Raw genomic sequence first — 143,633 nt, 5'->3', positions numbered from 1 at the left:
GAAATAGTGAGCTTGAATATAAAATTCTTGGCTTAAAATGCTTTCAGGTGGGAGCAGAGCAACATATTTATTTATTTATTTTAAAGGTTACTATTTTCATTTTTCTGTCTTAGTGTATTTTCTATATTTTTGTAACTACTAAAAACGAACAAAAACCACCTGCTTTGAATTTTATGATAATTTGTTTTTTAACTGGATTCAGTTATCTGTTGCTACAGTATAGACAAAATTGCTTAATTTCTTCTTTCTCACCTTATGAAATCAAGCAAAAACCATGTTGCATGAGTATACCACTGAGTATCAGAAGTGCTAAAAACAGCATATAAACTATTAGCTTGCTTCTCTTTCCAAGCAACCAATGTGAAGGAATAAGGAGTAATTGAAACTAAAACCTTTACTTGTTTGATCAACCAACTAGAAAAGTATACTAGCAATCAGTGTGAATTTCTTCACAGGCACAATAAGTCAAGGTTATGTTCTTGATGCTTTTATGCTCTTATGTTTTTCCTCTACATAAGATGGAATTTTACACAAAGTAACAATTGCTATTTTTTGTTGAATATAGGGCTCTTTTGGAGGAAACAGCTACCATGGTGGACAGGTAAGCAATTATTCTTTAACACTTGAATGGATTAGCTTCTCGGGAATTAACATGGCTTGGTTGCCATATTCGCCCAGAAGCCATTAAATATTTAAGTTAATCACAGAGATAGGGACAGAGCTTTTAATGGAGTATATCTGGCTTTTATTGAATCAATCTCTTCAGATTTCAATTGTATCTTTTTATAGTGTCTGTTGACTTTATCAGAGCCAAGATTTTAATAGTAGTCAAGATTGTCGTTTTAGAAACCTGTTTACTTTGAAAAAATATTTGAAAATATTTTGCAGGTTTTATCTCATTGAAAAAATACTAACGTAGTGCATAACAGTGCTCTTCCTCTGATGTAGTCATCTGCCACCTGCATTAATACCTATAAGACTCTTTCAGTTACTTGGTGTTAAGAATATTGTTTAGATTCGATCCATTTTTTGGTGCCAGGTAGTAGTGGGGAAAAAAAAAAATAAAAGAAAAAATTTAAAAGAAAAAAAGAAAAAAAAAAAAAAAGAAGAAAAAATAAATACAAAGCTTCAAAATTTCACTTTATTTTATTTTATTATTTTTTTTTTACAGGGTTCATCTTATTCTGGAAGCAATCAGTATGGGGGACAGGCAAGCAACTCTTTGTTTTCAAGACTTTATTCCTACTTGTTATTTATTAAATGAAAAATACGATGCAGGGACTGTTAGTAACTGAAATGAAAAAAACAGCAACAAAATTCAATACAAAGAAAGTGAATAGATCATAATTTCAGTTGTTTTACCTCTGAATGCCTCTTACTTCAAGAGATAATTAAACCATTTTCATGTTTCAGTTGCCCATGGCTACGGTACCAGTTAAAAATCTATTTTCTGTGTTATTTTTCAATCTTATTATTAGTTAGCATATTTTTTTTGCAATTTTTTAGACTAAGTACTTGGAAATATGATGCAAAATATACTACTATATTGCTCTGAAAATACCTATTTGAGTGTGTTGCCCACAATAATACTTCTTTCCTAATCTTCAGCTGCAATTCAAACCTCTCACTGTAAGCAGCTCCTTATGTGCCTTTTGTAGACTTAGTAGTTTGTTACAGATAGAGGAAATATTACTGGCCCAAAAAGTTAACAAATATAATAGATGCCTATCTAATAAGAGCGCAGAACATATTTTTCATTAGTATTACTCTGTTGGGAAAAAAAAAATCTTTTTACTTCACTGGAAAGCATTTGAGTTCACTATCACTGTATTGAGCCAATGATTTCTTGTAGCACAGAGAGAACAGAGGTCTAAATAACTCAGGTTTTATAAGCTTCATAACAAATCACATCTTTCCCAACTTACTTATTAGAAATAATAAGGAAAAAAATACACTCAAAGCTCTCTGTATGCATGCTTCACCTAACAGAAAAATCATAAGCAGAATTTTTCTTCTCTTGAACAGAACCATACATAAAGGCACTTGAAATCCATATATTTGTCAAAGAGTAGTCTTAGCGGCTGTTTTGTGATGGCCAAATTTACTACTTTCATCTGTTAAAGAATTTAGAGGAATTAGTCAGAAGTTTTTCAACTGCATCCTTTCAGATTAATACACTCCCAGATTGCTGCTGCTGTCTCCTGTCACAAGGTCTTTCTATGATATTTCATTCTGCACAGCAAAAAGGAGTAACTGTTGTTATTCTATTATTCTGTGAATACTTAAGTATTTTTTTTCTGTGATTTTATTTTATTTTATTTTATTTTTTTTATTTATTTATTTATTTATAGGGATCTTCTCACTCAGGAAGCAGCCAGTATGGTGGGCAGGTGAGTGTATTCTCTTCCCATCACTGCTAATGCTTTCCCTGTACTCTCCGGGTCAGTTATTTGATGCTGAAAGATGCATTCATTTTTACTGAGCTTAAATATCTGAGGTAGATCAATATGTAAATATCTATTAAAGTAGCTTCAGCAAGTTGAATAAAAGAATTATCTATATTATTATAATTACTGCTCTGTGAAAAACATATCTTTGATCATACACTGCTTTTTTGATTCAGAATAATAAATTGCTGTTGTTTTGAGGTATAGTAGATAGATGAGGTTTTAAGTACCCCAGTTAGTTTTCTTCAAACAACATTCAGGTAAGTTTGTCCTAAGTACTGCACAAATGGTCTTAAGGCAGTGACACAAGATGTTTTTTATTCAACTAAAAGGTGTTTGATTGTCTTCTTACAGGGCTCATCTTCTTCAGGAGGCCGACAATATGGTAAACCAGTAAGTAAAAACTTTTCAAGTTCAACTTTGTTTGTTTATTTGTTTTTTCTGGTAAGCCTGTTTTTTCATTTTACTTTTTTTTTTTTTTTTAAGAAAAAATTGTAGCCAATTAATTACAGACATTTTCTGAGAGTTACTCAAAACAAATATGCAGTGTGTTTGGATAATCTCAACAAATGCAAGCACAAGATTTATTTTCACTCAGTTCCCTAATTTTTTTGCCAGCATTTAACTCAGTAAATGGACTTTGTCATTCTCTAGATTATTTTTAGTAATAACAGAATGAGACTATAGGACTGTTATTTGTAGTAAGGGACTTTCACGAACAGTTACTTCTGTTTAAATTCATTCAGCAATCATACACTGTGTGTTCAGGGATCACTTTTTGAATTACTTTATATCTATATGTCTTTGAAAATATTCCTGGCTTCCTTTGAAGAAAATATTTTCATTTTGAAGGACACAATAGTTGCTACTTCACTATGTTTATTTTTACCTTTTCCCTTTAAGTATTTTCAACCATGTAATTTAGACCTTGCTCTTGTCAATCAATTGCAGGAGATACAAATAAGCACATGCAATGTGCTTATTTCATGTTTCTCTCTTATAGAACATAAAACCTGTTCATATAGAACCTGTTCATTAAAAAGTGGGCACAACTGTTAATTTTCGTCCAGCTAAATCATAAAGGAGAGATGTTTTATGTACCATATTTGAGTACCATTATTGTACCACTTCTTAGAGTCAATGCCTGTGAGATTTCTTGTTGGTGATGACATTCAAATAAGCAGAGCTACTTTGTCGGAGGACCAAATAAGATTTTGTAGAATTACTAGCTTTTCAGTATTCACTTTTATTTTAAATTATGTTCCTTATTAGAGCTTTCTTTGGGGCTGTATAGGGCTATAGCATAAAGACTCTTAATGTTTCCTTTTTTTTTTCCATTCTTCATTTCAATTTTAATTTACCTTTTTTTCCCAACTGTAGACTGATTCCAAATGAATTAATGTATAATTTGACCTTATTTTTTTCCTTTCTATATATTGAATACATTGTAACTACAAACCAACTCCTTCTTAAGAACTTTGAATTAAACTTTCTATGACTAATACATCACACAAACAAATATTTACAACAGGACAATGCTAAGCATTCTTAATTCACATAGGCTACTCTCTAGGATTTTGGGGTGACTGGGCACAAAATACGTTTCATTGTCCTGTGGTCCTTTATTCCAGTTAGCAAGTATATAATGAAGTACAAATAAACTTAGAGTCAAAACGAACTGGCTATTTTTATTTTTATTTTCAGGGTTCATCTTCCTATGGAGGTGGTCATCAAGGAAAGCCAGTAAGGACATTCTTTTTTCAGTATACCACAACTAATTCGGAAATGTTGATTACAGTATTTAAAATAGTTTAATATAATTGAAAATTAAAATTATGTTACAATAGTAAATAAGTCATAAATGCCTGAGAAAACTGGCCACTAAATTAAAGTTGGAATATTTTGTTCAAACTTCAACCTTAGGGTGAGGCTGCATTCATTCCTCCCACCAACAACGTTTTGATGTATCTGTTATTTGTCTAGGGGAATGTGTTTGGATAATTTTGTTAGGAATTATGTATTTAAATACCAGGGTAGCTGTTTCAGTTTCAAATTTTGTTGTTCACTCAGATTGATACATGGCTTTGAAAATCTTCTGAAACTGTTAATGGAATAAAAAAGGTGTAGCTGTGCTTACTTGAGACCGTTCACTTAAAATGGGAGAAAAAATTGCAAGGAAAATGTAAAATGAAAGTCTACTAATATAGGACATTTTCTAGATTCATGTATGTTCTTTAAACAGTTCATGAGTAGTCTACTATAGCAAAAGTAAATGTCTTATTAATATTTTACAGGGGTACTCTAACTCAGGAAGCACTTATTCTGGGAAACCGGTAAGAAAAATGTCATCACAGAATCTTTTAACATCATAGATTTTTTTAGTAAATAAATAAATAAATAAATAAATAAATAAATAAATAAATAAATAAATAAGGATGGTTGGTAGAGCAATTTCTGGGTGATTTGGTTTGAAGATAACACTGTATATTAGTTCCTTTTGTATTAGAGCATATTTAAAGAAACTGCTATTGGAAACATGGGAAATACGGAAAACAGCCTCTGGTTGGGGAAGCTCTTTTGGTTTCAGTTATTTTAAATCTGAATCTGTCTTGCTTTACATTCCAGTTAGTGACCTTGTTACATTTTGCTGTCCTCCAGTTTTGAATTCCTGTTTTATCTGTGTAGGTTTTTGTAGGTCCTGCTTGGTTAATCCTTAAGTTTTGGTGTTGTGTTTTTTTTGTTTGTTTTTGTTTATTGCTTTGATTAACCCAACTCTTGAGTCTTTCAGTTACAGGTTACTTCTTTTCCCCCACCGACCCCTCACACTGTTCCCTCCATTTTTATTTTTTAGCACTTCCTAATTTTTTAAATCCTCTTTCAAATACAGGGATGAGAAACTCTGTATGGAATGTGATAATGGAATGAGAGAAAAATAGGCTTTTGCCCCTTCATCAGCTGTAGATGACATTTTCACATGTAAAATGGGATAAAGAGAATGTGGAACTAAAACTATTTCCTTCACCTGTCTGAATCTAACCCACAGCATATTTTTTATTGTTATTATTATTTAAAAAAAAAAATAGTGGTCTTCAACAAAACTGTCTTCAAAACCATTGAGTTTGAACACTTCTAGATTTCCTTACTTTTTGTTTGTTTGTTTGCAGAATTCGCCTTCCTCAGGGGGCAGTCAAGTGGTAAGCAATTTTCCTCTTTGTGGTTTCTACTGGTTTCTTCCTATTTATATATTGCAGAAAATGGAAAGAATTTATTATACTTGTGAGGCCTAAACAATATATAGATTATCAGATTTCCTGTATGTGAATAAGCATTTGAGACTGCATGTGCAATGTACATATAATAAATGGGAACAGTATCAATAAAAATGTAGAAAAGCAGGACTATGTAGGTGGTCCTGCTTTTGAATGTATACTTTTTATACTCCTGTTTATTACTTGAAAACTGAACACCTGTTGAGTTGCACATACTATAGATGTGGCACATATTTTTTTAATGTCAGAAGTATCTACACAATAGAAGGGGCTAATAGCAAAAGATTGCTCTGAAACTTTCTATGCTTTTAATGAGGGGAATTTATTTTGAATTTAGCTTATCACAATTGTTCTCTGTTTTTATAGAGCTCTGCTGGGAAACACTCCAGTCCCCAACTCCTGCTGTTGTTCAGTGTTTTGAGTGCCTTTGTACTCTCTGCTGTTACATCAAAATGGTCTATATGAACTTCTGAAGATGTGTTTGGCATCCTAGACATGGATTGTACACAGTAATATCAGATTAATTACCCGGTGTCAGAAAAAATACCCTTAAATGAAATTGGCAGATTGTACTTGGTTGTCATGTTCTATGTCTGGTTAATATGTCATGTCTTTCATTAGTTTATCTTCTGGTTTTAGTCATTAGTAGATATCATTAGTTTCATCAGTGTTTTAGGCATCATTTTAGGTATAATTTTAAGAGAGCATATTGTACCTACCTGTATGATTTTTTTTTATTATTTTTATGTCCAGTCAAGAATGTGATGAACACCTATCTGAACTTTGATTGGTGAGAGAATCAAATGCTTAGAAAATTCTTGGTTAGTAACCAAAGCAGAAGGAAGTCGGATTGTTTTATGTGCAAACTGAGCAGTGTCCAGGTCCTCACCACATAAAATAAAGACAGCCTGTAACTTCTGGTAAGCAGATGTCCATAGTATAGCAGAAAAATTGCTAAAATAGTATCAGAGTATTGGCTTTAGTCTATTGTAGTCAAATTCATGTTTAATATGGAGGTTGAAAAGTGAAAGATCTTACAGAGGACTGAAATCTGTTGGGTATTAAAGCATATTTATTAAAGAAGCCAAACAGCTCAAGGCAAAGAAACAAATGGATTGCAAATAAGCTAGGGCAGCACAGGAGGCAGTTAGGTCAGTTGCCTGGAAGCTGCTGAAAACCAATGTATTTTCCCCTGGGAAGGAACAGAAATGTAATTAAGTTCACAAAATTGGTAGTATCTTAGGATTGGCTCCTTTTCTTAAGTGTTTTGTCTAGCTTACGCCACCTGATGTATCTGCAAGTTTAATCTCAAGAATGACGCTGATACCTGCAACCAGGTACAGGACATGTGGGCGCAGAGGACCATGACCCATCCTTGGCTTCAGGAGCTGTTCCACCGCGTGCAGTACCATCTGTCAGAGCCGCCAGCCTTGGTGCAGTGCCCATGGCAGTGGCACCAGCGTGGCGGTGGCGTGTCCATGGCGGTACTGCCGATACCACCTCGGCGCCAGCTTTGCGCTGCGTGATGTTACCAGCACGCCTTCTGCTTACCCATGCTTCTAGTTCATGTCTTGTTGAGCGTATGCCCACCAATAAAATTGTATTTATTGTCTCCTACGGTTTGCAACTGCACCTCGCGAGGTCTATCTCTATCCACCTGCCACGAGCCCCCCGCTGCTGCCCCCCGCTGAGCCCCCGAAGCCGTGATTCAGGCATAAAACACACGAACGCGACCTTGACCCCTGGGCGGACAATTACAATATCGCTGCGTTAATGGGAGAGCGCGCTGCGAGCTGGCGCCGCGCCGCGGCTCCCCGGCCAGGCCGCCCCCGGCGGGGGGAGGCCCCGGGGGCTCGGTGCCCTCACACGGCGGCGGCCCCGGGGGCCGGGCGGGGCGGGAGGCGAGGCCCGGCACGGCTCGGCACGGCCCGGCACGGCTCTGGGAACGGAGCGGGCGGGGCCGCGGCTGCAGCCGGAGCCTTTGCGGGACGGGACCGCGGCGCCCGGAAACAGCGCGGGGCCGGGGCCGGGGCCGGGGCCGGGCCGCGAGGGGCCAGCGGGGCGCCCGCAGGTGGGAGACGGCGCTGGGGGGTGGGGGGGGCGCTGGGGGGGAACCGCGGCGCCCTCAGCCTGGGGGAGCGCTGCGAGAGGGGCGGCCTGGGGAGGGGGAGCCGGGGAGGCCGGGGTGAGGCGGGGGTGCCGAGCAGCCGGGTGGGTGCTGCGAGCAGGTGGGAAGGGGCAGGGCAGCACCAGCGCAGCGCAGGGAGCCCCGTGGAGTCTGTCCCGAGTGAGAACGGGGGGGAGCTGGGCACCAGGGGAAAGGCTGTCAGGGAATTATGTGTTAGAGAAGAGAGAGACCTAAGTAAATGCACCGGGGCTTGTGTTATTTGAGACCTAAACAGGCCTGAGCGATACGCAACAAAATAACCTAAAATTGAGTGGGCACCCGCTGGGAAGCTTGTCTGTCGTGGTGGCCTCTGCGTGGAAGTGTTGGGGTCGCAGGCAAGCCTCGCTTCCCAGAGAACTTGGGAGCAGACTGACAAAATGGGTTTGGGAATGAACATCAGCTGAGGGACTGCGCCTCCCAAAATTGGTGGGGTGCCTTTCTGTGCAGTCAGGCACTGTGCATGACCCCCTCGTACCCACTGCGTGTGGGCCCGGAGGGCCTGACCTGCTCAGTTCTTCTCAGCAAACCCCACAAAAAGCCCGGCTGTGCAGGCAGTCTGCTGGAGTAGACTCCAGCTCTGTGGCTTCAGCTGCAGCAGGCTGTAGCCCTGTAGCTCAGGCTTTTCTTTTACCAAGGAAGAAGTCGCACCAAATTTTAGGGGCTGCAGAATGAGTTTGAAGCCGTAGAGAAACTGATTTACAATAACACTTTCCTTTGGAAAACTGTAACTCATGGTTCCTTTCTCCATTATCTCTCCTTCTGGGAGATAAGGATCCATTGGTTTGGGATGCGTGATGTTCTGGCATGTGGAAGCAGAGTGTGTAGTGAAAATGTAGGTCTGGGGAAAGACTGTGGTAGAAGTAAGTATAAATTTAATGTAATCAATGCAATGTATTTAGAAGTCGCTCTATATCCCTAACAATCCTACATTTCCTTATGCTGGTTATGGTGCTTTTTGTAACAACATAAAAAAGTCAGGGGTCATCTGAACCAGGTACCTAGGGGAATTAAATCACTTGTCTGAAATCACATGCCAAATTTGTCATGGTTAAATCAGGGCAACACATTCTTCATCTCTGGGACAAGCTTGCTACTTGGAGCTAGCTATTCCTCTTCTATTACTCTTGAATGGCTTGCCACCTGGGCATGTTCTTCATCAGTTACTTCAGTCCCTGCCTGAATGCATGCTGCTTCTGCAGGCGTAGTGCCCTCCTTGGAGCTCAGGAGGCTGCACGGCTGGGCTGCAGGGAAGGAGGGGTTCTTAGTGTGTGCCTCCTAGGAGCCAGCCTAAGAACATACCATGGTTAGGAGTTTGGTATTTTCCCATTTGAACCATTCACACTTTTGAATCTTGTTGTCTTATATTCAGACCCCTTCAGTACACTGCTTACCGGTCTGAATGTATTGGTAATGACTAGCTTTCTGCAATAAGTGTCTACAGATTTATTTTCACTGCAGTATCTTGCTTGTGTTACTGCACTCAAACTGTGTGGCCTTGTTGGAGGGTGGCTGCCCTGCCTCGAGTGCACAGACTTGGTTAGTAACTCATGAGTAGCGTAACTGAGCTGCAGCTGAACCCCAGCGGTATTCAGTGTTCGCTCTCAGCACCTTAAATTGAGCCACGTCATTGACTTGACGCATCTGCAGGAGCTGCAGCGGGGCAGCGCCTCAGTTCACCCCCAGCCTGATGTTGCACTCATGTACATGTATGTTTGAGGAGGGATTTGGACTAAAAGTGAGAACTGACTGCCTGCTTGCTCTCAGAGCCTGAGTGTGACGAGTATCTTTCCATACTGTGACCTGTACAATGAATGCAGTGTGTGTACTGTTTGAAGAGAGAGGCAGGTTGTATCAAATTTCCATGCTGGCAGGCAGGCGTTGGCTTAATAACCTGAGTCAATATAAAACTACTGCACTACTGTGCACATATAAAAAGTCTTTCACCTTATAAGCAATGCTGAAGGTAGATTTAGTTCAATGAGGGCCTGCATTTCCTGAGCACTGAATATGCGATTTCTTGAACACTCATCAAACCAAATTAAATTCTCATCAGTCAAAAAAAAAAAAATAATCTTATCTTTGGGTTCTTAGCTTTGCTGTAAAGGATGAAGTTTTGGTTGGGTTTGCATTTGTTGGTTTGCCTGGGGTGGGGTGTTAAAGTGTATTTAGCCACACTGAAAATTTGTCTTACATTTGAGATTCACAACTCTCAACTTTTCTCTCTGATACATAGATTAGGATGGTGACATTTTTGCCAAACAAAAAAGAATAAAAATCCTTTGTGTGGCCATTAAAAAGAAAAAAAAAAAGAAAAAGAAAAACAAACAAACAAACAAACAAACAAAAAACAGTGTTACGTTCTGCATAGTTTTCTGTGAATATGGAAGAAAACCTTACCTAGGTCCCAACCAATCCATAGTATTATCTGAAATGAAACATTAGTTAATATGTAATTGCATCCTCTTTATTAGACTTGGCAATGTCAGACTTTTCTGGTTGAACGATATGCCAGTGAATCACTGATACAGCTTTCCAGTATCCTTGGCAAAAGCCTAGGTTTTTGGACCAAAGTTGAGAAGAAATCATTGGTTGGTCTTTAGCAATTGCATTTTAATGTGTAACTGCTCTGTCTATAATTACCTTTTAGCATCAGCCTGATTTTTATAAGGCCATATTTCAGGAGCTAGGTCCATCAGTGTTCCACTGTGTTGTGCTTGATATCCTTCTCATGAAATACTGTTAGAAAGTAGTGATGCTTTTATTTTTTTACACTAGTTAAGATATTTTTTTTTTAATGTAAAAGGAGAAATTGAAAATACTACTATAAGGAAACATTCATCTGGAGAGAAAAAAAAAATGTTTTTCACTTCTTGCTAGAAGAAAAAGGGAAAAACTCTGCTAGAACATTTGCTCTTATAATACTTATGAGAAGAATACAAGCTTAAAGAAAAACGGTGCACTTAATTCACATTATAAAGTATCCAGCAAGAAGAATGAGTAACAAACAGAAAAACAAACGAAGGAGCAAGGTAAGGTGACAATTATAGGCAGTTTATGTGAGGGAACAGAGGTGAAATCCTAACATCAAAACATTAAACATTAAACATCAGAACATTTAACATTAAACATCAGAAGTACCAGCTTTGGGGTTATTACAAATATTTACAACTTTATTATGATTTTCATAAAATTGACAGGCATGTGAAAGATTTACATATTTGGGGCAGAATGGGGAAGAGATGCATTATTGAATGATAGAAATCCAAATTTGGCAGTTAAATATTTGTATGCGTGTAAAATCCTGTTCAGAAACCAGTTTGGCAGCACTTTCTAGATCCTGAAAGGTCTTCACTTCCTCAGTACCATCTGGGATATTTATTTATGTACATAAACTGTTCATTGTATTAGGTGTTGCTTTCAGCTGTAAAGAAGGCTACACTGAGTCCGATAGCTTCTACACCAATGCTTTATGGAACAGAGTGTCCCTGTGAGGAATGTGGCTGGGGTACAGAAAGTAGCATGTTCTGTGCATGTTATCCGACCCAGGGAAGAGGGCAGTGCCCATGGTAAAACAGAGAAGGAAGAGTTTTAGTGGGGAAAAAGAAAAAGAGGTTCTTCAGGTTCTGTGAGCTAGCTCTCCCTCCGCCTCCCCATTGTGCTTTTCCTCCTTGTTGCCAGCTTATTGTACCTGTGTAGGAACAGCAGCAGCAGTGGGTTCACGTTCCTCCTGAGAAATGCGAGAACACAGCCCTGTTTCTGTGATCTGCTGTCTTGATTTCAAAGATTTTCACCCAGGAAGTGCATCCATACCTGTTCCGCCAGAATTAGTGTTGACTCTACTGTTCGCTTTCCTTTTTTTCCCCCTTCTGTAAGGCAGACTTAATGAGTGCTTATTTTCTGGCAGTTCAGATACGAAACTTGTGTACTGGCACACAAAAATTAATAAACTTTTCCTTTTGCACTTGTTAAGAGTCTGGCAAATTCTGTCAGCTTTGTGTTATAATGGTGTGACTGCCTTTTCTTTGGTTAAGCATTCTGAAACTCGTAACAGGAGGGCACATTATTATTTAACTTGTGAATTTAACCTGTGCTTTTGTTCTGTGACGTGCTGGAATTCATACTTAACTGCTTTCTTGGTGTTTTATCCACTTCTCAGGGTAGTGTTGCATGTTTGGTTTATTTTGGATGCTGAATTCCTTTTTAATTTTTTTTGTATAAACCTCTGAAGTTTCAGAAATGTGAGGAAAGTTAAATTTAATAAATTTAATTACAACTGAGCCTGCTGCAGTGACTAAGAAAAGCTTCCTAGTAATTGAAACAGAATTAGTGAAATATATTGCAGAATACTAGTTAATTTAGGATAGTCTATAGTTGCAAAAGAAATGCATAGTCAAATGAAATGTGGATCATTTGAGCATGAATTGAAATCTTTTTTTTAATTATCAAACAATGAGAAAATGCAAGAGCTTAAAAATTCGATGAGTCTGAAACATGCTGATCAAATAAGATACTTTGTGTTAGACAAAGCTGTCTTAGGGGTTCTGTGCTTACCTTATCTTAATTTCTTTGTAACATCATGGTGAAAAATTTAGGGAGCACCTGGACCCGTGTGATCGCCCTGCGCCCTTTTATTCTTGCCCACAGTGTCAGACCAGGCTTGCAGAAGGGATCTCCTCATACGCAACTCAAACTGCCCTTGGGCAATCATAGAATCATAGAATATCCTGAGTTGGAAGGGACCCTTAAGGATCATCAAGTCCAACTCTTGACACCGCACAGGTCTACCCAAAAGTTCAGACCATGTGCCTAAGTTCACAGTCCAATCTCTTCTTAAATTCAGACAGGCTCGGTGCAGTGACCACTTCCCTGGGGAGCCTGTTCCAGTGTGCGACCACCCTCTCTGTGAAGAACCCCCTCCTGACGTCAAGCCTAAATTTCCCCTGCCTCAGCTTAACCCCGTTCCCACGGGTCCTGTCACTGGTGTTAATGGAGAAAAGGTCTCCTGCCTCTCGACACCCCCTTACGAGGAGGTTGTAGACTGTGATGAGGTCTCCCCTCAGCCTCCTCTTCTCCAGGCTGAACAGGCCCAGTGACCTCAGCCGTTCTTCGTACCTCTTCCCCTCTAGGCCCTTCACCATCTTCGTAGCCCTCCTCTGGACACTCTCCAACAGTTTCATGTCCTTTTTATACTGTGGTGCCCAGAACTGCACACAGTACTCGAGGTGAGGCCGCACCAGCGCAGAGTAGAGCGGGACAATCACCTCCCTTGACCTACTAGCGATGCCGTGCTTGATGCACCCCAGGACACGGTTGGCCCTCCTGGCTGCCAGGGCACACTGCTGGCTCATATTCAACTTGCTGTCTACCATGACCCCCAGATCCCTCTCTTCTAGGCTGCTCTCCAGCGTCTCATCGCCCAGTCTGTACATGCAGCCAGGGTTTCCCCGTCCCAGGTGCAGGACCCGGCACTTGCTCTTATTGAACTTCATGCGGTTGGTGATCGCCCAGCTCTCCAACCTATCCAGATCCCTCTGTAAGGCCTTTCCACCCTCATTCGAGTCCACAACTCCTCCAAGTTTGGTGTCATCAGCAAACTTGCTCAAAATACCCTCTATTCCTACATCCAGTTTGTTTATAAAAATATTGAAAAGTACCGGCCCTAAAATGGAGCCTTGAGGGACCCCACTGGTGACCGCCCGCCAGCCTGACGCAGCCCCATTTACCATAACCCTTTGGGCCCTGCCCGTTAGCCAATTGCTCACCCATCGTATGATGTTTTTATTTAGCTGTATGGTGGACATTTTGTCCAGTAGGATCCTATGGGAAACCGTGTCAAAAGCCTTGCTGAAGTCCAAAAAAATCACATCAGCTGGTCATCTCTGAGTTTAATGAGGCATTTCATTTAAAATAGGTTGGTCATATTTCCTGCTAGAATTCTCTTTTTTAGTGGTTTAGGTATCTGTAACTAAAGAAATTCAGTTAGATTTGGAGACCTCCTACAAACTTGAGAATAAACTCTTAAACAAATCCTTGATTTTGTGCAAGATTCTCTTGCTGTGGATATATAGCGGCTGAGAAGCTCAAAAGTTTATACAGTCAGATCTTTAAGAGACAGAAGTTTTAAGGCTAAGAAAAGTCCTGTCATTTTCTTCTTGTTGCTCATATAGTAAATTCAGATAATATTCGTGGGTTTTGTTCAAGAATGGAGAGAGGAAAATAAATACACCCCCTAGGTTTACTGTCCATTAAGCCAAATTGATTGTGTTCCTTTTGACCTAATATATTACATCTGTAAACAGTGGGGCATACCAGTATTTCAGGAAGGACAGTGTAAGAATGATATTAAAGTAAAATTGAAGATGTAAAATTTTAGCCTGTTGTGGAGAAGTTACTAAAGGAAATGAAAATCTGCAAGTCAGAAATGCGTTCGTTCTGTCTGAAAGAAGATTGTGAAGTGGAAAAAGGTGATTTTACACTTCTAAAAGTCTGCTTCCTTTTAGCGGTTATTTTCCAGACTTCCCACAGTCTGATATTTTATGAGCTGAAGGTCAATGTGTCCTGTATAGTTGTGTTGTGTTTTTTTTTTTTTTTTTTTTTATCATTTTCTCATGCTGCAAAACCTTTTCCATGTCCTCCTCCCTTTTGTTTTTGAGGAGAACAGCTCCTCGTGTAGCATCCCTGTACATTTTCCCCCCCATGTACTGCCATCCCCAGCGGATGAAATGCCGTCCTGGCTCCCTGCAGGCAGGCTCTGGGTCCGGGCCTGCCCCTCACCTCTTCCTCACCTCCTGCTGTTACCGCAGGGTGCGGCCACAAGGTTTGCTGAGTAAACTCTGCAGGCGCGGTTTATTGTACTGTGTTTTTCTCTTTTACCTGGACTAATAAAAGAAAAAGATAATGAGGCTAATAAAGTCGCAGGGTTATTGTGGCCACTGAACACCCAGCCTTTGAATTAGCACGTGTAGATCTGGTTGGTGAACAGATGCGTGCTGCAGTACTGAGCAGCCCGGCCAAAGTCCGGTGAGAAACCAGCCTGGGAGGAACCCTGTACACAAGAAGCGCGTCAGGAACTTCGATTTCAGTATTGATTTAAGACCTCAAGGTGCAGGCTGTTACTGCTGACAGTATTTAATCTTGCTTATGACTGCACAGTCCGTTGCAGCGGGGGTAGCAGGAACTCCTGGCTAGGTGGGTGATTACCCCGCTGGCAGCGATCTGTACCTCTAAACCCCCTGTGAAACTGCAGCTGAAGGCAGTCCGGCTGTTTGAAGTTCAGCACTTGGCTCATCTTCTGGATCCAGTCCCCAGTTTGCACCCAGGATTAAGGACTGATATGCAAATGTTATAAAAGCAGGGAAGAGAGATGAGGATAGTTGATAAGACGTTGTTTGCTCAGCTGAGGGTGCTTAGTTCATTGGTACAGGTAAGGATCTGAACTATGTAGTTCCTGCTCAGTGAACTTTTCATAGTTTTAGTACGGCATGAAACTGGTTCTCTGCAAACCTGTCATGCTGACCACTGACAAGACAGCTTTTAGTCTATTCAGCTATCAAACTGGACTCTTAAAGTCCTTTTTTTAATGAATTTGGTAAAACTCTGAAACTGCTTTGGTGGATTATTGTGAAGAAACACGTTCTGCTGCTGGTGCTTTTTTGGACACGTTGCTTGGCTTCACAAAGCAGCTTGGTAAATGGGACAAGGTAGAGTTGTGACTGTGTTTCTGGAAGCAAGATTACATCAGTACTATTACTGTGGGGAAAGTTCCCTTTTTTTGGATCATGATTACTAATCAGGATAATACTGTAGTTCGAGACGACATGGTATGTGCTCCTTATGGATTCGCTGGTGGGCTTACTAAACTGCCGTGCATGTCGGTAGGCTTTCATATGAATGCTTTGATGCTTGCTCATAAACAAGGTATTGGTGATACATTTTTACACTGCATAGTATACTATAAGCTGCTTAGTAAATAGTTGTATTTCAGCAAGAAATGCATGTGAATGTTATTTTTTGGTATTGTGACCTATTTCATTTGAATTATTGAACTCCGAGAACTGTGAACATCTCTAAAATAATTTGTCACTTTACAGGCTCACAGAACACAGAAATTTTGGTCACAGTTCAGCAGAGATGTGTGTTCCCATTACCTATATTTTGTTCAGAAGCTTTTTGAAAAATGAAAACCAAAAAGTTTAAAAAAAAAAAAAACTTATATGTAAGTGTATTTTTATGAGATGGTGTTGTTCATCATAACCACATATTGCTCTTTGTACATCCAGATTTTCAGGTCTCAATACTAAAAAATTAGGTAGATGGAAAAGGAGCACAGAAATGGTGTGAGTTGGCCTCTAAATGTGCGTTTGCCTACCAGTTTTTTCCTGTAGCATAGCCAGACCTTTTTATAAAGTTCAGTTCTGTCTTCTCTGTCAGTGGAATTATTTTTTCTTTTCCTTTTTTTCCCTCGGTTTTCTCTATTCTGCTGGTATTTCCCCAGAGGGTATGACGTCTGATCTTTCATATCTTCTCTTCATCGCTTCAGAGAAACCGTTCTTTTTCTTCTCTTTCTCCTCCTTGTTCTCAGCTATAGCAAATGTACTCCTGGAGGTGCTTCTCCCTGACTAACTGTTCTCCACTTTGTTCTTGGGATGTGTAGTTACAGTTATCCTTATGTCAGGGGTTATTCCATCAGAACTTGTTCTTTGAAAAAGTTAGCAAAACTGAACTTTTGTCTGCGGTTTTCTTCATGTGTTACATTTCTGTCTGATTTATACTGTTCTCTGCAGCTGCATCTTTAGCATTCATGTCTTCAGTGAAGAAGCTATGAAGCCATAGTTCCTACAAAAGTATCTTTGGTTAAGTTTCCTCAAAGAAATTCTTGTGCATTACTTCTTCAGCTTCTGCCTCCAGGCATCTTTTTATTTCTCCTTTTCTATTAGGCTTTTGCAAATATTTAGGCAGCCAAATGACTCTTGAGGTAAACAACTATATATTGTAGGAGATGTGTCCGTACTTCATACCTCTCTGACTGTCTGCACTTCATAGTTGCTTGCAGGTTACTGCGGTGTCTCTTAAGTACAGATGCCATATAGACACCCAGCTGACTTTCTAGACTTGACTGCAAAAAATCGTCTACAGCTTAGGGACAGGGTAAGGGCAAGTCAGAAATATTTGAATAACACAGGTCTACAGATCTCTGAAAAAATATCAGTAATAATTGTTGTGAAGTGCATCTTTAGTTAGAGAAGTGCAGTCAGAGGGAAACCACTTCAGTTTCAGTCGCAAATATTTAGAGGTACCAGCACGTCATTCTGCAGCATGTACAAAACTAGATGGTTAAGAGTCAAAATTCGTGTTAAAAATGTTGCACTCTGTAAATGTAAAGCGTATATAGGGGCAGCTTTGGCAAATGTATCCAAGAAGTACTACGCATCAGCTTTACACTTCTAAAAATTAGAACTGCATGCAATGTATTGACTTGTTACTATTTTTCTTTTACTTAAAAATGTTTGTTAACTTTTAATTACTGGTTTGCTTTTATTTCAGCATTATAAAACACTGCTCTGTTTTTTGAATAAGTGGGTAGTGAAGACTGTAACATTTAATTTTCTAAAGGGAAACATTTCTGCATAGATGGATCTTCTTCATACTTAACGTGTATAAAGAATATCAGAAAACAGTGTAACATTCTGAGTAACCCTGGTGCATTTTTGAATTTCCTTGCAATATATCGTGCTTCCAAAAGCAGAATTGCTCTCTGATAGTCTCCTGCACTAAGTTAGTGCTCATATTGGTGGGAAAGGGCAAAGAAATGATGTCAGCTTTGTTGAAAGTTGATTCTAGGTATGAAGGGCATACAATTTTACTAGTGTAAGGTTTGTGGTACTAAGTGCAGTATGAGAAAGTAGGTGCAATCACTTTTATGCAGCTCATTTTTTCTGAGCAGGATAATCAGCAGGACAGAATTAGTGTTGTTTCCCCTGCTGCCCCACCATCCTATATATCTTCCTGTCCAGCCCTGCTTCCCCACAACTCTCCTGTTCTTTCGGCTTCAGGCACACCCCTTACTCTCACTTAAAGCAGGCCAGTCCTCACCCAGTCTTACACCATCACGACATCACCTAGCAGGGCAGAAATTGCAGCCTGAAAAACTCTTCAGAGAGAGAGAGAGAGAGAGAATCTCCTTCCTCCACCTCTCCATTGTGGGGATAGCTCATTGCAGCAGGTGTACTGAGCATTCTGCAGTACCACAGTATAGGGCTTTTTATTTGATATTTTGAAGATATCTCTTATATAGGTGAAGGCTCAGAAGGTCTGTGACTGGTTTAACTTCAGAGATTTCTTCTGTGAAACCAGTTATTGGAAAGTTAATTGTAAGTTAGGAGTCCTTATTTGACTTTTTTTAACAGATAAGAAATATTCCACTGAATTCTTCTATTAACTGTTAGGTTTAATATTCTAATATGCTTCCCCATTTCTAATCATGTATTTAAAAATATTTCTAAAGTGTTAATCTCCTTTCTCTTTAAATATCAGATTAGGTTCGTTGTTTTCTTTTGCTGGCTGAGGTCTCTGGCTAACATTTTTAATAGTCTGATTCCTAAGGGAAATGTCTGTTTGTGATGTTACCTTTTAAGCCTGTTTTTATATATGTTTTTTTTTTCTTGTTTGTTTGTTTTGGTTGTGTTTCAGGAAAAAAATAATCAAGAAATGTCTACCAATTTAAAGTACCTTTCCTTGAGCATCCTGGTTTTTCAGACTACAAGTCTAGTGTTGACCATGCGTTACTCTCGGACACTGAAAGAAGAAGGACCTCGTTACTTATCCTCTACTGCAGTAGTTCTTGCTGAACTCCTGAAGATTTTAACCTGTATTCTATTGGTCTACAAAGACAGCAGTATGTGTTAAATTTTGCACCTAGTAATTTTTGTAATCAATATGCTGTATTGTAATAGCAACTGCAAGGCAGCCATGTGAGTATGGGCTCACAATAAAACATTTTCCTTCTCATTTAAGAAATATTCTTGGAAAGACTGTAGTCATACTTCACTTCTCAACGCATAATATATTGTCTATTTGCTGAAGAGCATTCTCTTTGAATATGAATTCTAAGGTATGCAAGAATAAATTTTCTACTAGCAGCTTGAAGTTTGTGTTTTTTTCAGGCATTTTAGGAAATTCATAAATAGAAGTAGGAAAAAACATGAATGGTAATGTAGAAATGTATAGCAAACAAAATGACAGATGCTGGAGGAAGGAAGCAATTTCATTAATACAGAAAGAAGCACAGTCTTAAGCTCAAAAAAAAAAAGTATATTTGCATTTACTCTATCATTCTTATCTTTTATATTTTATACTGCATTTATCCAATTCCTTGACATACATATTTGGTCTTCAGTAATTATAAACATCGTTATGTATGCAAAAATATTGCTGACTCTGTAGGCTCCTAAATGTGTACTGTTTAGCTGATGTTCTTTAATGTATCATCTTGAAATATATATGATTATTAATAAGTTTTACTTTAACATAGTTTGAATAATTGCTGTAGTTCTGATAGTCTAGGCTACAGCAGGACACTTTGCAGGATGTTTTTAAAAAGATGAAGCTTATGAGAACCAAACAAACATTATACAGTATTTTGAGTTCTTGATAGTGGTGACAGCTATAGAAAGGGGGCAATAATGTTGAGAACAGTACATTGCTCTCTCCTTTTTTTTTTTTCCCTTTCCATTTAGTTAATGTCTATTTCTGTGTTTCTTTGGTAGAGTGCAATTTACGGGCTCTGAACAGAGTGTTACATGATGAAATCCTTAATAAGCCCATGGAAACTCTTAAACTTGCAATTCCTTCAGGAATTTATACTCTTCAGAATAACCTGCTGTATGTAGCATTGTCAAACCTAGATGCAGCCACATACCAGGTATTGTACATTTGGATTGCTCCGCAAGTTTAAAAAAAAAAAAAAAAAAAAAAAAAAGGAAGAAAATATGAATTGTGTGGTAATAACTGTTTCTGGGTTCTTTTAGGTTACGTATCAACTGAAAATTCTTACCACGGCACTCTTTTCTGTGTCCATGTTAAGTAAGAAATTGGGCGTATACCAGTGGCTGTCATTAGTGATTTTGATGACAGGAGTGGCATTTGTGCAGGTAAATAGTAGCAGGTGGTTTGTAATGTGCTTGTGTAATGTGTTTAATCAAGGAACATGAGTTTGTATCCTGATTATACAGCTTCCTGACTCTACCACCTCTGTGCCAGTAACAGAGTACAGCCAGGAGCTACATATCACAATTGGCCAGGGCTACAGGACACCAGAAATGGTTCAAAGGCAAAAGATAGCAACCTCTTCATGTGTTCTGCTGTATAATGTGACTGAGCCTCTGGAGCATCCTTCAAATAACAGCATTACAAGTATTTATTTACACATTTTTTCTGACATTAGTGATTTGGATTCACAGGCCTTACATGATAGCACAGTCCTGCTGCTCACCTTATGATACAGTTTCACCATGGCAAATTTACTCAAACCATTTTGGGAGCAAAATTCATTCCAAATGATATAGCTACAGGGGTTTGTAGTTTTCAGAGGGTAGGATCTGGGGATAAGAGGCTATTCTAAGAATTTTTAACAGATTTTAGCATATCATAAAAATCTTTTATCTTAAATCTTAAAGATTTTTTTTTTTTTTAATTCTAAGGATTAAATGTTATGGAACTTTCAAATTTAATAATTAAAAATGAGAACAGAACATTCTGACAGTAATTAATAGTCTCTTCAATACATTGTCCATGGCATCGCCTTTTATTCTGTTAGCTTTAGAGATATTGTGAGGTTTAGTTTCACAAAGTTCAGCATGTTTTAGCTCTCACACTGAAGAGTGATTTTGTATGACACACACAGAAGACAATTCATCACATTTTAAAGACAGCTGCTATAAGTGTATATTCTGATTTATCTGAGTGTATATAGCTGTTATAAGTGGTATTCTGATTTATACTTGTATGGAGAATAGGTAACTAACTGGCATGTGGTAAAAGTTAGTGACTGTGAATAACCAGGACAGATCATGTTGGGATTCAGAAACAGTGCTGACGGTCCAGAAACGTGTCAGATAAAATCCTGGCCTGTTTAAATTGATAGGTATTCACCCAGCTGAGTCACAACTTTACTTGTTATAAATACATAGAAAGAAAAGTTATGATTTTACAGTTCTTTAGAAGTGTTTGTGATACAAAATGCAAAACCTTACAAGCATATGATAGTCTGCATTTAGTAACTAGTATTGCTTAGGGAAAAAAACAAAACTTGCATGTTATAGATGCTTATGACTTTATTGTAATAGTGACATTTGAATAATTGTTTTTTATATCCAGTGGCCTTCAGACTCTCAAGCAACAGCTGCTAAGGAACACTCAGCAGGATCTCAGTTTGTAGGCCTGATGGCAGTTCTTATAGCATGCTTTTCTAGTGGATTCGCTGGAGTTTATTTTGAGAAAATTTTGAAGGAAACTAAGCAGTCTGTGTGGATCAGAAACATTCAGCTTGGTAAGTTTAATTTTAGTCTTCTGTTACAACAGGAATACTGTATTCTAAAGAATTAAGATAAATGTGCAAAAAATAAAAAATACCGAAAACATTTTAGTATTCTGCATAAACGTACTTTATAAATAAGAGTAGTTTAAACTCTGCTAGATAGGGTTCTAGGAATTGCTTTCTGCTGTCAACCTAGTTCTTGATTTAACTTGGTTATAGGGTGTTTGTAAGTTTGTCCAGAATCTGCGAATTGAATTTGTATTTAAAATGTTCTAAGGAATGTTATCTTATGCAGAGTTTTGTATATTCGTTGTGTCTTTTGCACAGATAAATGTACATAGTAGCTTTTTTTTCCATATTTTTTATTTTTCTTAGAGAGCATAGGAACATTAAAAATAAATATATTCCTAAAACAATGCTTTGAGACCTATTTTAAAATTAACATTTTTTCTCTTGTCCGGATAGGAAGTTTTTATAGCTTGGTACTTTTAATACAAAAAGAACTCATACATTCATGAATAAAGTTGAGGTAATTTATTATGATTATTTCAGTACAAAGGTCAATTTGTTTAAGTTGTCTGTGTAATCACCAAAGAAAGGTATGTGCAAATGTTCATCCTAACTATTTGAATGCCGGCACCTATTAGTACGGGAATACTTTCTATTTCCAAAGTAGTTCTACATCTTCTAGACCATAGATATAAATGATGACAGAGTTGATCCATTTTCCTGAATGTGTTTTCCCTCACCTCAGAGCAATCTTGCCCAGTTTGTAAGATGAGAAACACCACAACAGCAATACCTTTTTGTCCCTGTTTTTGCAATAGGAACACAACTGACTGATGGACTTGTCTTCTTCCTCTAATGGGATACCTCTGGTCCTCACCTGTAGGCAATAATTTTTATTGCATATTTAAGTAAATTTTGGGGGCAGAATTTGAACTTAGGAATACACTTAGGATAGACCTTTGACCAAATTCACAGTACTGTAGACTTAAGTCATAAGGATATTTTGTTTCATCAGGGTGTGTACTGGGTCTTGTAAAAGGTAATGAAGTAACATAAAAACAGGAGACGGTGGTGTTTTTAGTTAGTTTGTTTTTTAATTAGCTAATCGCTAATATTTGTTAACATTTATTGAAATTGTATGCATTAACACTAAGGTTCCTTGACCAGGGATATACCAGGAAAGGTTATGTTAGGGAATTTATGGAGTCAGAGAAGGATGAGTGTCTGGGGCTTGGTCCAGGGTCTGAGGCAGGGTTTTGGTGTTCTGGTTGGATGTAATGTAAAATCTGCTGGCACAGACAGCTGAAAGTAGAACCAGAGGATGCAACTTGTGATGCACTGCTTCCCTGTGGCTTCATGCTGTTGTGACCTTTTCCCTTCCCAGTCGTACCCAATAACAATGGTTAACCACATGCAAACAGGGCTTTTTGATCTCCCCTCATGTTACAGTCCTGCATACTTGTTTGCCAGGTAGTTTGAATGGCTTTTTGGAACAGGTAAGAAGCAAAAACATGAGTATTGCTTCTTGTTTCTTTCACAGATTGGCTGAAAACCCAAATAACTGTGTAGACAGGCTGTTGACTATTTGAACTGATTATTACTCTGAATTTCCATAGCACTATGGTATGCCACAGTGCAGGTATCAGATACAAATTCCACTTAAACACTTAGAGTTATTGAAAAAATCAATAATCCTTAAAAAGTACTCTTCAGATTTTTCTACAGTGCACAATTGTATGTATGAAAGCAAATGACTTTACTAGTTTGATAGTAAGCCTGGTCATACATTGAATGTTTCAGTAACTGTTTCATGAAAACAATGAGATCAGAACAGATTGCATATTAACATAAACAGTTTAAGATAACGAATAACTGGGACTATGATGTATGAAGACATAAATGTTTGTAAGAGTAGTGAAAATCAGATCACCTGATTTATTTAATTTGCTTCAATAGAAAATTCAGTAGAATATGTTTCCTGATACATTTGTTTTTCAGTTCAGAAATGAAATTAATTTTGTTGTATTTCATAAAGGATTTCCTGATACAGCTTTTAGAAAATATTTAAAACATTTAACCGTAATTTCAGAAATACTTTAGTGTATCCTTTCTGCAAGTGCAAGATAGTTACCCACTTCAGATGTTACATCATTCATAAGCAAGAGCTTTGAAACAGAGCTTTACTTAAAATACAAAGAACAAAAAACATACATCCAACGTGATGTTCATTTTCATATCCATAGAGACTTATTAGAACTGTAGGAAAAAATGAAAACAATATCTGAATATTTTTTGAAAAATTGTCCTCATTCAGTTTCTAACACATGCTAGTAGCTTATCTGGGATGTATAAGTAGTTGGTTTCTTGTTTCTGTATTTCTGCGGCTCAACAAGAAAAGAGAAATAATTGGTTTCATATGAGTCAAATCTAAATTATTAAGTATGTCTACAAAAAAAAAAAAAGTATTTCATGTCAAATGGAAGGTTTTACTTCACTCAAAACCAGGCCCTTCTTTTCAGATGCAAGAAAAAACAATGAAAATAGCAGTCAGCTATTCACAGAAATGGAGTGGAGTAAGTGCTTCCCCTTTCCTGCTCAGGACTAGAGCCTAGATCAGTCATAGAGGAGATGCTTTCATCACTTATTTCCTGAGGGGATTACAGAAGGCTTCCTGTCTGATAGCAGAACACCAAACAGTCACCAAATTAGAAACTTTAAAATCTCACCTCAGTTTCTTCTTCTGATGTTGTCAGTGCTAGTAGTTCATTGTGTTCGAGGCTGCTAGCTCAGACAAGGGTCTTGGAAGTGGGGTGCTTCCAAAACTGAACTGATCAGTCCCTCTTTTGCCATGCCAGTGGCCATCTCCTCCTCTGAAAGGTTTCCCTGTTTTTCCTTCCTGAAGTGTGACTTCAGCCTTTAGTCATGACAAGTTTCAGAAAAACTGAAATTGTGCTTAAGTGAGGTTTTTTTACATGCCATAAACAAAAATCACCTTATTTCAGTAGAAAGTAATGAAAGATATGTGTATAAGAATGTCACAGTGGACACAAGGAAAAAATGTGGATATAAATGTGGAAAATAGCTTTTTAAAAGGGATGATCCATCTGAACACTGATTGCATTTGAATGTGGTGATGTTGGATGTGCAAGTCCTATTTTCAATTCAGATATATGTGAGAAGACCTTGAACAAGGAACCTGTTTGCGTGCTTTTTTTGCCTGAAGTTTTTAAACCCATCTTGTACTTTCAGGATTTTTTGGTAGCATATTTGGACTGATGGGTGTATACATTTATGATGGAGAACAGCTGTCAAAAAATGGATTTTTTCAAGGATATAATCAACTTACTTGGATAGTTGTTGTTCTACAGGTGAGATATCCTCTATCATGCTTTGTGAGTTGGGGACTTAACTTTTCTGTAAATGACTGGGTAAATGAGTGTAATTGAAGCTAAGTTCTATAGTTAAGTCTGATACAGCACTATTAAAATTAACTTCTAAATAAAAACCTGGAGAATTCAGAGCAAGTATATGATTAACTATTGTGCAACATAAAAGCATGTAAGCATTTTTTCTTTTGCAATGCTTAAAAAAAAAAAGGAAGAAAAAATGTATGCCCTTTCTCCTTTGGCTAAAACTGCAAGTGTAAAGTACGATAATTTTTTCTACTGATTTAATAATGGTAATATGATAAACAACTTATTTATTAGGAATTGAAGAACACCACTACTCATCTTCAACAGTGTATATACATAGCAGAAAATAAATGTTTCTATACATAGACAAAAGCTTTTCCTGAAGTAAGTGTATGTTGTTAAGCATAGATGCTCCCAGTGGAATTATCACATTGCAAATCCAAACTTCATTTTCAAACTTATTTTTCAGGCACTTGGAGGCCTGGTCGTTGCTGCTGTTATAAAATATGCAGACAACATTTTAAAGGGATTTGCAACTTCCCTCTCTATTATACTGTCAACATTGATCTCCTATTTCTGGCTTCAGGATTTTGTTCCTACAAGGTAAGAATTATTTTCCATGTGTACAGAAAAAAAAAAAAAAAAAACAAAAAACAACAGTAGTTGAAAACTTAATGCTTACCAGATATAACTACTAAATAAATGAATAAATAAATAAATAAATAAGCCTTTATAAAATATTTAGATTCAACTCCCACAGAAAAAAATAGTTTCATAACATAACTAACACTTAAATTTTGCAGTATAATTGGCAAAATCAAATTTTCTGTAAGATAGAGCACCCTACAGGTCACAAATAATTGAATCTCAAATTTCATCTTTTGCCAAAACATCCTCTTTATTCCAGGCTCTATGTTTTAGTTCACTGTTCTTTTCTTTCTATCCTCCACCCATTCTCACTGTTCAGCTCATTCCTCATTAGATTTGATGCTTGCCTTGCACTGCGTTTATCTCTGCTCCTTGAACTAATCTCCCCCTTGTGGCTGTTCTGAATAAGGTTGGGACTAAGGGATTACTCTTGTTCACTAGTTAGCTTCTAAAGGCCAGTATCTTAGGCAAGTCACCTCATTGCAAGATGACTTATGGCTGGAACAACGATAATGATAATAATCTTTTTATACTGCTTGTCATCCAATCTCAAAGATTATCTTTAAAAGAAGTCTTTGAAAGTGATTATTGCAGTCATTCACATGTGGAAATTACATTATAGTGATTAGTTGCTCTTGGACTCCTCTGGACTCGCTCTAACAAGTACACCTCTTTCTTGTGCTCAGGGCCCCAAACCTGGATGCAGTAATCCAGGTGGGGCCTCACAAGGGCAGAGCAGGGTAGAGGCACACAATCACCTCCCTCCCCTGCCGGCCACTCCTCTCTTGATGCAGCCCAGGGTCCAGTTGGCTTTCTGGGCTAAAAGTGAGCACTGCTGGCTCATGTCAAGCCTTTTGTCCACCAGAATCCCTGAGTTTCTATCTGGGAGAAGAACACACTGAGAGCAGTCCTGCAGTCTGTGCTCCTGTCTGGGATTGCCCCGACCCAGGTGCCTTGCACCTTGCAATTGGACTTGTTGAACCTCATTCAGTTCACATGGGCCCACTTCTCCAGCCTGTCCAAGTCAATGTAAACAATAGGACCATCGGTCAAAATGGACTTATGTTTTCACATATCATACACATTCCTAGTTTTAAAATATTTCTGATATAAATAAAACTTTATTTTTTAATCTAAAAGTAGCATTTGCAATACTAGCAGGAGGAACTGGCAGGGCTCATTGAGAGGGCTTTAAACTAGGTAGGAAGGGGGATGGGGAGAGAATAAGGCTGGTTAGAGGTGTGCCAGGGAGAAAAATGTCAGGCCCGGGGTTGCAGGCAGTGGCCCAGCTGAAGTGCATCTACACTAATGCACGCAGCATGGGCAACAATCAGGAGGAGCTGGAAGCCATCGTGCAGCAGGCAGGCTATGGCTTGGTTGCCATCACTGGGACTGCTCCCATGACTGGAGTGCTGCAGTGTCTGGCTATAGGCTCTTCAGAAGGGACAGGCAGCACAGAAGGGGTAGTGGTGTGGCTCTCTATATTAGATGTTGTGGATCTTGAGGCTGAGACTGGGAATGATAAGGTTGAATCCCTATGGGTTAGGATTGGTGGGAAGGCCAACAAGGCAGGCATCCTGGTGGGGGTCTGTTACAGACTGCCAAACCAGGATGAGGAGACGGATGAGGAATTCTACAGGCAGCTGGCAAAAGTTGTGAAATCATCAGCTCTTGTCCTCGTGGGGGACTTCAACTTCCCAGATGTATCCTGGACATGCAATACAGCTCAGAGGAAGCAGTCTAGGAGGTTTCTGGAGAGCGCGGAAGATAGCTTCCTGATGCGGCTGGTTAGTGAGTCTACCAGGGGAGGTGCCCCTCTGGACCTTCTGTTCACAAACAGAGAACTGGTGGGAGATGTGGTGGTCAGGAGCTGTCTTGGGCAGAGTGACCAAAATGAAGAGTGACCATTTCACTCCACCATGAAATGGTGGAGTTCTCTATTCTTGGAGAAGCCAGGAAGGGGACCAGTAAAACCGCTGTATTGGACTTCTGGTGGGCTGACTTTGAGCTGCTCAGGACACTGGTTGGTAGAGTCCCTTGGGAGGCGGTTCTGAAGGGCAGAGGAGTCCAGGAAGGCTGGGCGCTCTTCAAGAGGGAAATCTTAATGGCGCAGGAGCGGTCTGTCCCCATGTGCCCAAAGACCAGCTGGTGTGGAAGAAGACCGGCCTGGCTGAACAGAGAGTTGTGGCTAGAGATTAGGAAAAAAAAAAACAGGGTTTATGATCTTTGGAAAAGTGGGCAGGCCACTCAGAAGGGTTGTAAGGATGTTGTGTGTAGGGACAAAATTAGAAAGGCCAAAGCTCATCTGGAGCTTAATCTGGCTACTGCTGTTAAAGATAACAACAAATGTTTTTATAAATATATTAACACGACAAGGACTAAGGAGAATCTCCATCCTTTACTGGATGGGGGGGGAACTTAGTGATGAGAGATGAGGAAAAGGCTGAGGTGCAACAGTCCTGGCTATCGGGGGAGGTCCCAGTTGACTGGTGGCTAGCAAACGTGATGCCCATCTACAAGAAGCGCCAGAGGGTTGACCCGGGAAACTACAGGCCTGTCAGTTTGACCCCAGTGCCAGGGAAGCTCATGGAGCAGATGATCTTGAGTGCCATCATGCGACACTTGCAGGGCAAGCAGGCGATCAGGCCCAGTCAGCATGGGTTTATGAAAGGCAGGTCCTGCTTGACGAACCTGATCTCCTTCTATGACAAAGTGATGCGCTGGGTGGATGAGGGAAAGGCTGTGGATGTGGTCTATCTTGACTTCAGCAAGGCTTTTGACACCGTCTCCCACAGCATTCTCCTCAAGAAACTGGCTGCTCTTGGCTTGGACTGGCGCACGCTTCGTTGGGTTAGAAACTGGCTGGATAGCCGGGCCCAAAGAGTCGTGGTGAATGGAGCCAAGTCCAGTTGGAGGCCAGTCACTAGTGGCGTTCCCCAGGGCTCAGTACTGGGGCCGGTCCTCTTTAATATCTTCATCGATGATCTGGATGAGGGGATCAAGTGCACCCTCACTAAGTTTGCAAATGACACTGAGTTAGGTTCGTATGTTGATCTGCTCAAGGGCAGGAAGGCTCTGCAGGAGGATCTGGATAGGCTGCACCAATGGGCTGAGGCCAACTGCGTGAAGTTCAACAAGGCCAAGTGCCGGGTCCTGCACCTGAAGTGCAACAACCCCAAGCAGAAATACAGACTAGGAGAGGAATGGTTGGAAAGCTGCCTGGTGGAGAAGAACCTGGAAGTATTGGTGGATAGTCAGCTGAATATGAGCCAGCAGTGTGCTCAGGTGGCCAAAAAGGCCAACAGCATCCTGGCTTGCATAAGAAGCAGTGTGGCCGGCAGGGCTAGGGAGGTGATCGTCCCCCTGTACTCGGCTCTGGTGAGGCCGCACCTCGAGTACTGTGTTCAGTTTTGGGCCCCTGGCTACAAGAAGGACATGGAGGTGCTCGAGCGAGTCCAGAGAAGGGCAATGAAGCTGGTGAGGGGCCTGGAGAACAAGTCTTACGAGGAGCAGCTGAGCGACCTTATCGCTCTCTACAGGTACCTCAAAGGAGGCTGTAGCGAGGTTGGGGTTGGTCTGTTCTCATACATGCCTGGTGACAGGACGAGGGGGAACGGGCTAAAGTTGCGCCAGGGGAGTTTTAGGTTGGATGTTAGGAAGAACTTCTTTACCGAACGGGTTGTGAGGCATTGGAACAGGCTGCCCAGGGAAGTGGTGGAGTCACCATCCCTGGAAGTCTTCAAAAGACGTTTAGATGTAGAGCTTAGGGATATGGTTTAGTGGAGGACTGGTTAGTGTTAGGTCAGAGGTTGGACTCAGTGATCTTGGAGGTCTCTTCCAACCTAGATGATTTTGTGATTCTGTGAAAGCAGAACAAATGATTGGGACTTAAAAATGGAACGCATCAGACTTAATTTATAAGTAGCCTACCTTTAAATGTGTAGAGGTTTAAAACATTCTGTGTGTTTAAATAGAAATTAATAAGTAACTTACTAGCCTCTGCAAACATGGTGAAAATGGAAACTGGTAAATAATTAAATGAGGTAGAGCCAACTAGCAGCATGTACAACTTGAATCCATCTAGTTTAATAGAACTTACTCTTCAGTGTGTTTTTATGCCAACAGAATTTATTTGAACTGAAACTCCCTAATTCTTTTTCTCACTTCAGCAAACATTTCTGATTGGGATAGTAGATGTAAAGTGCTTAAGTGCTTAAATCTGCTGCAATGGATCATGTCCTGAAATATGATAATCGTTCAGCGAATACAGTTTGCCTGTCATGTGACTCAATTTTTTTTTAGTGTTCAGCATGGAAAATCAGATCGTCAACATTAGCATGTCATTATTACAAGGTTCTTTTCTAAAATGTGTACTTGTAGCTATCAAAACAACTTGAAAGGCCCATACCTCACAGTACAAAAGATGTCTTTATTATCTTATCTTTACATAAATATTTATGCATCTGCCAAAACTTAGTTTATGCTTATTTGCAACTGGTTCATGGGCAGCAGTAATTAGTTTTGACACAAGCTTTGGACTTCAAAGCTAACATAACTCCAACAGCATGATGTATGTCAGATGCTAAAAATGCCTGGGTAGCTACAGAAGATGCAATTCTTTAGCTTCTTCTTGAATTTTGCATAGAGCCTTAGTCAAAATGAAAAAAAAAAAAAATCAAAGTTCAGTCTGATTACCTTTGACAATTCTTCCATGAAGCTATTTCAAAATATGTCAGTGTTAGTTTTTTTGTAAAAAAACCTAACCATACATTAGGTTTTTTTATTTCAAATTCTTCCTGCATTCGTCTCTAAGAAATATATGGAAATAATGTTGTTCATTATAAATTGAATGAATAAAATTGATGCTTTGCTTGTTCCCAAAGGAAAAAAGTCCCTTGATTGTATTACATAAATAAAATTGTGCTGACTAAAACCAACTAACTTTTTTTTTTTTCTTCTGTTCCTATTCTATTTAGTGTCTTTTTCTTTGGAGCCATCCTTGTAATAGCAGCTACTTTCCTGTATGGTTATGATCCAAAACCTGCAGGAAATCCTATTAAGGCATAGCAGACTTCCTCATCAGCCTGCTTCTCAAGATCATGCACTGGGGGCCTTGCTAGCAATGGCACGTGGAAGGTGTCATTGTGCACTGCAAGGAGAGGATTACTACCCTGAATCTAGTGAAGAAATGCTTATTGAGTAGTTTTGAAGAACCAGAAGGATTGAAGATGGATCATGATACTGTCTGTAACTGGTGAAAAAAATGGCAGGGGCAAGCCCAGTGCAATGTGCTAATAAAAACTTGAAAGGAACAAAAAGTTTCCAAGAAACTGCAATTAGGAATGTTTACAGCTTTGACCTGGGATTGCATCAAAAGAATTTACTGTATTGACTGCTGCAGAAATATGTCCTATGCACTCTTTGAAATAGCACATGACAGCGTTGTCAGATTATTTGTTTTTGCAATTTGACTATATTTAATCTTAGTAAATGTTTTTAACTGTTTGTCTATTTACATGAAATCAACTGAATGCACATCATAGTTCTAAAGCGATGGTTCTAATTAGGTATTCCTTATTAAAACTATGAAAATTGAAGTATGATTGAAAGACATTTTCACAATATCAGATATTTTTATATTTTTAGAAGGCAGATTTAATAACAGAAATATGCGTTCTGTTGCTTCTATAAAGCTGTTGTAAGAATGTTAACAATCTCACCTAAGTACACAAAGGGAGAAATTGAGAAAGAAAACTGAAAGTCTGTGTTGGTACTCCAGCCATTATCAGGATAGCTTGTAGTGTTCCAACAGATGCAATAAGTCTGTGAACACACAGTGCAGTAATCTGGCACTATGAGTTGGCTTACAATGGAGTGCTTGCTCAGATGTAATGTTCATTATTTTTATTGATTATGAATCAGCTTGTGGGTAGAACCTTTAAAGTAGGTGGGTGGGGTGTTTTTTGTTTGTTTTGTTTTTGATTTACATATCCCCTGCAGATTTTTTTTTTACCTGCAATTTTGAAACCCATAATAAACATTTTATATTCATTATTGTAATCTGTAACAGCTCCATCTGGAGCCATTATGGTATATCATCTGTATACTGTACTGTATTTTATTACAGAGGTGTTTTTTGTTTGTTTGTTTTTTAAACAAGTGTTGTTTACTCGTGAACTCTCCAAGGCTGTTTCAGTACATTTGTATGTAATAGTTCAATTAGAGGTTTTTTTATTGTTATTATTTTGTTCTAGAAGTCCTTGGGCTAACAGACCAAACTGGGTTCTGTGGAGCTGTTCAGTCTAGTAGTGGAATTACTTCAATAGGGAACAGAATGAAAAATTTACGAATTGTGCAATAGGCAAATATAAAAGCATGCTGTTCTTTTTTTTTAAAAACCAAAAAAAGACATAAAGAAACATACACAGTTAGACTGTTATGAACACTTTGCTTGTTGAAGTATTTGCATATAGCCAATTGAGACAGAAACACAATGCCAGAATTAGTGGTTTTTGTTTTTGTGTTGTTTTTTTTTTTTTTTTTTTTTTTTTTTAAAAATTAAAAATCACGTCTTCAGGAGACCTGTTCACAGTGGATATTAATGTAGGGTGGCTTCCTGCATGTTACATATGTGAATGGATGCCTTACGCAAAAGCATATCGATAGTCCCTTAGTTGAATGGCAAGTGTTAAAGGTGTTATGGGTTTTTTGTTGTTTTGTTTTTTTTTTTCCTCTCTGCACTTATTCACGTCTTTCATGTGCTAATGATTATGTTGTGAATTGAGAGGTGTTTCAAAATGTTTACCAAAGTACCTCAGCCTCTTTTCCCCAACACTGTAAATGGTGGATTGCCAAGAGAGGATTCTGTAAGAGCACTCTTTGATTTTTAATTAAGTATTGTAAATGGAAAAGGAAGAATTCCACTTGATGTCAGCCAAGTAAAAATACTGCTTTCTCTTGTTGTTAATGGCATGCATTATCAACGTTTTGTCTGTAATGTCAGAGCAGGGAAGTAATGTCGGTGTTATGCCAAGGGCATGCTAAGCTTTCCAAACTGTGCATGCCATAATTGCAGGAGCTATGTTATTTGGTAGTCAAAATTATCTAATATTACCCTAAATTGGCATCCTACTTTTAATATTAAACCTTTCACCTCTAACACTCAATCAGGCAAAATCAAAACTTACATCACTTTACCACTGAAATACAACACGAGGGTAAGATGTGTTGAGTAGTAGCTCACAGCACTACTTAGTGTAGAAAGAGAAGTACACGTGACTGTGAAATGATTTGATGAGTGCTGGTAGTAATATCTGAATTGGAATTTGGCCTACACAACAGTAGTTTTAAATTCATGAAGCATGAATCACAGTAGTGGAAATGTTCGGGTGATGGAATTGGTTACTTTGTTAAGGAATTTCTCCAGAAAATAGGAGCAGATTGAGAACACTTTAAAACCAGTTGCACAGGACGGGACCAAACAGGCCCAGTGATCGCTGCATTGCTGGAGTTCTGTTAAACACAACCCAGTTTTAATATTTTTGTCTTTAGGCTTCAGCTTATAGGAAAGAATGGGAATATGTGCACTTTGCTTTTGAATAGGACCTCATAGCTCTGGAAAACAATATACCTGTTGTGTTCAGGAATGGTAACTCCTGTCTTTGGGTCAGTGACTGTCGTGCTTTCAATTTTCAGTCCCATTAAATTTTCTAGTAGAGGGACAGATCTCTTTATGCACCTGTCGCTGTAAAGGAAATATGAATTTGCATTTTTAGCTGCTTTTCCTTAGCAACTTACAGCTTCTGAGGGACCTCCAGGCTGAAAAGCATTACTGTAGAGGGCAGGAAGGCGGTGTGCCCTTCTTGTGAAGGGAAAGGATTTGAGGAGGATTTACAGATTTCTGTAACTTCTGCAATCTGAAAGCATACGTGCGTTTTCCCATTGGGATACTTCTGGATCTGAGGGGGAAAAAATAAATCTAATTCAATCGCTGATTAACTAACCAAAGAAGCATAGCTAGCGCAGAGCATTGGGACACAGGGAACAGCGTGCTTTGAGTGTGCCCTAAAAGTGGTCTGTAGGAGTCTAACTTTCCAAAAATAAACTTATCTTTCTGAATTACAGTTCTGACTTTAAGACAATGGATTTGTTAGTTTAGTTGTATATTTAGGAGGCTAATCTGTACTCAGCAGAATTTTATTTAAATATTTATGAAGTTACAGCTAGATATTTATTTGCAATAACTTGAATTATATGATTTTTTTGAAGGCTTACATAATGAGAGTACTAGTATTTATTGAATACTTGGATGTTCAGTAGTTTTATTTGAGAATCTCTGGGATACATTATAAATGGTCAAATACCAGTAAGCTATTAGAACTGTCTCCAAAGCAAAATAAATCAGCAATTCAGTGGTGAAAAATCCTAAATCTAATAAAGTAAGGTGAACATTTCTTTGAACGTTGTATTTTCATGTTAACCGCAAGTGCCCAATTATCTTTTTTCTCAAAGAATTCTGATAATTTTATAGTTCTATTAAAGTTCTTTGTTTTAGACAAACTGTAGCAAAACTTCTATTTTTGTTTGCTTTAATAGTAGAGGATAGATTAATGTACTAGTTCCTGCTTGTACGAGATAATACCTGTTTTTACTATAACTTTCTAAGAAAATAGTTTTACTTTTTTTTTTTTTTTTTCCTCAAAGAAATTACTTTATTTTGGGATCATATGCTTACATTTCACTTATTCATAAGGTCCTTTAACAGATTTTTGAGAGTATCTAACCATTTTGTGTTCCTAACTTAATTTTATGGCTGTAATTCAAGAGACTGTAATGGATTTTGTCAAATTGTTTTAAAAGTGATAAATGAACCTTTGCATTTCTTATGTTTTTTGTTGTCTGTAATTTTCATCTGTTTCTATGTTTCCATATCAGCCATGCATGTTCTGTTGTACAAAAGCAATCATTTGCCAAATTTGAAGCTGTTGCTCATTTTCCTCCTGTTGACAGTGTTTCTTGCTGGATATTGTAAGTGAGGAAGATTATTATTTTTCTTCTCTTAAATCCATGTTTTTGTAAGATTTTTTAAAAGTGAATGTTTTGCGTGCGTGTATTAGAAAGGTAATGTTTATCTGTAGTGTGCTGTTATACCATATATGTGGTAGTGTATCATTACCTATGGTATTCTTATAAGAAAGTCCAAGAAATGTGCCCTTCATTTGTTATCATTGTTCTGTTCATTTTTAATGCCAATTTTTTTTTCCCTCCACAGGAAGTTATTTGAGAACTCTTTCTTTCTACTCTTTCCAGGTGAGCTCATTATACACTTCTAGAATGAGGATATTTTTAGTGGGTAAAATGCAGGGGAAAATGCAACAAAATAAGTGGGATTAATTAGATAACAATTTCTGCTCCAGTTACTGCGAATCCAAATTTCCTATTTAGTTGAATTAATGATTTTGTCTAATTATTTCCTGCTAGGTGATTTTATAGGTCTTTGCAGAAGCAAAAAAATCTGTCCTGTGGTGCAGTTCGGTGCTCATTCTTGAATGTCTTCTACACATTTGCATCCAAGAGCAAAATTTTGCCATTACATTTTTAATTCTTGCCTCAAACCTTACATCATTGTTCTGACTAATTAGCCATATTGATTTCATTAGCAATTGATAACCAAGTAAAAATTGCTTATATGTTAAACATGTATTTGCTGTTGAGTAACACTTTTATAGATTTTTTTAACGTTTGTATTTTTTCAGTATATTTTAAATGAAGTTTTAAATATATAAGCACAAATATAAATTGTATATTCAAACATTGTGGCAAAATTTTTAGGGTAGTGTTAGGATTTTTTGTGTGTTGATGTTGATACATGTGTACCTACACTGAATACGATTCTAATATATGGTGTTTCCCAGCAGTTTGGAAACAAGTCATATTATTGCTATTACACTGCTGAACCACAGAATACATGAAGTCTTTTGAAAATCTGTAATGGGATAAAAAACTGATTTTTTTTTCCCTCCTTTTGGCACAATTTTAATTCTTACTGAGACAGACTTTTTTTGGCCAATGTATCCTGATTTGTGAATGCATTGCAGCAGTATTCTAGTGGCTGTCTGTCTCTGCACTCTCATCTAGTCTGAAAATCCTGGTCTCCTTCAGAACTAGAGTTCATGAACAGGAGGTTGTAGGGAACATCTAATACAATTCCTCACAGCGCTGGTGTGAGACTAGGGAGCTGCAAGATTTTCTATTCCTATTCTTGATCTTGCAAGGTTTAGTCTTTACCTGTCTGTAACTGAGAGTGAGTTACTGATAAGTTTAATCAGGCTGCACAGTGTGAGGCGATCTCTGTAAAAGCACTTCTGAATGAAAACTCACTCTGGAACTTTTTGCCTAATGTTATGCTACCAGTAGTGAGCAGATTCTTGGGAGGATGGTGTTTGTGCCATAAACTGGCTTTGTGGGTATAAATGAGAACATTACTTCACTGTTTTTACTCCAAGGGAAATATTCCTGATTTGTATCTGAGAAACACTATTGCACTCTAGGCTTGCATCTTCTTTAGCATCTTATGCGATTTTTACAAGTTGCTTTGCAAAGACTCTAGGCATCTAATTTCATGTAAGGAAAGTAGTGGTCCATCTTTTTAAAGTTCTTCAAGAGCTTTTTGGGAAGTAGGGTATTGTATGATGTGCAGTGTAAAATACTGTAATCCACTGTAAAGGGTTGTGCCACAAGTTAGCAGGAGACAGACCGTGATTCCGTAGCTTGGGTGTTGTTTTGTTGGTGGTTTTTGTTTTGTTTTAAATAGTTTTGATAGCAGTGGAAAGTACTATATGATACACTGTCTAGAATACAGCAAGCACAGTCTATTGATTGCTACAGTTTAGAAGCTGAGGGGTTTTTGTAGGTGTAATTTACAATAGAGCAAAGACCTGAACAGTTCACAAAGGCATTGCTATGGAAGGTAACATATTTCCCTGCGCCTTCCAGACATCTGTATATATTAAAATCAAGTCATTTCACCAGCTATGCACCGATAATTCTCAGGACTCCTATTCTGTCAGTTCTTTTTGTAATTGTAATTTTATCAATTACATTCTGAATTTAGTGGAATCAGTATAATTTATACTGCATTTTTTAGGCCATTAGGTTACAGAAAAGAATGACTCATCAACTGACCAAAAGAGCATAGTTAGAACAGGGCATCGGGGAATGCTGTAATTTGGGTTTTGCCTAAAAGCAAGGAGTCTTTACTGAAACTATTAAAACCATTATTGGTGCTTCAAAATCAAGGTTTTCCCTTGGGAATGTAAGTGCTTTGTCCATTTTCATTCCAATTCAAAAAAGATGTAAAATCTTCAGCTAATGGTTAGCGTTACGCATTAGCTTTGTACTGGAGGTTGAGCAGTACAGGTGTTTGGATGTAAGACAAAACTTTTGTTTCTCTTCTTCAGGAAACTAAATGTTTGTCAGGAATTTGTCTCACTTAAGTAATGGTAGAGCGGATTGTGTCAGGACTTATGTAGGTAAGTGGAGTTTGCAATTTGGACATATGTAGCTGGCTGAAATTAATGACAGCAAAAGCAAGTCATGTTTATCTAGACTTTATTCTAAATTTATGAATTCTTACTTGAGCCACCTGTTCCACCTACATAAGCAAGCTTGTTATTTCTCTTAAGATGCATTTATTTTTGGATAACGCCATTGATAACAAAGGTTGGTTTAATATAAATGCACAGGTGGAAAAACATCTCTTTAACCAGCCTGGTCACAGGATGTCATCGCTAATGTACAGTTGTGGTGCCCTTTTAACCCGAGCTCCTTACATTAACGTACACCTGTGTGACTCCCACCGCAGAGTGACACCACTCTCCACGGGGTGGGCTTGAAACCGTGCCAAACTTTCGGTCCCCCTTTTCAAATAAAGGAGTGAGAAACGACGGAACGTGGGATTTTTTTCCCGTAGGAGCTTGGGTGACAGGGATAGGCAGGAAATGTGAGGGCGCAGGGCTGGGGGCAGCGGTGACGGGGCGCTGAGGCGGGCAGGGGCCGGGGCCGGCGCTGAGGCGGGCGGGCACCGCGGGGCGGGCGGCGCGGCCACGTGACCGGCGGGAGGCCAATGGGGCGATCGCGTGAGGCGCGGCGGCGGCCGGGGCGGCTGGCCAAGATGGCGGCGCGTGCCTGAGCCCGAGCCCGAGCGGCGGCGGCGGGGGGAGGCGCGGGGCGGGGAGGCCAGGCCAGGCCGCGCTGCTCGCTCGGCTGGGCGCCGCGCCGCGCCGGAGGATGGTAAGATGAGCCAGGGCGGCAAGAAGAAGAAACGCGCCGCGAACCGCAGCGTCATGCTGGCCAAGAAGATCATCATTAAGGACGGCGGCACGGTGAGGCCGCGCAACGGCACGGGGGCGGCTGAGGCCGGGCGGGGGGGGCCGCCGGGACAGCGCCGGGGCCCGCTCTGGGGAGCCCGGTGGGGAGGGGAGGGGAGGGGAGGGGCCCGCAGCCGTTGGGGAGAACCGGCACGGGGCTGGGGCGCTGTGCTCGGGGCTGGCCGGTGCTGTGAGGGCAGAACCGCGCGGGAGCCCCTCGCACAGGCGTTAAACGCACATAATTCAGGGTGAGGCGCAGAAGCGGAGCGGCCGCTGTCACGTTAACGCCGTGCTTCAGGATTACTTCTCTCCAGAGTGAGTGCTGGTCACTGGCTAAGACATCACATATTTCCAGGTGTCCTTCGTGTTTCAGCTTCCATCTGCCAAGGGGCCAGGAAGGATTTTATGGCAGCAGCTCTCAGTGGTACTTTTGGTTCAGTGTCTCCCACCATTACAGAGGCAGGGCGCAAGCTCACGGGGGGGAGCTGCGAGCAGTTGTTGGTTGTTTTTAACACAGTGAGACAAAACAGGCTGCAAATGCTACATGGAGGTACAAAGATCTGTCGCTGGATAATGAAGATACAAGATGGTGATGCTTTGTACCTTCAAATAACTGTTCAGAGAACTTTATGAAAAGTCAATTTTTAGAACTACAAAATCTGCTATAGCAGAGTATAATGACAGCAAAAATGTATTTATGCTTGGGTTGTTGTTCTGCTGCAGCGTTGTGTTTAATTAGTCTCCTGTGCTCAGCCTGGCTGGTGTCTTTGCCTGCCCGACGTGCTGTTTGACGTTATGGGAGACAGGTAAATGAAAAGGGCCCATGACTTGAACATCTGCAATTAGCAAACCAGTAATTAATCAAGCATCTAAGTGTACAGTTTCCAGTCTGATTGGCTTATTTTGAAACTATTTCACATCAAAGAAAACTTTGTGACTCTTTCGCCTGCAAGAGTATGCAGCTGCTTAATGAGGCGCTGTCAGAGGCAAAAATATTTACTGATGGGGAACTTCTATCAGGTTAACTTACTGTCCCTCTGTTGATCCTGATGTTGAAGAAAAAGAAGAAGGAAAAAAGAAAGCAAGCAAAAGGGGAAAAAACACCCACAGGCTCTGCAAGGCCTCTCCTTCCGCCGCCGCAGGTTCCGGTGGGTCCCTGCAGCGAGCGGTGCAGGTCGCGCCAGGGCACGGTGCTCCTCCACCCACTGTTCTCCCTTCCTCCCTCCTGCCCCAGCTTTGGCAGTTTTGGGTGTAGGCCAGTTTTAGTGCTTACCACTTCGGTGTTCTGGCACAGGCTTTATGAACTCACCTCATTCAGAGGCACCTCAGACTCCTTGAGTTGGCATGGCCTTGGCACGTGGTGTGTCCGTGTCACCCCGTGCCATATTTTCTTACAAGTACTTCCAGTATTTCACCAGCAGAATTTGAAAAGGGTGACTATGCCAGCGCCATCCCATCGAGCTGTCTCCCAGTTTTGTGTGTTACTCCCCGCAGCTGTGTAGCCGTATGGCAGGAGGCAGTGCCTTGCTGTCCGTGTGCGTGCTGCCAGCTGTGTGCTGAGTGACCCGGAGAGAGGCGCTAACAGCAGTTAGGTGGTATCAGCACTAATTCTGCCTTTCTGAGTGACCTGCTGGAATTCACCTTATGTAAGGCCGCGCGTTTTTGAAGCACTCATCAAATGCATTGAGTTACACACTGATCGAGATGTGACTAAATTACTTCTGCATTAGTAGATGAGAACAAATAACAGTACCTGTGAGAAGCGAGCAATAGAAATGGAAGGAAGTTTAACCCCCGTGGTCTAGATGCCACTGCAGGCTTGTTTCTGCCATAGTAATGGAAACATCGGCTCAGTGCTGCTTGCTGATGACATGGCAGAGGGCAGCAGTCACCTCGTGTATTGTTCTAAAATGGCAAACGCTTCGATTGTGCAGAACAGCTCCTGGTTTCAGTCAGCTGCTTTGGTTTCCGTGTGCGATCCCAGGAACCTGCAGGGTCCTGGCCTAGGGCAGCACCGAGCTGGAGCTGCCGAGCTCAGAGATAGCTCTGAGCCCTGGCACTCGGAGGGAGAGGGTGGTTTGTGATGGCACCGCTGCTGCCCCGCCAGCTGCGACACCCGGGGGGTCACGAGGCAGGGACTGGGAAGGAATTGGGGGAATACGAGAACAAACCTGATGTTCTGTAGCAGACTGAGGCAAACAGCTAAGACTGTTACTTCTGGCTTGCGCAGAGCGACATAAATTTTTAATGCAAACCCAAAATAGGGGTTGTGGGTGGAAAGAGGAAGGAATTGTGGGAAGTGAAGATAATTATAGCCACTTTCTGTACCTGTGAAGGCTGTTAATTTACTTCTTTAAGAGAATAAGGCTTAAAAAAATAGCAGAGATCTAGATGAACAGTTACTGAAGAGAGCTTGGGAAAGAAAAATAGCATAGTATTAAGGTACTTTTGTGGCTTACCTTTCATGTATTGATAAAACTACTTTTGAAAATGGTGATCTTCTAGCTGTAGGGTGAATGGTCCCTGTGGTTTTCTGTATTTATTTCCTACGGTCGTTCAAAAGGCTTTTTTTTTTTTTTTCTCTGTTGGAAGAAATTGGAATCTGGAGAAAAAAAAAAAAAAGCTGGATATGACTTGCATCCATCTTGTAATCAAGGGAAGAGTCTAGTGTCACCTAACTGGAACTTAGCATTGTACAGCATTTGGGGTCAGAAGGCACCTCTGAACATCTCTGGGTTTGCCACCCAGCCCTTCTCCAGACAGCATCGACTAGAGCAGTTTGCTCAGGGCAGCGCCCAGGCGAGTTCAGGGGGCAGGGATCTGCAGCCTTACAGGGCAGCCTGGGCTGTGTTCTGCTGCGCTGAACATTTCAGTAGAACTTACTGTGCCTCCCTTTGTGCCTCTGCTCTTGCCACTGAACGCGCCTGAGAAGAGCTGGGGCTGGGGCTGGGGCTGGGGCTGGGGCTGGGGCTGGGGCTGGGGCTGGGGCTGGGGCTGGGGCTGGGGCTGGGGCTGGGGCTGGGGCTGGGGCTGGGGCTGGGGCTGGGGCTGGGGCTGTGCTCGCTGTAAGCGCCAGGCCTGGCCCAGCCGGTGCCTCTCCATAGCAGCCTTACACCAAGCGGGGACAGGTGCTAAGGCAGCACCTCTGGGCGTACAGCCCGCGTGTGAGAGGTCTGAGGGGTGGTTTGTATTGCATGCATATAAAATACTTCGTGCACTGGTTCTGTAATTTGCACATATGGCATGTTGCTGGGCAGGCGGCGTTTCAGGAGAATATATGAGATGAGGTTATCCCACTCATGCTCTTACGTGCTCAAAAGCTGCTTCTAATTGTACCAAATTACCAAAGAATTTGAAGTCTCTTACTTTGTAACTTTTATTTATATTTATTTTTATAATCTTATATATATATGTAGTATATATATAAGATTATATATATATGTAATATATATATAGTAATATATATATAATGTATATAAAAGAATATACATGTGTATATATAATGCATATATACATATATATGCAATATATATATAATATATAATATATATTATATATTAATATATAATTAATATATATAATTATATAATATATATAATAATATATATATTCTATATATATATTCTATATATATATATTTTTTTTATATGTATTAGGGGAAAAAAAATCTAGTTCTCGGTAGAGTCTGTTTCTGCTTTCAGTAGCATCCTTGTTTCCCAGCCTGGCCGTATGAGCGGTTCATTTCTGAATTTGAGATGAGGGTGTACTTTGCACTCCGCAGGGCATTGTCGCTTCAGCACGTTTGCAGCAAAAGGTTAAGAAGGGAGCTCCACCTGGTAGCAGCCAGCTTGGGCACCTGCGTTCAGATGTTCTGAGTTCCGTCTCATTTCTTAACCCTTCTGTTTATACCGTTCAGATATGTGATTATGACAGCTTGTCGGATGCTTTAATGACCCAGTTTTCCTTTTGTTTTAGCCTCAAGGAATAGGTTCGCCTAGTGTCTACCACGCTGTGATAGTGATATTTTTGGAGTTCTTTGCTTGGGGACTCTTAACAGCACCCACTCTGGTGGTAAGTGATGTGCTTAAACTTCTTGTTGCATGGGAGATGGGGTAATTTCTGCGAAAGCATCAAATACCTGAATTAAATGAAAAGTGGGTACTATTGAGCTGCTCTCTTGTGCAAGTACAAAGTTTTTTTATTTACTTTATTTTTATATGGGGTCAGAAATTCAAAATTAACTAAAACAGTTTAACAGCATGACATATTGATGTGGCAGTCTGCTAACACTGGAGCTTACTTGTCTGTGTGTGTGTGTGTGTGTGTGTGTGTGTGCAAGAAGCTCTTTGCTCACCTCACTGTGCTTTTAGAACCAAGCTTTACGGCAGGCCCAGTTACGGCAGTTAGAGCCTCCCTATGAACAGTGTGACATTCATAGCGATGGGTTTGTACCAAATTCTTATCTAGTCCAGTTGGTTGCTCTCCATTTGGATTTAGTCTCTGAGAGTGACACATGCTTACTAATGAGATAGAACAAAGGCTTAAAGATCTCCAAGCGAACTCCACCTAAAATGCCATCTTGGTGCAGGTCTGTAAGCTGATGCTAGCCACGAGCAGTCTCTGGGTTACCAACTTGAAGCCAGGCACCGAATGGAAACCGTCTCAGGCAACGCTGTCAGACTGGAGAGCGGTGCCTGCTGTAACCCTCACGTCTAGGCTCCAGTCACTGAGCTGGGAGAGGCGCTTCAGAACGACAATGTCGCTCTCCTTCCAGCCTCCTACAGACAACAGTAGTGTGGAGAATCTGGGATGAAATAGCTTTTATAGGTATTTTATAGGTATTTTATAGGTATTTTATAGGTATTTTATAGGTATTTTATAGGTATTTTATAGGTATTTTATAGGTATTTTATAGGTATAAATAGCTTTAATAGGTCTTTGTGTTCTTAGACTTCTGATATTGAAATTGGATGAAACGAATCCTTCACAAAGTACCGAAACAGGCCTCTATCAAGTAAAGCTAAAACCTCAAAGTAACTTCCACATGAATTACATTATAGGTTATTTGTGGTGTGTTTATGGTAATATCCAAAATTGAGGAAGAAAATACTTAGATGGCATAGTTGATAAATAAATGTACTTAGGAATTCTGAAGGTGTCTCTGCCCCTCCCCAGTTAAGATTTGCGCTTCATGCTTGCATCAGGGTTGTCTCCCTACCTACAGTAAAGCATTTTACTGTATTTTTTGAAATGTTGGTACTTACAGCTAGAGCAACAACTTTGTGGCAGGTGCTGTTTGAAAAAAAGTCATTTTGGTATCTTACAACTAAAATAATACAGGTAGACCTTACCCATTGTTGAAGGGGAGACTCAATGTATTATTTAGTATTATATTAGTAAACTACAGCAAATGTCTGTAGAGATTATCCCAAAGAGTGCTTTGGTCATTGACTTTACTCATATTGTTCTTTGCAAAGCAAGAACGGCGAAGGAGACTGCTTAGTTATTTCCCCCCTTTCTATGAATTTTGCTGAGGTGATGGATTTTGTGTATTTGGAGCATTCTTCTTGTGTAATTTCAGGAAGTAACCTTGAAACTAACTTGTTGGATAATGAACCTGAAAATAATGGTTACTAAGTAGAAGTGTAGACTTTGATTTTCTTAGTGTTTTGGGTGTATTAATCTTGCATAACTTTGGATGTCGTAAAGGTTCAAGACCTTTTAAGATCTATCTATAATCAGTGGAAATAAAAGCTGGTGTGGATGTACCACACTGTAGAAGATGGATGCGTTATGAGTACTATCTATGGTCAATATTGGGTGAATAACAGTGTTCTTATCTCCTTTCCAGGTTTTGCATGAAACCTTTCCAAAACATACATTTCTAATGAATGGTTTAATTCAAGGAGTAAAGGTAGGGTAACAAATGTTTGAGTAATTGAAAATACAGTTTTGTGCAAACGGTTGGCGGGATTTAGAAATGACTGCCAGATGAGAGAAACTTTCAGGATAGTTTTCATGGTATAAAAAATACAAGATCAAAGTATTGCCAACAAAGGGAATACCAATCATTTTATTTTCTGTAGGATAGTGTTTGGTCTGTAACTGTTGTTTGAGTTCACAAAATAAAAAGGTAGTTAACTGATCCAAAACAATGTGTGGTGTTAAGATTTGCTGCTCTAGTAGGGTATTGGCAGTTACTTACATTCATGCGAATTCCAAATGTAAAACAAAACACAGTTCATAAAACTGCTGATATCGCTGGATCATCATTCTTGAGCTTTATGTATCTCTGGGATTTTAAAATTTGAATTTTATGTAACTATGGGGTAGAAAATTAGGAATGCTTGACCATATTGCCTTTGATGCATCGCACTGTAGTGATGAAGTTTTGTAAAAGCAGAGCCCAGTCGCTGTCAGCTCGTGGCATGGCTGGCTGTCGCAGTTCTAACCGCGTGGTTCTAACTGAAGCGTTCTCTCTATTTCACCTAGGGCTTGCTATCGTTCCTCAGTGCCCCGCTCATAGGTGCCCTGTCTGACGTGTGGGGACGGAAGTCCTTCCTGCTGCTAACAGTATTTTTCACCTGTGCACCAATACCACTAATGAAGATCAGCCCATGGTTAGTGCAGTCCTTCACACTAGATGCACGCTTCTCCTCTAGGTTGTTGTCTAATCCGTGTGTTTGTGGTATTGCTGATAAAATGTTATTTGCTCCATGCAATATCGAGGCTTTTGTGTTATTTCACTGAAAAGTTGGGGGAACGGAGTCAAAGTGGAGTAGCTGTCCTTTAGCCCCCATTGAGTACTTTCAGCACGTTTGTCAAGTGTTTTAGGATGCCACCCAAGAAATGGTAACAAGGCTTTTTTGTGTCCATGTTACTCTAAAACTAACCAGGTGCAAAGAAATGAAAACTTACCTTATGCATGAAGTAACTATGTGTAACCTAAAATGTTGCTTCAATTTTATACTTCTGTTTCTCAAGCTTTAAAATCCATCAGCTTTCACCGGCTGTGCAAGTCAAGTAAGATCAAACTGGCACGTACGTTACCCTGGTACTGCCCCAGTTGGTACTTGGTGTGGGACCAGCTGTGTGCTGTACCTCAGGGTGCAGCTGAAATAACGCAGACTGCACCGACACAGGAGGAGGCGGCTGTGCAGGCAGCTCCAGATGCCTTTCCAGTTTTCTCTCTGGTCACATGGATTCCTCGTCCCTTTCCTGGAAGCAGCTCATTTCCCAGCGTAGCTGGTTTCCAATGACGTCAGCACTGCCTAGCATCAAGATGAGGCTTATGTTGAGAGCTCTCAGTGAGCAGTTTGAAGTTCCTGACTTGCTTTCAGTCACAGACGCATCAACACATAGCTTCCTAGAAGTGTTAAATCGCAGCAGCTTTTTGTACATTACAAAATTATGCTGTTTAGCTTTGTGGTCAGTGCATAGAAGAAATCATACAACTGTATCCAGGTGCACTCATATTGGCTTTATCTTAATGCTTGTCAGGAAAACTTGGACAAGGCAGTAACTGTTGAACTGTATTTGGATTTTAAGTACAGACTTTTTCTTTCGTTTTGTGTGTTCTAATTTTTGTATATGATTTTTTTTCAGGTGGTACTTTGCTGTTATATCTGTCTCTGGAGTTTTTGCAGTGACATTTTCAGTGGTTTTTGCATATGTAGCAGACATAACACAAGAACATGAAAGAAGTATGGCCTATGGTTTGGTATGTATTTTTTTTTAACTCTCTCTGTCTCTGTGGTATTCAGTGCTTATTACTTCAGTAGGTAAAGGTTTTCAAAATCGCTATTTTTGTTTCTTCCCTGGTAAGTCAGGTTCAGTTTGGAGTAGGGCTTTTCTGATTGCTTGTTCTTGCCACCCAGTCCTGGAGCTCCTCTTGAATATTCTGCTTCTGACTTAAAAGGTTTTACTATGCTTGTATTATATTTCTGTAGTTATTATCATTGTAATAACACTTTTGAATTGTGTCCTTGAAGATCTTACCGGCTGTTATTTGTTTCAGGTTTCAGCAACTTTTGCAGCAAGTTTAGTTACCAGCCCTGCTATTGGTGCTTACCTTGGTCGAGTCTACGGAGACAGCTTGGTTGTGGTCCTAGCCACGGCGATCGCCTTGTTAGACATTTGTTTTATTCTGGTTGCTGTACCAGAATCGCTGCCAGAGAAGATGAGGCCAGCATCGTGGGGAGCACCCATTTCGTGGGAACAGGCTGACCCGTTTGCAGTAAGCTAGCTAAATATGGCGGGATGCTTGTGTTAAGCTTGAGAAAAGTGATTGAATTTACTACATCTCAAGCTTTAAAAAAAAAAAAAAAAAAAAAAGCCATCTTTTATCAAGTTTAATCTTGCATTGCTGCCAATACCTTTGCCAACAATCTTGCTAAACACACAGAAAATGTTTTGGTGGTGTCATGTAATGATTTAATTAATTGATTTGAATAATGATTTCATTAATTGATTCATTTTCTTATTATGTATGCTTTTCTGAATATGACAATTGAATGTTTTCCTTTTTCTTTTTTTTTTCCTGCCATAGTCCCTGAAGAAAGTTGGCCAGGACTCAGTTGTGCTGCTAATCTGCATAACAGTCTTTCTTTCCTACCTCCCAGAGGCAGGCCAATATTCTAGCTTCTTCCTATACCTCAGACAGGTAACGTAACATTTTGATATGGATTTGAAGTAAATTTATAGGAAAGTTTACAATAGTTCTGAATAAAAAACAGAGGTAACTAGTGTAATTTAACAGCTTGCAGCAGTTAAGTACTCTTGCTGTTATTTTTGGTTTTTAGAGACAGAGATGAACACATTAAAGCAACTTCTCCAATTTTGTAACTATTTGCATTATTCTTGGGTTATGAAAATCACTATTTTAAACTGCTTTATTACTTTGAGGGAATCATTTACTTGTTTTCCATTTATGCTATTGCTTTTTGTGTTTTCCACTTTATTTAGTGGAAAATATATATTTAAAAAAAAAAAAAAATTGAATAATTCCAGTTTTCTGCATTGTGTGTTCCCACACTGATACGTGTGATATGATACACGTTTTTTTGGTCAATAATCAAATTACCATTCTTATTTTTTATACAGATAATGGGATTTTCATCTGAAAGTGTAGCAGCATTCATAGCAGTACTTGGGATTCTTTCCATTATTGCACAGGTGAGTTAATTTATGTAATTCACTGAGTAACTCTGGAGAGAGCTAAGCACTGTGGAGAACTTCCATAATATTGTGGTTCCGGAAACATGAGTCACCTTCTTTTAGCTGTTTTTCTAAGCATCTAACAGTTTATTAACACTTCTACTTTAACTAACTTAGATGAATAAAACAGCTTGCCAAACAGGGTTTGGTTCATTAATATCCAAAGTGTTTTGTGTTGGGAAAACTAAATCCTCTTATGTATCAAATAAGCGGTGATAGTTTGTTTATATTACTTGCTAAATTATATATATATATATATATTTTTTTTTGGTAGAGGCAGGACTCCTGACTACAAGGCAAATGCTGCTTTTGAACTTAGCTCTTTTAATGCATTAATGTATTTGCATGTATTTAACATTTAGATTAACTTTTTTTCCCTTGTACCTTGTTCCTTGCTCTATCAGACAATAGTTTTGAGTTTACTTATGCGGTCCATTGGAAATAAAAACACCATCCTACTGGGTCTAGGATTTCAAATACTACAACTTGCGTGGTATGGCTTTGGATCAGAACCATGGTATGTAAATTCCATTTTAATATCTGAATGTGATACTTACAAACATGCACGTGTACATACATATGCTCCGTATGCAGAATGCTGTCCCGGCTGAACAGTTCCTTTGAATCTTTATTTTCTGCAGGATGATGTGGGCAGCTGGAGCTGTCGCAGCCATGTCCAGTATTACTTTCCCAGCTGTAAGTGCACTGGTTTCACGAACTGCTGATGCTGACCAACAAGGTAGGTGTTGTCCTAATCCTTTGAATTCTAGTCAAAGATCACTGTGAAGCTAAACATGTCTAGTGAGTTATCCTTACTCGTGGTAGCCTATATACCTGAGCACAGGTGACAAAACGTTAAAATCACTTTAAAGCTGCCATGTGTGCATGACAAGTCCTTCTGGCCCAGAGGCAAGAACATTCAGACCCCAAACATAGTACAATATTTAAAGCTGTTTGTTTTCTGTACTTTTGATGTAAGTTGGCTTTGTTGTACAGGCTGTATGCAGTGCTGCTGCGTGAGAATAAGGATATTGTATATACTGATCTCTTAATATGCATGGCATAGGAAGCATTACTCTGAGCCTATAGGGAGATAGGAAAAAATATATATACCATAAAGACAAGTTGTCTGCACCCTTTGTTTATTGCTACTCACAGTCCAACAGCAGTGAGAGAAGTTTTCCTTTTTGCATCAGTGTAAAAGTCTTACTGATGTGTTCATAATCTATTAAAATCATTTTTACATATATAAATTTTATATATATATGTAGATACATAACAGAATATCTTGTTTTCTCAGGTGTGGTTCAAGGGATGATAACAGGAATTCGAGGCTTGTGTAATGGTTTGGGACCAGCACTTTATGGTTTTATATTCTATATATTTCACGTTGAACTGAATGAACTCCCCATGCCTGAATCACCACCAGGAAGCAGTGTTGTCACACAATACCATTTACAACAGGTACTCTTCTTTTACTGACTGATTCCCAAAAAAAATGAATTGGGAAGAGACCATGTCTCTGGTGGTTCCTGACTATGATGCTGAATTACATTGTCAGGCTAACTGTAAATTAAGCATGTAAAAATAGGTTCTTAAATCACTCTCACAGGCTTTGGCTTGAGACAAGGTACTATGGTTCAGTTTTTGTTCCTATTAGCTGGATCTCTTAGTAGTTCGGCAACTGCCAGCCTTTCCAAAGACAAAGGAAAGATGAATTAATAACTACATAATCCCACTGTTTTCTTGTCTTACTGAGCAGGTCTCTGACATTGTATTTACCTCTCAGGTATCATGCATTTGGGTCGTGGTGTCTTTTAGCCTTCTAGCCAAGGCCTCTGTATTTTTTTTAGTTCCTAATAGATGATAAATTGTGGAGGAAATTCAGCGGGTGACTATACTGGTTGCAGCAGGATATGGGATACTTCTCTTCAGCTGTTACATTGCAGTGCTGTCTAGCTGTGCCTAACTGATTAAGTTACAAGCAAAAGCTTTTCCCATACCTTGTTTGCAGAATTTTATTCAGTCTTTTTTTCGTTAATGTGTTTTTTGGAAGTCCACTCTACAAACAGCAGTGAAATTGAATGCTAATGGAAATACTCATTGTTCAGACCGCAAACAAAACTTTTCTGCACTGCTTTCATACAGTTGTGCTGTGTGCATGTACCTGTCTGGAACTAAAAAAGCAAATGGTACCTTGAAGGGAAGGAGAGAAAAGAACCAAGTTTAAGGTTAGTAGGGAGAAGACGCTAGATTTGAGTCTCCCCAGGTATCTCACGGGGAGCATGCTATACATAATGAAGTCCAGCCGTCAAGTACATAAAAGCGCGGGAAGTTGTCCTACTGCTGAAGAGCTGTTTGCTTCATAAAAGTTGCCTTAGAAAAGGAAGTTAGCAAACATTAGTAAATAACATGTGCTTCCTCTCCTAAATCAGAAACTTCATCATCACAGATTTCTTAGACTCTGCTTGGAGACAAGTACTGTATTGGCTAGCATAGCAAGAAAAAAAAAAAAAACAACTTTTAAAATTTGTTATAATTAGCCTTTCTTAGTATGTTAACACATGTAAAGGTTTAATTATATTTTGTGATGTTAACTGTCTATTTCTTTCCTCAGAATTCTATAATTCCTGGACCCCCGTTCTTATTTGGAGCGTGCTCTGTGCTGTTGGCACTACTTGTTGCCTTGTTTATTCCTGAACACACCAACTTAAGTGTACGATCCAGCAACTGGAAGAAACACTGCGGCAGCCACAGCCATCCCCACAGCCCACAAGCTCCCGGTGAAGCTAAAGAACCATTATTGCAAGATACAAATGTATGACAAAAAAATCCAGGAAGACTTTTTAGCTTTTTTTTCATCTGCAGTTTGGGATATACATTCCACTTCCATCAAAAACTTCTTAAGGTAATCTTAAGAAATATCTTTTTGCATGACGTTCATAGGAATTTAAAAACAAAAACAACAAAAACTGGAAATTTCTCCAAAGATGTTGCCATTAAATTAATAATATACTTTAAAAAAATATTACGTACTCGTCTCTTGCCATGAAATACTGTTACTATTAAACTTTATGTTCTAGTTTGGAGACAAAAAGGAATATAGTTAAGGTATGAGCATGTGTCTTTCTGTTTCCTTAAGGTGGTGAGCTTTAATTCTATTCATGCTAAGTCTCAATGAGACATACTAGCATCCATGTGGACCCATTCATTTTAATGTTGTAAAATCGTGGGTCAGATGATTCAAAGCCTTAATGTAAATGTACTCGAGTAGGGGAAAGGTGAATTGGTATCATTTATTTTAAAAAGTCATATGGTGGATTTGTTTGTTTGTTTTTTAAGTTTGTACTAATATAAAAATCACATGAGCACGCTTGCTGAACAGTAAAAGTTATTTTTTATGTAAGTGCATTTACTCTTTCTATTTTTGAACAAACAGTAGTATCAAATACTTGTTTAAATATTAAGTGGGTGTTTTGAGCCTGCAAATTTTAATATTGGCTCTAAAACTCTGCTTTCATAAGTACCATTTATTATACCACTATATTTCTGATGTTTGCATAATCATAAAAGGACCTCAAAACTTGAATACACAGACTGAAATATAAGCTGATAGCCTTGAATATGTCAGTGTGCTATATAGTGGCCTTTGAGGACTGTCACAATAACCCTTTTACATTACAGAGCTAATGTTTTAGTCCTAAATTTTCAGGACCCCTTAGTACAGAAGAGAGCTTTATACAATTACTGATGTGAATTTCTCTAAAAGTGTATATTTTTGTGTCCAGTTGTATTATTTAAGTGTTCCTTTGTATAAATTTATGTATAAAGTATTGTATAGGTTTAAAATGTTTTCATCTTGTGGTTATTGCTTAATGCTTTTTTTACCTTTGAACATTCACCATGGTTGACCAAGAGCAGGAAAAAAAATGTAAATATACTGTTAATAAAGTTGAATATTTTAATGAATTTTTAAATAATTGTTAATGTCTCTTCCACCCTTAGTCAAAGTTATGTAGTATGTATGTTACACTTCAGCAGGGTTTTCAAGAAGGCTGGAGTACATGTCCAGCACTATACCTTGTCAGATGAGCCTGCCTTGAGCAGGTAGGTGTTATCCCTTACGTTTAGCAGCACAAGCTGTCTGCCTCTTTCCTTAGGGCTCTGGCAGAACAGTACTATTATAGATATGCTATACATAAACTTGTCAGTAACAAAGACAGTTCAACCTGTAGTGCACTGCAGTTCTGCCTCCTCTTGTGAAATTTCAAATTCTCAAGCCCACTAAAGTTTTATTTTATCTTATATTTGAACAAGACTGGGAGAAGTTAATGTTTTAGTTACCAGTCTGGTGTTGGATAGCAGCTTATACATACTTCCAAGAGAAACAGATCAACTTCACATTCAGTTATACCTACTCACTCAAACTAAACTAGCTTGACCTTGCACAAGCGCAGACCTTAGAATGGGGTGGCTGTCATCTGCAGATGGTATGTGCACCATAGTGCTGGTCCAGCAATGCAGCATTGCATGAGGAAGTGAATAAGCTGGGAAGGAAACTCCAGAGAAAAGTGAATACAGTAGTACAGAACCATTCTGCCATTGTCCTCATCGTGGCATGTCAGTGTACTAGAAATATTAATATAGTAATCTTAAAAACCTCTGAAAATAATGTTTTATAAACGTTTAATATTTCCATTGAACTTACACATATCAAAAGTCAATATACATGATGCTGATTATAAACAAATATACACATTTTGCACTGCAAAACAAACCACTAAAATATACATCCCTCTGGCTGCAGTTAAATATTCAGGTATGAACTATCTTTAAAAACAAGTATGTAAACTGGCTTTGAAAAAAGAAGTGTATTTTAGCTGTTACAAGTACTTGCGTGCCAGTTCTTTATTGGGACACCAAGTGAAAAATTGCACCAAATGAAGTTGTAACATGATTCTAGCATTTGAGCACAGGTAATAAAATATGCTGAATAGACTCAAATTTAGTTTGAGTGTTAGAATATCCTCAGTTTCTGTACGGTGTTATAGTTGTAAAATACAATTAGTAAATACAAAATAGCTTTTAGATGTTGTGCTAATTTCAATAGTTCAGATAAACTGCTTTACAGCATTTTATGTGCAGTGGCCTGGGGGCTATAGTACTGACAGAAAACAGACATTAGGGCAACACCAAATGACATTTTTAACCCATACTTTTATACCTTCAGTGAAATCATTCAGGATCTTAGTATTAGTTACAGTATTTGTAAACCTGTATGCAATTCAAATAAGCTGGTTCCCAAATTGATCAAGTTTTCAAAAATAAACCTGAAAGGGGAAAAAAGTCATGCTAACTTACAAGCTTGACCATTAGTAAAGTTAACAGCACAACCAAGGAAGTGCTGGAAATTATGTGCAACACCCTTTCTCTGAAAGAAGTAAAGAAAAGTAGTCATACGGAAAACCGTTCCATATTGGGGAATACCAGAGAATACACATCATCTGTTACGATGTCAATTCCTATAACAAAGATGTCAGTGCACTTCTGTGCATTTTCAGGAAGACAAAGTTCTCAAATACCAGGAGAAAATTCAGCGCTTAATTCAGTGACTTACCTACAGTGGCATTACCATTAAGGCTGAGGCCCCTTAAAGCTTTATCTTTTCTGAATTGGTTTAACTATCCGAAAAAGTCATCCGTATACGTCAAGATATCTTTCTCAAAAAAAACAGATCCAGACGTCACCTTGTCAGTTCATACTGATACTTTACGAGTATGTTGTTAATACAGGACATCTCCAAATTCCCCAAACAGTTAAGAGAAAGTTCTTAAGCATCCTGTCTGCTATCCAGGAAAATAAGCTGAGGCTGTTGTTACTGCAGCTGTTGGTAATGGTTGGACTTTTGTTGGTAAGTAGGGTTTCAAGTACTCTGTAGAATAGCAGAAACAAGATAGTGTTCATAGAATCATAACTATTGTTACCCTTTAAGTACATTTCAAATAAGGTCTTGTTTAATTCTTTCCATACACACATACCTGAGTTTAGTGTATTTTGACTAAGCCCTCGTAAAGGAATGCTGTCATCTTTTTTCTTGAAATACTTTGATTCCAGCCCCAAATTCTCACCACTAGAAATAAAAAAGCTAATTAAGGATTTTAAACAATTAACATTGACTGTGGACAGAAACACATTCGGGAAAATAAAAAAAGAGAGACTTGAAGTGGAACTACTAAGTTCCTATGAATTTTATCATTCAAATATAAACAATGCCTGATTCAGTCAAATAAGAACAATCTACAACTCATTTTCTGACTGATCTATCCCTGGTAGCCATGGATATGTCAGCAGAAGGGACATACCTGCTTGGTACTTCCTCCTGAAAGCAAAGATCCTCATTTGCTACCTGCAAACCAAGCTTACTGAGCAGCAAGTCTGCCAGAACTTAAAATTCGTTAACATGTCAGTGGAGAAAATCAGATCACAGAACAAGCTTGCTACTGGAAATGTTTTGCTCAGTTGCAGATACTCACAGAAGATAAATGGCTTTATAAAAGGAAAATGCAATAGATAATACTTACTTCTCCTTATTTGCTGGATGACTAGTTGTAGCAGTCACTGTCTGAACATCTGAATGTTGATCCATTTTTGAAAGCTGCGTGTTAAATTGAATCTGCTGAAAAAAAAAAGGAGTTGCAGGTTAAGTAAAGATGCTCCAGATACTCCAGACAGGACGGTCCACCCGCAGGTATTCAGAGTGGGCTTCTCAGGGATTAACACTTCTATGCTTTGAATAGCAGTTAAGTACAGCAAAGCACACTAACCGTGTATTATCTTTGTTAAGCTGTACACTAGTTATACTGCAAATATTTATGCATTTTGAGAAACATTCAAAACAAAGTTTTGATTTTTTATGCTGTTATAGTTTTAGCCAAACAGAAAAGTCAAAATACCTACCTTTGGTACTGGACATTGCGGATTGATATTTTTGTTACGTGCTTGTTCTGGAAACTTCTGGAAGGCATACAGGGGAGAAAAGGGATGATTGATTCCTAGGCTAGGAAAGGATGGTCGGTCAAGCTGTAAGAGAAAGAACACATCTGAAAGAAAGGAAGAATACATTTCTAAAGGAGAAAACAATTCTTCAAATATATGTGCTGTAGAAATTTGAAATTCCAGGCTTAACAAGTAAACACAATTGCAAAGTTAACATTTCAATCATGTAATTCTTTCTAATAGGAAGGAAAAAAAAAAAAACACATTTCCAAGATTCACATTTGTAAGTAAAACCTGTAGCCTTTTAAAATTTGAAGGACATGAGCACTGTTCTAGCTTATACTAAAATAAAATCGTAATAAGCTACATACTGTGTAACCGATTAATATATTACATGCATAAGTCAGGCATCTTCACATGAATATGCCCTTCCACTGAGTAAGAAACTCACTCATCAGCTGCAAGGTACAAATAGAAGCCTGTACACATGGGGGCTAAAAAGGAGCAGGAACCACTAAGCTATGATTCTTAGCGATAGCCTGATAGGGCTTTTTACTGTGTACTTTCACATTTCCAAATCCCACTAGTAAGTGTATCCAAAAAGGAATAAACATTACATTTTGATTCATACAAAGATCCTTAGAACGTTAGTTAACTTCACAGCACAAAAGTGGAGGGTGGGGAGGTGTTTGTTTTCATCCCACACTTAATTTTTTCAAAAACAGTTTTAATATTGTTTCACATATTTTAATTAGTTAGAGCTTAAAAAATACTCCCAAGGCCAGGGCATCAGCTAGCACCAAATTGGGTATTATGTTCTAACAACAACAGTTTATTGCTATTTATATTTGTATCTTACCATGCCATGAGGTGAAATTGCAGTCCTAGCACCACCATGCGTGCTGGTAGGAGTATCCATCTTCTTTGTCATCTGAACTTCATTCAGCTGTTTGTTTAACCATGTGATTACTGAAGAGAAATGAAAAAAAAAAAAAAAAAAAAAAAAGGTCAAGCTCACCTCCTAGCTAAAACAAGCCGTTTAAAACACCAGTTAACTCTTCCTCAAACAAAAGTGACCGTTTGGTGGGCTTTCCCCCAACCCACTTCCTCAAGCTCAAATATCACTGTAAGCCCAGGTCTCACAAAAAGGCTTTTTGCTTAAACTTCCCCCTCCTACAGGCCACTGCTCCTTCCTCTGCACCCTGAGCTAGAGCTAGCCCCATGCACGCAAAGGCAGTCATCTCTACTATACAGCTCTAGGTTACTACGCACCCAGACAGAAGCTTATTTGTGCTATGCTGACAATAACTGCAGCTCTTAAAAAAAAAAAAAAAAAAAAAAAAAAAAAAGCAAACTAGCTAAATCATCGTAAAATTTCAAAGAGAAATTAAATGGTATAAACGTACCATTTTCATTGGTTTTCAGTAACTGCTTACTTTCTTCCAGTTTCTGTATTGTAGCTTCAAGTTGTTCTTGTAACTTGCAAACCTGCAATGTTCCCATACTAATTACAGCTCCATCAGGAACTAGTACTGATTCAAAACTCAAGAAATATGATCATATATATAAGAAGTAACGGATATATACATAAGAGTGAAGGATCGGGACAATTCCAAACTGAGAGAAGTTCAAACTAAATATCATACAAAAGCAGTATGACAATACTTCGAAACTAAGTACCGCTTCTAGCCAGAGTTTGGACCAGACTGCAGCCAGAGACCTTTCTGACCTTAATTCTTCATTATTAAACAACGCAAGGGCCCTAAGCAAGACAAGGGAACAAGTTCACTCTTACTTTTTTGCCTCTACCTCCAGCTTTCACAGGAATATACCCTGTAAAGCACGTCTATTCATTTGTTGCACTGCTTTGTACTTTCAGCAGTATTTTCCTTCATGTGGATGTACGTCTCTTGCAAATCAGTTTAACATGACAATATGAAAACATTCATCACACACACACATGCATTAACTAATTTACAGTAAGTCTATTATGTTGAATAGAATTATTGCTGTAGGTATTTTAAGTTTTAAAAAAAAACACGATACACACAAGAAAACATACATGTACTACATACAATAATGTTTACAGGACAGAGGTTCATCTATCACAATACCTCCTGCTCTTTCATTCGAAGAGATTGTCCAGTCTCCTGCAATTCTCTCTGCTCTTTTTGAAGTCTCTCTTCTTTTTCTGCTAATAGTTTTTCTTGTTGAATCGTTACTGTATTTTTCAGTTTTAATTTACTCATTAAGGTTTTCAAATCTCCTTGTAACTTCTTGATAATTTCATTAGCCTATTTAAAAAAAAAAAAAAAGGTGTATTTTCAAAATAAGAAACACCTAAAGGACAGACAGACATAAAGCTAATGGTATGTTCAAACAAACCTTAAGAAGTTCAGATGACAGTGACCTAATTGTTGTCTCAAGTTTTTCAATATGACTTTGTTTTTTTTCTGTATTCTCTTCCAGTATCACCTTTAAAAGAATTTTGAATATTTTTTAATAATTAAGATATGGAATAGACATCATAATTTTAAATAGAACCTCATTAATTTTTATAACTAGTCCTTAAAAAATAATAAAAAAAATCAGTCCTTGCTTTTCAGTCAAATTGCATAGGGTTCTGTCAATTCATCCACCTTTACAAAAACTACCACTAACTTCACCCAACTGCCACAAAATAGTAAAACAGTGGCTACCTTCATCAAAACGAACCCAGTTTACTTTTGATGCCATAATTCAGGACCTTTATCTAAATTTGAAAGCTTACTTGTTGCACTCATAAAATGTGGTCACCTAGTAACCTAAAGACAGTACAATTAACAAGGTTTACAGAGGTTTAGAGAGAATGAATTTGAAACTTGAAGGAACCTTTTGTTCTTGTGTTGCATCTAATACTTCTTTGGTTCTAACAACCAGTTGATCTTTATCTTTGATCTCTTGTTCCAGGACAGCAACCCGTGTCTGTAACTGATTAATGAGTTTCTCTTTTTCATGACATTCAGCATCCAGAGTAGTGTTCTCCCGCCGCAGTGACAGCACCTCCTGCTTTGCTCTTTGACATTCCTAGAATGTTGGGAAGGAATTTTATTGTTTTAATTAAAAAACAAAAACAACAACAAAACACACTATAATACTAATTTTAAAAGATACATTGAAATTATAGCATGCAAAATGTGGAATGAAGAAGAGTCAAACTTAATATGCTATATTTTCTCTTATCAGCATAGGCAGGCAGCTTTATCACTCTAAAAATTATAAGTTTGGTTATGGGAATTAATTAGCCATACATCATCTACTCCAGATAGCTTTGCTTTCAGTTCTCTGACTGTGGAGTCTCCTTTGTATCTCCTTTCTGTTAGATCTTTATTGATAACCTCAAGTTCTGAGAGTCTGTTCTGCAACTGTTGAATACTTTTCTGATGCAAACTTTCCAATTCCTTTTTCTGTTGTTCATGCTGTTGTTGGTACTGAGCTTGTGCCTACAAAGAGGAAAAAAACAGTTATCCAACAAATCTTAAGCTGAAGCCAAGAATATTGTTAATTCTTTCCTGCTGTCATACCTGGAGAGTTCTTTCCTTCTCATTTGTCAACTCCTGCGTGTGTTTGTTTGTCAGAGCTGCAGTGTACGATGTCCATTCATTTTTCAGTTTGTCTAGTTCCCGGCTCTTCTCTGACAAGCTCTGTTGTAGTTTGACAAACCACACAGCAAGGTTTTAAAAAACGAAGCATTTAATTTGATACTGAATGATTCTTTATTGTTACTTTGTGAAAGTGCATCTCAGTACAAGACACCAAAATATCCGGTCATTCTAAGAACAGGAAAGTTGTTGAGAAGCTCAATAGCAGCTTTCTGACCTTATGTGAATAAAATAATCTTCATTTCAAATTGTATTTTCTTCTAACTTAAGAGTGAAAGAACAGTCTGCTGATGTTCCCTATCATTATCTCTTCTGGATGTTTTAAACACAAAGTGCTCTAGTGGGAGGGGCCAGGGGGAGAGTTCTTAAGCAGCATTTTTTTGTATTTTTGGTTTGTAGTTCTGCATTACAATTTACCAAATATAATCTATTAGACTCCAATTGCATGAAAAATGAAAAGATGAATGTTCTACTCCAAAAAAATGCTCCACAACAGGAGATTTAAGGAAATTTTTCTGTTTCATGATGGTCAAAAAAGCCACCTTGATAGTTCTAGAATTTGACCCATTGCTATCATTCTCCTAAAGCGCAAATGCGAAGTCACTACTGGGCTGACTATAAAAATCCAAAAGTGAACCTCCAATACTTCTGATTTATTTGTCATGGTTTCACAGTTTCTGCAAATATAAAGGTTTCTAACCATATGCAGAATATTTAGAGAATATTTGTCTACTCTTATTGTTTTCTCTCACTTCCACATCAATTATTTTGGCTAGGTAGCAGTTACCAACCAGACCACTATACACACATTCTCCACAGACTGGGGAAAAAAACAAAAAAGTACTAAAACAGAAAAAAAGAGGTAGAACAAGAAAAAATGAATTTGTTAGCATAGCCTTATACTGGAAGTCCACAATTAACAAGTTGTATTCATGTGTAGCATTGGTCACCTAACCTAGGAAGTACAAACAACTTAGAACAGGAGAGTTAAAAACGTGCGTTACCTGTTGAGTATAACTCAGTTGTCTGGTCAGATCCTCTTCGGTTTTTTTAAGTTTTTCTTCCAAAATCATTTTGTCTTCCTGTGTACAAATTGATAGCAAGACAAACCCTTAGCTCCTAAATTGCTAGTATTTAGGTTCCATTTTACCATCATTATATCCTTTCTAAGCAGCCACATTGTAATTGTGGAAACATCACCTTATTAAATAAAATCCATATTGAGTAAGACTATCTATACATTAAAAAAAGAAATAAATGCATTAGCTCACAAGGTAAAAATACTGTATTAAACTTATTAAGTCTCTTTAAGGAAAGAGAGCTATAAAGATTTGAGTACAAAGGAGCTGCATTAGTAACAAATTAACTAAATACTGTAAATTTGTTTCATTAAAATGACTTCATAGGCAGCTCTAAACATGATAGCACAATAGAAGGGAGGCAAATCGCAGGCTACAAAAGAGACAACAGTCAAACTATGAAATCATTAATTTTGCATTAGATTAAAATTTAGCACGCTACCAACTGCACCAACATCACAATTCTCATTTGCTATTTACACCACTAGCCCTCTGAAGCCCCTAGGACCTTAGAATTACACACACACACATGGTTTCCTAAACCCGATTGCAGAAAAAAAGACAGAAAGCTTACAGTATGTTATTTTTGCAGTTGATCTGGCAATCAGAACAAGGCTATGAAGCATGAAACACCGAAGTATTCAACAGCTGCATAGTGCATGCACAGCATATAAACACCCGATTTCCTGTCAGTTTGAATTATAACACTTGGTTTAGTGGGTATGTAAGATTCTCATTGCTAGAGAGAAAGTAACAATTTAGTTCTGTAACATGTGCCAAAATAACTGCATGCAATGACACACATGAATTAAAATAATAATAAAAAAGCCTACACAATTTGGTGCATGCTTTTGAAGTATTAAGACTGAAAAAAAAAAGTTTAAATACACATAGCATCGAGACTCAGTCATCACTTTACCTTAAGGCATTTCAAGCAGTTGGCTAAAAATTTCTTTATTTCTGCATCATTTCCTGGTAGGAATTTTAGAGAGAGATGGGTAAGGTGCTTAAAAGGGTTGGTCTCCACAATATTTAAAGAGACAGGAGTGTGATCTAGATCAGATGTTGAAGAAACTAACTGCAGCAAGAACCTAGGGAAAAACAAAATAAAAACAACATTTACCATACCATTACTGAGACAACCTATAGATCCTACAAGCTATTTTCAAATAAAATATATTTTTATGCATGCAATAAAAGGCTGACCAGCTTTTCATTTGAAAAAATGACTATGCCATTCAATTCCAATGTTGTAGTTGATACTACAAATAAATATAATTTGGAATGCTTACGCTTTATAACAAGGAATGTACAGAACTTATCAGTTCAGTTATCTGTAAAATTTTCAGAAGCCCATCTTAAACTTCGGTGTCCAAAATCAAGTAAGGCCTTGGTAACCTAATTCCAAAAGAAAATAGACTCCTCAATCCTATTGCCTAGTTAAATTCAAAGTCCATAGTACACACTTCAGGAAACGACCCCAACTACTGGGGAGTGAGGTACTGTGAACAGGGCTTTCTCAGTGTGCACACACAAAAGCCACGTATGAAAATGCCACTAAAGGAAAGAGTAAACCTCAGTTCACCCACCTCACATATTAATATCTGAGCACTGAAACAAAAGCAAGAGAAAATCCTTATCGGAATGCCTTATTACTGTGGCTTCTCTTGTGAAAAATAACATTTTATACTTCAGTCCATTAAGCTCGTATTAGCTCTCTAGTATTAAACTGTTCCAACCCCCTGAAAAAAAAAAATATATACAACCACCCAAATCACACAGTGGTACTGCATCCTTGCGCATCTGCTAGCTTCTTGTAACTTGCCAGCCTCAATTCTGATAAGGGAGCCTACACGTATTATTAGGCAGCAATGTCACTGCTGAGACCTCTTAAGATTTAGGCTGTGTCAGCAACATCCACTAACCGATACTGAGACGTCCAAGGAAAGGTTAAACAATCCTTGTTCTACTGACTTAGACTGTTGGACAAATATTTTAAAAACTCAAAACAGATACACAGAGTGATATGGTACTCACTTATCACCTACCTCGGGATATCTTTGTTCTGTTCGTGAATGCATTGTTGAAGCAGATCTATAAATTTTTGTGGGAAAGCAGAGAAGTCTACCAAGAGACCTTGCTGGGATTTCAAGCTACATAAACAGATTGGGAAAAAAAATATTAACATTATATAAAAATGTAATTTATTTTCTAAAGAAGTATTTTGTTTACATGAATAGAAAGAACCAATTCTGATCATATCATTAAGTTTGCTAGTATGTTATTTTCAACCCTGAACACAGAAGAAACGTGATCATGTCTTGGATAATATTCTCTGGTGATTACTTTTAACTTCAAGAATTTTTGCAAGACTGCTGCACTAAGAAAATAAAAAAAAAAAGCTATTGTGGCAGAACAAGCATATTCCTTCAAGCATAAGTCCTTCTTAAGCACAGCACAGTAAGGATAGGGGCACAGGGAAGTATAAAGGGACAATGCTTTGCAGATGAGGGAAGAGTCAAAAATTACAAAGATTTTACCTGCCTACTTGCTCATTTAATTGTGCACCTTCAATACTAATGTGGTAAATTCAAAGAGTTAAACATGTATGCAGAAGCCATACTTTGTATAATGAAAAAATGAAATATTTCTGCACATCTGCTTTAAAAATTCTATTTTACTTTTGAAGCACGTTGATTACACAGGTGTGTATGTATGATATATAATAATACCTTTTTTGAAGAAGAAAAGCATGAACTGTTTGTGCATGGGGCTCAAATTTGATGATCAAATTCTGAACAAGCGAAACAAACTGAGATTCAACAGTGCAATTAGAATGGAAAAAAAAAAAACAACTACAAGACGAAGCCTCAGGTTTGGAAGCTATGTATGCAGACGTACTTTCCTCTTGCACTTAGCTCTTCAAATAGTTCACAAACTTACAATAATCTATAAGAAGCAGTTATGATACAAAAAAAAGACACAGGGAGTACAATAAACTGTGGTACTGTAACTACACAGGGAACTTAATGTCAGGATTCTGTCACTCATCTGCATAACCTCGAGCCAATAACCTTCCTAGACTTGTCAGTTTCACAGATGGGTGGAAGAGAATACTACCGCCAAAAATCTGCAAATGAGATATGCTAGAAACAAAAGTCTAAGATAAACCTTTATAAGCTAAAAAAACATATTTTTTTATTACCATGAGGAATGTTCACAAATATTACCACTTCACTCACCTTTGAAAATCTTCCTCAGATATGACAAGATTATAAAGGAAAAAAGGGTCAGCATCATTAGTCAATCGGACAGCTAAATCCTGAAAAGAAAGGTATTTCAATATGTTTTTAAAATACTGTAAAATACACTGTAGGATTGTTTAAATATTGCAAACAGTTTATTTAATATTTTTACTTTTTAACCAAATTAAAATAAGAATTATGGCAACTAATTTAGAAAGGAGAAAACATTCACATTTAACACAATTTCAATTTTAAATACTACAGTGGGGAAAAAAACAGAAAAACTATTTCTCACAAAAATAAAACAAGTAAAAAACATTCAAATTTCAGCAGCAAGTTTTTCAAAATTCCACATCCCTTCATTGTTCTACCTGAAGAAAATTATTTGCCCGCTGAAGGAAGAATATCCCCCATCATTAAATAGTGTGTAGATTCCACCTATGAGCGAGCAGTCCACTGTAGTGGGTCACAAACACGCCATTTCCACATTTGCAGGTTTTTCAGGTCCTATTGCTCCAAGCAATTTGAGAAAACACCTTCTGAACAGTCTATATATTTGAATACAGAGCTTAGCAAAGGAAACATATAATTGATGCTGCTAAAATCTAGTATACTTGTAAGGAAAATTGTAGTTTTATGCTGCTTTGGTTTTAAAAAATAAACTCATTTGTTCACTGGAAGCCTCCACAGTGTTTTGGAAAAATTGCTTTCTCTAAAAATTGTAGTCTTGTTACAAGGCTGGGACTATTAGAAACACCTGGTACATTAGACCCACACACCTGCTGTCTAATAAAGAGGCTCAAACCTATGTGAAGAGCAGAAGAAAATCAAGTAGAAAACTGACCGGCTCTTCCAGCCTAACTGAAGTGTTACCACAGCACATGTACACCTACAAAACTGAAGTAAGTTGCAGTAATTCAGGTACCACTAAGAATAACAAAACTCTTAGCTAGAGCGGTGTAAACAAACCTTGGGACTTACACATAAAGCTAGCTGTTAGAACTACTGACACTACAATACAACTAGGGTAGGCTGTCGGGTAGGATAAGAACGCCTGCTTGGTTTCATGTCCCACAAACTGATCTGAGTACATGGAGTTATCTTTTTAGAGTCATCACTCACTGATGTACACAACTGGATTTCAACAATCCTGCTTATACAGGATATATATGTATATATATATATATATATATATATATATACATACACACTTGGTACATAGTTCTTAACTGAACACTGCTTGCTCACATAACATCATCACCACAGTTAAGAGAATTAAATATATATATATAATTAGAATTAAATATATCAATATATACATTATATATAACTAATATATAATATGATATATTAAATATAAATATGAGCAGAGTTAAACATATTAATATATACATTATATATAATATATAATATGATATAAATATATTTAATTCTAATTATATATATATTTTTATATATATTTAATTCTCTTAACTGTGGTGATGATAATGTTATGTGAACAAGCAGTGTTCAGTTAAGCGTTCAGTTAATGAAGACAGATACAGATGAGTGTGTAAAGGAGCAAAACATAGATTTATATGTGTACATATACATACATATGCATACATATAAATACATATATGCATGTATATGTTTTGCTCCTTTACACACCCATCTGTCTTCATTAACTCTATCACCAACTGGTGACCAACCGTAACACCATGGTAGGTGGAAATAAAGTTTAAATAACAAATTAGACACACAACAAAACAGATTTTATAATCCCTAATATAAATCTCATTGCTAGTTTCCTAAGGATTTTTTTTTTTTACTGCAATTTAGTACATTACTTCTTTCCTATCCCTACTGGGTGAATTCCAAACATTCAAGGACAACAACACACACACTCATAAAAAAACAAAATGTTGCATCCACACAGAAGTTGTAATTTTCTGTAGTTTAGATGAGGACTTTGCAAGGTCAATAGCATTTTTAAACAAGAACTAACTATACTTAAAACAAGACTGCTCTTAAGCTAACTCAAGATCCTCCAAGGGTCTACAAATTCTTCTCGTTTTTAAGTTTATAAATTTCCACGAACAGCAAAACTAAAAAGGGTGAGCTAAAAAGGCTATGGGGAGAATCATACCAAACCAACTGAGTTACTCAAAAATAAAATAAGATCAAGTGACAAACATACCAAAATCTTATTTTGCTTTTCCTTTGCCTATTTGTCCTGTTATGCAACGAAATACTGATAAAACAATGAACGACACAAATGTAATAAATCTACAAACCTTTCTGTGAACAGGATTAGAAATTGACAGCAGCTCAATATTCACTCGGACATCTAATCTCCTGTGTACAACAAGATGTAACATTAACAAATCAAGAAAATATTCTTCAGATAACATCTGCTCATAGCAACCTTACAGGAATCAGATGACACTTAGCAAACAAAGTTTAAGCAGAAATATCAAGAAAGCTCGCACTACTACTACTAAGATAACTGAAATCATGGGGCTTTCAGGTATCATTACAGCTCCTCAGTCACCTCAGTTGTTTTTTGTTTGTTTTATGCTTACAATCCACCAAACTCTCAATAACAAGGCAGAAGTTTTTAAGCTTTGTCTGAAACCAGAACCTTTGGAAAAGTCTGCTGAGATATATTAATGACTGCTAAAGATTATAACAATCATTTAAGCACCGCTACCTCTTGTCGAGTGACCTGAGAGGTTACGTGCATTAAAACACCCCACAGAAACCAACCGTCCCGTGCCAACTCCGCCGGGCCCTCAGTAACCGCGGCTGCCCGGAGACGCACGCAAACAGCGGCCGGCCTCAGCCCCACAGGGGGAAGCCGCCTTCAGCCACCTTCAGCCGCCTTCCCCCTGTCCCTCCTGTAACCGCGTCCCCACCGCCCCTCTGTGCCTCCTCCCCAGCCGGAGCCGCTCCGGCCCCATAACGCGCGGACCCCCAGCGCAGCCCCACAGCCGCACCGATACAGCGCAGGAAGGAATAAACGCATAAAGGAAAAGGCGTCGTTCGGGAGCCCTTCTCTCGAAAGAGGCAAGAAAGCTTCCCTGCAGCTGGAGACGAGTCCGCGATCCCTCCCTCCCTCCCTCCTCACCTCTCCTGGCAGCCGGGGCCCCGCAGCTGCACGCTGAGCGGCCGGTTGAACAGCCCCTCGGCCGCCATTTTGCGCTTTGACTTTGCCGCTCGGCGCCCGCGGAGGAGGAGCCTCAAGATGGCGCCCGGGAAGCCAGCGCGGGGGGAGCTGGGAGCGAGATGGCGGCGCCGCAGCCGGAGCTGGAGCCGGAGCCGGGCCGGTGCGCCTACTTCGTGGCGAGGAAGAAGCGCTTCTGCAGGATGGTGCCGGCCCTCGGGAGGCGCTTCTGCGGGGAGCACGGGCAGCAGGAGGTACTGGGAGGGTAGAGCCCTGGGGGCTGCGGTGTCCCGGGAGGGGTCGGGGCGCTGAGGCAGCCGCCGCCGCCGCCCCCGGCTGTGGTGGCCCCGCTGCATGGACGGGGCCGTCCTGTGAGCCCTGGAGTCCTACGGGCAGCAGCTCAGCGGTAACGCTGCCATTCAGTTAAAGGTTTAGGAGGTGTTTTATTTTTAGATATTCAATTCTTGACCCGCTTCCTCCACTCTAGTTAACCTGGCTACCTCAGCATAGGTGTTTCAAACACTCAAACGTTGCTCAAAACTTGTAACATTCATAAAACTCAAAACACTCGTAACATTCTCTAAAATGGGAACACTGAATGTGTGCTTTAGTGTTGTTTAAACCTTTTCTTTATAACTAGAAAGAAAATGACAGAAAAAGAATTCCATGTCCTCTTGATCCAAAGCAGTAAGTATATGTAAATACGCGTGTTTTTGTTTTGTTTTGTTTTTAAATCAGAGTTCTCATTATAAATGGTGTTACTTACTTTTCTATTTGGATTTTAGCACTGTATATGAAGACCAGCTACAAAAACATTTGAAAAAATGCAATTCAAGAGAGAAGCCAAAGCCAGTAAGTAGTGTAAAATTCAGCATTACTTCATCTCAGCTTTAAGGCCCCAACCATTACAGCTTTGCACAGAATTTACTGTGGTGAATATAGCTGTGAAGAAGAAAACTGCAGTCTGAGCAAGCACTACCATAAGCACAGTGTGGAAACTTGTTCAGCTGAAATGGAATTCGCATTCCATGCTCCTTGTCTTCTATATCTCACTGTAATTCTGTATAACTTTTCAGTTCTCTTAGTTATGAAGGAAAATGCTAAATGGAATTTTCTCAGATGTTTTCTAAGAACAAGCTCTCACAATGCCACAAAATCATTTATTTTAGAGGCTTAATGAGAGATTGTCCTGGAAAAGCACAGCTGGCAGAGAGCTGTAGATGTTCTCTTACCTCTGGCAGTCTGCTAACTTAAGTATCTGCCAGCTTCACTCCATTTAGCGGTGAATTATGGAAAGCAAGGCTGGCAGTTGCAGTCAGTGCTGAAGGAAGGAGTCAGATACGTCTCAACAGCTGTTCCAAGAAAACAAAGACAGCTTCTTTATCCTCTATGTTTCTGTCTTATCAATGCTGCACATAAGAAATATTAAAGTTGTCACTGTTACCGGTCTAGTAAGCATTAACAGCTTAATTCTTATAAATACATTCATTCTTGTCAAAATATGCCAGAACAGTAACTTCTGCTGGGTATTCAGGATCAGACTTTAGGAAAATAATGGTAATAAAATCAGATTGCTTTTCTCTTGCTTTTTGAAGGTCTACTTTGTTCAAGATATTAACGCAGGTTTAAAAGATGTAGCAGAAATACCAGAAAAACAAGTGAGTACACTTACTCATTCCAAAGCTTGTTCCCTACGTAACATGCTGCAATTTATGATATGACTAAAGAACTAGCAAAAATAAAAAGGTCTTTTTTTTCCCTTAAAAGGTAACACTTTCTTCCCTATCCAAAGAAGAGTTAGAGAATTTAATTATCAAGTTGAAAAAAGCAACTAATGGTGAGCTCACTTAATAGACTAAGGCATTTTGAATTGAATTATTTCCTTGTTATATTTGTCATTAAATATTTATGAAAAGGTGAGATGTATTTGACACTAGAACACATCTGAAGTGATTATCATTAAGGTGTAGACAATCCTCTAATAACTAAATCTTAAGTAGTGAAAATGATTGAGAGAATGATAAAATGAATTTTGGTGGTGTTCATATAGCTAATTTTCCCTCCTTTTGTGCTTTCTTTTGGTTGTTTTTCACTCAAATATCACTACAGATAACTGTTTCTGTTACGAAGCTGTGATGATAGACTTAGGCTCTCAACAGACTGTTTTGTTAATGCCACAAATTGAGCTCATGTTTGAATATCTTAACATGCTACAAAAACAAACTCTTGACACCTATACTGAAAAGTTTTACATTTGTATGCAGGTCTGGAACTTGACCTTAAGGAACAAATACTGTCTCACAAGGCTTTACATGAAGCCTTAAATGACCCAAAGAATGGAGAATCTGCTTTTAAACATTTGAAACAACAGGTATGGTCTCTGCTTTACTAATAGCTGTAGATGTCTTCAAAAATGTGGAATTCTCCAGCCGTAAATTCTGATGACTGCACATGCATAGTGCTAGTCACTTCATATAGAGGAAATCTGATATGCTTTTTATAGTTCTATGCTTTTCAAATACTAGCCTATCTATATTAAACTTAAAAATAGCTGCTTTAAGTGTTAGTAACAAAAGTTTATTAGGATCATAAAATAAAGTACAGTGTGAGGTTCTCGTGAGTTTTCATTTGTGTATTCTTATTTTCTATTGACTTAAAAATAAATTTGAGCTACAAAAGGTAAACTACTGTAGTGCTAAGTGTAAAAGGAATTTCTTACTTTTTCAATAAAGACTTTCCAGTTGTGTAGAAACATAAAAAGAATTAGTCTGAGTTTATTTTCTGCCTTTTTAGTGTATATTGAATATATATAGGAATTTTAAGGAAGATGGATTGCATACTATAGCAAAGTAGGACTTTGAGGAAGGAAAAAAAAAAGTGAGAAACATCTGTTTTCCATACTTTCTTCCTGTGCTCTACTTTTCTTTCCTATACATAACGACACAGATACAGAGAAGGCTCTGTGGGTACTGATGGTTCATAGCTGTCTAGAGTAGCACCCGTATTTTGGGTGGCTACTTTGAGAATCAGCAAAGAACACTAATCTTACTGTGTACCTGATCCCAAAAGTCCATTCCAAAGGCTTCTAGGTGGAGTTCTGTGGGGTTGGGTGATGCTGATTTGCCAGAAGTTTTAACTCTTTTCCTCTGTGCACACAAGATCCCTTCCCTAATATGTCATGGAAGGGAGGCCTTGAAAAAGTTTTCTGCAGTTTGATGAAATAACAATTTTTTGTCAGGCATTGCCATACACATGTATATATTTGCTTGTTTCATAAATAATCTTCTTATGTTTGTAGGCTTCCATTTTAGGTAACATGGAAAAATTACATTTGCTTGGTCCAGGAAGATGTTTTATTGAGTTTGGAGCTGGGCGAGGAAAGCTGTCTCATTGGGTTGATGTTGCCTTACAGGATGTTGAAGATATTCAATTTTTGCTTGTGGAAAGGGCAACTACAAGATTCAAGGTAGAAGAAAATATTGTCACATTAGCGGAGTGTAATTTTTAAGCTGTTGTTACTGAAGTTGTTAGCATTTGCTTTTTACCTTCAAAATAACATGAAACCTAAAGAAGAGAAGGCTCCGGAGGGGGACCTTGTTGCAGCTTTTCAGTTGTTAAAGGGGACATAAAAAAGATGGAGAGTGACTCCTTGTCAATCAGATAATGACAGGACAAGGGGTAATGGTTTTAAACTAAAAGAGAGGCAATATAGTTTAGAAGTTAGGAGGAAATTCTTCACTCAGAGGGTGGTGAGGCACTGGAACAAGTTGCCCAGAGAGGTTGTGGATGCCCCAACCCTGGAGGTGTTCAAGGCAAGGTTAGATGAGGCCCTGAGCAACCTGATCTAGTGGCTGATATCCCTGCCTATGGCAGGGGGTTGGAACTAGATGATCTTTGAGATCCCTTCCAACATGAGCCATTCTATTAAATTCTTAAATGTTAAAAGTTTTGGAAGTGTTCTTGTGTTCCATACTTTGTAATAAATAAAATAAATATTAAAAAAATAAAATAAAAAATAAATAATAAATAGTATATTTATTAGGAAAAAAAATTTTAGTGTTTTATGTTGGAAAGGTGCAGATGTTGACTTAAAAGCAAAAAGTGTGGCACTATTATCTGTAGCAAAACTGTAATTATTAGTGGCTGGCCCTATTTAATGAATCTATTTTATTTACACAGGTGGATGGAAAACATAAAAAGAGAGATTCTGTATTTGAAAGGCTTCAAGTTGATATTCAGCACTTATGCTTAAGTAAGATTTAAAATTAAGCCTTTATTTCAGAATTAAAGGGTTTAATTCTGTATATTGAGTCAATTTGTTTGTAGTACATTTAAATGTATCTTGTTTTGAAGATTCTTTCTTACTGGTTACCTAGTATTGTTAATGGGGTGTGTGTGTATGTATAAAAAATCACTATCTTAAAATTATCAAACAGACTTAAAATTTCTGCTTTTTATACATTTATGGGACAGTGTTGTGGATGAAAAACAACAAAACAAAAAACACTTGAAAGTTTTTTTTTTAGAAGTTGCAAGATTATACATCTTCGGTTGTACAGAATGAAGCAAGTTCTGTATCTCATTTATATGCAAATACATACTGTAGATTAATGCATCTCCTAAAGACAGTTGTTAATGTCGTGCTTACATTTAATAGTACGGAAAGGCTGGAATGGTTAAGTGTAATTATTCTAGTATAAATGCAAAATCCTTTATTTCTAATACTGCATTTTAATAAAAGGCACAGTATTTACATTACTATTTAACTGAAGCTTTTCTCTGGGCCACAGTTAATTCCAGAGTTCTCTGGTAATCATTTTACTGATACATTGTTTTTGTTGCTGCTCAGAAACAAAACTGTGTTCTTTTATAACAGCATTAAAATACATTGTTCGTACAAAGCTGAGTTGTTCAAGAATAGTGCTTCTCAACCACTACATCTGTTTCCCTTCATCTTAAAAAAATCATTTTAGTAACAGTATGTGCAGACCATTGTATTTTTAGTAGCATCAAACATTTATTTGTTCTTAAGTGTGCTGAAGTTGTATTAAAAAAAATTATACTGCCCCCTACAGTAGTGGGGGGGTAGTTTATTTTTTATTTAAAAAGGTTTTGTTTTGTTTTGTTTTTCCAGATAAGGTACCTAGTTTAGAGAAGAAAAGACTACCTGTGGTAGGAATTGGGAAACATTTGTGTGGGGCTGCCACAGGTATGAATTACATGTTTGTTGACTGCAGAAGTTAGGATATTACGTCTTACATTCTGAAGGGAATGATTTTCCAAACCGTTTTTATGCTTTTTCTTTCCATCTAGCTCGCTATTGATGAATTCTGTTCTAAATACCTGTTGCCTGCAGTGGAACTGAAAATAGATAATAGTAGACCCAAACTGTAGTTCAGTTTATGACACAGTAGAACAAATAATGGGGTGGGTGGGGGTTGTCCTTGTCAACTGTTGAAAGTTATCTCTTTACACTGTCATCTCTATCCTAAAATATTTTTCTTTCTAAAATTGTATTGGCTCTAAGTACATATTCCAAACCAATAAGAACTTTTCTGTCCTCATAATTTTGAACTAATACACTTTTCCTAAAATTACATGCCTACTAACTTAAGACATCTCAACTCTAATGCTTGTATATTTACTGTTAAAGATGATACAGGTAAACATTTAAGAAGTATACATATTATTAAAAAGTATACGTAACATAAACATTAAGAAGCATATATATATATTAGTATATCTATCCTAGGTATTAAACTTTTAGAGCAAATAGTGACATGTTTTATAGGGAAGAGATCCTCCTTCAATATACCACTCAATTAACCAAAATATTTCAACTTGATTTGGGTAGAAGAAGAAGAGAACTTAAGAGAATAAGCCCTTAGGAGCTCTAGAGGTCTCATAATATTAATTTAGCACTTCAGGTTTTATGTTTTCAAACTATGCTTCTAATTTTTCAGTATTCTCAAAGTTGTTGTTTGGCTTATGATGCATACTTCTATTCTTTTTGGGACGTATGTTCCCAGCTGCAATACAGTTGATATAAATAAATGCAGGGTGGTCATTGCTAGTAGTTTCAGTATATCTTTTTTTTTTTTTTTTTCCAGATCTCGCTTTAAGATGTTTGATAGAAAGCTATGCAACTTGCTGTGAAGGAGAAAATGAAGAGCCTGCAGCAAAACGTCCTAAGAATGATAAGACAGAAATGGCTGCTAGGAGTTCAGCTGATAGTGAAAGGAACAAAGAAGACTTTAAGCCTGTAGCTGGAATTGTTATTGCACTGTGTTGCCATCACAAATGTGACTGGACACACTACGTAGGAAGAGAGTTCTTCCAATCAGTAGGACTTGGACCAGTAGAATTTCATTATTTTCAGAGAATGAGTAGCTGGGCCACTTGTGGCATGCGAGAAACCGTAACCTCTACTAGTGAAGAAAGTGAAGATCACACTAACAACACAGAAGAACATGACCAACCATACAGCAAAACAGAGAGTGGTTTTGACACTCTGCAAGGGTATGTGATTTTTTTTTTTTTTTTTTTTTTAGAATATAGACTCCCGCAGAAAAACAGAATTACATATGGTAGAACATGAAATTGTTTTGGGTCCTCAACAAGACTTGTTTTTACAGGAATACTTTAATTACTCATAAAAACATTCTACTTCAAAAATTCAGTTTTCACAGACATAAGTTTTAAAATATTTAAATGAGATGCTTGTCTGAGGTGAAGTGAATTTATAGTGACTTCAGTAGTTTTTCTAAGCATAAGTGCTAATATTCATTAAAATTATTCTCCTAATACATGCTGTTTTCTTCTCCTGTTTGTGAAACTAGGCTACCCGTTGAAGAGCGAAAGGAGATTGGTGCCCTCTGTAAACTGCTGATTGATCATGGACGGATCAAATATTTACAACAACGAGGATACAGGGCTACACTACAGTATTACACAGAGTCTGCTGTATCCTTGGAGAATGTCCTGTTGACTGCTGTCCCAGAGCCAACTACATGATAGGATATAGATTTGGAATTGGTAGAAGACAAACTAAAATCTGTCTAGATCACTTGAAAAGCAGATTTAGTGCTTACAAAAAAAAACAGACTGTTTTAGTCTTTCCTCTACTCAGAAAACGGTTTTATGGTTCCCAGTTTCAGTTGGAATTACAACTACACAATCCAGTTCTCATTACTGGAACAAAATCCCTAATAATACTTGAGACTGGTTGTAGGCCTCATTGTTAGGAAGAAGTATATTCAGTATTCTCTTCTACTCAATTACATTCTTTAATCATTAGCAGTTACGATAGAAGAAGGACCAGAAGTGCAACTCTCCAAATTTCCTGGAAGACAATGGGTTAAAATAAGAGAAATTAATATACTTAGTTTGTTTTCAGTTTAAAGTTCAGGATAGTTTTGTATTTTAAGTAGGCCAAAGTACTTGTTTTATCAGTTCATGCTGATAATGGAATTCATTAAGGAATAAAATTCATTTTTAAACTCTCGATGTATTTTTGATAATTTGAATATTCATTTAGGAAATACCACTTTAAAAAGCTGGCTTAGGGTTCTAAAGAGCATGTCAATTTTTTTTAAGCCTTCATGAAGAACACATCTTCAATGAATTAAGTTCCTTGCAAGTAACAGCTGCTACCTGCACATCTGTTCAAAAGTGGTTTTTGGTCTTTTACTGTGACCTTTAAGCACAGAGAAATAGAATATGTTGCTTTAGATATTACTGCCACTGGGTGTCTTTTTTTGTTGGTTTCTTTACATCTCCTAGTTTTCTTTTATCTAGTTTATCCTTCCCACTATTCTTATCCTCACTCTTGAGTTTATCCTCAAATAGAGTTTATTCCTCACTCTATTCCAGAGGGATTGGAATTTGGAAAGAAACCATACCTGTTTTCTTCAGTGACTCCTGAATATACAAGTGCATGAATTCAATGCCGTACATTTCCTGTTGCTCCTCCTCTTCTGTATTCTCACACGGAGGGAGTGTGATCTCTAACTCCAGTGGATTGTCTCTGAAGTTGACAAATCTGACAGTTCATTGCAAAATGTTATGCTTGCACTAGGTTTTGTCCAGAGAAAAAAGCTTTTGAAACTGAATTAAGATTCATCAGACAACATCTTGAACAAATGAGAAGTAATTTTAAGGGTATTTTTTCCAGATGCTATCTTACAAGTTAATAGAAACCACCAATATTAGTAGAATTATGTAAACTAAATGAAGATGACTTCTTACATTAACTGTAGCTGATTGTGGTGGGAGAAAATGTTGCAGTCTTCTGGGCTTCTCCCAGCTGTCAGCCTCATCTACTTTTCATAACCAGATGAGTGGGTGAGAACAAGGGTGCAAGTGCTGGTGTTCTCCTAAGTTTGCGAGGCAAGAGCCAGTCCAATCTTCCTCTGTTCTCAGTTCACCCCTTTCAGCTATTCCACGTGTACCTGTGCCTGACTCTATTTCTGATGGTTACCTTAGGGGTTTTTTGCTACAGCATGCTCAGGATATTTTAGCTGCTGTAGGAAATGGGCCAAATAAGAACTGTAAACTGGGTATTTCTCTACTTGAGGAAAATGACACCTCTGAGCCTGTCCCTCCATGCCCAACCTACTACATTCTACAACAGCTACCATTACACAGGGAACACAGATTGTAGACAGATAAAGCCTACATCTCCCCTTTCACAAACTAAAGATTACATTGGGCAGGTGAGCTTGTATGTGTGTGTTTAAACAGATGCTGCTTCCTCCTAAATGGTCTGAAAACAGAAGAATTGCTTTACTGGATTAGGGATCATTTAGACTAATATTCTTTCTGTAAAATAACTAAATGAAAACACATAACAGGAAAGTTTGTCATAGAATACAAAATCTAGTTGTACCAATTAACAACTTACGTTCTTTCATTTTATTTTTTCTCTAATCTAGTACAGAAGAGTTTTATCCATATCCTTATAGCTGATACTTTTTTCTTCAATTCTGAGTGTTTGGCTTTGCAGTGCCAACATTGTACTTCATCTTTTTCACGTTCAACACCTATCTTTCCTCCTGGCTCTTGGATTTAGGGAGCAATATATAAGGCCAATTAGAAGTAAGCATCTGGGCCTTTCGGAAATGAGAACATGTATTACAGTCTCCATTCACCTTTGGGGCTGTATCTATCATAGCTTATGTTCTTTAAATGATACACAACTTAAGGGAAGCTTTAAAACTTATTTGCTAGCATTTTTATTTATGCAGCTTTTTCTTACCTCAGATTTGTCATCTGCTTCATACAAGCAGGAATATCCTTAAGCTTGTTGTTGCTAAGAACAAGAGTACTAAGATTTTTCATATTACCAATGGTTTCTGGCAAAGAGTTTATTTCGTTCCTCTGGAGCCATAAGGTATGGAGATTTTCCATTCTGTCAAAGTAGGTATTTGCACAATCAGTCAAGAATTAGAGAAATAAATATTAATACAAAGAAATTGATTCATCTTAAGAATCATAAATGAATTCATTCAGTCAGTTACATAAAGGACTCACATAAAGAATACTAAAATATCAAAGAAAAAAATCATTGGTAAAAAACATTTAACTTGATAACTGATAGCAAATTTATTACTTGTTTATTGAATTGATTATTCCAATTTATCAAAAATGTATTAGGGCTGATAAATCCTAAGTTTGCTTTGAGGGTAATATTAAAATAATCTTTTGATGAATTTAACCGTTAGAATTTCAGTGCAGCAGAATTCAGACTAAGATGTGATCTTTGAACTGTACTTACCTGTCAATTGCATCAGGAAGCTCCTGGAGTTTATTTCCCCCCATATCTAACCACTCTAGATTTGGCATGTTGAGAAGAGCTGAAGGGAGGGTAGTAAACTGATTCATGCACAAATCTACATGTGAAAGCTTCTTTAATTCACTTAACTGAAAAGTAAGAGAGATTTAATGCTTGTATACATGTTCCATTACAGCAGTGATGTAATCATGACTAAGAAAAAATTTAAAATACATTAAAATGTATTTCAGAGTTTGTAAACAAAGAATGGTTTTTAAGTTGCATTAGCTGATATGCCTTAACAACTGCAGTACTCTGGACAAAAACAGATTGGCTCCTGCAACTACTCAGGTGTATATATATATCCTTCTCATGTGACTTCAGTTTGACTAGTCCTGTGAGAATACTGGTCATGTGTGTTTCTGTGGAGTATTTATGAAATCAGAGTATCAAAATAAATCTGAAAACATGGAGTGCAACTTCTCATGAGAATAGGTTTTGAATAAATTCAAAATACACATTACCAAACAAACAAACAAAAAAGAAAAAAAAGAACAGTATCTCAAAACCTGAGGAGGGAGATCACAGATATTCCTGTTGACAGCCAGTTCCAATCTTTCCAGGCTGATGCAATTGCTTATTTCCTTAGGAACAGACTTTATTCTATTGTAACTGAGAAGCAGCTCTTGGAGGCTAGTTAGCTGGCCTGCAGAAAGCATAAATGAAAGAACAAACATTGACATTTTAAGAGATTTGAAATACAACATTAACTGTTTTTCGTTATCCTAGTATTTTTATACAAGTACTTTGTGTTCTCACTAGAAAAAAAAAATCATTGAAATTCAAGAACTTCAGGACACTAGTATAGAACTCTAGTTGAGTACTTCAAAAAAGCCCGAAAACTTACAAACAAGGGCAACTCCTGCTGTGAGCTCAGAACTTATAGCATGTTTTTCAGTATCACTTTTCTTTTATGTCTAATAACTGCTGTGCTTACAAGCTCTTCCCCCCCCCCCCCCCCCCCCCCCCCAAAGAGCTTTCATAAAGATATAAAGATATGTCTTTTTCTACCTGGCCTTTTTTATTTTTCCTAATTTGTAGGGACTCAATAGCTTTAAGATCTGTCTCACTGCCAAATTTAAATCATGTTTTCTATCTATCCAGTTAGAATGCTAAAGAGGCAAAATGCACAAAAGTGGCATGTTTGAATAAAATTATTTTTCTTAGAAAAGCAGTTTAAAATAAAAGCAGTTTAAAATAAAAGAAAGCATAGCTCACCAATTTCTTTAGGTATACTTTCTATTGAATTCCGGGATAGATCCAGAACAACAAGATTGTGAAATCTTCCAATGAACTGAGGAATTTTCTGCAAGCTAGTTCTGTGAAGCTGCCATTCCTGGAGATGGAGTAGTTTCAATAAACATGAAGGTAATGTCTGAGACAAGAAAGAGAGACCAGAAGAAATTCGGCTTAATACACAATAATACAGGCTTTGGTAGAAGGTGGTGGTTGGTTATTTGAAATATTAACACTTTGTATTATCATTATAATAAATAAGTCTTCCTTGTTCTTAAGCTATACTGTAGGATCCAGAAAAATAGTTCTGAACACTTGTGTCATTCTAATCATTGTTTTAACCTGCCCACTGTTGTTCCCAGGATTTAGATATCTGCACTACTGCCATTACTTGAAAAGCTTCAGGCTTTATAACTGAAGATGAAACTGCTCTAAATTGCTTTTTGCACTTCAGTGGTGATCTGAACTGTATTTCTTGTTCTGTCAAGAGAAACAGTGAGCAGCTGAGAGCAGAAGAGCGGAGGGATAGAATAACTGCAGTGGTTGTATGTTATTTGTTCTTAACAAAGAACAGAGCTTCCTTACACTAACCTATGGACCCCCAGAGTATTTCTGGGTGGGGCTGTTACTCTCACTGGCCCCAGCATGGCCTCATTCACTTCATAGAGACCAGCATCTGCATTTCTGTGTTGGTGAAGCTGCCAGCTCTGCAGCTTAGAAGGTGGTTAGATCCCATTCAGTTGTTGATTCTACAGTTAGCACTTGTGCACATACATGTACACTAGAAACAATAAACTATTCTGGGAATACAATTTATTCGTTTTCTCTTTTAGAAAAAGTAACTAACAGGAAGAAATCTTTTCACTCATCTAAACACAGGTTTTTTTCCTTGATATATTTTAGTAGTTTTGGTACATTAACAAAATGAGGATTTACCTAATTAAACTCATGATTTGCAATGCAAATCTCTTCTAATGCAGGAAATGGGCTGTATTGGGGCTGTATTTTTGCAAAGTAATGCTTAATACTCAGGACTAAAAAAAAAAAAATCAGCTTGCTTTTACAGTCTCACAACAGTGCACCTCAATTCACTGTTAGCAAAGCACCACATGAGCGCTTCATAGAATAAAAATAGTATAGCTGTGAGTGTAAAGATGTAAATAGTAGTTTTCTAATGCATCAGTCATTCAGCCCAAGCAACGTTAATACCTATTAACACTACCTTCCATTCTTCTTCTTCTATCCTTAAAATTGCTCTTCCATCTTCATTAATTATTTTTTCTTTGAGCTTTGCTAAAGCGGCTCTCTCCTCCCAGACAAGCAGTAGCCTACAACAGAAAGAAACTCTCAGGGTTTCTCAATACTGGCAATAATTGCTACACATTCTATTTTCTGGAACAACAAAGAAACAGTAACTATTTTGGGTGACAAACAATATTTATTACCTCTGGATGCTAGTTATACTATCAATTAAGGGAAGACAAGAACATGAAGTGCATGAAGTAATGTTTGTCTGGGGTAACTTATAGGAATTTTACTTATTTGCAGCTCAACACATTTCTTCAAATTTATGGTCAGAAGGAAAACAAAACTGCATTCAGTTTCATCATATTGCATCAGGGCAAAAGAATATACAGTCATGTGAAATTACAGTTCCAATTTTGAAACAACCTCTTGGGACAGTTCAACCTGAACTGAGTAAGTGCAAGCAGACAAGGTCAATCAGCTAAGCATTCGTTTAGCTTGGTTTCTGAAGGGGACTTGAATAAGAATTATGAGAATAAAGCTAATTCTCTTTCTTTCAGCTTTTATTTTTCAATAGTAACTTCTGAATTTGTAATTCCATTTCAAAACACATTTGACAAATAAGGAAGGGTTCCGAAACCGCTAATTTCTTCACATTTTATTAAATTGCTGGCCACATAGAAAACTAAGTGACCCTGTTAATTCCTCCGTTGAGGATAGAGCATAGCAAATTAAATCCTGTATGGATTACTCTAACCAATGGAGAGAATTTTAATATCCGTATTTAGTGGGTATAGTATATGCTAATATTTTTTATCTTAAAACGCAGTTCTTTGCTTGATGAACATATTGCCAGATTTGAACCAGTGGGAATTCTGCTGGAGTAAGGGCTAAAGAATTGGACTGGATGAGTTTGAAAAGACTAGTTACAGTCTACTGCAGCGTACCTTATGGCTTAGTTTTTTACAAGCCATCTGCAATTTACCTACCTTCCTGCAGACCTCTGTCTGAATTCCTTTTCTTTCCGTAATTCTTCATTTATCTTCTGTATTCTTACTTCCCAAAGTGTCTTCACAGCAGTGAATGATCCAATACAAACTGCAGTTTCAGTCATGATTCTTACATGTTCAGGTTCAGCCACAGGAATCTGACTGTAATTTCAGGCTCAATGCATCAACGTATATAACAGCTACCAGATGGGAATAGTGACATGAAAACTAAAATATTGCTATACCTCCTCGATTACATCATTAAGCATAGTTAATGTATTTAAGCTGACAGATTTTACCAATTGCTTTCTCTCTACAAAATAATTGCACCTAGTTAAATTTTATAGTTAAAAAAAGGTGATTAGTTTCATAAACCAGTTTTCAACAAAATCATTGTACAATGACCTGGGAAATTTGACCATTGGAGACCATTAAACCACAGTAGAAGTATCATTCAAATATGTTTATAACTACAATAAATAATGACAACAAATAAATTAGAAAGCACAAGGAATTTAAACCTTCATTTCGGGAATCAAGGTAAATAATAACTGTTGAAAGCACCATTTTGAACTTTTTTTCCCCAAAAGGTACCCCTGTGAAGTATGTTTTTGCAATCTCTTCTGCATTCTTCATCAGTGAAGAACTATTTCTTTCAGTTTCTTACACCTTACAATTGTAGACTAAGAACAACCATAATTATTAAATGCAGATATAAATATTCATTCCTTTCCCAGGAAGAAATGAAACTGTTCCATGCAATTTTAAGCAGTTAAATCATGATAGCTGCATCCTGGCAGGTATAAATGTTTGGAATTAAAGGAGTTTTGCACTTCACAGAAACTAAAATGCTGCTGGAAATAAATTATTATGCTTAATTTTCTTAATGGTTTCTCTCATATTCTCATATATAATCTCATATTATATTTTAGAGTTAGCAATACAATACCTTTCAAGGCTTTTTAAATTCTTCACACCTCTCTCTCAGTCTTCTTGGGGTCCTCCTGAGTTTCAGGATCCCAATTTATAAATAAGGCTAATGTTCTGAAGTCATCTTTTCCTTAGAGAGATAATTAATACATAATTTTCTGAAGAGCTGCAAAGTAGGATATTCAATCATCCCAATAGGTGCATCCCTCTGAAAAATACTGTCAGTATTGTAATGATTTGGGGAAAGTTGTTTGTTTTTAGAAGTAAACTGAAGCAGTGATAATCATATCAAGGAGAGCTTGGAGGGTTAAACTTTGTGCAAATAGCAGTGTACATACCTGTACTCTGGATGCTGGCAATCTGATTGCTCTATTTCAACTTTTTAATAATATTTGCAGGGGCTAAGTAACAAAAATGTTTACATATCCATTCAAACTGAAAAAGTGAGGAAAACTTTCTTCCTAACAAGTAGGTAGATATAACGAAAGTGGAACGTCAAGTCTTTTCATGCAAATATTTCCTTACAATAACTGCAGCAGGTCTGCCTTTTAGAACATCCTTTACCATCATGTTTATTCTATTGTAATTTTACATTGCATGGATTACAGTCGTTTAGTGAACATTTCTGTGTTCAAACAAGTAATCATTCTGCTTCATGTTTACAGAGTCTTTTGCTACCAGAGTTATTTGTAAAGCCTGGTTATACTGAAATCAATTAATCAACAAGGTATAGCCAGGCAAATAATAATAATTTTAAATCATCAGGATTACTTTCTGTTATAAAGACAGCATACAATCATATTATAAAGCTTGAATAAAGGAGAATCTGGTCCAACACTTTCATATTGAGGATTCTTAACTGTTCTCTGTTAAGGAAAATTGGCAGAACTTGACAGGTGATGCAAACTGTCACACAATGTGGCACAATGCACCCTGGTGCATTACGAATTCAATCCCTTTTTAGGAATTCAATCCCTTTTTTCCTTTAAAAGAGGATTCTTTCCTTTTTCTCTCTTCTGCATAAACATGATCACATTTATGTGCTGTATTTTGAAAGATTAACTTCTCTTTCAGTGATCCACATAGAAATTACCTTTCCCATTCATCATGCAAATATGCAACAGTAGTGACTAAAACACTGTATGAGGCTTTTTGCTCTGATTTGTAGTTTCAATTTAAATTGCCATATTCTTCAGGACTAGATTTCTATTGGGATTAAGCAATTTACCTGATCCATCATACCTGATTTTCTGAACTATATGCGTTTTCAGGTAGAAAACTAGAAATCTTTTTAAGTGTTTTGTGCAGAAAGGAGACATTAGGGTTCCAGTCTCAAAAGATGTATTTGTTCATGCATACTAAACCCAGTATCAGACTATATAATCAATACTTATTCTTATTGCAATCTTACACTTGGCAACTCTCATTTGTAGTGGAAAACAGACGATTTAATAGACATTGCCTTAAAGCCATGAAATATCAAAGAGGCCCTGGGGATACGATTCTGTTTTCAAGGATGTTTAATTATATCACAGGATTATCAAAAGTTTTTAGTTCTTTTATGTTTCATTTTCATGACTAAAAAATGGACCACAAACATAAAAATCACATTGTCACTGACAATTCAGATGGGAATTCACAAGTGTGGCTGTAAAACAACCTCAAGTTCCTCCCATGTAATCTGATCTCCCCAAAACTTCATCTCCAATCATGTGAACAAGTTTAAGAACAACTTACCTCAAAGATGTGGTGCTTTCAAAGATTTTCCATGACTCATTGCTTTCTGCACAAGAGAATAGATAAGTTACAAATCTTGTCTGTACTACCAAAAACATTTGGAACTCTCACGCAGGCTCCAATGCAACGTCAGTCTAGTTCTAATTTTAACCTATGCTGAGAATAGAAGGTATCATATGAGGCACTTCTGCAAAACCCCCAAGCATTTACCACTCTTCACATCTCCCCAGTTTGCTGAAAATGGCTAGACTCCCATACATTGTTTATGAGATTAACAAAAATTACTAATTGTGAACAAAAAGAACAACATACTTGTTATGACACATAATGAAAAATAAGCAAGTTTTCAATTCAAAACGGCAATTACTTGTTTTACTCTTATATTGTTTAATAAAATTATAGATCACTATTTGAGATAAAAGTCAGAAAACTGGATCATTCTAACCCACATTGCAGATTATAAGGGTATAAAATACGAAGATGAAACTTAACAAATGTCAGCCATTTGATTGCAATCCTCTTCCAGTAGAAAGAATTTTCAGTCATTAGGCTTTCTTAAACTATTTAGATTCTACTGTTACAACACAGAACTTTATAAGAAAAAAAAGGCAGGGGTAAACCCTCTCCAGACCATCAAAAACTACCTGACTGCTAATGCCTACATAAAAAAGATACTGTTTTAGCTTTCAGTCTTCAAATGTGTATTTTTCATAATTTTTTGTGTTTGTTTGTTTTTGATGGAGCTGGGGCAAAGTTATGCAAAAGCAAAAATGATATAACAGCTTCTTTCGTAATAGGTATTTCTTTTTTCAGTTCTAGTATATGTTCAATCCTCACAGTATTTTTATTTTTTAATACAAAAAATCGTAACTTAAAGTCTACTTAATTTCTTCTTCCTTGGAAGAGGTGGATAATTAGAGTTAAACTAAAAAACCCTTCCCTTTTATTGGAGTTTTAAGAAATTTCACATTTCTCCTGTGAACAAAAATCTTCTATGAAACATTTCAAGATCACTTTATCACTTTCTCTTTTACACTTTTGTTGTCCCATTTCATTTTTTGCATGATCATAACACTAAGAAAAAAATACACTGCTCAGACTGGACCCTTACCACAACAATATACTTGTAGGAGAATAGCCATTAGGCTGCGTTCTTTTAGTAGTCTCAAGTGCAGTAGGTTCTCTAAGATAAGAAGAAATAGAAGACTGAGCCACCTGTATAGGATTGCCTGCATGAAATTCACAAATAAAACCAGTATTACTACAATTCTTTGTGGCTTTAAAAAATTTATTAGGAATAAATAAATCTGATAAAAATGAAATAAGTGATAAGCACAACATATTAGTCAAACATTGCAAAAAACGACTAATATAAAAGACCCTTATACCACAATAAAAATATAAATAGCACCTTACATGTATACTCTCCACCTACATTACCAGCTTTCCTCTTGCTCAGTCTCAGCATCAAGGGTAACAGAGATTCTACCTCTGGTAGCTTGTGTCTTGCATCTTCACAGCTAAATACATTAGACTACTTTGGTCTACTATTTTGGAGAATGCTCCTGTAGAGACAGTTTTTGATATATCTAAAGAAAGGAGAAAATGTCCAATTTGCATATTAATTTTTAAGGCCATGTAACTGTCCAGCTTACATTTCTAGAAGGCATTTATATCCAACCATTTTCTTTGTATTTCCTGTTAAATACAGCTATAATCCTTACCATCTGTTTAGTTTACCTTAAAGAAACATTACTATTGTCTGTTCTGAAGGCATTAACTTGAACCTGTTAATTACTTGACTTGGATCTCCGTTATCCCACATAGTATTTTTATAATACTAATTCTTTGTTGTATTAGAGTAACCTGTCAGATTCTAGTATCTGAACATCAATAACGCAAGATGGTGAAAACTTTTAGAACACATTCTGCTTATTGCCAGGCTTATCTAACCACAGAATAACTAGTAAGATCCTCTTTTTTTTTTTTTTTTTTTTTTTTTCTTTTTTTACAGACATGCTTTCTATAAGAAACAAAAATAACTGGAAGGAATTTAAAGATTGCAACTACTTACAGCCTACAAAAATACAGTATATTCTAGACAGTTTTAAGGCCCCGATAGTTATCATTAAATGTTATCAGTAAGCATTTGAATAAGTGTGCCCTCTTCCCTTTATCATTTGATAAAGAGTACCTGTGCATATAATGCCAGGAAAAAGTGGAGTACCAAAAGTTTTGAGAGGTTAATTAGTTAAATAACAAAAAGCTCTCTGGACATCTTACAGCAGAAGCATAATAGGTATTTTATTCGTGTTTGATTTTTGCATAACTTCTTTTGGGAATTTGGATATTACCTGTTAAAATAAATTTATGTTTCCAACAAAGAACAACTGCAAGCTTTTCCCTTCAAAACCGGTTAATCAGTTTAAAAATATTGCAGACGTAGATCGATCAGTGATTCATTTAGACCAGCCTCATGACCATATGTATTACAAAAGGCAAAATAAAGACAATCCATCACCACATTCAGAAGTCGCGCCATGACCTATTGACAGCTGGCTGTAGAAGAAATTACAGCACTACTAATTAAAAGAAGTAACAATTAATTGATAGACTGATTTAAGCTGTTGAGAACTTTTAACCACATAAAATTGTTATATAATGTAAGTAGCAAAGGGCATGTGCTAGCCGAGACAGCTTTTGTAATTCTTCAGTCTAATATGAAAAATTTAGAGGCATATTCTAGCCATGGTTTCCTTTATTTAAGGTCTAGCAGCATTGAAGCAGGGTTCTCCAAATAAGATTTCCACAAGTTAGAAAATCGGGCCATTGTAGCTCCATCAATAATGCGGTGATCAGCTGACCAGCTCACATTCATTATCTGTGCTTTAAATACTTCACCTTTTCCATTAAACCGAGGAAGAATCTAAAAATCAGAGAAAGGAATAAAATAAAATAAAATATGGAATATTTTAATTAACAAATTTGTAGTTTTATTGTTCATTTGTTAATCTAAATTCAAACATTTGACTAAATTAGGCAGACAGGTAACAGTAGTGCCATTCAGAAATGAAAGAGCTTCCATCATTCTTTGTGCTGCAGATGAGACTATATTGTGAACCTATATAAGAAAGAGCTGTATCTTGTTTCCACCATCCTGGAAATACTGAAGTAGTGAAAACCTTTTTTGACTCAAAAGCCCCCTCCTGAATAGTTTCTTTCACTGATAGCATTCAAAATGACAGTGTCCCTAAAGCATTCCCTGAGCAAAAGGATCACAGAAAGAACATACAAAAAGTAAATCTAGTTAATATTGAGTCATGTTCAGTATTGATCTCAAATGTCTACATTAAAAACTTAAATCCCCAAATTCAGAAAATAAGAAGTTGCCTTAACCATACAGAGTTCTGTATAGATTCAGCCACCTGAATCTATACATTCTAATTCTAATAATCTAATTATAAGCATTATTAGAATACTTTTTCAGTCTCAAGTTCTCTCCTTGATCATAGCAAGAGTGCTATGGCCGTGTTGCAAAACTTATAAAAATATAATTTACGATATTTACTAATAACCAGAAGATTAAATATATATGTGAGTGAATATAACAGAATTCTAGAAAATAAATCTGAATTTTTGGCATAAAAGACTTCTACTGAAACATTTGGCATCTCTGGCCAGCCATCTAAAATTACAACAAAACTTTCCAATCACAAGCTATGCATTCATATAACAGAAAGAGGTCATGTTTTTGTGAATATATATATATATATATACACACACACACAATATATATATGTGTGCACACATGTATGTTTATATATATATATAAACATACAAGTGTTCTTAGATTCATATAACATATGATTCTGTGTGATTTAATATGACCTTAGTTCACTAGAATTAAACACGTCACTAAGTTAATATACCTGTATCTTTCCAAGTGCTCCAATAGCTACTTCAGGAGGTAGTATTACTGGTTTGGCATAAGTGCCACCAATCTAAAAAAGAAAATGCTAGAGATATTATCAGTTAAAGAATAATTATATAATTTATTTTAAAAGGTTGTTTGTTTCTTGAATGAATTGTTAATCATTTTATTCTTTGCATATTAAACTTTAATTAGAGTATTAATTTCAGAAGCAGTTTTCAGGTTACGTTCTCATTTTTCTGGTACTTACTGTGCCAATATTTGAAAGGGTGAATGTTCCCCCAGTGAGGTCATTTGTTCCCAGCTGGCCAGCAGAACCCAAGGCTTGGAGGCGATTTAATTCAGAAGCAATCTCAAAAATACTGCAGACTTGAACATTTTTCACATTTGGGACAATTAAACCTTGTTCTGTGTCCATAGCAACTCCAATGTTGTGCGAAGCCTACAATAAGTTTCATTAACTGGATATTAACATAAACAGTCAACATAACATGTATTGCACACAAAAAACACTTGAAGAATGCTTTCAAAATTATATATATTGGCAATAATATATATATGCACACACAATAAAATATATACATATTTTTAACCAAGGAAGCTTTCTCTACATTAAGCTCCTCTATACTATTTTGAGTGGAGCAATGGACGTAAATTTTTAAGAATTAGCTTTTCACATCTGCAAAGTAAGTCCAAACTGATTTTTGTGGGAATTTCACCTCCAGGAAACACAAAATCTGGAATCAGTTTTGCACTGAAAATATTTCATGTTTTGTTACCCATACAACCATCTTTAAAACAACTATCAGTTTAGAAGAGAACACTATAATACTATAGAACACTATTATATGAAAAACAGTTAAAACAAACAAACAAACAAAAAAAAACGAAAGTGAGTTGTCTTGCATTTTGTAGAAGAAATATGTAAGGATTCGTCTACGAGAGTCTGACAAAACAGCACAACAGGAGCTTGGAGCTTCAGGACCTTTCACCATTATGTGTTTTAAATACAGTACTTTAGAAAACAGGCACTTGTTTTCCAGAAATATCCCGCCAGTGCTTTGTATGAAATTTAAATGTTTTATTAAATTTATCTTATGATTTTAATATGTAGAGTAAAAGTAACTTTAAAAGTAACATTAAACAAACCACAGAAATTAGATGTATATTGAATCAAATCTAATCTTAGACAGAATCTAGATCCTCAAATTTTTTTCCAGCACAACACAAATTGGTGGTTTCACACCAATGGACAGCTAACCTTCACCACAACCAATCTTTCACTTCCTTTCCTCAAAAGGAGAGGAAGGGAGGAAAGTATGATGGACAGAAAAAAAAAAACTCACAGGTTGAGATAAGGATAATTTCAGAAAAAAAAAAAAAAAAAAAAAAAAAAAAAGGTTAATGGAAGCAAAGAAAGAAAAAAAATAATTTTTACTTCCCATTAACAAGTGATGTTTAGACATGTCTTAAGTGGGGCCTCAATACATGTAGTGGTGTGTCAGGAAGACAGATGTTCTCTTAACAGGAGCCCTCCTGTTCAGCCCCCCTTCCCCTTTTGCAGATTTTATTGCTGAGTGTGACTTCATGGCATGGAATACCCCTTGGCTGGTTTGGGTCTGCTGCCCTGGCCGTGTCCTCTCCCCACCTCTTGCCCACCCACAGCCAGTAGGCTGGGGAGAGGGTCTTAATGCTGTGCCAGCACTGCTCAGCAATGGACAAAACCTCAGTGCGATAACAGTGCTGTCCCAGCTACAAAAACAGAGCACAGCTGTGGGGAAACTTAACTCCATCCTAGCCAGAGACAGTACACACTATAATTTTAGTACAAGTCATTACAATTAGGTCAGACGTTCTGAAAAGTCCTCATTAGCTGTTAGCTTGGATTTTCTGTTCACAATTTTTATCAGTAGTTTACAAACCTTATATGTGACGTTTTGACAGCTTTCATCCAAAGAAGCATTAAGAATGGGATACTGCAATAATCCTAGAGAAGCTGCCTGTTAAATATAAACAAGAAATAGATTGTCATACTTTGTATCTCAGAGAGGTACATGGAAAGCAAGAAATGGTGAGAGAATTTAGATTGATAACAATTTGGTTCTTAGTGCAATAAAACGTGGCTTCAACTCTCCTAAGCTCTTTGTGTGTTGATGCTTCATCATGATTAGGAAAACAGAACAAAAACTTCCAGAAAACAAAGATAGATGAAACAGACATATAAAAGATAATCCCTTCATGAAATATAATTGAAATTGAATCAGCAATAATTTCCTGTTCAAGAATTCAAATCAAATAGCCCAAGAAAAAAAGTTACAAGATGCCTCAGCAGTGTCATTCTGAACTCCCCACTTAGACGATTATTATTTCAGGGACTATTAATGCTGCCTAAAAAGAGCGGGAAGATTAAGAGCTTATTTAACACTCCAGTTGAAATAGCATTATCCTAAGTTTTAGACTAAACTATACATTCAGCCTTCAGTGATGACAACAGTTGGAAATGAAACATGACAACTAAATGAGTACAAGTGCCCGGTCTCCTGAACAAGAGAGGACACAGACTCAATTCACCTGAACAACAGAAGAGACATACTCATTCACCTGAGGGATTCATTACCAACAGACACCAAATCAAAACAAAATTAAATTGTGTTCCACACGTGAGGTTAATTTTAATGGAGCTCACTAAAAATACCAATAGTTTGCTAAATTTGTTTTGTTTAATTTAAATACCCAGTGATGCTTACCCCTTTCCTAAGTAATACTTTGTCTGCTTTATCTTTCCCCATTAGTATTTCAAATAATTTCCATGGTATTATCTAACCCTGGCTACAATTCCAACACTAAATTGATGAGCAGTTCAATAAACAAGAAAAGCTGATACTTTTCTTGTGATCTGTGATTTTTCAGGTGATAGAGGTGCTCCAACCTACAACAATAATCGATCAGAAGATTTTAAATCTTCTTAAAAAACAGCATTAGTACTTCAAATAGCCCTCTACTGGTTGTCTCACCTTTATGAAGAAGGGCATAAATGAAAGCTTAATTCCACGAATTTGTGCTAAAGGTTTCATCTCTTCTCGCAACTGAACAAGCTGAGTCAAGTCAATCTCATCACAATAACCAAAGTGAGGGATCTTCAAAGCTGCACTCATAGTCTTTACCATTGCCTTGTGAAAACCTGGAAAATATTCACTGACTTCATACTCCAAGAAAATTAACTTCTGGGAAGTTACGGTGAAATTGCAATTATTTGTTTATGCTAAAGTTACTAAACTTTAAAAAAGCACAGGATAAAGTCCACCTTAGGGCCAACAGTTATTCAGCACACACAGCTCAATTTTTACAACTTTATTATTTCGGATCATATTACTACATCTCTCTCCTCTGTATATTTTTGAAATCATAGTGTCATAGTACAGTGATCTGCACTATTTCTGCACTATTCGCTCTACAAGCCAATACTGCCTGAAAGGCAACCAGAAAACTTTTTTTTTTCTCTCCAATTTGCAACCCAAATCCATCCAACCAAAACATGAACAATTATTTCATAAATATTCATTGAGTAACTTTTACTGGTAGTCTACTGTGAACATCACGTCAAGACTTCATGTTTCATGAATTACCTGTTATAGGTTCAGTTTTATCTTTTCCTGAAAACACAACCGGTCTGGAAACAGGTACAGGAATTTTGCGTGCTTTGTCCTTTGGAGCAGTTGGCACTGTCTCTGATTTTGGCAGTGGTGGGATAATTTCAGCCTTTGGTGAGGGAGGTAGAATAGCTCCCGTTTGTTTGGCCAAATAATTGAGTATGTCTTCCTTAAGGATTCTGTTATCTTTCCCTGTTCCAACAACTTCACTCAATTTAATCTGAAAAGTACATAACAAGCTATGACACTTGCTTTACAGAGATATAAAAATATTCAATATTGTGACAAACAGTTCATTATTCCAAGTATTAATCCAACATGCCTACAATTTCCCTCCCTTCCAGCATCTTGTAGGTTCTGTGCACCTGACCAACCAGGATATGACCCCATCACAGAACAGGGAAGCAAAACAGGACACAGAGCGTTGCCTATGAAATCAAGCAGCTACGAATCCTAGGCAGGATTTGGACCAGACATGCCACTATACAGCAAAACACATGATTTTCTGGTGGTCAAGGACACCTCCATTTAATTAGAACAAAAGCTAAGTAACCATAAGCTACACTACTTATGAAATTGTGTGCTATGCTAATTACAAAATTCTGTGAAAAAATAAAGCTTTAATTCTAACTACAACTTAGTAGCATTTTACCCACGATCCCTAAGAATACATCTGTCTCTGCAGCAGCCAGGTGACACTTTCAGTAATTTACTAGGTACTCAACTTTGCTCAGATCATCTAAATTGCCCTGCAAGGTGTCTAACTGCATACTTAAGGAGGGACAAATGCTACTTACCTCTTTATTACATGATCAGTGGTAAAATATTAATTTGAAGAAAATTAGTTGTCACTTAAATTTCTCTCTATTGTGGTGCATTTTTAGGAGAAAAATTAAACAAGCTTTCAAAAACAGTGGAATATTCATAGATTCACCAAAAAAATATAAAGAATTTAAAAAATCCTTAAAGGACCACCTAGTCCATCCCCTGCTCTTACACAAATCTGGAGAACAGAACAAACTACCTAAAGCTGAGAACTGATTTTTCTCTCTTCCCTCCTTTGTCCCAGAAATCCATTTTGATACTTCATTCTTTTTTCCCCTCTAAAAAGGTTTTCTAAAACCTCTACCCTAGAGTACCCTAGCTTCATTTTAAGCCCAGTAATTATTTTCCTATATGTCATAATCATCAGAAAGCATCATTCTCTCCATCGCTACATTTTTTACACATTTGAAATAAAATTGCAAATAAGTCATTTCTCACTGTACTTTCCTCTAATCAATATCCTCTCAGTCAACTGATTTATAAAAGAGGGATAAAATGTGGCCAGATGCAATTCAGCAAACTTACATTGTTTTCCATAGCAAGGCGACGAACTGCAGGCGTTGCTAATGTTTTGTGTCCTTTTATCTCTTGGTGCGTGTGTTCTTCATGAGACATAGCAGGTGTTTCAACAACATCTTCTTCTGGGGCAACACCTGAAAATAAAATGAAAAAAATAACTTTATTAGACTATTCTATAAGAATTTGATAGATTTCAGAACTTGATTTAAATTTTCTTAAAAAGTTAAATGGACAGTGAACACTGTCCCAAATTTCTTACAATAAAAAAAAAAAAAAAACAAAAAAAAAACACACACAACAAAGGAAATATTACCTATCCCTCACATGAGATACTGGGGAAGGGAACACAGTGTTAAAGACTGCTGCTTGAGTTTTCAATAGGAAGTAACTGGCCTTTGAAGTTTTAAATTCTAACACAGTATCACAACGTTTTCCACTTAATCTTCTTGACTTTACAGAACAAAAAGTCAATTTCACATTTATCATTTTCAGGAGGAAAAAGTAAACTCCCCTGTTAATCTGATGGTTTATGACAACAAAATACGCAATAGAAAAAACTGCTTGCAATACCTTTTGAAGCATCAATTTCAATGTCCACTAATGGTTTTCCAACATAAGCAATTTCATCTAAGTTGTAATGGAGTTTCCTAATGATGCCATCATAACGACTAGTAATAGTAACAGAAGCTTTATCGCTTTGTACTTCACAGATGCTATCGAACTGAGAAACGCTATCACCTTCTTTTATATACCTAAAAGAAAAGACATGTTAATATAAACATAACAACTGTTAAAATCCACTTTGTGTATTCTTTTGATAAATTCAGTTATGTATATCTCCACAACGTTAAACGCATTCCAGATAAGATGACAAATCACACATACTGGATACATTGGCTATATACCTTTTGCCAGATGTCACACAAAAATGTTTTTTGAGCAGTGCCACAATGTTTCAGAATATCACCACATATACAATTTTTACTATTACTTTAGCTAAGCAGAGTTTTTTTGGCAGATAATAAACCATGTAAAAATAAGAATAAGCCTAGCTTAGTTTGAAGCTGAAGAAGTCTGTTTTGAGTTGTCAGGATCAGTGTATCATCAGTTTCAGAACAGAATCTAGAAGCCGGAATCTGTCTCCTACACAGAGATATTGCACCTGTGTGTACAAAGAGTGAGACATTCTAACACTGCCTTGCTCCCTCTACTGGACACTTTGTTTTTGCTTAATCCAAACATCACCAGCTTTCTAGCAACAATTTAAATGTTTAAATATTTCGATAAATTTAATGAAAAACGGGTAAAAGATAATTTTACGTAGATTCTCTAGAGTTGTATTTTTTTCTAAAGTACAGCCAAGACCTTCTGCACCCTGAAAACACTAAAGGAAAGCCTATGAACAGGTGCAGTTAGGGCACCCCATTCCCTCCACCTATTTATTTCCCATTTTCAAATGAAGCAGATTACAAATATACAAAACATAAAGCTTACTGTATGCAATGAAAACAAAACTTGAAAAACTTCACAGAAAACACTGTCAGGTAAATAACTGAATTATTGACAATTATCAATAATACTCAAACTACTTGCTGATTTCTTAGTATATTTCTTATATATACGAAAGCTTAGCTTACCATTCTTTCACAGTCACCTCTGTAATCCCTTCTCCAATATCAGAAAGCTTAAACTGGACAATTTGGCCACATGAAACTTAAAACAGACAATAAAGAAAAACAGCATGTTTAATATTAAATATAAGACAGAATGATCTGAATGCATTAAAAATGGTCTATATACCAGCATATAGAAATCTCTAACATAACATTAGCAAAATAAAATAATTTTATTATGAAAAAGATTACCAGCAGATGTTCTGAATAATCGCTGTTGACGACTAAACTTGAAGGCAGATTTGTCAAACACGCACACATATTTTGATTTTACAAAGCGAATGCTGCTGCACGATCTAACGTGGTGAGCACAAACCTGGGGGAAAAAAGTCTTAAGCGTTAAAATATTAGACTGAGGAGGCAGAGCTCATTTAATAATCTTGATGCAACAGCAGTAACAAAAGAGTTTAACTGTAATTTATATAGAGAAATTCTTATGAAAACACAATTATACCAAATAAGTACTGAATGTATAATAACCATTAAATTAGCATAAGCTTTGCAACGTCTTTAACTTCTTTTACTAACACAACACATGGAGAGATTAAAGCCACGGTAACATAATCAATTAACAAAAATCATGACAAGACCTGAAGAGATTCATAGTTGCTATAGTTTCTCTAAACAATTGGTTTCATCAGGACACACACAAAAAAGCATACATAATAGCAAAAACATCAGCCATTTGGAATATTCTCATGCAGAACAAATGCTGGAAAGGTCCCCTAGACTGTGGGAAAAAAATCAGCATATTATTCTTTGATGGTTCTTATTCCAATCAAAAGGTGATCAGAAGTGCAAATTGGAAAGGAAATTCACACCAGAGGGCACAAACAGTTGCCCTTTTATTTCTGTTATTGTATAGGAAACAAACATCTTCAAATAAATTTCAATTGCAATTATATTTATCCAGGAATCAAAGGGTCAAAAAATCTTCTGAAAGGTTATTTATGGAAAACTGTCTGCTTTAAAGCACTGTGTAATCAGTCATGATTTTGGTCAAAAGCAAAGCCAGTAGCACTTATATTGAAATAAACAGGCATTTTATCATTAATCTCAACAGAAGTTAGTTCAGACCCTTTCTTATTTAGTAATATTTCTTAAATCTAATTCTGGTGTTATGTTGTCTTGGGTTCTGTAAAATTCATAAAAATAAAAATTATCTGTAGATACTATCTCTAATTAATTTAGAGATTAAAAAAAATCAGGTGCTACAATGTACCTCAAGTAGCTCACAACTGTAAAATTTAGAAATTATCTTCTTAGATGAGCCAGAAAACAGGACACCTGTATGGGAAAGTTCATTTAAACTTTTTTTTAAATATCCTTTCAAATAATATAGAGTATTATTAAACTTCCTAATTGCCCTCCCACCCCCCAAACCGTTGAACTATTTGAACTATATATTACACATTTACAATATAGATTACCCCCAAATCTGTACAATTCTGAATTGACAGTGTACATTTTCTATAGTATTTGATCTAGCATTGCAAGTTACATTTAATATCGTCTTTTAGAAACAAGTATTTATAAAATAAAAACTCCGGTAAAGGACACAGCAAAGTCACATTGAGTTACTTTGCATCTGCCTGCTATCAAGATTGCATCTACTGATCTAGAGTATTTTTCTAACTCCTATCATGAACAAACAGTAAATCCTTTTTGTTAGTTCTCCAAATAATTCTCCCTGAAAAAAAAAAAAAGGCAAATGGTAATTGTAAGTGATGACAAATCCTATTGCATGAACACACTTAAAATTTTAATTCAATTCAAAATTGGTATATAATCTGTCTTCAGAAATCTATTTGCTCTTATTTTTAATTTTGTATGTCTGTCCACATGGTTACATTTTTTTTGTCCAACAAGATCTTTTTGTCCCAAACTTACAATAAAACTTTTCTCTTTATATAAATCTACATGGCAACCATTCAGTATTTACCTGTGAAGATGATCACAAGGAGCACATCAAATCTCTGAACTACCTCTAAGTGTGAAGTTTCATAATGCTTCCCATGTGATTTTAACATCTGGTAACCAGGTAGTTACTACCAAGCAGGTAGTGAATTAGCAATGTGTCTGCCAAAACCCAGACCGGTTTTGTTACAGAAGTTTCAATGCTATTTCGATTTACATCTGTAGGAATCATTCAAAATTGCTGCATTTCAAAGAACTTAATTATTTTGGTTTGCAGGTTTTGCACATTATCTAGTAAAAAGCTGATGTGCTAGTATGTTAAAGCAATAATACAGTATCCAATCTCTGCATAGAACAGTATTCCTTTCTAACAAGGTAAACAATTTTATACCATAAAATAAAAAGACTATGCTTGTATTCAGTATTTAATCACTTTAATACTACTTGCTGCATAATGCGACGTAAGGAAATAATAAGAGCATATAAAAGACAAGATTAGTTCTAACATTCATCGCATACCCATACATATTCATGCAAGTACTAAATGTCAAAAAAGTTAACCAACCTATGGATCTTGGTATCTGGAAAAATAAAATAATAATAAAAAATCCCAAGTAGCAAAGTACTAGCAGTTATGTTTCTGTCACCACTGTCGTGCTGTATGACAACCTAAAGGCAATACTTTCCTGGGCATCTTTTCAAGAAGCAGAGTTACCGTGAGGAGAAGGGACTAATGGTCTGCTCCAGTCTCTCACTGGTGTTGAGGAGGTATCAGCCACTGTTTTGTGGATGACCTGAGACTTGTGGCTTGAACCAAGGCAACACACAAGCTGTATGCTATTTGGGGAAGAACTGTCTTGCCCCGTTTAGTTCAATTTGCACTGTTCCCGTAAGAAGCAGCCTACCATGCTTTTCTAAATCACCTCTAACCCTAGAAATCTACTGCTGGCTTCAGAACAAAGTGTTGTTACACAGCACGCGGGTAACAGAATACCTGATGAAGTAACACTCAATTTCAAAGTCATATTGAGTATGCTGTGCTCAAAGGCAACTATTTCGTATTAAAGGATATTCTTCTATGGAACTCTTTGGACTTGCTGTCATATTGAGTCATTTTTATTGACCATTTAATTATCTTGGATGTGTTTCGCATACATCTTCTGTATTTCCGAGTATAAAGTTACCTACACGCTAAACCAACAGCCTTACCAGCATATTCCCGAAGGACATAATTCCTTGCCTTAACACTTGGCACGCTGCCTGGCCTCTAGCTAACTGTTATTTCTCCACCATTTAACCCTAGATCGCCGGGCTCCTTCCTTACTTACTAACCTACAGCCTCCACGAACCACCACAACCTGCCTCTCTTCCCCTTGACAACCACAAAAAAAAAAGAAGAAAAAGAGAATATTCAAACACAACACTTCAGAATTGCAATAAGCATCCTTTTTTTTTTTTTTTTCTTGGATGTCGCCAGACGCCCGCCGAGCGCCAGCAGGCTGCGGGCGGCCTGCCGGGGGAGCACGGGTCCCTCTGGCAGCAGGCGCTGAGGCGCCCCGCGGGCGAGGGGCTGAGGGGAGGCGCCAGCCCCCGGCGGCGGGGCCTTGGCGCGGCGGCCCCCGGCCCGTCCCTTACCAGGCGCCCCGCGGTCCGGCAGCCGCTCCGCAGCGCGGTCACCGCCGCCATCTTCGCCCGGCAGCCGCGGCCGCCGCCCCGCACACCTCCCACCCGGCAGCCAACCCGCGCGCAGCCCCGCGAGCCGCAGCCAACCGGGCGGCGGGGCCGGGGCCGGGGCCGGGGCCGGGACTGGGGCCAGGGGCTGAGGCAGCGGCTGCGCTCCGTGAGGGGCCGGCGCGGCGCCACCGGCACCCAGCGCCCCCCAGCTCCCGGGGGCAGCGCGCAGGGTGCGGCCGCTGGAATAAACGTCCCCGAGGGGCCCCGTGTCCGTGTGTGTGTCCGTGTGTGTCCGTGTGTGTCCGTGTGTGTGTGTGTGTGTCCTGAACGATCCCTGCACCGGGACGGGACGGGGCGGGGTGGCTGGGGCGGGCAGGAGGGCGCTGTCCCCGCCCGCTACGCGGCCGCCCGGGCGCTGGGACCCGGCGGCGGCTCCTCAGGCGGCTGCGGCGCCGCCCCCGCCCGCCCGCTCTGCGCCTGCTCCAGCGCCGCCGCCCGGCACCGGCACCGGCACCGGCATCAGCACCGGGCTGTGAGCGTTGCTTCGCCGGGCTCTCGCCGTCCTCGGGGCTCGCTGCGGCTCCCCGCGGCTGCCCGCCATGGATGGGGACAGGGTGGAGATAGACGGCGGCATCATGGAGGGGGTGAGCATCCGAACCGGGCCGGGCCGCGCTGGGCTGCGCTCGCCTCGCCTCGCCCGCGGGCGGCGGGTGCGGGACCGCAGCGCTGACGGCGCCGTTCCCCCCGCAGGGCGGGCAGATCCTGCGCGTGTCCACGGCGCTGAGCTGCCTGCTGGGCCTGCCGCTCCGCGTGCGCCGCATCCGCGCCGGGAGGAGCCAGCCCGGACTCAGGTAACGGCCCCGAAACGCCTCCAAGGGCAAAAACCGCGCCCTGGCAGCGTTTTAAGCGGCATTTTTTAAACAAAAAGTCTTCCTGTGGCTCGCTGGCGTGGAGGGACCGAGTGCGGAGGGAAGCCAGAAGGTAGCAGGCCTGTCCGAGCAGGCAGAGCCGCGCTGCGCTTTGCTTTCTGCCCTCTCCTCCCTCAGGGCAGCTTCCTCCCTCCCCCTGGCCCTGCCTTGCTGCCGGGAGCGGTGAGGGCACTCCCTCTGCCCCCACCTGTCAGGCAGCGCAGCCTTAAAAGCGCCTGAAAACTATTTTCAAAGGTAAAGTAGCCTGCGTGGTGTGAAACAAAATGTAATTAAGATCGTATAATGCCTCACTGAGACATTAATCACTGAGTATATAGCATATATATCATATACACCATACAAAATGTTTCATATTCTATACAAAACAGTTCCTATGCTATCTGTGTGTCCCAGAGCAGTCATTTGTATTCTGTACGCTACCAGAAACATCAGACACATTACTTGCATTTCTCATCTTGATTTAATAACTGGCATTATTCTGCCTAGAATTGTGCTCCTTCATTAACTCAGTTAATTAGTGACATGCTTTTCGACTAACATCACATTTGTAAGACAAACACGGAGGTCAGAATCATCATTTATTTAGGATGAGTTTTAATTACAACTAAGGAAAACCGATCCCTTAGCATTTTTATATATGTGTAGTTGTGTAGTTTTTCAGCTTAAAAAAAAAAAAGATTATTGGTCTTTAAACGTATCCAGGAGAGATATGAGCTTTGAGGTAGTTAGTTTAGGCTTACTGAAACAGTCTCGCTTATCCATGCTACTGTTTCATAACTGCCATGAAAGTAGTCTGTAGAATGGTATACAGTGGGTTTTGCTGTATTTCCCGATGGTTTTCGTGTAAGGAAATTCATATATTAAGAGGGGCTTGACAGTCAATTAATAATGAGCTTTACTGTCTTAACAGCCTGTTAGGCTACTGAATAAAATCAAAGCTCAAGTTCTTAATGACATCTTCAAAATGTAACAACACAAAAAAAAGAATTATTTATTTATTTATTTTCTCTCCTATGTAAACTACACAAGCAAATGGAAATGCAAGCACTGCAGGAGAGATGCACTGAACTAACTGTTAGCTCTCTTATGGCTCTGGGAACAGTTAATCGGCTTTGGCTCCAGTTCAGTATTGCTATCATTATACCACTTTGCAGCATTATCCCATTACATTTTTGTCATTTATCACATTAGGAAAGTGACTGTTGCATCTCGTCTGTCTGTCCTGACCCTTTCTATTGGAAAACACACCAGGACCCTATGAATTTCAGAATGATCAGAAAGCTACTCCTTTAGCTCCTCTGAACTCAGGAGAAATGTAGGAACCAGATTGGATTTTCTGATCCTTGTTTTAAATCGGCAATTGATGTTGACTGATGTATTAGTTGATGTTTAGTTGTTTTTTTTTTTTGTTTTTTTTTAATGTAACATGATTATGTAGTATATTTGAATGGATCCTTAACTTCATATTATGACTTTAAGACCCCAGCATCTGTCTGGATTGGAGATCGTTCGAGATTTATGTGAAGGGAAGCTGGAGGGTGGAGAAATTGGTTCAACAGAAATAACCTTCACTCCTGGGAAGATCAAAGGTGGAACCCACATAGCAGATACAAAAACAGCAGGGTATGTCTTTGTATGTGGATAATGATTGACAAGCAACTGCTCTTAACTGCTTTTGGTAACTTTAAAATTGTCACAAAAGAGGTGAAAAAAGAACGTTAATACGTGGCTAATGAGCCATGATCTGTGCTGTCTGCTACCTGTGAGCAAAGCTCCTGCTATGTAAGCAGGATATATATTGATAAAGTATATAATTACATATAAATTGTTGAACAAATATAAAAGTTGAACATTTGGTTAATGTTAAAAAAAAAAAAAAAAAAGATGCCCATGCACTTAAAAAATTTTCTTCCATTAGCACATGAAATGTTAGGTCAATGCATCAAATTAGATAGGTATTTCACAAATGCAAAAATACATTGCAAAGGTATTACATATCTGATGTTGAATTAGTACATTGATTAATGTAATAATATATTGATTATACAATGAAATATTGAATTAGTCCTTCTTATATAATAAAGTCAGTTTTAAGGTTGTACGTACGCACATGGTGGTGCAGTATACTAGTCTTTTGGAACTTGGGCCATATTCAATCAGCTGGTTTTTGTCCCTGTGTTTCTTCCATTTTGTTTTTCCTGTATTGAATCCTTTGTTCTAGGAATCTGTTGCAAAAAAGTAGAACGGGTTTAGCTGTGAACTTGAAAGTGTAAGCTAGGGTAGGTATAAGTTAAGGTTTCCTTTAAGAGAAATATGTTTCTGAATTGCGATAGTATAAACAACTAAGCTGATATCTTTTATGTCTTTTACTTAAACATAATGCAGAAAGGCTTGAGTAGGCAACAATGCAGAAGAATTAATAAAATTAATCACAAATGTGTGTCATCAAAAAAAAAAAGTATAGTTCACAAACATGAAACACACATGACATAACTGTTTCACTTACTTTTGTAAAACTATTTTGAGGTTCATTATTATCTATGAAATGTGGAGGGATTCAATAACAGGGGAATCATGTATCTCAAAGCATATTTTCTATGCCCCTGAATTTTCTTGTGTGAGATGTTGAACAGCTTCTAAGCAATTTTGCAGGTTTTTATGTATTTTATTATTAATTAAATATTAAAATGTTAAAATTGCTGCCTAAACCTTTCCTGCTTTTACCATCTGCTGTCTAACCCTACAGTTTTCACAGTACCATCAGTATACTAAGAAAGCATACGTTACTTTTACTTCAAACAGGAATATTAAAGGTACAATTATTGTGAAACAAAAGTGTTTATGTTTAGGCTTGCCAAGAACATGAAGTTTTAATTAGAATTATTTTTAAGAGTAATAAGTTTACTTTATAGATAATGTTAAAAATCAAATACTTATTCTCTGTAAAGTTATTTGCCCTCTGTGTGTTGTGATTCTACACAGATTGTGACCGCATGACATTTGAGTATCTTGTAATTGCTTTTAGGAGCGTGTGTCTGCTGATGCAGGTAGCAATGCCCTGTGTGCTGTTCGCTGCTTCCCCATCAGAACTTCATTTTAAAGGTGGGACCAATGCTGAGATGGCTCCTCAGATAGACTACACACTCATGGTAGGGAAAAATTCCTTCAACTCATGCCTATATATGTAATATAACTATCCTACTTCTGTTGCTCTTTTGCAAGTTTATTTGTAATTATGGAATCAAGCATGGGAATATTACACTATCCGTATACCATATGTATACAGCAACCAATGCTTCATGGAAGTCCCTGAAATAATGGCTTGTCTGTTTGCTTATAATTACTAAAGCAAAATTCACTTAAGATATATTCTTTATTCTAGAAGCTCTGTGAATTGTTATTTGTTCTCTTCTCAAAAAAGAATCCTTTAACACAAAGCATTATTCAGAATACAATATGGGGAACCTCAAATAAGCTGTATGGATGAGACTGCCTATCTTTTTATAATGTAATTGAAATTTTTGTTTTGAACTTTTTTTTTTGAAGACTGAATGAAATAGTGGGAAATGATAAATTCAAAATAGATTCACTGTGTATTTTTATATATGCTCGTTTTTAGGTTTTCAAGCCAATAGTTGAAAAGTTCAATTTCACATTTAATTGTGACATAAAAAAGAGGTGAGTTACAGTGTCGTGTGGCAGAAGCAGTCCTTACAGCAGTGTGTGAGCATGGAGGCACACGCAAGGTGCTCTGAATCAATCTAAGGGCTGAATTTATCTTACATTAACTATACTGTATTAGCGGCCCCTGTGCGGACCATCACTGTATGACGAATGTTATGTGGTTCTTCCCTGTCTTTTCTTTTTCATTGCTGAGCCTTCAGCTATTGTTTTAATGTTTCCAGAGAACTAACCCCTGAGGGAAGTGCATGCTGAACAGTCAGTCCATTACTGAGCTTTTTCTGAGGTACCAGTTAAGTTAGTGTTAGGCAGTTAATAAGATCTGTATTTTGAGGTAATGCTATTGGAGAATATTCTTGTATTACAAAGATTTCTTAGACACACCAACAAAATTGATATGTATAGTAACAGAGAACATGAGAATGTATCACAGAATATACAAAGAGGCTTATGGTTATTTTCTGGGTTTCCCTGTGATCTTTACATTTAATTATATCTGATTACTGTTTGTAAACAGGGGCTACTATCCTCAGGGAGGTGGTGAAGTTGTAGTCCAGATGTCACCAGTCAAAGAGCTGAGCGCAATAAACTTAACAGAACGTGGCACCGTGACAAAGATATATGGAAGAGCGTTTGTTGCTGGAGCACTGCCTATAAAAGTGAGTGCTGATAATAGCTGTGGTGGTATCCAACTTCACAGATCTATATAAAATTGCATGTAACCTCTCTAGCACACCTCTACTGTTCCTGTACTCTGCAGTCACATATAAGCCAAGTAGTTGTGTTAAAAGGATTGCATTATTCAGGCCATAAAACAGAATTTTGGATTTCTAAAATATTGTTATTGCACAGGGATATGGTAGCAGCTAAAATAGGAAATAAGAACAGTGTCTGTGGTATCCTTCGTGTAACTATTCAAAAATATTTAATACCTATTGAGGGGTATCATATCTAGGTATAGTTCATGTTTCTGTGAATTATCTGAAATCTGAAATAATGGCTGTTTTTCATAGATTCATGGCTAAACTATGGTGCACTGTAATAGAAGACAGACAAAATCAGACTTCAACTATTGTTACTGGGATCAGACAGAACAAGTTAAGTTAGCCAAAAATTAAAAAAAAAAAAAAAAAAAAAGATAAATTTGCCCCTTTATGCCTCCTCCTTTCCATTATTTCTATCCTATCTGTGTTTACAGAGAATGAGTGTTGGAATCTCCTCAGGGCTCCATCTCACACACAGACTAGGAAGCAGAAAAGGAAGGGAGAGGAGGAACTGAGCTAGTTTTTGAAGAGTGCTGAGTTTGGTCTTAAAATCTCTGACCCTATGAATATCACAAGGATAGGATAAGCTTCATCTGCCCCCACGTGCCTAAGTTACATCATTTAATTAATTAATGTTTCTACCTCTTGTTAGCTGGCAAAAGACATGTCAGCAGCAGCAGTGAGATGCATCAGAAAAGAAATCAGAGATCTTTACATTAACATTCAGCCTGTTCGAGAACCTGATGATCAAGCCTTTGGGACTGGCAGTGGAATAATGTAAGACAAGCCTAAACTTTCTATTAATGCCTGTAACGTTACTGGTTGATTAGCTAGGTCTTGATTAATTGTCTGATGAAGTGTAATGTGACTGATCTTGTTTTTAATACTTTTTCTGCTCAGCATTGTTGCAGAGACATCAACAGGTTGTTTGTTAGCTGGGTCATCACTTGGCAAGAGAGGTAAGAGTTGTATGGAATACATCTCTTTCAGAATCAACTTAGTATTCTATTAAGTAGAAATCTGAAGTATAATCTGTTCAAAGATCTGATGCTTTGAGTGTTGCATTTTTAAGTGGATGTTATTTACTAATAAGGGATAGAGGAAATAAACAGATTTGAAACTCAGTAGATAAAATATTGCACTTTGTATTTCTAAGCTGCTTTTACGTATCAAAAAAAAATTACAAAATTATTAAATTCACCTTTTATCAGAAAGGATTGTTAAGGATCACTGAGTTGAAAATACTTCTGGACTTTACATACAGGTTCTATGGTTTACCTCTGAAGGTTTTGTTCAGCATTGAATCTAGATGTGTATCTAGATTAAAAGGAATAGATGTGCTTTTGATCTACATGGTTTGAATAAAATGTTTTTCTGACTGTAAGTGGCGCCATGTGCTTCCCAGTGCTTATGGAATATGTCATCATAAGACAGGAGTTTTTTCAAGAAGACATTTGAGGCAAGAGCATGGAAATAAAGTTTAAAAAGTTGTTGTTTGCTTGTTTGTTTTCTCTAGTTTTTATGTGCTAAAAATAATTGGCAGCATCCTAACTTCTTACATTTCTCTGTTAGGAAAAAATTCTGACAAGGTTGGCATTGAAGCAGCTGAGATACTGCTGAAGAATCTTAAACATGGTGGAGCTGTGGATGATTCTTTACAAGACCAAGTAAGGCTCCTATTTGTGTTTACATGAAGGTGATGTACCAAGAACATTTATGTATATATTACTTGTAAATAATGTAAATCTGAACAGTGAAAGAACGGCACATAGACTTCAAACTCGGATTTTATCTCCACAAGTAGGCATGGCTTTAAATAATTAATTGATAATCAGTCTTGAGAAGTTTCCAGGTGTGGTACACATCAGTACTGGTTCACATCAGTAGAATTAGCATATTGCATGCAGTTCTTAGGAACCACAGATGCTTCTGGTTTTGCACACATCATTAAATAATAGGTATAAAATATGAAGTAGTAATTCGCTTTGGTGCTGCATGTATAGGAGTAAAAGTAGCTCCCTGGTTAAAGTTATTGGAGAACAGATTATCTAGGAGGTATTCCTGTCTGTCTGGTGAATATGTCATCATAAAGTGTTATATTTAAAAACCTTTTCTGAGTTTTTCTCTCCACACAAAGGTAGTCTTGTAATCTGGAGTCTGACATGACTTTGGGGAAGCCTGAGGAATGAGGAGCAAAGTAAAACATAATAACACAAATTCTAGTGGCAAACTTGACTAGTAGTAGCCCTTCTGTAATCAGGCATCACATTAGTAAATTCCAAGCTTCTTGAGCTTTGGATCACTCTTAACACTCAGCAGCATGAACTTTTATGATATTTGGCAGACAATGTTTTTACATTTACAGACTTCATGGATTTTTTTTATATATATATATATTTTTTTTAAATCAGTAACTTCCTAGGATCTGAAGAGGTATTTAATAATGACCTTTTCCCCCTCTTTTCAGCTGATCATTTTTATGGCACTAGCAAAGGGGGTGTCTAGAGTGAAAAGTGGACCAATTACACTTCATACACAAACTGCTATACACTTTGCAGAACAGCTAACAAAGGTGAGTCCAAAACTTCAGGAATTTTATCCTCTCAGTTGCATTCCAGAAACTAAGAAGGGTGCAGTTTTGTAGATTCACACTGTTTTATGCAGGCAGTGTGAACTGAATTTTGTCATTGAGGGTAAGCATTGATAAAATAACTGTTACAGTATTTATGGGGGAGTTTGCCAGTATAAATTAAACATAATTTAGAGTTTAATGCCTTTAGAATTGTTAGATACTTCTACCACCTTTAAGTTAATATTTGTAATGAAATCAGTAAAATCTGTAATATGTATAAATTATTGGACATCAGATATTGAAAATTTAAACTTGCATATAACTGAATTTGTGATGTATATTTCTAATCCTGTTTTAGGCCAAATTTACTGTGACAAAATCAGAAGAGGAAGATCCCAGTAAAGATACCTACATCATTGAGTGCCAAGGAATGGGGATGATAAACTCAAACTTATAGGGTTAAAAAACAACAACAAAAAAGCAAGCTAGCAAAAGCAAGCTTTTTGCTAGAAAAAAAAAGCAAGAAAACTCGACATACCTCAGTGATGCATTGCACTACATTTCAATAGATGTCTAATATGCATGTGAACAGGAGGATCCTTCTGTCACATCTAATTGATTTGATTTAACTTCAAGGATGATATCAAGTTTTCCCTTGGTGTGCTGAGAATCTGTGGTGCGAAAAATGGAAATTAATTTTTTTTTTTTTTACTTTTTTTTTCTATTATCAGCAAAATGAGTACAGATAGGACAGCAAACAGAATACAGTGCATGTACTCGGGCCTCCAAGAACATCAATTAGAAGCTCTAAGAATTCAGATTCATCAAAGCAGAAAATAACTGTTTCAGTTTTGGGAAAAAAAATACCTAGATGATACATTCTTTCCACTTTAAAACATGTACATTTTATTTCTTGGGATCCTTATGTTATGAGGAGCATGGAATGAAGTGTACCATCAAATCTGTATCTCTGTTCTTCCCTAACAATTTTGCTTAAATCATATATGAGGAAATAAAAAAAGCAATAGCACCAAACAAGTCTGGTATTTCTTTTTGCTATTAACTCAGCAGGTTGTGTTAATAGGAGATTGATATAAAGAAAGTGTTCAGAAATGTAATTTCTTTCCCTCAGTAGAGTAAGAACACTCAATGCATATAACAATCTTATTTTAAATCTTCTCTTTTTATCAGTTTTATAAAAATCTTCTCAGACAAGCTTAGAAAATGTACAATGTTACATCCCAAATAGAAAAAATACAATTATTATTTTCTATCTACATCTGTCCTTTTTAGCTAAGAGTAATTGGTCTACATTTGCACAAAGCTGTTGTTTCTTCTTAATGGGAGTACTTTATTTCAGCTGAGATTAGAGAGCTGTTGAATACAGGTATATACACACAAATGTATACATGTGCATACAGTGAGCAGTGCACATACAAGTGTATTTAGGCATATAAAACTCAGTTGCGTTATCCCCTATCTGGGGAGCAGGTAAGAAAGAATTTCTGCTAATCTGGTCTTGATCTTGCTATCAAATCTTACTCTGAATTAAAAGATTTAAAAAGAGATGAGGCATCATGTGTTTTGTACATGAAGAACTGAATCACAGAATTGGAATGACTTTACCAAAAATGTATAAACACAGTCTAGATTAATCTAATTATTTTCCAGTTTTCCCACATCCTAGTCCACAGATTTTTTCCAAGTCCAAGATCTTTTTTCCTACTGTATTGAACCTAGTAGCTGAAGTAACTTGAAGTACAGTTTGTCTTACTCATTAAAATAAAATCTACTGCTGATATATAAAAAAAAAAAAAATCACCAGCTATCTACTTAAAAATGTATTTATTCTTAGGTTTTTTCCCACTCCCCAGCAAAAACTAGTGCAGAAGAATGGAATGCTATTAATTTCCGCTTTAAAAACTTTTCTTTAATACTGGGAGTAGTCTGAAGGGGGCAGCAGATACCCACTGAATTATGTCTGTAATACTGATACTCTAAATTCTTCATTTAATAAAAGCGTCCCTCTCTAAATTCCTATTTGCTGCTGCTCATGATTTTCAGTGTTTCCTTTTGGAAGAACTTAAAATGTATTTTAAAAAGAAAACTTGAAAAAAAAGCTCCCAAGGAGTTGTTTTCTGTGCTTGTTTTGTTTGCCTATTTCCCCAGTTCAAAAAATTAATTTACTTAACTAATTACCCTTCTACTGGAGAGATTCCCACTGAAGGGAGGGCTGGCTGTAACATAATTCAACAGCATCAGTTTTTCATAAATTCTTTCAGAAGAAGTTGTGGCCAAAAATAACAATATAGAAGATTTCTGGTATGTGGGGAATCCTCAGGTTACTCTGGCAGCTGAGAAAGAGGAAGCTTCAATTAAGCCCTAAAACCTAAGAAGTTATAGCCAAAAATTAATTACAGGCAGTTACTTAATACAGAAAAGCATATCAAAAGCCGTTTGTAACCTACAAATATTAATTTTTATTACCTTTGAAGTTCAATAACTGAATTCTGTATAATGTAATAATACCTTTTTACCAATATCCAATCAAACAACTTGCACAGACTACAGGCAATTACAATTATTTGTTATGAAATTGAAGCCTTTGTAGAAATTATGTTTAGAGAGAGAGAATAAAAGTGTCATTTTTTGTAGTATTATTCAAAATAAGCCGACAGTGCACATCTTTATAAATTACAATCCAGGAATTAATGCTTTGCCTTTAGTTTTTAAAATCTCTATTGAGTGTCTTATACACTTAGCCTTCTTGCTCTACAATTGTCATGGTTCCGCTCGAGTGGGCAGCCGAGCTCCACCACAGCCGTTCTCTCACTCCCCCTCCTCAAAGAGAAATGGGGAGAAAATATGTGAAAAGGGCTCAAGGGTTGAGATAAGGACGAGAAAATCACACAATAATTATTGTAACAGGCAAAACAGACTCAGCATAAGAAGATAGTAAGATTTATTGCTCGTTACTAACAAGCTAGAGAAGTGACAAAAAAAAAAGGAAAGAAACCAAAAGCACCTTCCCCCCCCATCCACCCTCTTCCACCTCCTCCCCCCAAGTGGCGCAGGGAAATGGGGGAATGGGGGTTATGGTCAGTCTACAGCGCTTCTCTGCCGCTCCTTCTCGGTCACTCTTGTCCCCTGTGCTGTGGGGTCCCTCCCACGGGATGCAGTCCTTGATGAACTGATCCAGCGTGGGCTTCCCACAGGCAGCAGCTCTTCCAGAACTGCTCCAGATATGGGTCCGTACCACGGGGTCCATCCCTCAGGAGAAAACTGCTCCAACCTGGCTCCCCCACGGGCAGCAGCTCCTGCCAGGTCACCTGCTCCTGCGTGGGCTCCTCTCCACGGGCTACAGGTCCGGCCCGGAATCTGCTCCGGCAGGGGTCTTCCACAGGCGGCAGCCTCCGTCGGTGCAGGGCCACCTGCTCCACCGTGGTCTCCTCCACGGGCTGCAGCGTGGGACCCTGCTCCACCGTGGTACTCCATGGGCTGCAGGGGGACATCCTGCTTCACCATGGGCCTCACCACAGGCCGCAGGGGACTTCTGCTCCGGCACCTGGAGCACCTCTCCCCCTCCTTCTGCACTGACCTTGGTGCCTGCAAGGCCGTTCCTCACTCCCTTCACTCTCCCAGCTGCTGTGTGGCACAGGGTTCTTTTTCCCTGTCTTAAATATGCTCTCACAGAGGCACAAAACAACATCGCTTATTGGTTCAGATCTGGAAAACAATGAGGCCCTTACCAAACATGGGGCAGCTTCTAGATCTTTCTCACAGAAACCACCCCTATGGCCCCCTGCTACCAAAACCTTGCCACGTAAACCCACTACAACAATCACTACTTTAGCAATCAAATATGGAAGATCTGCTCTCTTGCCTAATTGATTATTTGTGGACTGTAAGCACACTTAGATGTTAATGCCTAGATAGTTTAAAAATAAACAAATCAACATACCTAGCTCCTGTCATGTTAAGAAAACCTTATGCATAAAAGTACAGCTAAATAAAATCTTTCAGATTTAGGCATGCTTCAATATATTTGTGCACATACACATATTGCATTATTCATGAAAAGTGGGATGAGCTTGAGCATGATTTTATATCTGGTCTCAAAGGCTGGCTGGAATACTTTTTCACAGCTTTTCTTCGCTTCTGAAAAATGTCTGTTTGCACACTGGAGATGTCTGCAGTGCAACCAGGATTTTTCCCACATTCACAAATGCCCAAGACTGTCTTGGAATAATTGCAGCAAAATAAAGAACTGCAAAACCTTGAGACAGCTAACTCACATTAGAATTTCTAGTTCTGAAATTAGATCTATCTAGCTAAAATTTTATTTTGGAAAAAAAAGAATCAACATACGCAGGTTCTGTTTCTAAGGATAATAATAAAAACAAACAAAATGGACAGATAAATTGCCATTAAAAAACTGAAATGCAAATCCTGTCTTCTAGGCAGGACTACAAATGCATATAAATGCCAATATATTTGATAAAGACAAACAAAACCAAGGTTGGAAAGGTTTACATTTACATTCAATTCACCCACATTTTAAATCTAAAAATCAAAACATGCTGCAGTTCTTGTTGCACACTTCTGCACTGTACATGCTGTATATACTTAAGCTTAAACTTTACAGCATAATTAAGTCTTAAAGTGAATGCTGTATGTAAATCAGTTGTTTCTAGTTAGTGTTGTAAATTCTTTTTTTTTTTAAAAAAAAAAAAAAACTTCCTGCCCTTTTGAATATTAACTAATAATTACAGTGTGCTACTTGAAGCTTTTTAACTCTCATTTATATCAATTTACAATCATATCACTTTTAGTGTTAAGGTTGGATTAAGTCATTTGTAGGAATGTATTAACCTTTTGTTCAGGAAGAGATGAGACATCACTTGCACCTGCTCTACAAATATGCACTGGGTTTTCTTATGTTAATCAGGCACATTAGAATCTTATATAAAAACTTCAGTGTGGGTGTATAGATACAACTAAGATGCTTACATTTAATACTGCTCAAACAAGTAGTGGCAGTGACTCACAAGTTCTATATGCCAAGGAGACAGGATTAATTCTCCCAACCTGTGTGTCTGTAGTGTATTTCCATGAAAGCCAATAGTGTTTAGATGGATGCAATGATCAGAGAAAGCCACTGCACTGAGATATGTGGGAACTGAAGTCTCAAGACTAATAATACAGGCATTATATGTAGCCAGATACAAAAAGCTCCTCAGAAAATACTGCACCCTGGTTCTGATTACTCTCAAAAAGAGCATCTTTTAGCCTTGTCTTCACATGTCCTACTTCAGCTAGTAACTGTTACACTTTTGAGCTCATGCATCTCAGTCTATTCACTAAAATATTACTTAAATATTTACTGCTTTCTGGACTTTGTCAAAAACCCTGCATTTAGTTTCAGGCACCTCTGTCGTGATTTAACCCAGCCACAAAGCCATTCGCTCACCCTCCCCCCTCTCTCTCTGGGATGGGGGAGAGAAACGGGAAAGTGAAGCCCATGAGTTGAGATAAAGACAGTTTAATAAGACAGGAAAATAATAATAACAATAATAATAATAACAATGATGATAATACATGTAGTACTACTACTAATAATGTGTACAAACAAGTGATGCACAATGCAATTGCTCACCACCCGCTGACTGATGCCCAGCCTAACCCCAAGCAGTCCGGCCCCCTCCCCCGGCTAGCCACCCCTATATATTGTTCAGCATGACCCCATATGGGATGGAATAACCCTGTGGCTAGTTTGGATCACCTGTCCTGGGTCTGTCCCCTCCCAGCTCTTGCTGCACCCCCAGCCTGCCCGTTGGCAGGACAGAGCAAGAAGCTGAGATGTCCTTGGCTTGGTGTAAGCACTGCTCTGCAGTAATTAAAACATCGGGGTGTTATCAGCACTCTTCTCATCCTAAGCCAAAACATAGCATTCTACCAGCTACTAGGAAGAAAATTAACTCTGTCCTAACTGAAACCAGGACAATCTCCAAACAAGAAAGACACCAGCGGTTAAGGTGGTCAGGGGCTGGAGCACTGTGAGGAGAGGATGAGGGGAGGGGACTTGCTCAGCCTGCAGAGAGGAGGGCATGAGGGTGACACCTACCAGCAACCTGCCAGTGCTTGGTAGCAATCCTGCAAGCTGGTTACAGAGGAGACAGAGCCAGGCACTTCGCAGTGGGTGAGAGACAGCAGGGTAAGCTGACACCAGAGAGACACAGGTGAGATAAAGCCCTGAGCAACCTGGTCTGAGCTCATGGCTGACCCTGAGCTGAGCAGCAGGTTGGACCAAAGCCTTCCCACAGCCCTTCCCACCCGAATTGTCCTACAATCCTGAGTGCCCTGTCTGGAAACTAATGATCATCTGAACACAGCACAGAAGAGTTTTCTAAAATAATATTCCAGCAGAGCTTATTTACAATGGACATTGCTAAAAGGAGTCACAGGTTCAATAAGGCTCTATATAAAATAAAGGTGCATATAGAAAAAAATGCCAAGTAAAATTATTTCCAAAGGAAATAACAGAATTAGAGCTACATGTTTTTGACTTAAAAGCAAGCGAATGCAAACACAGAGGTTCATTCTGTTGGTTATTAGAGATAATAGGAACTATTATGGAACAAAAAATTAAGTTAGACAGATCAACTGAAAAGCATTATTACTGCTTCCCTAATATTTGACTACAGAAAAGTCTGTAAAGGCAGAGGTAAAATAACGAGAAACTCAGTTCTGTGTAAAATTAAGCAGAACCAGATTTTTTCCTTTAATCCCAGATTTATTAGTACATTTAGGGCCAAAGTTCAAGGCTTAGGAAACCTACTGATAAGCCCACGTAAAAGCTAAAAGCCCTTATGGAGTACCAATACGGAGAAGCTCACACTACAAGCTGTGGGATTTCAAGTTTTTGTACCACCCAGCTGCCTCTTAGGAGTTTTGCAGCCTTTCCTCTGCCCAGGATTCTTTCTGCCCAATGCTTTCCAAATCCAATACTGTAATGCCACGACAATACAGTATCTACTAGGACAAAGAACTGTGATTTGAAAATCCTGCTTTCAAACAATAACTGAACCTTTTTCTTCACAGACAAGTATTCTAGGGTGAAACTTTAGACAAATTTTCTGCCATGTCATGCAAGTGTTCCAACGTCCATTAAAAACAAACAAACATATAGAACAAAGAAAAAACACACATTGTATTAGACCAGAAATATCTAGAATTATTTCTCCTTCCCTCCTTCCAAATACACTTATTTAGTCACTTAAGACTTCCATTTACTGAATAATGGTTCCCGTGTAAAATTTGTGAAAATTTGTGAGAACACTTTCCACATAGAAATTTTTCCACATGGAAACCTCTGTATATACAGAGAATTTTACACACACTGCACTGGTTTATACATTGCCAGTTGACCTGAAATTTATACAGGTCCTGTAACCCAGGAATGAGCTAGGAGATTGTATGTTTTCTCAACCAGTAATGCTTGTAGCACCTGAATAAAGCCAGGTTTCGATCCCAGTCTTCTTTCCTACATTAGTATTATATTATATATATATATATATATATATATATATATATATAAAAAGTGAAGAATAAAGCATTCACTTTTTATCAGACTGTACCCTTATACACAAGCATACTGCAGACTAAAACAAATTCCAGTGTGTTTTAGAAACAATTATCAAGACTTTCTTATTGTAACACAACAGCAAACTTAGGCTTATAAATACAGCCAAACTATGACTAAGGGAATTTATGTCAATATAACTGAAGATGGAATTTGGTCTATAAATTTAAATGGAAAAGATTGTCAGATTATAGCATTTGGAATGGAGAGTAAGCAGTCGGTTTACACAGCATTTTCTTCACTTCTATTCTAGCATCATCCCCTCAAAATGTAGCCACAGACTACTTTGACTTTGAACTATACCTTGCTGTAACAGCTTGCCAGTGAGCACTTCACAGCAAATGAATTATGCTCACTCACTTACCTTTCAGCTACTCAAATTTACCACTTATTTTGCTTTTTACAGAAGGTGATCCTCTCTTCCCTGGACTCATCTCCAAGGATAAGTCAAAAGTTAGGTCTTCTGTCAGTACCATTTTAAGATCGGAATGTAAAGACAGATTCTCAATTTATAGCTATTAAATTCACAGAACATCCAAATAAGTCAAAGAAGTTGCTCTGAAGTAGCACTGGAAAGCACTGGCCCCATACTGAACAGGGAATACCAACGTGTGCTGACAGAACTTAGATAGCTTCAGTGAGCTTGTCATTAGAAATGAGGATAAGCACATGGCCCCTTTATGTTTAAGTGATTTGGTTGTGCTGTATAAATATCTCTTATCAGAACAAGATTGCTAGCATTCTCATCCAAGTGGGAGAGTTCATTTTCATAATCAAATTATCAGATGTAAGACTGTACGGGAAGCTGTGAGTAAAGCTGAACCACATCAGCTCAAAATAAGAGCTAAAAGTAATTACATTCCATAAAGCCCTACAAATCCCTGGCCTTCCAACTTTTTATCCAAACCTTTCATCTTTTTATTACCTCCAACAACATATCTCTGAACTTTAAACATCAGCTACTCAGCTTTACCAGTGATTTTGCTACACACAACTGTCTTCTCAGCTTAAACACTCTTACTAGTATCACATATTTATTTATTTTCCTGTTCCAAAATGTAAAAATCTCTAAAAATTATTCATACTTCTGTACTTTCCTGAACTTTTTTTTTTTTTTTTTTTTACTTCTAGAAATGAACAATTAAAAAAAAATCAGTCTAAGATGCTGCTTTTGCTGGAAGTCTAAGAAAAGTGCTATGAGGCTAATTGATGAAATCATTCAAATTCGCCAGTTTCCTTCACCTTGTTAATTACAGCTAGAGCAAAACTTTCAAACTGGATGTACTGCTGAAACAAAATTTTTAAAAGCAACTAACTGATTTATAAATGTATATCCTTCAGCAGCATAGGAAAAGTAAAGCATGTTGCTAAATAGAATGTTAAGAATTGGCTAATATAGCTCAAAAAGTCATATACTAAATAAGAATACTTTATATCATCAGAAATATATAAATTTTTGCATTTTCAGGTATCAATTAAAATACCCAAATTATTGATAATCACTGTCAGAGAGAAAAGGTCAATATGATTTTGAACTAGCTTGCTTTTAACACATTTTGGCCAGTCAGCACAAATAATTTTGAAACTGTGCTTTTAGGCACATTTGTTCACTTCCGTCTTAGAAGATGGTGACCTCCAGGACCAAAAGATTTATGTCCTCTGACTGCAAGCCAGATTTCTGTATCCTGTTTATTATTTAATATGTGCTCTGTAAAATAAGCACAATTCAAATGCTTTGCCACTCAATCGAGAGTCAAGCTTAAGCCCGCATTTAGACAGAATGTAGATGTATTAAACATACGCTGTTTAATCCAGTGATAATTTAATGATGCTGAAACAGAACCAACGAAACCTTTTTCCATGTGAATGACCATGCTGCTCCTGTTATCATGCAGGAAGAGAGGAGAGCCTCTTTCCCACAGCCTATTAAATAGTTGTTAATATTTACTGAAATTTAGAGGGAAATCTATTTAAATCCTTTCTGGCAGAGGAAGAAATCAAGCATGAATCTCTTAATTCCTGGATGATATTAACTCACACATTGCAAAAAGAAGGAAACCCTACCACCTCTTGTCCTGATTTTTAAGTGACTCCCTCTGTCTTTCTGATGAAAAGGTTGACTGTCTGTCAGACTACAAGCTGGTGGACAGACGTCTCTACAGACCTGTGGGAGGAACTGGCTTTCGTACATACCTAGGTATTGCTCCCTGCCACTTAGGTCTTGGCCACAATTAGCAACATTTTGGGTGGTTTCCTGCTCCACAACTCACAGGCTGCACAGTGAGCCTTGGGGTCAAACCCAGATCTCCCACTCCCCAGGAATTTGGGCCTCAGAGCCAGGCAATGAAATCCAACTATTTCTCCAAAGCTTCTTCTTCCACCACATGACTGCATGAAGTTCAATTTCCAGTAAATCCTAGCAGGCTGTTTCCAGGAGCCACTACTCCCCTGGACATGTAAGTAGTGTGGATAAGATAAATAAGGTCAAAATTCAGCAGAAGAGAATAAGAAAAACACAGCAGAAAATGCACAAGTTTCTCGTGACATATTACAAAAATCCTGAAACACAGCAGATTTAAATTACACAATCTCACCTACTGATATAATCCTTTCTTTTGCCTTTTATTCTCTCTCCTAGTCACTGTTCACTTTCTTTTCATCACTGGCTCTGCACTGCAGACTAACAGCATCTCCAGCTTGCAGACTCAGTTGCAGTAGAACTAAGCACTTCTGACAAGTAGGATCAAATTTTAAAAAGTGTCACGTTTTTTACTTCTAATCCTTTTGCCTTTCTATTTTATCTTACAGAAGCATTACAATATCACAGTATTGTTAAACTACAGAATTAGAAGTACAGTCTGGCTCCAGCTAGCCTTGGTTCTTGCAAAACCATTTTACTTCCTGAAAACTACAACAATTGGGGTTGCAAAACAGATTCAAGGACATCTTTGCAAGGCCCTCCTATTGTTTAAGGGGACTGAGGCTCGCTTCTACTGAAAGATATTCCCAGGAATGCAGCACTAGCCTATGCTTGCAGAAGGAGCTTCAGCAAATACTGGTTCAAGATATCTTATGAAATTAAAGAAATATTGCAATAGGGAGTTTCGTTTTATTTTTCCAGGTACTGAGAAAAAAGACATCCTTCTACAGAGTTTTCTGTTGGTTTGTTTTGTTTTGCATCAAGCAAGTTATTTAAACCACATAAAACTGAAGGAAATTATGCTCACATATATAACACTGTAGCTGTGCCTGAGTTCCTGGAGGCAGCTGCACACACAGAGCCTCGTGGGGTAAGATTTTCACGTGAGCCAGGCTATCCCTATGCTTGTCACTTCTCCTGGAGAGTCCTGGGCTCAACCAAATTAGACAAAGTGAGAGTTAATGTGTAGGTGGATGATCCAGGAAAAGGGCAAGACTGGCTTTTCCCACATAAATGTAAGTCTGTCTTTCAATGAAACCATGACATGCATAATCCACAAAACAAAACAAACAAAGAAACAAACAAACAAAACCAAACACAACACTTAATCAAATTTTCTGAATGTCTAGAAAATCTCCATGCATTTTACTCCTATGTATGATTTATCTACCCTGCACTCAAACTATCATCATATGAGCAAGAGCACTCTTCTGCCCCAGTATCCTTCTCATAACAGTGGCTAAAAAGTAATTTACATGAATTAAACCTCACTATATGCCCAAAAGATAATGTGGTGTTACAAGGCAGGATATAGAAAAGAAAGATAAGTGAAGTGAATTGTTAAAAGGTTTACTAGAAAAGACAATCAAAAAGTAGGTTTCAGGATCCCTGGTTCTCAGTTCCTAGTTGTACTGCTTGACTGCTCTTAATATTTAGTAATGATTGTAAAGTTAAGAATCATTTGAAAGACTTCCCCACATCACTGATGGTAAAGACATTTTAAATTACTGTAATATAGAACTAATAAACATCTTTTTGTTTTCATGCTAACAGATCTCTCAAAAATCCCAAAGTGCCTCATATATTTTTCTCAGTTTGTGTAATTTTGGAAATTCTTCTGGAAAAAAAAATAGCACCCAGCTTGCATGCTGTACCACAGCTGTTCCGTTATAGCGTTATCACAAGCCCAAAGGACACATTTAATGCCTCTTTGCAAATACGAATGCAGCAAGGAATCAGAACCAGAGTAATTCAGAAACAATTTTCATTTATGAGCCTGGGGGTCTGACATTTGTATCAACTACAGCTTTGTGGAAAGTTCTTTGATTCTATCCACAAATGAAGAGGAAAGCCTTTGCAGAGAAACTGCTCCTTCTGGAAAGCTTCTGAGAGCTATGTCACCGTGCTCCATGACTCCTGGCACTTTCAAGGCCACCCTTTCCACTGCCTCACAAGCTGCTACCTTGTCTCTTCTCCACAACATTCTGCAAGTATGGGTATACAGCTACAGTCACACATCTGGCATATGGAACAGGGTTGGGTCAGAGTCCTGAAAACACTTAAAAACTGGTTTTCATTTGCAAATAGTCTTACTGAAGTGCACTGAATTTACTTACACATTTAAAAAGCATCACGTTCTGTTAACACATGATTTTCAGTCTCACATCATCACTTCATGTGAGTGTCATGGTAATTTTTCAAGACTAACAAAACAGATCTTAGCCTTTGGGATCAATTATGTCTGCTGCAAAAAGATAAGGGATCAACTTATTCAGTTACTTCTTACCTCGTCTATACTACTGCAATTCAACTATCCAGAAAGGAGACAAAATTGTTAACAAAGTTAAATTAAAGATCCATCAAAAACTTAATAAATTACAGATAGTAGTAGTATTTAAAATAATGACTTCTACTATCCAAAAAGCCATCATAATGGCATAATGAAAAGTGTAGTAAAGATCTTTTTAATAGGCTTTTCACAATACCAGATTTGCTTAAACACTTTATGGATTTTAGTAATTAACAGCTTAAAAAACACTCTGGCACAGTTTTGCTACTGCATGAAAATAGAGACATTCCTTCCCCCTTCAATCTTAGAAGCAAACAATAGTAACATCGGCGGTGGTGACAAACTCACCAAATTTAAGTCAGGGTATTAAATAGCTGTGAGGACGGATGCCAGTTTGAACTATCATGATGTTCCTCTAAAAAATAAATTTTAAAAAAATCTGTTGATTGAAATTATATATTTTGATATTACACATATATAATCATATCAAAAACAGCTGACCTTAGATATCTCTGAAAAAAAATATTTCCTAAAGAATTTCTTTACAAGAAGACAGTAGGAAGACAAACAGCAGCAGTTTGTAGATTTATGTTCTTGACTCATGGGTTTTGACAAGAAGTTTTTTGTTTCTTTTTTGTTGTTAAGCAAGTGGGTGAATACAGGATGACAGGAATAACGTGTGTTCTTAACCAACTTGCTGTTTCAAAACAATGCTGGGAAGCTGCTGACATATCAGTATGTATCACTTGTACAGCAAAACTGCTGGAAGGAACTCAGAGAGCAACTTCATCTACAGTTTCAGATCTGCTCACCAAGTTCCTTGGGGAAAGCACCTGGCTCCAGACTGCAGGGTTTCTCCAGGGGCAGTAAACATCTGATTTTTCTCACCATCCTGATACAACTCATAGTCCTGGGTTTGTCTTGTGCACCCAACGTCCTGCCATCCCATCCAATCCATCCCTTGGTTAATGACATCACTGAAGTGGAAGACATTCAAGAACTGGTGTCTCGGTAGTATAGGGAAGCGCATACTGGAGTTCAGGGCTGAACCTGGGATGCGACTGGTGTGATTATAAAACAGATAATCCAGAACAGATATACATGTGAGAACTTTCAAACAGAAAAGAAGCAGAAGAGGTGTTTTGCATATCTAATACTAATGTATTAGTACTACTCTAATCCATTAGTATCTAATACTAATGTATTAGTATTCATACTAATGTATTAGTATTAGAAGTGAAAACTTCTACATTTTACTCAATGGTTATTCGGTAAAAACAAAATATGTTGGCCTTCCCCCATATCAAAAGTTCTTATAAGTTTCCATAGTGAGATACACATACATGTATTTTAATTGACTTCTGATAATATTAGTGACACAAGGATAGCTGATCCTAAATGCTGTTTGCAACATTCTAAAAAGGAAAGGGTTATGGCTGCAGAGAACTACAGGGCAAAGATAGGAGAAATACAGCCCATCATCACATCTTCCTTTGTAAAGGTTGAATCCTGTGTCCCGCATACTCTCTGACAAGACTCATTTATTTCTACAGTGCAGGTCTTTACATTTAAGAGAACGTTAAGGCAACCTTCAACTCTTTTCACTTGAATACACTTTTCAATCAAGGATACTATAAAGGAAGTCCTAAATGTGGTTATCAAATACATTTAAAATGTTCAGGGAAATGGAAAATATTTTTCAGTCAACTTACTTGGAAAACGCAGGACATGCTTCAGAAATATCAAAGACAGAGAGAGAAGCTAACTGCCTTTGATTTCCTACAGGAAATTTTTGCTGGTGAGATGCTGAACAATGACTGTTTAGATGAGGTTATTCAATCCACTGTAAGTCTAGAATCCATTTTATAAGCAGGCAATTAACAATCACTGTTCTAAGCTCAGTAAAGATCTCTGCTGAGAGTGCATGTAAGGTTAAAAAAAGGTCAGCTGTCAAGAGTAACTGGTTTCACAGAGAGGGAGAACTGATGCGAGTGTGGGAGAGATGGCTCTGTCATCATGTTGATCATCATCACTGCCACTAGTTTGGTTGCTACAGACTAGATATGAGTAAGACCCTACGGCAAGTTCGGTGCAGGACCTGACCCAGCTGGAAGCTAGCCCAGCAGAAAAAAAAAAAAAAAAAAAAAAAGGATTGACTGGATGAGAAATTCGGATTTAGTAAGTAGCTAACTCTCCTTTTACCTACCATAGGTGAATGGGAATTTAAAGTATGAAATAACCTCTTTTGGCATCAGCTGGACTCTGTTGACCTAAGACCACTGTATCCCAAAATACTAGGATCTGCAAGGAATGAGATGAAGAATAATACAAAAACACTATTATTTGCTTAAGGTAACAAAATGATGGGGCTTCATTTGGAATGGTAAGTACCAGATTGATCACCACGTATGAAAGGTGATGCTGCTGTAGAAGTTTTGGAGAGGGTTACAAAGATTATAGACATATGAAATGCATTTCTAGACACAAACACTTGAGTGATATTTTGGCGATTTTTTTTTCCTTTGAGAAAAGATGTAAGACAGAATTGCACACATTGATGAACAGTAGAAAAGCAGTTGATGACCAACTTTTGTCTCTGTATATAGTAGTTCAAAAACAAGGGGACAAAGGAGACATATTTTAAACCATTCAAAGGAAATACTTCTTAGAAAGTGTGTAATTAAACTATGCTACTCTTATCCACAGGAAGCAATTTAGGACAGTACTTCAGCAAGAGTCGTAAAATGGCTGGCAATTTAGACTTATGACTAACATCAGTGATTTGGAAGAGAGACCAAGTCTTATGCCTGCAAACTTAAATTTAAGCAACTTAGAGAAGCAAACAAACAAACAAACAAACAAAATACTGTAGAAGCAGCGGTTCCTAAAGGTGTTCTTCAGGGGTGCTTTTTACATCCTCTTGTGAAACATTGGTTGCTGCTTATTACCAAAGAACTGTTTGTGTATTTTTTATTTTATCCTGTATGGCAATGACATCGTTCCTTATGAAATAAGCAACGGTAAGTAACTCAAGGAAGGCTCTGTAACACCATGTTACAGAAGAATTTAACCTGGGATGACCACAGGAGATCATCAAGTCCATTGCCCTGTTCAAAGCAAGGCTAACTTTGAAGTGAGATTAGGTTACTCAGGCTCTTTTCTAGTTGAACTGCAAAAATCCTCAAGGACAGAATTTATACAGCCACTGAGTAACTTGTTCTGAGTGCTGAACCACCCTTGCCATAAGCAATTTTTTGCTCACACACAACTAGAACTTCCCTTGTTGCACCTTTGAATGTAATTCCTTGTCTTATTACTGTTCACCTCTGAGAACGGACTGTGTTCTCTCTAAAAGGTAAGCAGAGGGATATTGAAAGACTACAACCAGACCAGAAATACACTTTGCCCTTCTAAAATGGATTTTTTAATCTATCTGGCAATGGTGTTTAAACATACCTGCAGATTACAAACTTTTAATTGTAAAATAGATTAAATGGGATGGAAAAGTAATCTTACACTACCCACAAAGTTTCTCATACTTTGGCTTTTAAACCTGTAGTCAGTATATTCTCAAAAAAATCCATGATTTAATTCAATCTAATCATGACCTGTTTAAACTTAGGAAATCCTACTACATAACTTGCATAAAAATATCAAGAAATATATCGATCAAACTTATTATATGAAATTGAAGGTGCTTCTGTATGTGACTCTTGTACTGGGATATAATCGCAGGCTGACCTAGAAGATACCCTGTAATACATTCCTTTTATCTAGACTGCAGACTTCTGTCTCTTCCCATAAAAAAACAGGAGCCCCAAGATGGATCTTCTTAAAATGTATATTCAAACCACATACTTTCCAGATGTCTGTGCTTGACATTTCAACTGCAGGAAAGATACAACTAAAAAGAGGTATTCATCTTTTAACTAAAGGCAAGGATATTAATTTTGCAGCTCAAAATTGACACCTTTTCTTTTCAAGTGTCATAGACTTGAGCTCTGATTACACAGTCTTCACAGGCATCAACAAAAGAAGCTCTTGTTTCATCTTTGCTTCATGCTGTTGGTTTATGGCTTCACATATTCATTTTGATAAATCTCACAAAGTGCTACCTTTAAATGAAGTTTTCATTATTAAGTTTTTGTCATTAATGGTGGAAACAATACCTATGCAAACAATCTTTTATAAAATGAGATTTTTAAAATGTTCCACTAATTCAGTAAGCTCCATAATATTTCTTTCTCATCTGTTTCCTTACTACTCTCTAGCCTGTTTTATTTTAACTCTTATTTTACTCTAGGACATTTAACAATGGAGTGTTTTTTTTAACCTCTGGTCAAGGTTTCTAAGCATTTAAAACATTAGAACCCAAATAATGTACATTAAAAAAAAAAAAAAAAAAAAAAAATCCCAAGGTTCTGAAAAGCATGGTAAAGGCTTTCATCTTGTTTGCAATGAACAGGAGAAGGTGTGGTGGCTAGTCTTGCTCCTGCCAGCCCTGAACACAATTGTCACAGCTACCTCATTTCATTTCAAACAGACAAAACCGGAGTCAAACAATCTTTCTGCAGCACACCCAAAATCTACTCTCATCTACAGTACTTCAATGACTCAAAAAGAGACCTTCCACCACCTCAAAACTATCCTTCTTTACCTTGATTTCAGTTCCTTGGAAAGGCCCAGGTCTCAAAAAGAAGCATTATTCTAAATTGATTTACACCTTCTGGAAAATAGTTCTTTTCAACTTTGCTAGATGAAAATCGATTTTGTGAACAGACATGCCATTCAAACCAGCCCAAAAAGTGGCCAACCTAGACTTAAAGATAAGCATTTTTTCAGCGTTTAGTCTGCAATGCTATTCTAATTAAATAACTTCAGTTTTTACTTCACAGAGATACAGTAAGAAAACACTATTTAAAATAAGTTTTTAACATTCTACTCTGAGTCAAATATAAGCTCATAATAAAAATACTATTATGTCAGTAGCCTGGCTACCCTATTCAAAAAAAAAAAAAAAAAAAGAAAAAAAAAAGAAAAAGAAAAAGAAAAAGAAAAAGAAAATTTGGCTTTTCCTCCAACCGAATTTTATAGGAAATACCTGACCTAATTTTTGAAAGTAACTATGCAATGTGCTTACATTTGCTTTAAAAAAATACTTTGAATGTTAAATATCTAAGTGAGAGCTCTTGAAATGCAAAAGTAATGCTCACTACTCACTTGTACTGCATTAAATACAATACAGACCGCATGCAAAATTACTCCTTAATAGACTTTCCACATTCAGTCCTCCAGCTATACTTTGTGAGATCACTGTCAAATCCCACCTTCCTGCTGCTGACAGCTTACAGCAATAACGTGTAGCATTCTTCATGCTACATTCTCTCATGTCCAAGACGTTATCTAGAAATCTAGGTAGCTCGTTGTTGGAAGATTGCTCAAACTTTCTCTTGCTTTCTTCCATTTTGAGAAGATTACAAACCAAAATGCTTAAAGCAGAAACTCCAAAACCTCCGTGAAACACCACCACTGGATATCAAACGCAGCAAAGTGGTGCTTACTCCCTTGCAAACAAGGGTGTTGTGGATGCTAGAAATTTACATAATTTCAAGTGACAAAACAAACTGAAAACAAATTAATTGCAAGTTACTCGAACACAGAGAAGCAAACTCTGACTCAGAAAGCTACCGAGCTTCAAAACGGTTGGAGGCTGGGAGTGCATTTGGAGAAGGTGTTACTATATGCTTTGATTTCCCACAGCATTTTTCAGGCATTAACTTTAATCTACTGCTAGTTAAAAATTTGGTCTTGACCTACTAGCATGGTCATTCTTATGCTCTCCATCTCCCTTTAACTGTCTCTTTCTATATAAGTCTTTTCTATATTGCTACCTCCTTTCCGAATCCAGGTTCCAAAATTACATGTGCACATTTAAAAGACTGCAGAAACCTTGGGGGTCAGCCAGTATCCATCTCACTTTGCCATTCAATCATGCCCAAGGCTGAACAGATGCATCAATCATAATCTAATTCACTTGTCTCTCATCTCTGCATCAAGAGTGCTTTGCTAATAAGAACCACAACAGTTTTTCCTATTTTTTTCCCCACATATAAAGAAGCTAAAATCTTAGAGATTTATACAGTCCCCATCTATTGAATTAACAGTGAGCTAGACACAGGAAAGAAAAAGGAATACATGCATACTACTGGTAGAGCATGCTCTTCAGTTTCTTGTCACTGCAGATACTTGCTACAAAACAGGGAATGAAACAAAGAAGAATTAAGTTATCTCAGTACCGTTATAGATCTAATAAGCAGAATATTTCAGTACATCTTCATTTTGAACATAGAATTATCAGCCTATTATTTGGATGTGGAAATAAATTCTCCTGTATCCTATACCTTTTTTTTTTTTTTTTTTTTTTTAAATCTGCTTCTACAGCTATACCCCTTTCTGAGCTGCTAAACAAGGCAAGTGGAGCACAATTCTGCCATGTTCTCGATTTTTACTTCAACTCAGACAATTTGGAAAGAGTTATTTATGCCAACATTGTCACAATTTCTCAAAAGAAGTGATGTTGTTTAATCAATATGAACAAACCTGATGCTATCTGCTCTATCCCTACTCTGTTATCAGCACAAAGCCCATCTTGGCTATGAACTAGAACAAAAGACTCAACAATAAAGTTGTGCCAGAACTACAGTTTGTATCTGAGAAGGTTTTTTTCTTTCCTTTTTCCCAGAGCTTATCTACATAAGCTAAATTATCTCCCTAAAATGTTTATTTCTGCATGCTTTTCAGATAAGAGTGTCCAAATGAATTATTCAACAGGGAAGAATCATGCCATCATCTACTGCTATTATGCTTAGATAGGTAGAGAGGGACAAAATGTTCCTGAATTTTATTTTATTTTTAATATAATTTTTAAAATTGCAGGGAGTCATGTTTTTATCTCTATTTATTTTATTTGTATTTCTGATATTGAAGGAGGGAAACCAAACCATAATCTGTGGTAAAATTTTAATACCCCAAGCCCATTTCCTGAAGTTCTCCCTTCAGCTGCATGTTAGAAGCAGTGCTAAATGATCTAGTGCTATGATTTGTTTTGCTTTCATGCATACTGAAGTGCATGGGAATGTAAAAAGTTAGTTTAATCTACTAGGTTCGACTAGGTGCAGTGAAAAGGCTCTGTGGCTTAACAGGTATCAATGTCACAAAGTTACATTACAGTAAAAATTAATAAAGTCTCCACCACTCTGTCTCTCAGCCCTTGAAAAATATGGAAGAACAACATAAAATACATCTATCTGAAATGTGTAGGAGTGTTCAAGACATGACATCTGTGTTGGGAACATGGATTCATTCAGCTTCTATGGCACCATTTTTTTCAGCTGCTGACAGCATATGTCCCATATCTGCCTCTCATTCAAACAAAGGGAAACTAAGAGAAAAATAGCATTAGGTCGTAACACTCTGATTTTTACAATTAAATGCAGCAAAGAAAAATAAAGTCATTTTGGTTTCCTCATATGCTCCTTTCTGGTTCAATTATGACATACTTGTATACATTTCATTATTTCAAGGAAAAAAAGATGTCATTGTTGCCCCCAAGTCAAGTTGTAAAGTCACATTAAGTACAGAGTTCACATTCCTCTAGACTCACAGACCTTCTGACCCATCTTCTATTTATTTATTTATTAGTAAATCTTCAGTTAGTCCTGGCACAAATCTTAGGATTTAAATATCTGAACTTCTTCACTTTGCAAAAAGCAAAAGGTGACCTTGCACACGTAAATTTTCAGCCAACCAAAAAACCGTTCCCCTTGTTTCATTCACAACAAATCATAGACATATCAGACTCACCAAGAGGAACAACGAACAGAGTTAGCAAAAAAGACTTCACATCCCTGTATCTCAGTTTGGCCATTTTGTGCACTTCAACAGCATCAAAAGAACTACACAGGTGGAAAGGGCAGAGGGACATAGAGCGGATTCCCTGCTTTGTTGCCTGGTAGCTACCCAGTTACTCAGAACAATAAATTTTTACTAAGATGCCTGGTAGCTAACAGGAAAGCACATTACTCTTTTTACAAACATTTTGATATTTCTTTTAGCAAAACCTCATCACTCTGGTGGCAGGATATATAGCATGTGGACCTCAAAGACAGTGATGTTTAAAGACAGTTGGGCTGCACACAGACAACAAAAAAAGAGAGGGAGTTTCCTGATATATCTGCTTCTCTCATTTCTTTTTTTTTTTAAATGCAAAGCAGCTTTGAAACTGAATATACATGTAGGTTCAAAAAGTGTCAGCTTTTTTACTGGTCAGCTGAATGGTTACAGTAAAATTCAGACTAGTTGTTATGACAAAGATTTAAATAATACAAAAGATGATACAGGGATTAAAGGATTAGAAACATAATTAGTGTCAGTCAGTATGGTTTTATGGAATGTAGGCTACAACAGAAAATTTGTATTTAAGGTATTTGGACTTACGAGGCATTTGTGCCTCAGAACTCCTCTGAGGGACTCTATCCTATAAAGGATTGAGAAACTGTAATGGGAATAAGGAATTGAACAAGTTTCCACAGTGATTCTCTAACAACAACAAATATATATATATATATATATATATATATATAAAGTTAATGTAAAAAAGGCTGTTTATGTAATCAGAGCTGCAAACATTAGGAATAAACAAACAAAATCACCTCTTGGAAAAGCAGCAACAGTACAGGAAAATCATATACAGGTCTTTTGTTGACACCTTACATCATACTTTGAAGTACTGGAAGGGATTTAGAAAAGAACACATGGTTTATTTATGTACTGCAGAAAAGGCCTTATAGACAAAGGTAGGCTTACAACAGCTCAAACAGCTCTAGTTTATCAAAGAGATGAGAGACAGCTTAATTACAGGATACAATTATCTTGTGAGAGGAAAGGCATAAAAGGCCAGACAAACTGAATTAGCACTTCTGTAATGGGATTTATTAACTGTTCCTTTCAGTATACCTACAAAATCATTTGAAAGCATTCTCAAAAAAGTTTTTAAAAGGTTAAAAACTTCTTCTGTTTGAGCTTTACATTTTAAGGAGGAACACGTTTCAAACTAGTTGTGGCGAGTGAGATTTTGTAATCACTTTCTAAAATTCATACTCATTAAATTTATAGCATCGACATTTAGCATTGCCCCACAGCATTTCTGGGATAAATTCTTGCTCAGAGGACACAAGGGAAGAGGTAAGATGAATGGGGGAAAAATAAAAGTCATCTCGCAACAGCACTTAGGTGCTTGTATATACTGTGAACCTGAAGGGAATTTCCAGGAAAAAATATACAAGCACCTAAGTGCTGTTGCGAGATGACTTTATTTCTCCCCCATTCATCTTTTACTCAGATGATACTCAGAGGTATCTTTTTATTCCTTCTAAGGGACTACGAAGAGGGAAGAACAGCACAGAAACTGCTATGCCCTTTCTCCAAGCAAGTCTGACCCACAGCCCATTCAGAAAAGGCCTAAGAAAGCAAGAAATGCCTTACCAGGTGTGACCACTGTGGCAGTACGTCTCCAGCAGTGAGAGACTGTTCTGGGACAGTATACAGACCTGGCCACTTTCTGCAGTGTATTCCCTGAAAAATTTCTGCCTATTCCCTTTATTATTTGCTTTTGGACATTTAGTCCATTATTTTTTCCTTTCCCATTTTGTGCCAATTGATACTGTCTTCCTCCTGGAGCAGCAGCTTCTACTTTTTTTCCCCCTTGCTGTGAGAAGTACCTTCTATTATTTGTGTTAACCTGGTCTACCTCTTGCTTGAGTGCCCTGCAGTTCTGGCATTGCATGATATAGCCACCAGCAGTTCTGCATCTGTTGTTTGTTATCAACTACCTTCACAATTTTGAAAACTTCGATCATATCTCTTCCTCCTTCAGAATTCCCTATCCAAACTGAAAAGTCCCATACATTTTAATTTTTCCTTTTTTTTTTTTTTTTTTTTTTTTTGTCCCCTAGGTCACCCATCATCTTAATCACTTTGGTTTCTTTACTTTTTATCTTCTACGTGTGCTACATCTTTATTGCAATACAGAAGCCAGAACTGTGCTCAGTAGACAAAATGTGTGTGCACTAAAGTTTCACACAGTTGAAAAATTATACTTTCTGGTTTGCTCACAAGCCAGCACAGAGACAGGCCTGACATTATTCTGAATAAATCTGCCTGGCACCACCTCCAAGAAATTTATGTCATGGGCCTGTCAAAGCTCTCCTCCTCCTCTGTCTTCAATCTTTTCTTCGCCCTCCTACTGCACGCTCACATTCCTCCAAGCCAAGTCCACACTGCTCTCCCATTTTTCTGCTACACCCCCACTTTCCAAACCTCCCATTCCAACTGTAAATAAGCATAGGACCCCGCATGAACTGATTTACTGTGCACAAAACAGTGCAGAACATGTTATGAAGAAGACATGAGAGATCCGTACCCCACCTCACCCTGCAGCTAGCTCCCATGAGACATCTGCATTTGTACTGCTGTTGGTGGCAGCTGTTAGCATTTTTAAAGAATGGTAAATAATATAAAGAAATTCCTTTCACATATCTGTCAGATTTGGCGTATGCGAGTGTGTTTGGAGGAGCCAGGCCCACCTTCTTGTGCCTAACACAGTGCCTCAGGACTGCTGGGCCTAAATGCGCTCCAATACCTCAGCACCTGCATGCGTAACCTCACTTTGTACCTCCCACAACTTTGCCTTCAGTGCTGAACATCACTGACCTAATGAGTCAAAGCAGCACTGCTGCCCAGGAGTAGAGATACAAAGGAGAATACCATTAAATGCCACCTCGCGCTCCCTCTCATCTTTGCCTGTGCACAGAGGGCCCACTGTTTTCACAGCCATTTTCCCAGCACTGGAGAGAGCACGTGGTGGAAAGGGGCACTAGCCAGGGTGAAACACACAGGCACAGGTTGTCTATTCAAAGGAAATCTGTCAGGCAAGTAATCTGATTTTCCACAGTGAGCAGCCTGGGAAGGGTATTGCTCCAGTAACCACCTCAACCCCTGTGGCTGAAGTTGCACAGATTTTGCCTCTCCCCACTTACATACACTCAGAGTTGCTCGTGCCTTTACAGAGAGAGCTTCCCCTGACACAACCTGCTATTGCTAATGACAGCAGTTTTCACTCATTCCTTCCACAGGAACATGCCTGAGAACTGCACAAGTTTTCCCTCAATAACGCTAACCTACACCAAGATCTCTCTAAGTTTGCATACATCAGATGAAGTCCACAGATAGAAAGTAGCTACATTTTCAGCAGCTGATTTCCAAGTATAAACCATTGTGCTCTCCAAAAAATAAGCATTAGCAAAGGGGATATGGTAAGCAGGTATTCTGACATAATATTAAGCAAGAATTACTAGAGGAATCTAAAAGAAACCCAGCAACAGTATTATCTTGTAGTGGAAATCCGTAAAAGTATAGTTAATGGTAGCTTATACTCTAAATAAAGGGTCTGATTTGGTTCCTCAGGAAACAACAGAATACTACCATTAATTTGTGAATGACTGAATCCTACATAAACACCTTAGCTGTACTAAAACTAACATATAATCCCAGCCACTTTCTGAATAATATTCATAATAATATATTCACTAGCTAAAATACAATATTTCATGAACAAGTCTTCAGCTTGTAAATTAATTTAAAATAATTGAAAGCGTACAGCCCAGTGATTGTGTAACTTCTTTGGAGGTACAGAGTTTATGGTAAAATAAATGAAAAGAGAACATTTTCCAAACATTACCACAAGCAGAAAGATTATATTAAAAACAGTCACTCTGTGGAATAATACAAAATAAAATATCATCTGATCAGCTCAAGTAATGCTGATTTGTATTTCTGAATTAACAAAATCTATGTACAGTTGCAGAGACTGCAATTTTACAAACTGATATCCAGTTGAACATATTTATAACACAATTTATACACTATGTACAAACCTAGTTCTCCAAGGAACTCTGTTCAGCCTGCTTCGACATGGAAGTGTATTATCTATTCTTAGGACAGGATGCTGGCCTTCCCTTTCATTTAAATACTGAAATTCTTAACAAGACTTGAAAAAATTTCCATTTGCTATCACATGATAGTGTTCTTAAATCACTTGTTTGTTACCAAATGTAGAGGAGTAGAGCCAGTCACAACAATAAATAACATTGCTTACTATGAACTACTTAGACTTATATTCACACAATCACACTTTCAGCCTCAGTGCTTTAACAAGACTGTAGGATCCATTTATCTTCGCTTTTCTTGACACGTAGATCAAAATTGCAACCACAGGTATCGCTATTGCTGTTGTGCAAGAGAATGCAATAATCAGTGGCATCATTTGATGTCTTTTTTCCAATTTTCCTGAAAATGGAGACAAAAGGAAAAAAAAGTTGTGTAAAAATTGATTCAAATGGATATACATGTATAACTAAAAGCAGAGCTATTAATGACCTTCATTGGAACACATTTTCTGTTTTCATGCACAAAGCACATTTCAAAACCTTTTCCTTATGTTTTTTTTTTTTGTTTGTTTGTTTGTTTGTTTGTTTTTTTGGTTGTTTTTTGTTCATTTTCTTTAGTAACTTCATAGTACTACTTTAATTCTTGGCAGGTATCTTGGTCTTCAGTATGCTACGCATGTTCAGACCCATCTGATATAATCTACAATAAAGATTACCATGGAGTTCATAAAGAATACAAGAAGAACATCATGTGTAGTTCATGCATGGGACAGAATGGAGCCAGAATCCACCTTTTTCTGGCCATATCCTTAAAGCTACTATGCCAACTCAGGTAGCAGAGACAACATCCATGCTGAAAAGAGGTTCTCACCAGCTGTCCTGTTTATTTATTTATTTATTTATTTATTTGTTAATGTTAAGTGCAGTATTTTTGAGAAATATCAGCTGTGAAAACTATCTGTGAACTAGTTTTGCTCACCTGGACACAAAATTCATTGGAAGGTGCAAACAAAGTAAGTTTAAGGTAATACATTGACTTACCTATAACAGCTATCTCTATCACTTTGATATTGTTTCCAACCTCATTGAAAACATCAAGCAAATATTTGCCTGTATCGTTTTTGGTGACATTGTAGAGTGTAAAGGTTCCATTCACTGATGGCAGAATAATTTCTCTCTCTTGGTGAACTTTTTTCAGGACCATCTGTGATGGTGGGTTACTGTATGTGCTACATGTTATAGTGACATTTTCTCCTTCTTTAACATTTTCTGATGGATATACTAACACGGTAATATTTTGAGGAGGAACTGAAAAGAAACACAACATACAAATTAGAAATAAACAGAAGAAAAAACAAAACAAAACAAAAAAACACACCAAAACTCACAAAGTATCAGCGGCTTGTATATGAGAAGTACTAATCCAGCTGATGAATTCACTACATTCTTCAAGCACATAGCTTTATAATATTAGACAGACACTACTCTGTCACAGGCTATCCCACACATACTTCATCCAACAGCAGTTGACAGAAAGAACATTTTGATGGGGTATTCTGTGTATCTTTACATTATATGGAGCCTTTTCTTCTCTTGTTTTAAATTCACTGTGTATTCATTTGAGTTCACAAAAGGACACAGACCAATAGATCCCAAGGTCCTCTTTCAATAGAAAAGTACAAAAGGCAAAGAAGTTCTAAAATAACAGCTTTTCACCAGCTTCCACAATTTTAAATCCTGTTTTCAAAGTTGGGGGGGAAGTGGAAATATGAAATATTTTGAATAAGCAAATATTTTGTGCTCTGCAAATCCAGACAGAAGTTTTCATCACCACTAATACCCTACCACTTATGTCAAGAACCTGTGCAACTCATCTCAGTTTTTTAAAGACATTGTCATTCCATCCATCTAAACCAAATATTAACTCTGTACGGTAGTTATTTTAACTTACCTTTGACATCAAGTACTATGTGTTGAGACTGCTTTCCAAGTTTGTTAATGGATATGCATTCATATATTCCTGCATCCTTTAGTTGAGCCTTGTCTATGGTGTATTTGCCATCTTCTGTTTCAAGGGTTGTGATCACATCACCTGTTTTCTTCCTCAGGGTAATCTGAACAGCTGGAACATCTGCAGATGTGCAAGAGATGGTAACACTTTCTCCTTGCTTCACCACACTTGAAGGGAAAATTGAAAGTGTTGTATTTTTTGGTGGCGCTACAAGTAGAGAATAACAAAAAGACATAGATTAGTGCCAGAAACAACCCCTACATACTACTTCATTGTTATGTAATAAACAGCAGCAGGGCTTAAGTAGAGAAATCCACTTACTACTGAAATGAAACTGCAATCATTTCATATTGGTTGAGGAGTCAACATTTGGCATAGCTTAAATGGCAGTTGCAAGAACAGTCTACGAAGTTGTAGCTCAAAGGAAAGCCAAAAGGTGCACTGTAGTCTCCTCCACAGAAAAAAAAAATTAGTTTGTATTTTCTCTTTGAATCTTTTGTATGCAGGTAACTGGATCCTACACCAAGAACTATTTGATGGAAAACACAGGCACTTCTCTGCATAGGTTCTTTGTCTCATGCATCACTCAAAGGAGTGATGAAAACTCAACTGACATGAAGAACTTCATATAAGCTATCTGTACTAAGGCAGATTTCACCCTTAATTATTTAAAGATACCTAAATGACAGTGGCGTTGGGGCCACCTTTTGTCTCCATTTTTTCTTGTCACACAGGTGCCCCAAATATTGTAGAACTCTGCACCGAGTCTTCTACAACAGTTCAAGTAGGAAAAAATGTTTCCATACAACTCTCTGCTGAGAGTAACCCTCCTCACAAGATTATTTTAAGGAATAGTGTAGACACTGACAGTGTAGGCATGGAGCCTTACAGCAAGAGTTCTCCTTCTTCCATCTGTGACATTTGTAAATGGAACCAACTACCAATGTGCAGCAGAAAATAAGTATGGAAAAAGTGAAGTGACACTTAATGTGGAATGTGTCTGCAATCTATTCTAAACCACTTAAATATCATTAGTTATGTTAATTCTGCATAAGGCAAAAGTAATACTAAAGATAGAGGAGATTTTTATGAAATCAAGAACTGCTCACTCAAGTATTTCCTCATTTTGGTTTTGGTCTCAGATTTCATCCGAAACATTTGGCTCTACTAAAACAGCAGTAGCACAATAATCAGAACAACAACAACAAAATATAGTCCAAAGTAGTTTGTAGTACTATTAAATGACCACTAAGTAGTAGACAAAGTAGTACTATTAAATGACCACTAAATTTGCTCATCACTAAAACTACCTGTCCAAAGGAGACTGAGATGTTGCTGTGAAATTGCTACGGACTATTTCTACAGACTATTCCTACGGCTTATTTCAAGGAAATAAGTATCCCCCAAAACACCAGTTCTTCAGATTCTTTTATCACTTTGAGTGTTGCATTGCAGTAAACATACAGAGGTATGTATGTATAGCCTTAGAGAATTAGCTGAAAATTAAGCATAGAAATTAAAAGCATAGCCTTAAAGAGCATTAGTAAACTGTAAGTTAAATCCTGAATACGTAAGGAAAGCTTCTTAATTTCCTATATATCAGTATGTCAGCACACTCCAACCCAATACACAGACTGGTTACTGAATTAAATTCAAGTAGACTTGTACCTTGTATAAAAATGTCGACTGTTGCTTTTTCTGTTTTATTAGTTACAAGATTAATTACTTCACAGATGTACAGTCCTGAGTCAGTGAAACGAGCATGAGGAATAGAAAGGACATTGTTTTCTATAAAATGCTCAATGTTTCCATCAGCCAGATGTTTGCTCCAAACTACTTGTGCTGGTGGATTACTCTCAGTCACACAAGTGAGTTTTAGAGGGTTGCCTTCCACTGTAAAGTTGCTTGGAGATACAGTAATGATAGTATTTTGTGGACCAACTGGAAGAAAACAGAAGAAAGACAAGGTCAACATGTTAGTGAAGAATGATATGTACATCTTTAACAGCAGCTTCTCTACGGGTGTGTTGCATGCACTACAAAGGAAAAATGAATAATGTGGATAGCATTAATGTAGTGGAGCACTTTTGCCAGACTTGATAAGACATTTAGTTTGCAGTTTTGAAAGCGAAGCTAGTCACAATATGTACCCATAGCTTAGTGTTTGTTTACTCTTACGTTTGTCTCCCTGTTAAGTCTATAAACCTGAAATTGCTAAGCATACCATGGCAATTTTAAAAATAATTGTTTTTCTGCATACTGTCATTTTTCTTCTGGTCTTCAACTTTCTGACTGAGCATCAGGGCCCAAGATATGAGAGTGACAGATGAGTTACCACAGGACAGATTAACTTCCGTCATGAACAACAGCAGGTGCTTAAGGCAATATGCACAAGCTTCTCAATGACCATTACTGAATAAAAACATTAAATTTCTATGCCCTGGCCTTTGAACATGAAACCATTATCTGTTCCACAAAGATGTTAAAAGACTGTGCTCAGAGATAACATTTAAGAAATAAAAGGCATATCCTAGCTTTGATATTTTTGCAATACAATTGCTACAGTTTAACATAGATCCTAGGCAATAGACTATATAAATACAAAGAAGTGCAGATTATTAATGATTTATAGCACAAACTTCATAAATCTATTTAATGAACCATAACATTAAACAGTATTTGGTATGAAAGCCCTGATATAAAAACACTTACAGTTTGCATTCAGTTTCAGAGAAGTAACTCTTTCTTTGGGCTCAAAGTCCATGGTAGCAATTGGCAATTTGGCCACACAAGTAATCTCTTTCCCAATATCTTCAGTTGTGGGGTTAAATGAGTATGTCACAGTTTTTGTTTCTTTATTTCTGCTGTCGTCATCCAAGAAATGTTTCTCATGAAGAGTGTGTCCCTCTTTCATTAAGAGTACTTCCAGGTGATCAGAAGGAAACACATCAGGAATTTTACAGATGACAGTGGCTGGTTCCCCGGCAACTAATGATGTGCTGATCTCAATGACAGGATCACTGGGGAAAGCTGTACGAAAAAAAAACACTTTTCTTTAGTCTACTTGAGATTGGCCCTAGAGTCAACATAAGAGCAAGATCCAGACATCACACACCTTCAGTTTAGATGTGTTCAGAACATGACCTTATATCAACTCTATTACAAAACATACATTGAATACATACAGGTCTTTTATAAGCAGTTCACACAGGTAATACATTCGTAAAGTTGTTGAAATATACAGATGAGTTAATAAAATCCAACAAGGCACCTAGGCAGTGGTATAGCTACCTAGGTAAACAGAGGCATCTGACAAGTTTAGACATCTGGATCATCCCTCTGCAAACTGCAAAGACTTTGATTAGGTGTTTTGCACTTATAGCTTTCCCATATATGTCCATCTCTACCATGCTGATTTTTTTTTTCTTGTGTTGTTTTTGTTTTGGTCCAGCACTATAAAAGTTTTGGGGAGTCTATGCTCTGGCTTTCAAGTATTACCAACAATAAAAACAAATAAGAGCAATACATACTATCTTCAAGATAGAAAGCTAAGCAAAAAGGGGCTGAGAACACCCTGAACAGACAGAGGAATCTTTACAAGGAAACATACGTTGAGCTTTATCAGACTCCTTATTCTATCATTATCAGTTAAATACCAGCTGCAATGTCTAAGAACAATTAATCTTTTTTTTTTTTTTTTTCTAAATGAATGAGTACTACCTAAGTAAAAGTAGCTTTTACTTACAGTAAAGTTCAACTTTGATACTCTTCTCCTTTTTCCCTTTTTCATTGCAGAAGGCAGTACACAGGTAATCATTAGAATTCTCAACACTAACTGGATTCATAGTCAAGGTAGAGTATGTCCCGTAGTTGTTCACTGTTCCTCCAAGAGGGTGGTCCATTTGGGTTCTCCATGAAAAACTTGGTGATGCACAGCCAGTAGTATTGCATGTGAGTACGAGCATTTCTCCAATCTGTACAACAATTCTGCTAGCAGGTATAATCTCCATTTCAAAGGCTTTAACTACAATAGGGAGAACATACACAAACTCAGTAGCATTCTCAACATTTATTTCCCCTCTTCTTCTACTGTGACATGAGCTTATTATTTTACAAGTTTACAATTGTGTTGAGGTTAAATTAACAGATGATACAATGGTTTACATTTCCAAAATACCCCATAAAAATCACTATTTTTGTCATAGTTAACACAGATTCAGATGATCCTAACAGGTAGTTATGATGAATAAAAAATGCATAAAACCAATGTGGTCAATGAAAATAAATGCATTGGTACAATATAACTTTTCTACCAGGTGGATCTAGTTCTAAACCTTTGTAACATTTGTGGGGATGGATGGTAAATAAGATAGTAAGGACAACTGCAGAATTGCTTTCAACAGGGCATTTAGTACCAAGCTTGACTGGTACTGTCAGGTATGACAGTAAAAACCAGACATACAGTGATGTACTGCAGTTGTCTCCAAGACTGTCTTTTAGCCAAATTCAATAAGAGTTATTGTGGAGCAAAGAACAGCTCAAAATAAATGCCAAAAATAAACTTATTGACATTTTGAAAGAACTACTTAATTGACAGTTGTGTTCACTGGAATGTAAAAGCAAACCGAACAAAGAGAGAGAACAATAAAACAGTAAATTGTAGGTCAATTTGCAATTAAGAAAATTGAAAGCAAATGAAGAAACAAACCTTCCCAACTTACCAGTTATTAACACATACAAAATAATTAGCACAGCTTGGTTTATTCTTCCCATCTTTTTTAACATTTAGAATTGCTGTTACTAGGCAAAAAAAAAAAAAAGCCTCGCTTTATTTTCTGTGAAGAAGCACAGTGAGAGCCTGCTGCTCTGCAACTGTTTATGATAATCGCTGCAGTGAGCTCTTTATAAAGGCTCTTGAAGTGGAGCGGGAAATCCCATGATGGGGAAATCCAGGGTAGGGAGGAAGAGATCCGTGCAGGGCTGTGCCAGCAGTCTCAGCGCCCTCTGCTGCTTTTTTAAATGCAAAACTTAAAGCGCAAGAAAATAAATATTAACACTTGTAATGGAGTTCCTAGAACACTTTAAAAAAAAAAAAAAAAAAACAGTCAATATCTGATCTGGCATATGACTGATAAAATGAATGGATGTGGGTAATTATGTGTAAGAAATGGAACTATATCTGAGATGGAGAAGTTATTCAGGTTTGTTTTTAGAGCAAACATTTTTATAGGACTGAGTCATTGGAGAAAACTTGAGAGTCAAAACTGAGCCAACTGGAGAAAACAATGTTCTTTGATGAATAATTTTACCTAGCTCAGTATTTCTTTTGAAAACTACTAGCACTCCCAGAGGTGATGCTACTCATGTTACTAAGTATTTTTGATCCTTAATAATGAAGTCAGCCAGCTAACAGAAGTCTGCAGATCTAGCTTGCTCAGCTTGAATTAAGATCATCATGTTCAGACAAACTGAATGAACTCATTTTCTAAATTCTACTTCAACAATGTCCCTAAAATGTCCCTCTTTCAAGATGCTACTGCTCTGTATTACATTACTGATATGCCTCTCAGGTCTCTCATGTCCCATTTCTATATAACTGAAGTACAGAAGTTGAAAATATGCAGATCAAGGATTATCTTCAGTGTTAGACATCTAATGGATATACAAATGCAGTTGGGAACAAAGACTATCTGAGGACTACTACTTCTGGCTAATAAAGAGACAATATTAGGAAAAAATAAAATTACATTTTCTGCATGTAATTCTAAATTAGGAAATGCTATGAGTGCAAAGAATGGATAAAGGTTTCCAAACCTCAACAACTTGGGTAGTTCATATTGTTCAAACATGCATCACTAAACAAAAGCAGCAAGAAATTCTATGTAAAACATACATGTTTTAAAAATGTTTCTGACAAATCATTTGGTATGTAAAAATTTGACTATTTGATATCTATGAAATATTGTCATCATGAAGCATATTTTATAAAGGACATAAATTCAGCTATTTAGTAAATGAGTAATAAATTGGAAAAATGAAGGCTGAAGAAATAATGCTGTCAATGCTGAAGAAATTTAATTGCTGAAACATTTGTCCTACATCAACCTAATCCTTTTTGAGCCATGCATATTTTATGGTCATTAACCTAATGCTAGCTCTAAAATCTCGTATTCGGGTGAGATTAGTACTGGAAGATGTAAAGCTCCTGCTGGCCTACAGGCATGATGTCTTCTTCAGATTAATTTTTTTTTTTTTTAATGATTTTTCTCTGACTATAGTTTCCACTACATTTATATCTTTGTCCAGGTATAGCCCGACTGGAAAAGCTACTTGGGTAGATAATGATAGGACAAGGGGGAATGTTCTTAAACTTAAAGAAGATAGATTTAGACTAGATATAAGGAGGAAGTTCTTCACTGTAAGGGTAGTGAGGCTCTGGAACATGTTGCAAAGAGAAGTTGTGGATGCCCTGTCCCTGGAGGTGTTTAAGGCCAGGCTGGATGGAGCCTTGTCCTACCTGATCTAGTGGGTGGCATCCCTGTGCCTACGGCAGGGGGGTTGGTGTTAGATGATCTTTAAGGTCCCTTCCAACCCAAGCCATTCTATGATTCTATAGAAACACCAAAGCACAATGTAGTAACTACATTCATTACTCTGTCAAAGATCTTACACGAGGCAAAGTAAGAAGCATTGGACATTTTTTCCCCCCTTTATATACTCTTCATGAACTCAAATATAAAAGGGATGTAATAATTGTGGGAAGTTAGAATTGTAATGTCAGAAAATGTCTTCAAACCAGTAATAATTAATAGCAATAAACAGAAGAACCCAAGAATTATGTAGAAGACAATAAACAGGGAAATACGAAAAAGCTAGGAATGCCCAAACAAAACTCACTAAAGCTAAAACTGTCACAGTGGATTCTCCTATAATTTTTATTAGAGGAGGAGGAGGAAGACAAATAAAAATTCTCGTAAGTCTCAGAAAATGCAAGAAACGGACTGTTCTGGAAGTATTGTTTATCAAATTCTGTAAACAAAAATCTGACCAGAGAAAAAAGTGGGAACTATATTCTCCTACTTAAGTTGCAAATAAATACTTCTTAATCACAGCCAGAGAGAAATAAGAGATAAAAATTTTGTTTTGATTGCTTAAATAATCACAGTCTAAGCTGAGGGAGAAAAGGCAAACTTTCCCTATTTCTGGGAAATCCGTTTCTAGACACAAGAAGATATAAACATAGAAGGCCATATCCGCATGCTGGAAAAACTGTAATCAAACCTTTAATCAGATAACTCAGAATAGGAAATAACTCTGATATGGCTCCCACTAAATTAAACTGGACAGCTGCCATTAACTGGAGTTGGATCCTTACCAGAGGGACCTACTATACTGAGTGATCAAGTTTAATCAGACAGAATAGGTAAGAGCAAGATGAGCCAACACATGTTCAGATTCTAGATCTGCCAGGAAATTCAGAAATTTCTTAAAATGTACTTTATTGTTGTCTCTGTTATCCTCAACATCAACCTGCAAATAGGAAAGTGGATATCCAGTTTGCTTGTTTTCAGAACTGGCTGTTCTGTTTGAAAACAGACAGAAAGCAGCTGACAAGTTTTAGGGGTTGACAAGAGTTCAACTCCAGCTTTTCAAATGGCACAGTGGAGGATGCTGGTGATAAAAAATAGAGGATGCATCTAGATTCACAAGCATTATAGGATCAACTGGAAGAAATTCAGACACACGCAGAGCATAATGAACACTGGAATGTAACCAGTATTAAAAATAATAATAATAATATTGCTAAAGACACAAAAGATTGAAAGAATTAAGCACTGGGATGTAAATAAATGTTTTCCCAATACATCTAGTAATCAAAAGAGACTTTTCTCAGGCTTTGGTGGACAAACCAAGATAAAACAAATGTGTGTCTCAGAAGGCAGTTTGGAAATACTGAACACATCATTTTTGGCCTGGCATCAAAAAAAACAAATGTCCTCCAGGAAACCGAAACTTAGTTATGACCTCTTCTGGAACACAGGACAAGAAAGCCACGTCAGAACTTTTCTAAGCATTTGCTTTAATTCATACTTCTACAACCATGTTAAATATCTAGAAACAAATTTCACTTAATTTCCTCTAGTCAAAGAGAGATCACAAGTTCTCGATGCCTTAAATGAACTAACATATAATAATGAACAAAATGTGCATTATGCAGGAAGCTAGTTATCCAACATTTCAAACCCTTTTTCTGCATTTCTGATGTCCTGAACTGCGTGAAGGAAAGCTGAAAGGCTAAGAGTAATGCTGAATCTGGTCTCCTAATACCTTCACCACTGATTTTGTGATTTACCGCCAAGAGGGTTAATCCTTCTCTTTTGGCATAGGGGATTTAAAAAAAAAAAAAAAAAAAAAAAAAAAAAAAAAAAAAAAAGAGTTAGAAGGAAACTGGCCTGATTTCACTTTCTATTTCCTGTGCCAGTTAAAAATACTATGTAGTGCTTCAGCACAATCTCTGCATCTAGAGCCACCGCTTGGGATTTCTACTAAAAAATACGTACTGCTGGAATAATTATTTCTATATCTGGCCCCAACACAGAAAGATATGCAAGCATATTTATTACTAAGCATCTTCAGTAAGTATGATCAAGTAATTACATGATCAAGTAATTGAAGAAACATGAACCTGGAGGACACGTATGAATACTGCTGACCTATACAGCAGGCAATGATATGGTAGCTTCAGCCTCTCAGTGCTCAGTAACCTCAATAGACTGTTATATGGGTTATATACCATTTTTCTTTCCTCAGTGCCTACTGGCTTTTTGGTTCCCAGTACTTTCCTGACCCTTTGCTTTCCTTAACTCCCTTCACCTTCTTTCTTATCACCTGGCAATAGTACAAATTCTGTATAACCCCAAGATGGGGAGGAGAGCATCACTGACTCCCCATAATTTTCATCTCTGGATGAAAAGGATGGGATCTACTTGCAGATCTATTTAAAGGATTGTGCCTGTTTCAGGAATTGTAACTTTGTTCCTAGTTACAAAAAGAACACCAACGCCTTACCCTGTAACCCACATCACACCTTACAATTGTACTCCACATCTAACTTGTCATCTATTGAAGAAAGGTAAAAAAGAAACAACTTAAAGATTTATCATCTGCTTCTTTACCTTTTCTGGAATTTCTGAAATACTGTCTATTAAAAATCACCAACAGCAACTAAAACATATGCATTGACTTCCTTCGTTATCTTTCTCAGGCACCAGCTCACCAGCTATGACAATTCCTGTTTGATTAGTAACTGCACAGCAACTAAAATCACCCAAAATACACAAAAAATATCAGATAACATAAAAACACAAGTGTGTTATCATTTGCATAGACTACAAAATAGCTAATATCTTATTCTCTTCAGAGGCATTGTCTGTTTCATTTCACAGAAGAAACAAAAAGTTCATTATGAAGTAAATCGCAGCTACTGAAAAGAAAAGTCCCTACTTTTGATCTTACTCAGTTGTTGCTGCCAAAAAACAAGCTGTGGAAATCCCAAATCTTATTTCTGAAAATAAAGAAAAAAGTTTTTTAGATCCAGCAGGGCTGGAAGTGAAACTGTTGGCTAACCTTTAAACCCACACATTCCTTAAAGTATTAAGCAAAGTACTGGAAGTAAAACTTAATCAGTTTGAGTAGCTGAGCACCACTCTTCATGAAGACATATATTAAAAGAAAAAAAAAAAAAAGAAAAAAAAAGTTCCCCTTTTGAAATACACTCTGGTAAATACACTCCAGTATATATCAAGAACCAAATTCAAGTACACCCTTGGAGTTTTCAAAATGTTTTTGTGACTGTAGAAGCTCAGACCTATTTTGAGCTAAATGTACTGAGATATATCCAAGTCATTTGTTCTCACTGGAATTGCAACTTTTCAGACAAAACTAATTCAAAATGGTCAGAGTAAAGAAATAAAGTGGAATTTGGGTAAAAGTGCAGACACTGGCTAGGACCTGGGATATGGTAAGATAAAGTAAACCAAAACATTTAATGAATACAACTGAGTTACTTAATTCTCCCAGCAACCCATGTGAAATCCCAATACCAGTAAATCAGTTGTGTACATCGTTAAGGCCAGCACTTCACATCATTAGATTAAATCAGTCAAGAAGAGGGTAGAGGAACACTTTCAACCAACCTCCATTATTAATTGCCAGCAGCTCCTCCCCAAGGCACTTGTAGATACCAGACTATGGGAAAACAGAGATCAGTCACTTCCCTATTTCCCATCTCGTTTCTGTCCTTCAGTCATGAGGACAAGTATGTCCCTACACAGCCAGAAAGAAAAAGGGTAACGATGAGAGCAAGTTCTGTAACAGATCATTCCAGGTGGATCAGAAGCGAAATAGACACATCAGAAACAAATGAAGAACTTTGACTCTCCCTAGACAGACTACTGATAGCTGCACCGCTACTAGCTGATTATCTGTCCTGAAACTTGTCTATCACAAATTATATTCTTTATTCTTTTATGATAGTTCTTACTCTGAAGAGCTGTGTTCAGTGGTATAGATATTATTTTTGCTGCACCGTGTTATATAAATGTTACCTTTGTAATCCCAAAGTAGACCACCTCACTAGCAGTATTGTACAGATATCACAAAGACTTAACATTGCATGATTCAAGAATCATCATTTTCAAACCTTCCACATGGGAAAGGATTATGGGGAACTCTCAATGTATTTATTTTTAACTGGCACATATGGAAGTCTTTTTTGATCTAGATATCGCCACTTCTCTGTCTCTGTAGGTGGGCTGGAAGTTCTATAGTAAACAACCCTCCAATTAGAAACAAGAAAAAACAAAGTGATTTTCACTTCCATCAAGCCAAAATGCAAACATCCAAGAGAGCATTTTGCAGTAGCAAAATATGTGGCTGTATGTACATACACTAACAAAGTGACACTTACAGCCAGCTGCAAGTCCATTAAGGACCTGGCATCTTTTCCTTCTTTTTTTGAATGTGCTCTATCCTAAACCAACAACATGCTGTTTTATGACTTATACTGTTTTCTTCCCCACCACCCAGAGTTAACTATCATCCTAGCTACTCGCCTTATTAACACTTTCATGGAAGGAATATGCTAATGTAGGATTAGCAAAGTAATAAAAAACATCAGCAATTGATTTTTTTCCAGACAAGCAAGAGTAAGAAAGCTGGGAGTTCCTGGGATTTACTTCCCCTTTCAAGACAATTACTTGGCACAGCATCAAAGCCAAAATCCTTGTTGTCCGAGATAGACAACTGAGCAAGAATAACTTTCAAGGTTGTGTCACCTATCACAGACCACGTTACTCTGCAGTGATAAGAGAGGCGACTTAAGAAATGTGACACACATTTGAAACTGCTGTCAGGCAGGATAAAGCTCTGTGCTGAATTACCTTGAGAAATGTTTGACTTCTGACATTCCCATGCTTCTTAACTAAGGATCCCTCCTGAAATTTCCCAGAATTGCATGTGAATACTGATTCGTTAGGAACAAACAACCTTTTTAGTTGGATATATTTTGTCTCCATTGACTTCATTTCTGACTTTAACCAACTCTACAGCATGAGGAACAGGCAGTAGTACCTCTCCCCCAATAGTAGAGCTCCAGACAAATGCTCCACCTTTTTTTTTTTTTTTTCCTGGAAAAATTTCTCTAACTGATAGAAAAACCAAAACACTACTGACTGGATCAGAGAGGACCAAGCAGCTAGTGCGAGTGCTTTTAATTGAAAGCTGGAGTATCCTAATAGGAAACATAAAACATTTCTGTGCAGCCCAGGTACTAAAAGGTAAGTCATCAAAATGCTACATATGCAGTGTTGAACCCTTTTCTGGATTGAGGACCAAATCCACTTAACTTCTGGTAGGCTCATGATCTTGAAATTAGACACCTACACAATGCCTTCCTGTATTCAAGACATCAAGCAGCAAAGTAACTTGGTATTTGTAAGGCCATCAGGGCACAAGAATTTCCAGGGCCGTGTTCAAGGGTTAATTCATTAAGATTTTGAGCAAATTATATAAGGCTTAGTTTCCTAAACTATTTGAATTAATACAACACAACTATCTTATGCTGAAAATAAATACTCTCTAGTAGTTCTGTATTATTGATATAAATTATTTGATATAAAACTATCACCCTTTAGCTGACATTTTATTACACTGATTTACGCACTGTCATGCCATGATCCATCTGCCGACTTCTTTTTTTTGCACATTGCTCAGGTGTCTTGTGCCATGACTACATTGAATTTTGTGGTATGAAGAGACATTCTAGCTCTAAGGTCAGCCTATGGACCTTATGAGTTCAGAAAATACAGTTTACACGTAATTTAGGATGACTAATAATTTTAGGAAAAAAAAAAAACAAAAACATTTCCTTTTATCCTGCCAACTGGAGTTCATAAAATTTATTAAGCAAGCTGACTAGAAGATTTGCAAATTTAATGTAAAGGAGGACAATTTTTCAAGTCGAATATAAAGTACATAGATATGTACATAGATATGTACTAGATATACATAGATATGTACTTTATATACACACAGATAGATAGATAGTATATAGATATATGTATATATATGCAAATGATTACAAGAATGAACACAAATTTATCACAAAGTAGAAAAATAAGCAGCATCTTTAAAAATACATAACTACCCAGGTAAAGATTACTAAATTAATCTGAACAATTTACCAGTAGCTACTAGATCATCCTATTAAGATCTTATTACAAGTGCAAATATTACTTTCTTAGATATTAAAAGGAGTAGACAACACAGTATAAAAATTATTAATTTAGACTAGATCTGGAAGTTATGGTAGATATGAATTAATTATCAGTTTTGCATAATATCCTTTTTAAAGATATACATTTTTTCTGATTACCTATAAACTTACCTTGATATTTGGTTTTCTTACTCTTCCTTATAAATATTGGTGTTTTAATAAACATATTTTGTACTATGGTATTCATGTATTTTTACCAGGATTTGTATTGTATAGTTAGCCATTTAAGATTAATTTTACCCTTCCAACCTTTTTTCAGGTGACCAAAACTCGGACTGTCAAGTTCAGTGCTTTCACTGATGTAATGATCTACTCAATATCACTGGAAATAGCACTTTCTGGCACATAACTATAAAACAAATCATTGTGAATAACTGGAAATCCTGGATGGACCTAATTAGAAGAAATAGTACATAAAACCAAGCAAGAAGTCACTGTAATTTCTTGGTAATCTCATTATAACCCATCTATATCAGGTTCATAGCTACTCTTTAAGGTCACTGAAGGTGATACACTATCGAAGCCCGACTTGAAACATGACAGAGAACTTCCAGATTTATCTGGGCTTTAATTGCTTGCTGTCTTTCAAAAGAGAAATGCCTAGATTATTCAGAGAGCTCTGTCAAGTGCATGGCATTTCAAGAGCCCGGAATGAAAGCGAGTATAGCCTGCATTGTCACATCTCTGTTTACAATACACAGCAGTGTTCAGTAAAAGTGAGAGCAGCTTTGTGCTTCCCCAACAAATATGGAGCAAGTGCCCAGGAACCCAAGGCAGCTTTAAAATCTCACTGTTAAAGAAGAATGCAACCTACCACCCTGACAATGAGGAACAGTGGTTTACACAGAGATAAATTACACAGGCTCTACTCTGAGAAATTTACTGCTCAATGTAAGCATGAATGTCAGATACCATCATTAACTTCTTCATAAAATTTCCAGGATCCACACAACAGGAGGCTGTTTGAAAGAGCAGTAAAATAAATTCTTACAAATACCATAAGATCTTTTTACTCAAGCACTCGAAATATTTCCTGACAAATGCCAGCTTTCTGCTCAGGAATCACTTAACATTGTTCCATGAAACACAACAGAAGATGTAAATATATTTTATACATAAAAACTATATATAATTTTTATAATAATGATAT

The 143,633-nt window shown here is 37.5% G+C and overlaps 8 protein-coding genes across 9 annotated transcripts; 4 read left to right on the top strand and 4 right to left on the bottom strand.

The window, feature by feature from the left end:
• The first annotated feature begins 7,712 nt into the window (after window positions 1–7,712).
• On the top strand, window positions 7,713–31,494 carry SLC35A3 (solute carrier family 35 member A3). The gene is made up of 8 exons (XM_032192545.1): window positions 7,713–7,787; window positions 18,573–18,777; window positions 19,649–19,803; window positions 19,910–20,032; window positions 21,258–21,429; window positions 24,676–24,794; window positions 25,309–25,442; window positions 30,464–31,494. Exons 2-8 carry the CDS (start codon window positions 18,591–18,593, stop codon window positions 30,552–30,554), a joined length of 981 nt encoding a protein of 326 aa, XP_032048436.1. The 5' UTR covers window positions 7,713–7,787; window positions 18,573–18,590; the 3' UTR covers window positions 30,555–31,494.
• Window positions 31,495–37,719: 6,225 nt separating this feature from the next.
• Window positions 37,720–51,031, top strand: MFSD14A (major facilitator superfamily domain containing 14A). The gene is made up of 12 exons (XM_032192102.1): window positions 37,720–37,870; window positions 41,831–41,926; window positions 43,707–43,769; window positions 44,348–44,475; window positions 45,461–45,575; window positions 45,873–46,091; window positions 46,404–46,517; window positions 46,958–47,029; window positions 47,476–47,588; window positions 47,713–47,810; window positions 48,372–48,535; window positions 49,689–51,031. The coding sequence occupies exons 1-12, from the start codon at window positions 37,784–37,786 to the stop codon at window positions 49,893–49,895; spliced, it is 1,476 nt and encodes a 491-aa protein (XP_032047993.1). The 5' UTR covers window positions 37,720–37,783; the 3' UTR covers window positions 49,896–51,031.
• Window positions 51,032–51,740: 709 nt separating this feature from the next.
• SASS6 (SAS-6 centriolar assembly protein) lies at window positions 51,741–65,209 on the bottom strand. Its single transcript, XM_032192101.1, has 17 exons — window positions 65,142–65,209; window positions 64,309–64,369; window positions 62,030–62,109; window positions 60,836–60,940; window positions 59,707–59,878; window positions 58,713–58,790; window positions 57,631–57,750; window positions 57,358–57,549; window positions 56,939–57,133; window positions 56,453–56,542; window positions 56,182–56,361; window positions 55,474–55,555; window positions 54,927–55,036; window positions 54,029–54,151; window positions 53,653–53,744; window positions 53,110–53,201; window positions 51,741–53,003 (listed from the first exon to the last, which is right to left on the bottom strand). The coding sequence occupies exons 1-17, from the start codon at window positions 65,207–65,209 to the stop codon at window positions 52,918–52,920; spliced, it is 1,926 nt and encodes a 641-aa protein (XP_032047992.1). The 3' UTR covers window positions 51,741–52,917.
• An 82-nt stretch (window positions 65,210–65,291) lies between these two features.
• TRMT13 (tRNA methyltransferase 13 homolog) lies at window positions 65,292–72,374 on the top strand. Its single transcript, XM_032191875.1, has 11 exons — window positions 65,292–65,431; window positions 65,818–65,864; window positions 65,963–66,029; window positions 66,773–66,835; window positions 66,945–67,014; window positions 67,442–67,548; window positions 68,476–68,643; window positions 69,357–69,429; window positions 70,312–70,386; window positions 71,288–71,696; window positions 72,017–72,374. Exons 1-11 carry the CDS (start codon window positions 65,300–65,302, stop codon window positions 72,189–72,191), a joined length of 1,386 nt encoding a protein of 461 aa, XP_032047766.1. The 5' UTR covers window positions 65,292–65,299; the 3' UTR covers window positions 72,192–72,374.
• On the bottom strand, window positions 71,996–81,976 carry LRRC39 (leucine rich repeat containing 39). 2 transcript variants are annotated; one of them, XM_032191877.1, is made up of 9 exons: window positions 81,147–81,976; window positions 78,480–79,539; window positions 77,468–77,573; window positions 76,228–76,384; window positions 75,519–75,655; window positions 74,953–75,098; window positions 74,434–74,586; window positions 73,079–73,218; window positions 71,996–72,519 (listed from the first exon to the last, which is right to left on the bottom strand). In XM_032191877.1, the coding sequence occupies exons 2-9, from the start codon at window positions 78,602–78,604 to the stop codon at window positions 72,464–72,466; spliced, it is 1,020 nt and encodes a 339-aa protein (XP_032047768.1). In that variant the 5' UTR covers window positions 78,605–79,539; window positions 81,147–81,976; the 3' UTR covers window positions 71,996–72,463. The 2 variants fall into 2 exon arrangements, with proteins under 2 accessions (XP_032047768.1, XP_032047767.1); XM_032191876.1 differs by having other exon boundaries at window positions 78,480–79,617; window positions 81,147–81,172.
• DBT (dihydrolipoamide branched chain transacylase E2) lies at window positions 81,146–95,360 on the bottom strand. The gene is made up of 12 exons (XM_032191874.1): window positions 95,297–95,360; window positions 91,937–92,060; window positions 91,709–91,784; window positions 90,642–90,823; window positions 90,078–90,205; window positions 88,704–88,947; window positions 88,092–88,258; window positions 87,000–87,077; window positions 85,328–85,519; window positions 85,076–85,147; window positions 82,258–84,072; window positions 81,146–81,192 (listed from the first exon to the last, which is right to left on the bottom strand). The coding sequence occupies exons 1-11, from the start codon at window positions 95,345–95,347 to the stop codon at window positions 83,905–83,907; spliced, it is 1,482 nt and encodes a 493-aa protein (XP_032047765.1). The 5' UTR covers window positions 95,348–95,360; the 3' UTR covers window positions 81,146–81,192; window positions 82,258–83,904.
• A 480-nt stretch (window positions 95,361–95,840) lies between these two features.
• On the top strand, window positions 95,841–104,339 carry RTCA (RNA 3'-terminal phosphate cyclase). Its single transcript, XM_032192543.1, has 11 exons — window positions 95,841–95,979; window positions 96,086–96,186; window positions 97,744–97,887; window positions 99,290–99,413; window positions 99,884–99,942; window positions 100,463–100,604; window positions 101,362–101,486; window positions 101,610–101,668; window positions 102,282–102,376; window positions 103,177–103,281; window positions 103,640–104,339. Exons 1-11 carry the CDS (start codon window positions 95,935–95,937, stop codon window positions 103,736–103,738), a joined length of 1,098 nt encoding a protein of 365 aa, XP_032048434.1. The 5' UTR covers window positions 95,841–95,934; the 3' UTR covers window positions 103,739–104,339.
• A 23,537-nt stretch (window positions 104,340–127,876) lies between these two features.
• VCAM1 (vascular cell adhesion molecule 1) lies at window positions 127,877–134,422 on the bottom strand. Its single transcript, XM_032192311.1, has 7 exons — window positions 134,370–134,422; window positions 133,394–133,672; window positions 132,361–132,678; window positions 131,317–131,589; window positions 129,589–129,855; window positions 128,679–128,945; window positions 127,877–128,037 (listed from the first exon to the last, which is right to left on the bottom strand). The coding sequence occupies exons 1-7, from the start codon at window positions 134,419–134,421 to the stop codon at window positions 127,877–127,879; spliced, it is 1,617 nt and encodes a 538-aa protein (XP_032048202.1). The 5' UTR covers window position 134,422.
• Between the last annotated feature and the right edge of the window lie 9,211 nt (window positions 134,423–143,633).

This window comes from Aythya fuligula, chromosome 8, assembly GCF_009819795.1.
Source record: "Aythya fuligula isolate bAytFul2 chromosome 8, bAytFul2.pri, whole genome shotgun sequence".
NCBI lineage: Eukaryota > Metazoa > Chordata > Aves > Anseriformes > Anatidae > Aythya > Aythya fuligula.
This window is presented reverse-complemented; position numbering and strand designations above follow the sequence as displayed.

Coding starts and splice junctions, on each gene's coding strand:
- VCAM1 (XM_032192311.1), bottom strand. CDS start 134,421: ATGGGAAGAATAAACCAAGCTGTGCTAATTATTTTGTATGTGTTAATA. Junction 133,673..134,369: donor TTTGTATGTGTTAATAACTG/GTAAGTTGGGAA, acceptor TCCCTATTGTAG/TTAAAGCCTTTGAAATGGAG. Junction 132,679..133,393: donor TATCAAAGTTGAACTTTACT/GTAAGTAAAAGC, acceptor TTTTTCGTACAG/CTTTCCCCAGTGATCCTGTC.
- LRRC39 (XM_032191877.1), bottom strand. CDS start 78,604: ATGACTGAAACTGCAGTTTGTATTGGATCATTCACTGCTGTGAAGACA. Junction 75,099..75,518: donor TCTGTGATCTCCCTCCTCAG/GTTTTGAGATAC, acceptor CTTACTTTTCAG/TTAAGTGAATTAAAGAAGCT. Junction 72,520..73,078: donor GGAGTCACTGAAGAAAACAG/GTATGGTTTCTT, acceptor ATTGTCTTCCAG/GAAATTTGGAGAGTTGCACT.
- SLC35A3 (XM_032192545.1), top strand. CDS start 18,591: ATGTCTACCAATTTAAAGTACCTTTCCTTGAGCATCCTGGTTTTTCAG. Junction 18,778..19,648: donor ATTGGTCTACAAAGACAGCA/GTATGTGTTAAA, acceptor TTTCTTTGGTAG/AGTGCAATTTACGGGCTCTG. Junction 21,430..24,675: donor GATCAGAAACATTCAGCTTG/GTAAGTTTAATT, acceptor TTGTACTTTCAG/GATTTTTTGGTAGCATATTT.
- TRMT13 (XM_032191875.1), top strand. CDS start 65,300: ATGGCGGCGCCGCAGCCGGAGCTGGAGCCGGAGCCGGGCCGGTGCGCC. Junction 65,865..65,962: donor TGTCCTCTTGATCCAAAGCA/GTAAGTATATGT, acceptor TTTGGATTTTAG/CACTGTATATGAAGACCAGC. Junction 71,697..72,016: donor GGTTTTGACACTCTGCAAGG/GTATGTGATTTT, acceptor TTGTGAAACTAG/GCTACCCGTTGAAGAGCGAA.
- MFSD14A (XM_032192102.1), top strand. CDS start 37,784: ATGAGCCAGGGCGGCAAGAAGAAGAAACGCGCCGCGAACCGCAGCGTC. Junction 46,092..46,403: donor AACAGGCTGACCCGTTTGCA/GTAAGCTAGCTA, acceptor TTCCTGCCATAG/TCCCTGAAGAAAGTTGGCCA. Junction 46,518..46,957: donor TCTTCCTATACCTCAGACAG/GTAACGTAACAT, acceptor TTTTTTATACAG/ATAATGGGATTTTCATCTGA.
- SASS6 (XM_032192101.1), bottom strand. CDS start 65,209: ATGGCGGCCGAGGGGCTGTTCAACCGGCCGCTCAGCGTGCAGCTGCGG. Junction 64,370..65,141: donor GGCCCCGGCTGCCAGGAGAG/GTGAGGAGGGAG, acceptor TGTTGTACACAG/GAGATTAGATGTCCGAGTGA. Junction 53,004..53,109: donor TCAAAATACACTAAACTCAG/GTATGTGTGTAT, acceptor GCTATTCTACAG/AGTACTTGAAACCCTACTTA.
- RTCA (XM_032192543.1), top strand. CDS start 95,935: ATGGATGGGGACAGGGTGGAGATAGACGGCGGCATCATGGAGGGG. Junction 99,414..99,883: donor AGATAGACTACACACTCATG/GTAGGGAAAAAT, acceptor GCTCGTTTTTAG/GTTTTCAAGCCAATAGTTGA. Junction 101,669..102,281: donor GTCATCACTTGGCAAGAGAG/GTAAGAGTTGTA, acceptor TTTCTCTGTTAG/GAAAAAATTCTGACAAGGTT.
- DBT (XM_032191874.1), bottom strand. CDS start 95,347: ATGGCGGCGGTGACCGCGCTGCGGAGCGGCTGCCGGACCGCGGGGCGC. Junction 88,948..90,077: donor GCCTTGCTATGGAAAACAAT/GTAAGTTTGCTG, acceptor TGTACTTTTCAG/ATTAAATTGAGTGAAGTTGT. Junction 85,520..86,999: donor GTCAAAACGTCACATATAAG/GTTTGTAAACTA, acceptor AACTTATTGTAG/GCTTCGCACAACATTGGAGT.